Consider the following 144,179-nt stretch of genomic DNA (forward strand, 5'->3'; position numbering starts at 1 on the left):
CCATGATAGCTCCTTGTCTAGACATAGCATTTGCAGTGGGGGTCGTGGCACACTATATAGCTACACCTAGCCACTAGTGACATTGAGATACCATGAAGGGTATCATGAGGTACTTGAAAGGCATTGTAGATATGAGCATTTGGTATGGTGGTTAGGATACTACAATTGTGGGCTACACTAACTCCGACTATGTAGATAGTAGGAAGTCCACCTTTGGGTATGTTTTCACTTTTGTGGGAGGTGTTGTTTCTTGGATGTCTAGGATGCAAAAATGCACACCCTTATCTACTACTAAGGCAGAGTATGTTGCAGACCATTGAGGCTTGCAAGGAGGCTCTATGGTTAGGCCAACTAGTGAGACGTTCTTTTGTAACGTAAATATATGGTACCTTGGCATGTACAACTTGCTTTAAGGTATGCAAAAAACAAAAAAAAAGTCGGTTGGTTGTATTATTTGCATGCATTTTCATAGTGTATGATCTGAGTTTTTCCTTCTTTTTTCTACTTGGTCATGTGTGCGGTTTTATGTTGTGTATGTGGCTTACCTAGGTTGTGTGCATGTTTGCGTGTGCATATGTATGAACATTTGCTTGTTTTGTGTATTAGTTAGCACATTTGTAGCCTAGGTAGCCTTATTGGTAGACCTTATGTTGGGATCAAGGTTTGAATCCCCAATGGTCATACAATAAAGGATTTAAAGATGATCACGTGCTTGTAATTGTGATAGGGTTCGGTTGCATTCTGATATACATGTACTTCTATTTTTGTTAGGTAAATGTCTAAGCCACTTTGTCTAATAGAACCTTATTGGAACATTTGCTTGTAAATCCAACAAGGTTCGACAAATTTTCAACAAACATGTGCCCCTAATTTTGTTGTGGTCCAATAGATAGGGTGCCTACTATACATTGTTGAACCGAGACACTCATGTGCTTGGGACATCTCTCTCTCTCTCTCTCTCTCTCTCTCTCTCATGTGAGCCAGTGCTCACGAAAAACCGACCTTTAGTGTATTTTGTCAAGGTTAAAATGAGAAAAAAAGGAAGTGGATTTTTATCGGCCCTTTTATGTAAAGGATAAATTTTGATAACTAATCTTTATTTTAAGAGTTGTATCAAAATCTATCATTTATTTAAAGATTCACTTGTCATTAAACTTTGATTTTCACAGCATGCATAGGAAAGGGTCCTTTAAAACTTGTCAAGAGCCTGGACATCCAATACTGCCTCCCAGTAACCACGATGATGAAAGGACTTCCCAAGTTCCCTCAGAATCCCACCCATTAGATATTTACTGGATCGACTGGCGTCGAATTTGAGAGAGAGAGAGTAGCCCACGCGAAGAAAACAAAACTTTATCTGAAATGAATTTAAAGTCGTTTTTTGTCAGGGACGGAGAAGGCCGCGTTTCCTGTCGACTAGGATGGCCATGGCGTTAGCTGGAGGAGCTCCGCGACAGCCATGGCGACGTCCTTGCGTATAATCAACTGCGCCTAGCACAGAAGGTGCCTTTGGCTTCATCTGCAGGCAGGGAAGGCCGGCGGCCTCTTCTTCTCCCGAATTGCCCTTCAGGGCCTTCGTGTCGTTGATAAGCTTGGGGCCTCATCGGACACGCCGTCAAGAGGATGCTACCTCTGCTTATAGCGTCTCCATGCATGGACGCTTATCCTTTATGAAATGCTGCCTTTGTCGACAGGCTGGAAGGTAAGCTTACCATGACGCATCAGCATGAAATCCCTGCTCCCTCAATGGTGCACGCCTCTCTCTGTCCAGGCTTGTGCGTGTGGATCAGCAGACCTTTCTGCGGTTCCAATTGACGCCGTTCGGTTAAACCTTGCTGCAAGTCAGGGCAGCAGTGAGATAAGACGTGTCCAGATAGGACGTGCTGACATTCGAGGCCGTCAACAGTGTTATCGTAAAAAGGATCAGACAGTCTTTGTAGCTGATACAGTGCCTCAGCCTGTGGGATGCCGGATTAGGAGAACTGAGGATGTTGAAACAGTAACTGCCTTCAGACCTCCAATCAGGTCATTTTGTTGTACACAATTCATCGCAAGGAACTCAGTATGTGTGTACATCAGAAGTTTCTGCAAAGGAGAATGGATCAGCACACCGGTTGGTACTCATACTCTGGAACAGAGAGCTTGTACACTAAATGACAATGTACCATTTGCTTTCAATTTGAATGGGACACTGTGTTCCAAGCCTAGTATATCAAAGAAGTTTTTAGTGTGCTCTCAAGGTGGAACCTCTGGTAGGAGGAACTGGCTGAATCGTATTTTGTTTGAGCCATTTAGGCCTGAAGATTTTCCACTTTTGGATGATGAAACTGATTTGGATGAGGCAGATCAAGGTTCCAGAGATGACAAGCTTGATGGTGATGGTGGTGGTGGTGGTGATGATGATGATGATGGTAGTGAGGAGGATGAGATTGACAGAATGCTCAAAGATGATGCTAGTTTTGAAGCTTGGAAGCGGCGAGCTGAAGCTCGCACAGAGCTGCAGGAAAATCAGAAGTTGGGTCGTGATCCAGATAACACAGATTGGGAGGATTGGCTGGATGATAGCTGGGCTGGCTATAGTAACTATACTGGCCAGGATAATGGATGGTACACTTCTGAGTCAGACTGGGAGAAAGACGGGGTGCCTCGACCACCTCCCGAATTGCCAGAGCGGGGCATGGGAAGATCAATGAAGGAATTCCTCTTCCGTATTCTCGAACCAGAGGATGAGGTCAAGGATGAACTAGTATTCGAGGAGAAAGTTTTTCGTTATACATCACAGACCACGGTAAGCGTAGTATTATCTTGGGTAAACTTTTTGCAAGTTTTTCTCCACTTCTCAACTATGGAACAGCATTTTTCTCAGACATCCTTCCTTTGTTGGATAAATACTTGGCTGGTTTTTGTTATTTTCAAGTGTGAAGATAGAGAAGTGGACACTAACTAAACTAGTTGAGTCCTGTCTTCGGCTTGAGTGCATGCAAAAAAAGCATGTTCTTCAATGCTGTGTTTGAATGCTGCTAGGCACGGTCTCTACAAACTTGCTGTCTTAACTCTAGCTTGAGAGAACATGCATTTACAAATAGTTGGGGTATATTTGGTATCTGCTTTCACTTGGCCAGTTTACCCCTTTCAAAATTATATACAGTCATCATCAACTAGTTTTTGATGTAAAATACATGCAATCAATCTAGCCTTCTGCTTCACTGGATTCATTATTCTGTAACGCACTTAGATTGGAGAAAAATCTATATTTTTTTCTTGTAACAGGTAATTGTATTAATTATGAAAAAGTACAAGATTGCAAGAGGTAGGATGGCTCTAGGCCATCAGGCATAAACTCAGCTCTTTGTTACAAAAGGTCAGATGACTAATAGAGTACAAAAGTCATGGCAAAGAAGCAATAGAGATTGCCGTATGATTAGTGTGCTGAATAGATCCAGCTGCCAATTTAGGAGACCTTTCAACTTAGCAAGGTGTGTGTGCACCCCAGAGGTGGAATTAAAAAAAAAAGCATATTGAGTTGTCCAATTGTGCCAATAGCCCTCAAAATAGTAGACAATAGGGACCAGATTTTCTGCGCCAAGGGGCACGAAAGAAAATGGTGGCGAGAAGTTTCCGCACTAGTGAGGCAGAAAAATAGGAACCATTGGAAGTGCGGCGTTTTGCAAGTGCCGGAGTAAGAGGCAGCCCACCAACTATGATGCACCAAAGGAAGACTTTACTTTTGTACGGTGTCTTATTGAATCAACCCTCCATGACACCTGAGATTTATACAACCCCCAAACAATATTAGCTTTAGCAACCAGCCAATGGTGGTCCTTAATCATAAGGTGATACACCTGATTAGCCAAAGCCTTTTCCAAATGAAGTTGATTGGCAAGGTCCCAATCTTGTTAGGGATGATTAGAATTGAGAGTATGGAAGGGCTCTCTAGGTTGCAAAGTTGTCAAAATGTGGTGCTACAAATCCTAATAACCTCGAGGGATGTGAAAAAGCCTCTTGGTTATGCGGAAAGACATCACTCCCCTTTGACTCACCAGAATGGCATTAGACATGGAGGATAAGCCTGGTCGTGCCATTTGATTGAATTTAGGACACGCCTCTTACTCCCCCCCTTCTCCCCACCTCCCCAACACACACACACACACACACACACACACACACACACACACACACACAAAATGCTGAAGCTGCTATGGAGCTGTAACCTGTCTCTTACTCCTCACTCTCCCATGTGAAGATAGGCTAGGATTTGCACTAGGAAAACACATTATGTACGAATGTGACAAACACAATAACTCAGACAAGAATGCAAACATGTAAAACAAAGACAAAGAAACTCTAAAGAAATTGATGAACACTGGAAATGAATGACTATCCATACAAAATGCTCAAAGGTAGAGTTGTCCAATGGCCGATGGCTCTCGTAGGGGCAAGTTGAGGGAGGTGTCAGCATGTGATTTTCACTAGAGATGGATTTGGAATATTGTAACCACTAGGCAGATTTGAGAAGAGTGGGTAGGCAGCAAAAACACAGCTTGTAGGACTGTTTGGAGCAAACTGAGACCTCCAAGAGCTGTATAGTAGGCGACTGATTAGGTGTGAAACTCAGTTGTCCATGTGGCTAGAAATTAGGGCGGTGGCCGGGAAGTGGGTGCTAGGTGCTAGGGGCAGTTGATGAAGTTGTCTGTTTGGGAGAAGATGATAGGGTACAGTACACACCTACAAGGGTGCGGTCACATGTACAAGTAAATATATACACGAGAAGTGTAGCGAAAGGCCTTTACACCCAACAACCTCCCACTTTGAGTGAACCTTTAACCAACTTCCACTAGTCAAATGCAATGCTCATGTTGAGCCTTTGCAAGACTCTTAGTGAGAACATATCTGCAAACTGTAGGGTTATCTTGTGTTTTGATCTTAGTTAATGTGACTAGACCATCATCTAGAACCTGTCTGATAAAGTGATACTGCAAATCAATATGTTTGGTACGTGCATGAAACATGGCATTCTTAGCAAGGTATATAGCACTCTGTGGCTATCACATCCAAGCACAGGTGTTTTGGTGGGCAGCCCAAAATCCGTGATCAAATGGCCAAGCCAAACGGCTTCCTTTTCGAAGCTTTAGTGGCTGAAATATATTCAGCCTCAGTTGTAGAAAGTGCTACTATCTCTTGCAATCTAGAGCACCAAGAAATTGCCCCATCAGTCAAGGTAGATGTTCTAGCTATACATTCAAAACCACATAAACACCCATCACTAGATTGAGAATCGTCTTGCAAATACACAGAATCGCAAGTACGTAACGATAAACCAGATGAGAATGACAAACATCATTGGACAAAAGCCATCAACATACGTCAATGGCTTTGCAACGTACAACAACCTCCAAAAAATGATGGCCACATCCACTCAAATTCTCAACAAAACGAATGCCGTCTTGCATCAGATGACAAGATCGCAACTAGTACACAACCTCCTACAAACTTTGCAACCTTCATTTTACTTGAAACAACAATGTCAACTCATATGCTCTTAACATGTAGGACTCCTCAAAGAAACACTCGTCAAACTCGAACTTGAGTACGAATACTTGGTTGATAATCCACTATGAACAAGCATGACTCAAAGCTTTTGGACACAAGAACAGACGGCATTGGAACATACCCAATTGAGTTGTTGCACTATGGATTTAACATCTTGCTCAACCAGTTGGTAGAAGTCACAAAAAAAGAAGGCAAGGACATACTAGAAGATTACTTAAAAAGAATACTTGATAGCCACCAGTGTAGACATTTCAAACTATGCACCTTCCATTTGCTTAGTCAAAAAATAAGACCACATCAATCAGCGACAAATCCTGTGCATCTCGTGTATCCCTTGTCTTTTGTGCTGCTGATCTTTGGGGAAGTGGCTGAGCTAGAGCAGGTTGAACAGGCTGAGTTGCCTGTTGTCCACGTCCTCCTGCAGGTAGCTAGAGCCACAACTCCGGGCCTCACTTCTTTACCACTGATATAACCCCAAAGATTTTTCACTATCAGCACATTTTTCATCATGAAGGACCAGAGTGAATAGTTGTTACCATTTGACCGATCCTCCTTGGATACGTAAGTAAATATATCACCTCCTTGATTTGCCATGATAAACAATGCTGATTAGAGAGCAAAAGAGCAATGTCCCAAGTTGGACCAACTTGGAAATCTCAGAATTTTCAAAAATTATATCAAGTAATTTGCTGTAATTAGTGAATTGAAGCACACTCTGTCAAAACTGTCTGTAATGCACGCAGTCCAAGGTGCAATGAATGCTTAGCAACACTGTAGAATCAAAAAACCTCAAAATTTCTCGCCCCAAAATGCTCAAAATCTTTCTATTTCAGACTGAAACTGTACTACATTTACCAATGTCTACTCAATACCCAAAAGCCCCAAAATTCTTGACTGATTTGCCAAGAAATGTCTGCGATAATCGTGTCCCAGACTTGTATTGAAGCTGATAGTGCTTGCTTAGATAAAAGTCCCTTCCCTAGAAGTGAATCTGAATTAAAAAATAATAAAAAAACTTTTACCTCCAATTCTGAGCTGACAGGCAGGAACTGGAGACAATGTAGAGGCTCGTGGTGGTGGCAACGGCCTGTGCTGGAGGCGACGGCCTGGTATTGATGGTTGGTGCAGAAGACAGTCGGGCTAGTGGCGCAGGAGACAGTCGGGCTGGTGGCGGGAGCAGACTTGGCAGGCAAGTGCAGGAGCTGTAGGTGAGGTGCAGCTAGACGAGCAGGCGTCACGTCAGAGAGCTGCAGACAGGCGGGCGCTGGTGATGCAGGGGCAGAGGGACAGGTGCTGGTGCTGGTGGCTGACGACAGGCGCTAGAGGTAGCGCTTCTGTGGCTGGGGCAGCGAAGTTGGTGGGGGCATTGGCTGAGGCAGCGTTTTTACTGCAGGCAGATTGTTGGAGCAGGGCGGCTCTGACAGAGGTGAAGACTTCTGATGCATGTGCCCGCTGGTGTTGCCAACGAGTAGCTGACCAGCTTCAAGCCAGAACAGAGAGAGAAGTCTGAGCTGAACACAACTCTGATACCAATTGTGAGAACAGGAATGGATCGAAGCTTAGTTGAGAGTAAAGTAGACAGTGCGGGGAGAGAGCACGACACCCAATGCAATAAACTGAAGTGTAAGATGCAAGTACAAAGTACAACCCTTAAACCTTAGGGTTGTAAGAGGGTGTTCACACCCAAAGTGTGTGAAACATGATAAGTGCCCAAAACTGTGTAATATAGGCACATAAAATAAAGGGAATAAATCTGGGGGGAAAAAACTCTCACAGGAGAGTAAAAAGTGCCCTAGTGTCCTACTAAAGATCACCGACACTCCTCTATGAGCATAGGTGTGAGTGAAACCCAACAAGAGTATGAACTCTTTACATGTTTTCTCAAAACATAGTCATCATAAAAGTCAAGCTTTGAGTTTTTCACATCAACTCTTCCAAGTAAAGAGAGTGTTTGTAAACCCTTTTGGCTCTTGTGTCCAAGATGCTTGTGCCATAGCTCCATGTGTGACTGCACTTTATGCAATTGCAACAAACTTTCCAGGAAGTGCCTTGTAGTGAAGATGAAATAGTCTCCTTTTTACCGCCTCTAGTGACTAGTATGGATCATTTCTGTATCTTCCACATTCCACCACCAAAGGTAGTGAAGCAACCCATGCTGTCTAATTGCCCAACAGAAAGCAAGCTCTTCTTAATGCAAGGTACATACCTAACATCATGGATAATCAATTCATTTTCAAGAGCTAGGTGTATGGTGCCCACTCCTTCAATATCACATGCATGGTTATTCCTTGGGTAAACTTTCCTGAGATTACTTGCTGCATAAGAAGAAAAGCACTCCAAAGATGGAGTTACATGAAATGAAGCACCACTGTCAACAATCCACAATTGTGACAAACCATCATGAGCAGACAATAAGGCATCTATCACATCTTTTTTAGTGATATACATGTCTTCCACTGTCATAGCATGTGGATGTGAAGATGCAACCAACAAAACGACATCTTTATTTTCTTCTATCTCCTCAATGACTATTGGGAATAAAGGCTCACCGTGTCTTTTACCATGTTCGGGTGTGAACGCACCCTTACACTTTGTACTTTGTATATATTCAAAACCTAAAGTGTGGTACATTCGTCATTGTACCGAATACCCATTGTGTTGTGCTCACTCTCACTCTATTGCTCTCAACTCTCTGTACCTTTACTCTCAACTCAGCTCACGCACAGACGACACAACAACAAATTGGTATTAGAGCGGATTACGGGTGTGAGGTAATTGGCATGAGGTGACACACGTGAGGTGATGAGTGACAATCGAGGCATGCGATAGATAGGGTGCAGGCGAGTCAGGGCATGCCACAGACAAGTCCCAGGCGAGCTCGATAGGCAGGTGCGACAGACAGCTCGCATGTGGGCTTGATAAGTAGGTTTGACACGACAGGTTGCAGGCGGTAGGTCGTAGGCGCCACAGGGTCAGACCCGACGGTCGGCAGGCAGCGGACGTATTGTGTGTAACCAGGCGTTAGAACCAACGGGCCCTGGTCAATGCCAGGACAGGCTCATCTCGTTTTTTTTCCTCTTCAAAATATTTCCTTAATTTTCTGCTATTCCTTTGCCGTGCATTCACACGCATAGGCACAACGTGAAAGTTTGACCTTGAAATTTGGGGCTTTTCTTGGATTTGGGGATTTCAATGCAGAAGTGAACAATCTCACTCAAAAATTGCGAAATTAGTGTACAATTGCTTGTGAAATTTTGGGGTTTTTCACATTTCAATGAAATTTCTTCAATTTCAATGAAATTTGTGCATACCGACCCGAAAAATTTGGGGCTTTTGCAGAATTTCATCAATTTGTGCAAGAATTGCTTGGTATATGCACTTGGGTACTTGAATTGATGCAATTTGAACAAATTATCCTCTAAAAATTTGGGGCTTTTGACCCAAATTGTCAAATTTGTGCTCGGGAATGCCTTTGGAGCAGAAATTGCAGTGAAATTTTGGGGATTTCACATGTAGCTGTTGGCTTGGTCTCTAATTGTGTCAGAAATTGCTTGATGAGTGCAGCAAATGACATTTTTTAATTCTGAAAATTCATTTGCAGATCTGAAAATTTCTGCAATCTCTAGATTTTCATTGCTGGTTGGTACTCTTGTGCACTATGGTTACTTGTGTCATATTTGGGCTTGCCTTTGGTGACTGGTGAGTCAATTTAGGACTGCAAATTATCGTTGGAAACAGTGAAGGTAGTAATCTTTTACACATTAAGAAGCTTGAGGGTGCCCATAATTTTGCAATCTAGCAGAAACAATGCTACAATGTCTTGGTGCAGAAGAAACATGTAAAGCCCGTCAAAACAAAGGGAATCAAACCAGCAGACATGGAACAAGACAAGTGAGATGACTTGGATGAGCTTGCTCACTCTACCATTGAGCTTTCAGTGTTAGACAACTTGCTCTTCAACATTGAGAAGTTGAATTCAGCATATGCAATGTGGCAAAGGCTTGAAGAATTATATGCTTAGAAAAGTGCAGCTACCAAGGTTTATTGGCTGAAAAAACTGATGGACTTTTGCTTAGAAAAGTGCAGCTAGCAAGGTTTTTTGGCTGAAAAAATTGATGGACTTTCTCATGAAAGAGGGTACAGCCATGTATGAATATTAGCGAAAGGCCATGGAACATGAATTGGAGGTTATCGAGTGAAATGACACCTGGGATCTTATGCCGCCCAGACTTGCTTATCACATAGTAATCCGAGTGGAGTGGGTCTTCAAGACCAAACATCACAATGATGGCACGTTGGGCAAACACAAGGCTTGCTTGGTGGCCAAAGGTTTCGCTCAAAAGCCAAGTGTAGATTTCGATTACACATTTGCTCCTACAATGCGGGTGGCCACCATTCGTGCCATACTTGCTTTAGCTAGCCATAGGAGATGGCCTATCTACCAGTTGGATGTCAAGCCTGGCCACCATTTGCATGTCAAATTGACATTCTTTGATGGAGATTAGGATATATGTTGAGTAGCCTCCTGTCTTCACATGGTAAGGTGTAGAGGTTGAAGAAGGCTCTTTATGGCCTTAAATAGGATCCTTGTGCATGGAATGAAAAGATTGAACCTTCCTTAGGGAGAGGTTGGGGTATCAAAGGGCTGCCTCCAATCCAAATTTATACATCCACACTTGAGCCGGAGGGTGCATGGTGTTTGTGCTCTATGCGGACGACCTTATATTAATAGGTGGTTTGCACAGACATTTTTGCCAAGTGGCAACCTTCTAAACCCATTTTTTAGCATTATCCAGCTATTTAATTAATTTTTAGAATTAAATAATCCTAGAAATGATTTCAGCCCTTTCGACTGTGCCCAACAATTAAATATGCTCATCCATAATATAATTGACTAGGCCATTTGCAACTTGGAGTGGTCCCCAATCTTTGTTGACCCTTAGATTGTTGGGAATAAAAGGCCATCGTGCCTTTTATATGTGCACGGGTGTGAACACACCCTTAGCACATTGAACTTTCATATATATATATATATATCTATCTATCTAAAAACCTAAAGAGGTACACTCATCATTGTATCTACAAACGTGCTCACTCTCCACTCTGCTCTCTTGCACTCTCTTTGTCTCTCACTGCGCGTAACGACTGTCTGCCTCGATCTGCTTGATTAATCGATCCCTACAAATTGTTATCAAAGCGCAGAATGCACGCTCCGCGAGGTCAAAGGCAGCTCGTGTACAACTGCTGAGTGTGTGACCGTCGGCAGACAGGAAGCAAGTAGCAGTTCTAGGTTGCAGTCGCAGGTAAAGAACGCTAGTAAACAGTCGAGCTAGTTGTGAGCTGCAGGCATCGTGGGTAGTCAGGTGCGAGCAGGAGTCGCTGGCGGACTGCTGGCGGGCAATAGTCGTGACGGGCTGGCTGCGTTATAGGGAATGGGCTGCAGCTGGTCAGGGGTCCAGCGTGGACCACGGTGACTGCAAGCGTAATGCGACGGGCGACAGCTGCACGGCGACAGCAAGTGCGCAACGGACGGAACTGTCAGCGAGGTTCACGGCGATGCCTGGCGGGTCAACAGACCCGTCAGAATTTTCTGAAAAAATTCAATCTTTTTTGAAATTTCTTTTACCCATTGACGGGGTTTTGTGCGCACAAGCACAAAATCTCAGATCTGTGCAATTTTGGCTCAGAAATTCGGGGCTTCTCTTGATTGAGTACTGTTCATGAAAAATTGAGGCATCTGCGTCAGAATTGCAAATATTGTGCGCATTTGAATTGGGGATTTTGCCAAAATTGTTGAAATTTTGCTCATCTGAGTGAAATTTCTCAACATTGGACCCACAAAATTTGGGGCTTTTCCCAGATTTGAGGAATGTGATGCAGGACAAACATATATGTCTCAGAAATTGCAAGAATTTTGTGACATTTTGTCCCTGACATTTGGGGCTTTTCATGTACATGCGCAAATTGGGCTGAAATTTACCCAATTTCTCAACATTGATCCACATTGGACCCAGTGCGATTTGGGGCTTTTGATCGTTCGTGTCAAATTTTATGCCCGTGGGTACATGTACAACAGAAATTGCAGCTGAAATTTTGGGATTTCTCATGTAATGTGATGCACATGCCCTTGGAACAGCTGTAATCAGTCGGATAATGCTGTAGCACTTGGTTTGGCGCTTCTGAAAATGTAATTACAGATCTGAAATCTGTACTTCTGCGTCGTCATTTATTGCTGATTGGTACTTGTTTGTACCTTGGTCACTCGGGTGATAGTTTGGGCCTGCATTTACTGGTTTTTGGTCACATTTGGGCTGAAAATCATGGCTGGCAGCAATGACAGCAGTAATCTGATGCACATAAAGAAGCTTGAAGGCGCACACAATTTTGCAGTCTGGCAAAAGCAGTGCTACAATTTCCTGTTACAAAAGAAGCAGGCAAAGCCGATCAAAACCAAAGGGGCAAAGCCCGCGGACATGGATCAGGATGATTGGGATGAGTTGAATGAGCTTGCATGCTCAACCATAGAGCTATCGATTTCTGATGCCTTGTTGTTCAACATTGAACGTTTGGATTCTGCATATGCTGTATGGACTAGACTAGAAGAACTGTATGCACAGAAGAGTGTTGCAAGCAAAGTGTATTGGCTGAAAAAGCTTATGGATTTGCGTATGAAAGAAGGTACAACAATGTTTAGTTTACTCACTTGAGTGAGTTTAACTCCATTTTCAGCTAGCTGGTAGCCTTGAAGTTCATGATTGATGAGGAATTTAAGGCTACTTTCTCGCTTTGCACTCTACCAGAGAGTTGGGATACATTCAGAACTGCTATGAGCAATTCTAATGTGATCCTTTTGTATGCTTATGTAGAGAGTGCTCTACTTATGGAAGAGATGAATCTGCAGAACAATGCATTCAGTAAGTCTTCCAGTGCTTTGCATACTAGGGGCAGATCACAGCAAAAGGACAAATATGATGGCAAGGGACGCAGTAAATCACGTGGCAAAGATGTTGAATGCCATCATTGTGGCAAGAAGGGTCACTTTAAACATGACTGCTACAAATGGAAGAAAGAGAAAGGAAAAGGCAAGAAGACAAGTGATTGCAAGGAAGAGAAGAAGGACTGTCAGCCTAAGAAGAGTTGTGTAAAAATTGAAGAGGTGAATGTAGTCACTCATGACAGTGACAGTGGGAGTGATGGACTCTTTGTCTCTTTACATTTTGGTGCACATGCTTTACTTGCAGATATAGATGATGACATGCATACTTGGATTCTTGATTCAGGTGCTTCCTTTCATGTCACCCCTCATCATGAGTGGTTTTCCGCCTATACAAGGGGTCGACATAGTGTTGTCCATCTTGGGGACAACTATGCATATGAGATTGCAGGTATTGGCAGTGTGCAGTTACAGTTTCAACATGGCTCTGTCTTTACATTTCAGCATGTATGGCATGTATCTCAGCTCAAGAAGAGCTTGATTAGCACAGGGCAGCTAGATGATGATGGTTTTCATACCACCTTTGGTGATTGAAAATGGAAGATCTGTGAGGGATCTAGGGTTATTGCCAGAGGTTGCAAGAGTGATACGTTGTATCCACTTCATGTATCTAGTATGCGTGACGATGTTGTTGCCGTGACCGAGCAGCCAAGCGTTTCTTTGTGGCATGGCCGGTTGGGACACATGAGTCAAACAGGAATGAAAGTGATTTTTTGTTTGGGTTACTTGCCTTGTCTTCATTATGCTGATTTTGAGCATTGTGATCATTGCATTTATGGCAAACATGCACAGACGTCTCACAAAAAGTCTCTTTCTTTGAAATCTTCTCCTCTAGAGTTAGTACATTCGGATGTATGTCAAATGCCAGGATTATCTTTAAGGGGGAAGAAACATTTTGTCACCTTTGTCGATGATGCTACACGGAAGGTATGGGTTTACCCTATTCATAGCAAGGATAAAATGCTTGACAAATTTAAAGAATTCTTGGCATTGGCTAAAAATCAGACAGATAAGACACTTAAGTGTCTTCGCTCTGACAATGGTGGGGAATATGTGTCCAAGGCCTTTCAGGCATTTTGTGACAGCAAAGGGATAAAGAGGGAGCTCACTGCCCCTCATAATCCACCCCAAAATAGAGTTGCAGAGCGTATGAATCGGACCATACAGGATAAGGTCTGTACGATGCTGTCTCATGCTGCATTACCCCATGGTTTTTGGGTAGAGGTTGTTATGACAGCCGTTTACTTGATTAATCGGTCACCAAACAGGTCTTTGGGGGGGGGGGGAGTTCCCCAAGAAGCGTGGTCGGGCAAGCCACCTTTATATGCTCATCTGAAAGTGTTTGCCTGCGAGGCTTTTGTGCACATTTGTAAAGAAAAATGCAGTAAACTTGATCCAAAGTGTTGTAAATGCATTTTCCTAGGATATGGTGACGAGGGTGAAATGGGGTGTAAATTGTGGGATCCTGAGAAAAGGAAAGTAATATGCAGCAATGATGTTATTTTCCAGGAAGATTGCATACACAAACAGCCCGAAAAGATTGAGAAGGTCCGTAGGGTTGTATTTCGGGAAGAAACACCTTTTGGATAGCAAAATGTGCCCGCTGTACAGCAGCAAATACCTGCTGTGAATGAACGTGTAGTTGCAGGAAATGATGTTGGAAATGATCAGCCAGCTATTGCCCATGAAAATGAGCCATTACATGTGCAGGAACAGCCAGGACAGCAAGTTGTTAATGCTGATTTGCAGGCTGAAATGCTAGGGCAGCATGCTGAAAATGGAAATTTGCAAGAACAGCCAGCAAACAATGACCATTGGATTAGGAGATCGTCTAGGGCTACTAGACAACCTGACAGATTTGTTCCTGGTGCAATTAATGTGGCTGATTATGTCATGTTGACAGGCTGTGGTGAACCGTCATGCTTCAAGGAAGCAATGGATAGACAGGACATCAAGAAATGGTATAAAGCCATGCTGTTAGAGATGGAATCTCTTGAAAAAAATGGCACTTGGGACTTGGTGCAGTTGCCTAAAGAGCAAAAAACCCTTCTATGCAAATGGGTTTACAAGATTAAGGTCACTTCTGGTTCCACACCCAAGTACAAAGCAAGATTGGTTGCAAAGGGGTACAAGCAAGAGCATGGAATTGACTTTGATGAGAATTTCTCTCCTGTAGTCAAGATGACTACATTGAGAACCATTTTGAGCTTGGTTGCAGTTGAAGATATGGAGCTCATATAGATGGATGTAAAGACTACGTTTTTACATGGTCTGCATGAAGACATATATATGCAGCAGCCTGAAGGGTTTGTTGAACAAGGGAAAGAAAAAATGGTATGTAAACTCAAAAGGAGTTTGTATGGGCTAAAATAAGCACCAAGAGAATGGTATCATAAGTTTGATACATTCATGCAGTCCCAAGGCTTTCATAGAAGTCAAGTGGATCACTGCTTGTACACCAAGAAGGCAGCAGATGGCAGCCTGATTATCTTGGTTTTGTATTTTGATGACATGCTGATTGCTGGCAGGGATACTCATGCCTTGGATTCATTGAAGCAAAGTCTTCATGGCAGCTTTGACATGAAGGATCTAGGTGATGCAAATCACATTCTTGGCATGCGAATACTCAAAGATAGATCTAAAGGCTTACTCTATCTATCTCAGCAGGAGTATATCTTCAAAGTTTTGTAGCGTTTCAATATGGAGGGGGGGGGGGAAACAATTGGGGTTCCATTGCCTCCATATGTGAAACTTAGTGCAGAGGACAGCCCTACATCTGATGATGAGAAGGTTGAAATAGCCAAGATACCATATGCTTCAGCTGTTGGTAGTTTGATGTATGCTATGGTTGCTACACGTTCTAACATTGCCTTTGCAGTGGGAGTGGTTAGTAGATACATGGCAACCCTGGCAAGAAGCATTGGGATGAAGTGAAAGGTATTATGAGATACCTCAAAGACACAAAGAAGTTGTGCATCTGCTTTGGAAAGCAGAAGACATCTGTTGTTGGCTTTACGGATGTAGACTATGCTGGTCATGCGGACTGCAGGAAGTCCACTTCTGGGTATGTGTTTACTTTCACAGGAGGAGCAGTCTCTTGGATCTCCAGGCTACAAAAGTGTGTTGCATTGTCTACTACAGAGGCAGAGTATATGGCTGCCACTGAGGCATGCAATGAGACTTTATGGCTTTCACATCTGGTGGGAGAGCTTGGCATCTCAGAGTTACCTGTTCTCCATTGTGATAGTCAGAGTGCTATCATGCTAGCACGGAATCCTATCTTTCATGCAAAGACAAAGCACATACAGGTGAAGTACCACTTCATTAGAGATGTACTTGACAGCAAGAGCATTGAGCTTGTCAAAGTGCATACTGATGATAACCCTGCAGATCTTCTCACGAAGGGTCTTCCAGGAGAGTGGTTTGTTCATTGCTGACAGATGATGGGAGTTGGATAGATATATTTATTTCAGCTTTGTACATACCTAGACTTAGCTGATTATTTTCTCCTCTTAAGGCACACTGCCTTTAGTTGGGAGGTTGTTGGGAATAAAGGGTCATCGTGCCTTTTATATGTGCATGGGTGTGAACACACCCTTAGCACATTGTACTTTCATATATATATATATATATATCTATCTAAAAACCTAAAGAGGTACACTCGTCATTGTACCTACAAACGTGCTCACTCTCCACTCTCCACTCTGCTCTCTTGCACTCTCTGTCTCTCACTGCGCGTAATGACTGTCTGTCTCGATCTCCTTGATTAATCGATCCCTACATAGATTGGCATTAATTAATTAATTAATGCTAGGTCCTAGTGTTACCACTGGCACTTATTGTCCTAGGGTCATATCTGATACCAACTGACCACCAAAACCTAGTCGGCATAACTTATCACAACTTTTGACTTTGATATCTACTGCATCCTTGGAGTCCTTGGCCTGTTGCCATGAAATAATTACTATGTGCAACACATGTGCTAAACAACCTTGCACATTCGATTAATAACTTAATCAAATGTTGTTAGAAAGATTAAAACATCTCAAAATTTCACATCCCCGTAACAGACCCCCTTTGAAATCCTTGCAATCGTCCTTGATTGCATTGCATTGTGCCAAAGGAAAAACATAGTGCATTGGGTTTTCCATAAGGTATCACAGTCACAACATTGCGCACTATTGTCCAACCATGCTACATGCCCCAAATTGTAGAAAATTTCCAGCTAGCATATACATAACATAAAACTATAAATCAGTTCAGAAATGTTGCTAGAAACTCATTGGATGCAATTGTTTTGACTATCAACCATAGAAAAGCATAAATTCAGCATAAACCATGGCTGAAACTATCAATGGCATTCACTAACATGCTGTTGTTCATCGAACCAATTGTAAACCATTGAAAATTTAGCATGATGCGATCATAGACTGATCACTTGCTGATCTGAGAACCGATTACAAATTGCTACAAATTTGACCCCAAGTTGATCACAAACTCATTGCAAAAAGTGACGAGCAATCAATGCAAAAACTAATGCAAAAATGATCCCAAAAGTGACCATAGACGGTCCTCAAACTGATAAAAAACTGAGCTGAAACTAATTAGAATTTTTGTCTAAAAATTGAGGCAAAATTCATGCCAAATTGATGATAACATGATGCAAAAGTATAGTTGGAGTGCCTGGGTGAAACTCATACTCATCTACATATACCTCACAGTGACTAGTACACTAAGTACTGGCCTCATGGAAAATGTACTGTCAGCATAGTACCTTGAATGCATGCTAAATACATTTGAGATCCACTACATACGAGAGTTGTCTACAACTTGCAGATTGGAAGTGCTACCTAACCCTTGAGCATTAGCAATACTTTAGACCTCTGTTGTCGGCTCTAACTGAAAGGCATCTAGGTAAAGCTGTGACAATTGAGGATGGTTGGCCATGCCATTCTCTTTCATCCATTTGGCATCCATCGGTGAATAATTTTGAAATTTCACCAAGTATCTCCTAGAAACGTTGTCTTTGACCTTTCTTGCCTTATGTGCCAAAATCAGCTCGAGTACCAAAATCTCATCTAGCTCCTCAACCTCAAGCTGAATTTTAGCAAACATATCCATTGGCACATCATCATGAAAAGGCCTCAACAAATTGACACGAAAGACATTGTGTATCCACCAATGTGGAGGTAATTTCAGCCAATATTCCACATTGCTGATCTTCTCCAATACTGGGAAGTACCCATCGTATCTCGTACTCAACTTCGGATATTGTCTTTCTCTTTCTATCATCTTTTTCAGCCTTGCCTTTTTAAAATGCAGCAATACATAATTGCCCTCTGCAAACTGCAAAGCATGTTTGTGACGATCAGCTACCCTCTTTCGCTTTTCTTATGGTCTCTGAAGTGCATACTTTATCTTTGCATAGGCTGCATCCAAGCTTTCCACATAATGGTTAGCCTCAAAGATCTTAAGACTTATCCTTACTTTGCAAGATTGGTGGTACCTTCTTGGCACCCTCAACCACCCCAAATGGAGCTTTGCCAGTGAAACTATGCATTGTGTTGTTGTAAGCAAACTCAACCAAGGGCAAATACTACTCCCATTGTGTCTTATGGTCTAAAACATAGCATCTCAAAAGATGTAACATTATGGAATTTGCTTCCTTAGACTGACCGTCTGTCTGCAGATGGAAGGATGATGAGAGTTTCAGCTTGGTATCTATATTCTCAAACAACCCCTTCCAAAATAAATTGGTCATCCGAGGGTCTCAATCACTAACGATCCACTTTGGCATATCATGATGCTTAAAGATGTGCTGCAAAAACAATCGTGCCATATGATCGGCCTTTATTTTCTTCCTCACCGGAATGAAATGGGCTTGTTTGCTAAACTTGCAAACGATAGTCCATATCCCATCATTCCTTGTAGGTATCCTAGGAAGCTCAAGAATAAAGTCAATTGCAATGCTCTGCCAAGGCCTATTTGGAATAGGCAAGGGTTGGAATAAACCCGGCATCTTTTGTCTATTATGCTTTACCTTCTGACATACGATATATGTCATGGAAAGTTGTTCTATATCATGCCTCTAAGATGACCAATAAAAGAGATGCTCCACTGCTTTGACCATGGCATAAATTGTTGGGTGTAAAGTCCCTTCGTCTCCGTGTAAATAGTCTTATGGGTGTGAAGACACCCTTATTGTACTCTAACATATAAATACATTATTTTATTCTTGTGTATCATCACAATCTGGTACATCTATCTCTATGTTCACTCTCTCTAACTCTCAGCTCTACAGCTTGCGCCTCGCTCTCGCACTCCATTGCGCACTCTCTCCCCTTCAAACTGGTATCAAAGCTTAAGGCTTTGTGTGCTTCCCAAGACCACCAAAAAGAGACGAGTAGTTGGCAGCTCACAGGCGATAGTTAGGACTAGGCGGTAGATCTAGCGTGACCAGCGGGTAGCAATAGGTGTGACGGCAGTGGACTTCGTGTCCAGCGTGACGATTGACAATTGTTGTGTAATAGACGATGTTCGACAGGGGAACCAACGTGGCAACGTGCAAGTGACAGTTGTAGGGAGTTGTCATGACCTGTGTGACGCGTTGACAGATAGGCCGGTGGGGTTCTAGGTCACGCAATGTGACTGCTGTCAAACGGGCATGTCAAACGACCCGTCACTTCTTTTTTTTAAAGTCAAAATTCCGTTTTTTCTTCAAAATTCTATTTGAATTTCCCCTTGGCTTGACGGGGGTTTGCGCGTGCAAGCACAGTGCACAAATTTGTGCAGATTTAGGCCCAGAAAATTAGAACTTTTCAGATTGAGTGTTGTTCATGCATAATTGAGGCATCTGTGTCAGAAATTGCAGACATTATGTGCGTTTGAATTGGGGATTTCGCTAAATTAAGTAAAATTTTGCTCATTTGAATAAAATCTGTCAACATTGGACCCATAAAATTTGGGGCTTTTGCTGTATTGGTGAAATTTTGTTCAGCTGAGTTAGATTGGCTGACATTGGTGCACATTTGAATTCGAAAAATTTGGGGCTTTTGCAAAATTTTGCGAAATTTTGCTAAATTTACCCATTTTATGCTTTCAAGAACATGTATTAATGCAATTGGGGTAGATCGATCAGTGAAATTTTGGGGCTTTTGCTGAAATCTGTGGATTTTGGCAAAGTGGATGCGTGAAATGCACTTTGGGAATATTGCTAAAGCAATCTTGTTGCCATAAGCAGAGTGATTTGAGCATTTTATCTCCGGCTTGTGCGATTTTGGAGAAATTGCAGAGATTTCTTGGTGTTTTGTGTATCAGAAGTTGATACGAGCACATATGTATGCAGTACACATGTTGGACAACTGCCATTGAGTTGATGTATGCTGATTATTCATGTTGCAGCAGTCTTAGTGATCATTTGCAGATCTGGGATTGTTGCAGATGTGTATTTTTGGTGATATTGCCGAAGTGGGAGTTACCTGGCAGTGATGTATGCATTTAATGTATGCAGTTAATGTATGCTGAAATTGCAGTCATACTGCTGAAAATCATTCGTTCTACTGCTATACATGTACTTGGACTGAATCTTGCTATTATTTACTGAAAATTTGGGCTAAAATCAGCTGAATATTCAGCTCATTTTTGCTATAATAAATTGCAGCATTGAATTTTTGGTGTATTGCTGAAAAATGGTTGCAAATGCTTCTAGCAGTAGTGACACTAAATCCCTCTTTGAAATCAAGAGGCTTGATGGCATTGTCTTTGACTTGTGGAAGGATAGGATGCAAGGCATTTTGTTTCTCAAGGGCTGTGAAGATGCTCTCTTGGAGACTAAGCTTACAGCTATGACAGATGTGGATTGGGCTGGACTTAACAAGATGGCCATCATATATATTAAGATGGCAGTGTCTGATGATGTACTTACAAACATCAAGCGTCTTGATACAGGTTATGCTATATGGAAAAATCTTAAGGACACTTGTGAAAATATAACTCCTGTGAATCAAGTGCATCTTATTCGTAAACTTGTGAACATGGAGTTGGATGAGTCTAAGGCAGCATCTTAGCATTTGAGTGCCTTCACAGGGGTTTTGAGTTAGTTGTAGGACTGTGGTTTGGCGGCTTTCAATGATAAATTGAAAGCTATTTTCTTATTGATGACATTGCTTGATAATTGGGAATCTTTGGTTGTGTCACTTAGCAACAACCCCGCTTTGACTTTTGATGGTGTTAGAGGTTCAATCCTTAATGAAGAAATCAAAAGAAAGTCTAGTGGTGAAAGCAATGGCTCAGCTTACCATGTATGAGGCAGGTTTGAAAAGACGGGTAATGCAGCCAATAAAGGGAAAAGCAAAAGCAAAAGCAAGGGCAAACAATTGGATGTCACATGCTATCAATGTGGGCGTAAAGGGCATAAAAAGACCGATTTCCGGTACTTCAAGAAAGAGCAAGAATGAAATAAATAGCAGGGTAAGAAAAAGAAGGATGATAAGAAAGATGATGACAGCTCTTCCTCAAAAGAAGTTGCAAAGGCAAATGTTGCATCTAGTGTGGTCATTGAAGAGCTTCCTGACATTGAAGAGATACTTGTTGTAGCCTCATGTAATGATGCAGATATTATGGCAGCAGCAGGTGATATGCACATCACCAAAAAGGAGGTAATTGATGCCTTACTTTCAGCTCATGATGGGCTGGCACAATCATGGATAGTGGACAATGGTGCCTCTTTTCATGTTACCGTCTCTTTGGAGTCATTTTCTGAATACACTGTAGGTTGCCTAGGAAAGGTTTACTTGGGTAATAACTATGCATGTGAGATAGAGGGCGTTGGCACCATTCACTTGGCTCTTGAAAATGGCCAAGAGCTGATTTTGCAGGATGTTAGATTTGTACTTGGTATAAAGAAAAGTCTACTATTAGTTGGGCAGCTTGATGCTAAAGGGTATTTTATTGTGTCTTCGCCTTGAGAACCTCGATCTGCGTTAGCCCGTGCGGTGTCAGTCTCAGCAAGCCGTCTCTGTCAGATGTCAGATCAGAATGTGTCCAAGTGCTGGACCAGTCTGCTATAAATAGCAGAAAATATCACGAAAAAATAGGTAGAAATAGGTCAGCTGCATTTATAGCAGAAAATATCACGAAAAAATAGGCAAAAACAAGTATGTAGCCGACTGCACAGAAAACTGGCCGACTGCAGCTGTGCCATGTGGCACCTGTCCGACCTGTCCGTACTGCTGACATGTCACCCTGACCATACTGTTCTGCACACTGTTGTTTAGGAAATAACTCTCTAACAATGCCATGATCCACACAAACATTATGAGTTCCATCAATTAATTGACAGCCATTGCTCCAAAAATTGCGTAAAACAATGTAGTAAACAAAGAGGTACAATTTCACACTTTCTCTCCTGTTTCTCTCCTCTTTGTTCCTTGTTCACATGGCTGCATATGGGAGAGAGAGGGAGGGCTGATTTGATAAATCGGAAGCATAATGGCACATAGATTGGGTGATGTGGATGTGTCAGCGGCTAGAAAATAGCGTCAGTGGCTCCATTTTCTTGAAATATGAGATGTACGTATGCGAATTTTCAAGTAAGCGATCTTTATTTAATTTTTATGATGAATTGCTAGTGCATATGATGATTAGATGATTAGAAATGGTTGAAATATGTTTGTTGATGTTTGCAATTCCAGAAATTCATTCATTATCCCAGGCTTTAGCTACGAGAAATATACCCAAGTCATCTTGTTAAAATCATCAACGATCAGCATAAAGTATAAACTCCCTTAAGCGATCTTCATCCATGTCGGTCCACGTAAGTCCATCTAAACAAGCTCGAAGGGCTGCTTAGCCCTATGCAAAGCCTTGTCGGGAATCATATCTCTATTTTGCTTGCCACGAATGCAAGATACACATGGCGGGTGGCTCACCCCAAATTTTGGCAATCCACACTTTGGATGACCACTAGTTGCCTTTCGAAAGTACTCGAAGTTGAGGTGGCCAAATTGAGCATGCCACAGCTTGGTCTAAGTTTGAGAAGAGACAAGAAGAGAAGTAAAGGCTTATGAAGTATGCATCTTGTGAACTCCATTCTCCTCATGACTTGCACAAAGCACCTGCTGAGAATCTCTATCAAGAACACGGAACTAGTCCTTACGAAACTTGACCATAAGACTGAGAGCACAAGTCTTGCTCACTGAAAGAAGATGATATCCCAAATCTGGCACATAGAGAACTTTTGATGTGTGGGAACCACCTTGCCCATCCAGAAACAACTGCATATTGCCTTTGCCATTGAAGAGCTATCACCTATGAGAATTTGCACATGCATTAGGCACATATGGGCAATACCATGTGAAGAAGGAGTCATGTGGCAGGAAGCACCACTATTCACAATCCACTCACGAGATTGGAAGGCCAACATTGCTACATTAGTGGCTGTTGGAGGAGTATCCTCAATCACCTCCAAATGGAGGAAGGTGGCCGATGAAGGAGCAGCCACCACTCCTAAGTCCTTTGTAGTTTTCTTTTTCTTGGTATCCTTATCCTTGTTAGGGCAATCAAATGATGGAAAAAGTATACAAGAGTCTTAAAGGCAGGACAATGAGAGTAGTGAGAGTGTGACGTCCAACAATGTAGGAGTTTCTAGAGACCTGTAGATCGTTATGAGGGATTCAAGTATTACACCCTTTTGGTGTCTCCCTTTAATGGGGCTTTTAGATCATAGAGGACTAGATGGAATAGTGAGAGCACTATAGGGTTCTCTATTAGAGAACCGTGGCTATTTCTTGAAGGAGCTTGCTTATCTCTAATGGGGCTCATTGATCATAGAGGAATGAATAGGAATGGTGAGAGAGCGATAGAGTTCTCTAGGAGAGAACTATGGCTTTTGGTTGAAGGAGTATTAGCTTAGTTGTAGAGGTTCTACCAATAGGAAAAAGAAGTGTGTATGCGTGGCGCGTTTCATGAACATGATTTTAACTTTTTTTGTCCCCCTTGCTCTCATGCCTTTTTGTTTCTTTTTAAAAAAATGAAGGTTGTTAAACTCATGAGATGGTGGGTTCATAACATTTTCTTATATTTTCATGAACTATGTAGGCAAAGTTTGTGGCTATGCTGGTTGTGGTTCCATGGTTGGTCGGTTACTTGTCACATGACTTTTTGATTGTTCCATTTCTAAACAGGTAGTACCCTTTGTCCCTTTTCTAAAACTACACCCTTAGTTGGCTCATGTTTTGTTTTAGAATGTTTGTAGAAGGATTTATTTCAATCTCTATACTATCCCATAATTCTCCAATCTAGTTACCTCATTTCTAGTTTTTCTGATTGTAGGTGAAAAGACTATGGTAGCAGCACTTCGGACTGTTTTCTCTTAGTCTTGCCATAGGATGATGTTTTTCTGCGTGTTTACTCAGAATTCGCATGAGTGCAATGTAGTTTTGTATGTATCGTTTCACAATGATGGGGGTACTTTGTTGTGCTTTTCTATGCATGAAATTGTTTAATATAATGTTCTTTTTATTTTTTGTACAATAGATGTATGCTTGCTGATATGTTTGGGTTTATTTTTTCTATTTAGAGCTTTACAGTGCTGCATGATCTTGGATCTATGTATCATTTGTGCATACCAGAAGAGAAAGGCTGTTGTTTACCTTTATATTTGTTGGTATGTGGAGAAGAGAGGAGTCATTACAAGTGACAAAACACTCCATCTTTTTGTTCATGGCATCTTCTACTCTACCTTTGGCACCATCCCAAATGGCCTCTTTGTGAGAGTGTGCAACGGAAGAGAATCACAAACATAGAGAGAAAAGGAGAAGAGAAGAGACAATAGGAAGACAAGAAAAATCTGCACTGAACAATGAAGGAATGCTGAATACAGTGAGGACTGATCAGTCCTTGCACATAGCCCAAGGCGTCAATGAGGGCACCAGACTAGGCTGAAAAATGATGGCAACATCTGTGATGGTGATAGAAACGGAGAGTATCCTCATTGTAGATGGAGAAGAATGTAGTGATTTGAATGTGTGCGAAACTGCCCCACACTAGCCATTGATATATATAGCCAAAAAGGGCCAAGAACTGGCGGATCAGCACCTTAGAGGCAAAAATAAAGCAATCGGCCTGGTCAAAACTGACCAATCATCACTAATTGCTGACAAAAATGCTGACGAGGCAGTCTATGTGGCAGATCACAGCCATTTGGAGCAGACGGGGGACTGTCCCACCAACCAGGGTTGACATGCAAAAAATGCAGTGTGAATACACCTAAACCGACCAAGAGAAGAAATGCATGCTCTGAATAGAGCTGCCTCCTCCATCAAAACACATGATAGACATGTCAGAGCTCCTAATGTCTCATTTGGCTTAGACTAAGGCTCACAGACATGAGATGACATTGCATGACAAATATGATTTCTAACATCTCCTCTTACATTTGGGATGTGGTTGAAGGCCAAAGAAGATGCAGATTAAGGGTGACACGAAGAGTGCCAATGCCGATGAAGTCTATCAATGCAAACTGCCAACGAAGAAGCTCCTCACAATCCTAAGAATCCCCCTATGAAACACTAGGGACTAGGAAACGCACAGCCACATGACCGATATCAACCCCCTTTGAAAGGGAGGGGGGATACAAGGGAACCATTGGAGGAGAGAGTGGGCGATGGGAAGGAACTTGTGAAATAGATGGTACACAAGCGAGAATAGGGGCAACAACAAACAAGTGCCTTGGAGGACCTTGTAGAAGAGAAGGGGAATGGAGCTTGTATAGCTTGTTGTATTGCTAGCATGTTACTAAAATAGTTCTCAAAGTAGAATCCTCAATAAAGATGGCCTGCTTGGTGAAGACAACCTAGGTACCAAGACTAGTAAGGCCATAAACTGAGAGTAGTGGAAAGCCTAGGTTTGGAACATGTAGGATTTCTAAAATGGAGCTTGATGAATGGATTGGCAATAACAACCAAGTGCCGACACAACTAATAGGCACCAAACAAATGAACACCAACATTGACAAGACCCTGAGATGGGCAAAGATCGCAAATCTCCTCGTGGAGTCATATGACTCGAAGCTTCACTATCAATAAGCCAAGGCCTCATTGAAGACGAGGCATCCGTTGAAGAAGGCTCCTCGAGCACATGGTTATGAAGGAACACGGACTCATGGGTAATATCTTGTGTAGAGGTAGAGGAAGGCTCAGATAATTTAGTTCCATTCTTTACTCTCGGACAAAGGTGAGGGTACTTCTTTTAACATTTCTCCTTGGGATGTCTGTTCTTCCCACAGTGTGGGCATCTAGGCTTCTCTAAATTTGGGTCAAAGCCTAAAGGCTTGTTTCGCCTTCTTGTGCTTGGCCTTTGTTTTCTCCTTCTTCTTCTTCCCCCTCTCGTACTTGTTGTAAAAGATTTTGTGGAGTTGGATTCACTGGCTCTAACCTCTTTGAGATGTTTGTCGTGCTCCAAGACAAGTGAGGATTGCTTCTCCCATAGAAGCATCTCTCAGGTTGTCGATGTAATGAGGCTGGTGTAGAAGACATTGTATTGTGGAGATGGCGCTGAATCAAAAGAATCATGGCCATATCCTTTGAAGATATCATCTTGCCGATGGAGGCAAGCTCATCTCTCATATCCTCCAACCGGTTGATGTGATTCTTCATGGAAGGAGAGTCATCAACAACAAGTATCTCTAATTTCTTCTCAAGAGTAATTTGGTGGGCAAATGTCTTTCGATGATATGAAGAAGTAAGCTTTGTCGACAGTTTTGTAACCTATGGCAACCTTGGCACATGTGCTAGGACAAAATCCTATAAGCTCATAAAGAGTAGGATCGAGTTGTAGAGTTGAGCTGATCCCATAGAGCAGGCGTCACAAATTTTCAAAGGCAAATCGGCCCAAATTGCGTCAATACATGTACCCAAGTGCATATACCAAGCAATTCTTGCACAAATTGATGAAATTACGCAAAAGCCCCAATTTTCTCGGGTCTATTGTGCACAAATTTCTATGAAATTGAAAAAAATTCACTAAAATGTGAAAAGCCCAAAATTTCTCAGGCAAATGTGCACCAAATTTGCAAATTTGAGTAAGATTGTCTTGTTTTGCATCAAAATCCCCAAATCAGGGAAAAGCCCCAATTTTTGGAGTTAAAATTGTGCACTATGTGTGGGCATGTGAATGCGCATTAGTGGGAAGGGAATAAATTGCAGAAAATAATAAAAAAAAGGACAAAATATTGTTGATTTGAGGTGCCGTTGACAGTGTTGACCTCTCGCCTCTTGGTTGTAGCCCTTGTCGATTGTTGATTGCGTCCCCTGTCGACAGCTGACGCTGACATCCCTCTTGATTGATCACGTCAAGTTGCTCCTGATTGCCTGTGTCGCCTAAGAAGCGTGCACTTTGACTATGCTGTCAGCTGGATCTGCACGTGCTTGAAAGTTGCTTGCTTCACCAACTATCCGCTTGACAGTTGCCTATCTCTCTCGCCTCACTGCGACCAGTTGCTGCCTGTCCATTGACCTGCATCTTGAGAAGCGTGTACTCTTGAGCTGCCTATTGACTGCTCTGGTACCAATTTGATGTCGTGAGTGCACGAGGATCGAGACAGAATGCGGGAGAGAGATGCATAGTGAGAGAGGGAGTGAGTGCAAAGTAGAAAGTGAGGAAGAGAGTGAGAGCACGACACTCGATTTGGGCACAATGACGAAGTGTACCAATTTAGGTCTTTTTGATAATATATATAAACTACATGTGTAAGGGTGCGTGCACACTCGAACACCGTAAAAGGTACGGTGAGCCTTTATTCCCAAAAGGGAATACGGAGAGAAAAGGAGAAGAGAAGAGACAATAGGAAAAGAAGAAAAATCTGCACTGAACAATGAAGGAAAGTTGAGTACCATGAGGATTGATCAATCCCTGCACACAGCCCAAGGTGTTAGTGAGAGCATTGGATCAGGCTGAAAAATGATGACAGCACGTGTGATGTTGATGGAGACGGTGACGGTGATGGAGACAGAGAGTGTGCAATCAGCAGTCCTTGTCAGAAATGGAGAAGAACGTAGCAAACATCTCAATCTTTGAATTTACTTCCTCTTTTATGCAAGATATAGGTGATGCTCAAAATGAAGGAATTCTCCAAACCAAGTATCGGTTCATAAACACTGAAAAAGATAGATTTCTCCATTTGAACTCAAGAAAAGGTAAGCAAAAGATGCAAGATTCATTGTGAGTGCTTCTCCTTCTCCATCTTTTCCTTTCCCTTTTATATCGCATGGTCAATTTGATTTTGATGAATTATTGTTTGCATTTGACGGACAAAAGGAACCTAACTCATTTCCCACTACCACACCAATTACAAATCCATTTAAACTCCTACCTATCTTTGTAAGTAGGATTGTTAGCTCATGAGTGAGTTTGTGCATGCCTTTTAGGGATGGGCACATTTGTATCTATTTTGGGCATTTTATTTGTGAATATTTTATGCTAGATTGACATTTATGATGTTTGGCGGCCAGCATTAATGGTGGCTGACCAGCATTCATGATAGGCACATTTATTGCCTATTTATTGGGGCTCCTCCTCCTCAGTCACATTCATTCACGAGGTGGACTTGCCAAAAGGAAGAGTGAATTTGCCCTACACTGGCCACTAATATATATATATATATATATATATATATATGTATGTATGTATGTATGTATGTATGTATGTATGTATGTATGTATGTGTACATATGTATGTATATACAGAAAGGGCCAAAACTAGGCAATTAGCTACTGGAGGCAAAAAAAAAGATGTCAGTCTTGCCAAAATTGACCAACCGGCACTAATGGACTAAGAGAAGAAATGTATGCTTTGAATAGAGCTGCATCCTTCGTTAAAATGCATGATAGACATGCTAGAGCTCCTAATTTTAGAGTTGAAGCGGAAGCAAATAGAGAGAGAGCAAAGAGCAGGCACATTAATCGAGGTGCTCAATGATCCAAAACTGAACAGTGTTGCACAGTGAGATAGAGTGAGAGTGAGTTGACGGATAGGTGTGTATCAGTGTGGTACACACAAAGAATAAAAGAATGTATTTAAACTTAAGGTCACAGTACACTTATATCCGCTAGGGTGAGTTCACATGTGTGAAGTAATATATACACGCGAGAGCGTAAAGGGCCTTTAGACCCAACAACCTCCCACTTAAAGGTCCGAAGCGGACCTTTAACCAACTTCCACAAGTCTTATGCAATGCTCATGTTTAGCCATTGCAAGACTTTTAGTAAGAACATCTGCAAGGTTATCCTGTGATTTGATCTTAGTCAGGGTGACTAGACCATTATCTAGAACCTGTCTGATAAAATGATACCGAACATCAATATGTCTGGTACGTGTATGAAACATGGCATTCTTAGCCAGGCATACATCGCTCTGGCTATCACATCTAAGTACATGTGTTTTGGTGGGCAGCCCAAAATCCTTGACCAAATGACCAAGACAAACTACTTCTTTTGAAGCTTCATTAGCTTCAGTGGTAGAGAGTGCTATTATTTTTTGCAATCTAGAGCATCAAGAAACCGCCCCACCAGTCAAGGTAAAGATGTACCTGCTAGTAGACTTGCGAGTATCCAAGTCACCTGCCATGTCTGCATCACAATACCCCTGCAGATCCAACATACCCTTGCCATAGCAAATACATTTTCTTTGTGTGCCCTTAAGGTACCGTAAGATACATTTCACTACTTTTCAATGTGCTTTGCCAGGATTTGACATGAATTTGCTTACAAATCCCACTGCATAAGCAATGTTAGGTCTAGTAGCAATCATAGCATACATGAGTGAACCACAAGTTGAAGCATAAGGAACACCCTTCATGGTATTGACTGCCCTGTCATCTTTTGGGCAATCTGCTTTGCTAAGCTTAAGATAGGGTGGAAAAGGTACACCAAGAGGCTTAGCATCAGACATAGAAAAATAATGAAGTACTTTGCTGATGTACTTTTCTTGTGAGAGAAATAAGAGTTGTTGCTCTCTATCTCGTGTGACACGCATGTCCAAAATATGATCAGCTGTACCCAAATCCTTCATAGAAAGGGCTGAATTCAGGTGTCTTTTCAATGCATTAATTTGGCTTTCATGCTTACTAACAATAAGCATATCATCCACATAAAGCACAAGTATAATAAGGCTTTTATCATCAGCCTTCTTAATATATAAGCAGTGATCTGTACTACTCCTTTTAAATCCATGTGAGAGCATGAAGGCATCAAATTGTTTATACCATTGTCTCGGAGCCTGTTTCAAACCATACAAGCTTCTCTTAAGCTTACATACCAAATGCTCCTTTCCATGTATAACAAAGCCTTCGGGCTGTTTCATGTACAGCTCTTCTTCGAGATCACCATGCAGAAATGCAGTTCGAACATCCATTTGATCAAGCTCAAGATCCATAGATGCTACAATGGCAAATAACACTCGAAGAGTGGTCATTTTGACAACAGGAGAAAACACTTCCTGAAAATCAATGCTCTCCTTTTGTGTATAGCCCTTAGCCACAACTGGCTTTGTATTTGGGTTTGCCATCCACACATTTGATTTTATAGACCCATTCGTTAGGAATGGCTTTTCTATCTTGGAGCAATGTAACCAAATCCCAAGTATCATTTTGATACAATGACTTCATTTCTTCTTGTATAGTTAGCTCCCACTTTTTCTTTAACTCACATGATAAGGTCTCTTTATACGTAAGAGGCTCATCTTCATCTGTGAGAAAAATGCAGTCCAAAGAAGGATCAAATCTTTGTATAGGTCTTCTGACACGTGTAGACCTTCTTACCCAATGATCTGTGTTATCAGGTAGTGGATCCACATCCAAGGGAATGTCAATGATCTCATTGTTTGGCTGTTGAATTGCATGTTTAGGTTGCTGTAATACAATTTCAGGCGGTTGTAATTCATTTTCAGCATGCTGATTTTGGTGCTCAAGCTGATGTTCAGCCTCCCCTTGCTGCCCATTTGGCTCAATGATGATACGCTGATTGTCATAATCAGCATCAAAAGGAGCTGAATTTTCAGTGGCTGATGGCTGCTCTAGTAATTGATCATGCTGAAATTTAACTTTCTTTTTGTCTGATTCATTAGATGTGACATTTTTTCAGTAGCTTTGACTCATTGAATATCACATCCCGACTGCGTAGCACCTTTTTTATGCTTGGAATCTAAACTCGATAGCCCATTTCACCTTCATCTCCATAACCCATGAAGATGCCTCTATGAGATTTCATGTCAAGTTTGGTTGTGCTATCAATAGATAGGTACATGTATATAGCATTTGCAGCCAAAGACTCTTAAGTGGTCATATGAAGCAGGTTTGGCAGACCAAACCTTTTCAAGAATGCCACTGCCAAGTGCACGATGTGGAGATCGGTTGCAAATATGTACCACGGTTTTAAGTGCCTCTTCCCAAAACGATTGCGAGAGATTAGTTGTGGACAACATGCACCGAATCTTCTCACATAACGTGCGATTCATTCGCTCAGCCACACCATTAGAAGATGGATTTTCAAGATCGCTCAGACATCCATTCCTTGTATTTCGCCAAATCTTGCACTTAAAATTGGCCGTAATTGGCAGAAAAAGGGGCTTTTCACACATCGAGATCAAAATGGCATCGGGTGTTTCACGTCTTATTAGAGTGCCGGAGATTTCTTAACTTACTTAAAAAACCAAAAAAGTTTAATCTCATTGTCATCACAAAACTTATTGAATTGTTTAGATACCTACTCTCTCCCATTATCTGTTCTTATGTATTTTAACTTTAGGCCTTTTTGAGTATTAACCAATGCATAAAACCTTTTAAAAGCATCCAATGCCTCACTTTTCTGCTTAAGCAAGTAGACCCATAGCTTCCTAGAATGGTCATCAATAAAAGACACAAAATAACGGAAACTACTATGAGTTTTTATTGGCATGGTGCAAACATCAGAATGGATTAAATCCAAGATACATGCCTTCCTAGAGGCTCCATGAGAGTAGGGACTCTTTACATGTTTACCAAAAATACAATCATCACAAAAGTTAAGCTTTGAGCTTTTCACATTAATTCTTCCAAGTGAAAAGAGTGCCTGCAAACCCTTTTGGCTCATATGTCCAAGACGCTTGTGCCATTAACTCCATGTGTGACTATACTTGAGCAATTGCAACAAACTTTCTAGGAAGGGCTTTGTAGTAGAGATAATACAGTGTCTCATTTTTACCACCTCTAGTGATAAGCTTAGATCATTTCTGTATTTTCCACATGCCACCACCAAAAGTAGTAAAGTAACCTTTGTTGTCTAGCTGCCCAACAGAAAGCAAGCTCTTTTTGATATCAGAAACATACCTAACATCATGAAGAGTCAATTCCTGACCATTATCTAGAGCTAGGTGTATGGTGCTCATTCCTTCAATATCACATGCATGATTGTTGCCAAGGTAGACTTTTCCAAGATTACCTTCTGCATAAGTAGAAAAACACTCTAGAGATGGAGTTACATGAAAAGAAGCACCACTGTCAACAATCCACGATTGTGACAAACCATCATGAGCTGACAACAAGGCATCTATCACAACAAGGCATCTATCACATCTGTTTTAGTGATATATATGTCCTCCGGTGCTATAGCAAGCGGATCTAAAAATGCAACTAGCAAATCAATATCTTTATCATCTTCTATCTCCTCAATAATAACACTAGATACCACATTTGCTTTTTCTATCTCTTTAGGGGTAGAGCTGCTATCCTTGTCATTCTTTTTGCTTTTTGCGTTAGCTTGCTTCTTATGTTCTTGTTCCTTTTTAAAGTACTTGTAATCAGGCTTTTTATGCCCTTTGCGACCACATTGATAACAAGTTACATCTTGCTGTTTTTCCTTCCTTTTGCTGCGAGTTTTGTTTTTATTTACAACATTATAGCTTTTCTTAGGTCTTCCTCTTACATTGTAGGCTGATCCACTGTTTTCTCCACTTGCCTTGCGTCTAATCTCTTCATTTAGAATAGAACCATGCACACTATCAAATGCCAAGTTGGGATTATTGCTCAATGACAACCAATGCTTCCCATGAATCGAGCAAGATCATGAGCAAGAAGATAGCCCTCAATTTAGGATCAAAAGCTAGCAAACTTGCATCATGTAACTGATTCAAAATACCAGTGAAAGCATTCAAATGCTTTGAGGTAGGCTTGGACTCATCAAGCTTCAAATTGACCAACTTCGGCATGAGATGTACCTGATTGACAGGAGTTGTATTATCATAAATAGCCTTTAACTTTTCCCAAACTACATAGACAGTATCAAGTCCCTTTATATCAACCAAGATATCATGTGTGACAACCATTTTAATGTAAGTAATGGCCTTTTTATTCATTTTAGCCCAATCCTCATTTGACAAAGGAACAGGCTTATGTTCTTCTAAAACATCATCACAATCCTTCAGAAAGAGTATACCCTGCATACGATCTTTCCAAAGATCAAAACCATTTCCGTAAAATTAACGAATGTTAAAGAGATTCTTTGTGTCAAATGTAGATGCACTGCCAGCCATCTTTAGCAATACACAACTGCAATAAAGAGCTTAATGCTTTCAGCCAATAGCAAGGTTGCTGAATTGTAATAGTAAGTACACACTCTTGTACTTGCAAGGTGTCCAAGAAGCAGATGTTTAGCTGGAATTTCAGTCTCATGTATTGATTATAGCATTTACATGAATCAAAAAAACTGATACATTTGCATTAAAGACAACTCCCACTTCAGTAATACATCATCGAAATTCCCAAATGCAATGACCCAAATGCTGTATTTACCACTGTTTCACTTCATAGTGTGTATTCAGCAATACATGTACCAAGAGAAGCTGTTCTTTTTCAACATTTGAAGCATCCAAAATTCGAAAGACTCCCACATAGCAGTGAATCTGTTGCAAATTTCACTGCCCAATCTCAAATCGACTCAAAATGCATCACCAAGGTGAAAAGCCCCAAAATTTCTATAGTGAATTTGCTCCGGTTGCATCAATACATCTTCCCAAGCATCAAGTACGGGCTACTGTTGCAAAAATTTCACGAATTCTGCAAAAGCCCCAAATTTTTGGGGTCCAAGAATGCACAATTTCCAAGAAATTGGCTCAAACAAGCAAAAATTTCACTTGCATCTGAAAATCTTTAAAATTTATGAGACCCCTGGACTCAATTTTTGCAATTTATGGATCAGGACTCACTGACAGATGTGTGTGGCACCAAATCTGGGAAAAGCCCCAAATTTTCAAGAGCGGATTTGCACAAATTCGTGCTTTGTGCTTGCTCGTGTGAAAACTTGGGAGAGAAGAGTATAAAGTGAAGTGAAAAAGAAATTTCCTGAATTTTAAAGAAAAAAAAAGGTGTGTTGACCCTCTTGTCGGTGTAGCTGCGTGACCTGTTGGCACCTGTCGCCCATCGCAAAGCAGTCCCCCGTTGTGAACAGTCTGTCGTGACTGTCGCGCTGACCTGAAGTCCCACAACGCCTGCGTAATTAGTCTTGAAGTCGTCACCTGGCCCCTCGTGAAGTCGTCGCTTGGTCCCCTGTAGACCACCAATCAGTTACGCTTGCAACAGGCGTTAACACAACTGGTGCGTGTTGGTCTCAATGGTGACTACTGCACTGTCAGCAGTGACTACCGGTCACGATTGCCTGCTTGTGTGAGCCATTGGCTCTGATACTAGTTTGTAGAGTTGAAGCGGAAGTAGAAAGAGAGAGAGCAAAGAGCAGACACATTAATTGAGGTGCTCAATGATCTAGAACTGAATAGTGTTGAATAGTGAGATAGAATGAGAGTGAGTTGACGGATAGGTGTGTACCAGTGTGATACACACAAAGAATAAAAGAATGTATTTATACTTAGGGTACGATACACTTACACCCGCTAGGGTGAGTTCATGTGTGTGAAGTAATATATACATGGGAGAGTGTAAAGGGCCTTTACACCCAACACTAATGTCCGCATCAGTCTTAGATTGAGGCTCACAAGTAGGAGATGGTAGTGCATGACAAACATGATTGCTAATACTCTTTTAAGTGTCCACGACTCGTGTGCTTCACACCTTGGGCTAAGTCTGTAATCTATTGCCCTTTGCATCGATCTTTAGTTAGCTTTGGCTTCTTTTGCTGTTGGGTCTCCTATTCTTCAGTATTGTACCTTGCTTATGCATTAATATCTATCAATTCATAGTTTCATCATCGTACATTTTGTTTCTTTGAGCATTGTTGAGGATTGATTTGTTGTTTGAGAAGAATGGAGTTAGTGTATTTGATTTATCCACTTGTTCGCACAAGCGGCATGTAGATCTACACTGGTGTGATGATGTTCCAAGCTACCTTTGCTTGGTAGGGCTCCCGTCTCCTCTTGACCACAAAGGCCTAATGAGGCCCCTCACTTGGTCAATACTAAGGCCAAGTAGGAAGTGATATACCTTATGGTCTCTAAAAGGACTTGATTAGCAACTACCACCCTCCTTGCTAAAGAGAGTTTGACCGTGATCCAATGGAGGAGCTTTTTCTTGATGCTTAAAAAAGTAATGCTACCAATTGCTGCTCGCACATAACGTTCATCCGACATGGCATCTAGGATATTTCACTAAAGTTTCAAAAATGGCAGAAGCATAGCAACAAAGAAACATGTCTCTTTGAGTTTCAAACTTACAATAGGTTTCTTAAAGTAAGAAACGTTTTTGACAGTCAAAAAACGTGAGGTTTTTATTTTTTATTTTTTGGGTTGAAACCCAAAAACATAGTTTTTTTTGACAGAAACTCCTAGGCAATGTTAAACATGATGATGATGATGAGTAACAACTCGTGAAGACTCAAGATTTTGGATGAGAAACTTACTTTTTTGGGATTTTGTTTAGTTATTGGACTCAATATCTATTCTTGGCTTGAGAGTTGATTATTATACAACTTTAGTCTCATTTATGAGTTATTTATGATACATTATGATTCATTCTAGATTTTGACATTTTATCAGTTTTTTTTGGAATGAGAATCATGATGTTGCAACTTGATTGAGTCCATATTGTACATGGGCTATTTACATGTTTAATTTAATTTTCTGTGTGTGATATGTATGAATCATAATGTTTGAGGTTTGAACCATAGTATAGCTTGCCCAAAGACTAAATTTGACATAAGTCAATAATGGATCATGGATATGTAACATATTATTCTCAATTGACTCTCATGCATTATTACTCAAACTCGATTGGCCTTTCTTTGTTCAAGAGAGAGTTCCATAGAAGTTTAAAATCTCTTTCTTTAGTTAGCTATAAAAAACCCTTATATAAAAAAACCTGTGTTTCTTATTTTACCTGTTTTTGAAAGAAACTTACGAAACATGTTTTGACATTTCATTTCTAAATATTTTTGACGTTTCTGGCTGCTATGGTTAGAAGAGAAGTCCTCATGAGGTCTCTAATAGGATTGCTGAATGTCCAACCCAAAGGCTGTATCACTTGTGCCTATTGATGTGTGTGCTTGAGGCTCTACTAAAGATCTCCTCACTGAAACAATAGCACTGAAGTTACTCTCATCTGCGTCTAAGCACACCTTTGTAAGGTATCGTGAGACCATAGATGGCATATAAAAACATAATCTGAAACTAAAGAACATTGCATGTCACAATGTTAGAATTGTGATGTGCTAGATTGCCAGCACCACTACTATATCTAGGAACACCTAAGTGGTCATCTCTCGTCCTCCAACCTTCTTCCATGTATTCTGGATCTCAGTTTTGAAAGCAGCCAGCCAGAACTTGAAGAAATGGGTATGAAACTGCAAAGAAGATAAGCAATTCGGATGTTGATGATTAGGAAAATCTGCATTTTCAATATAGCAGCAGTCTAGGCAGCAAAGTCTACATTTTGGGGCAGGAAATGCTGTGTTTTACTGGCTCACAGTAGTGTGGCAGGCTTGAGCAGCACCAGCAAGCCGAAGATGCTGGTGTGCCAACAGGAGGGGCTGTGTTTTACAGCAGACAGAGCGTGATGATGATGACACGACAGCTATTGATGGTAGCAGGAAGTTTGCACTTTGAGGAAGAAAACTGCAGCACCAGCAGTAGATGATGACATGACAGGTTGGAGCATATAATCTTGTAATTTCTTAGTAATAACTTTGGTCTAATGCCTCATTGCTTAACACCCCCTCCCAGGCTCTTCAGCCCCACTCGATTTGGAAGCAATCCGGTACCACGCCAGACAAGCATTCACCAATCGGGGTTCTTCCACATGAATTGCCTCTTAGGGGAGAGAGAGGGAGGAGAGAGAAATACTAGTTTCCGATCTTCTGATTCGGGCAGCCATTTCATGGGCCGGAGGCAGCAATTGGAAGTGAAGGAAGAATGTAAATCATTGCTGCAATCAATCTATATGGGTACATTGAGGTGGCATAAACCCCCCCCCCCCCCCCCCCCCCCCCCCCCATCATTTGTTGTCCTGCCATGGTGCCCTCTTTTTTTCCACGTGCGGCTGAAAAAATGCCCCCCCACCACACAATTTTTTTTTTCTGGGGGGGGCCCCCAAGGGACACACTTTTTTGCTCAAAGTCCATTTGCACTTTCTTCTCTTTTGTCCCTCCACCTCGGGCACTCCCATTCTCGCGTCCGGCCTCCAAATCGAACTCCGTAAATTTCTGATAGTTTGTTTTGGGGTCCTGCATTGCTTGGCACCTCCCCACATCCAATTGGGTAGTCGAAAAAATTATGAAAAATCCACAACCGTCACAAGAGGAAACAATAATGGAGCCTTTTTTCCTAGTTTATGGGAGCCAAGAGGAAATGATCACCAAAGTCTTGACAATGAGGGAATGTTGGCATGAGTGAGATATTTGCTCAGGATCCATGTGTATTTTCTAAATATGCATTCCAAGGTAGTGGATAGATTCCCATTGTTGCACGAGATGGGAAAATTATAATGCTTGAAAAGGTTTTGTATGTGCCTGGCATTAAAAAGAACTTGCTTTCAATTTGCAGTTAAATTCCACATGGATCGATGCAATGTCTATGATTGTAGTGATGGGGATGCCCTCGTTGTCACAAGCATATTGCACAATGCTCTATATCAACTTGATTTATATGAGAGGCGAGCATTAAATGATGAATTACACATTAATGCCACCATTATGGATGACATTGAGTTATGGCATGCTTGATTTGGTCATCTCAATAATGGAAGATTGTGTTGTTTGAGAAGTAAAAATATAGTGCTTCAAGCTTGATCTTCCTCCTTTAAAAGCACCTATTAAAAATATATGTGAGGGTTGCATTTGTGGCAAAATACATGGCAGTTCATTTCTGAAAAGCGGATCTATGTGTGTTGATAAGAAATTCTAGCTTATGATAGTGATGTTTGTGGATCCATGTGTGTCAAATCTATCAAAGGATACTTATATTTTGTTACACATGACCTGTCATTGTTGGGCATATGCTTTGCGGCTCAAATTAGAAGTGTTTGCATGCTTTAAACCTTCTTGGCCTTGGTTGAAAATGACAGAGGATGCAAGTTAATTATTCTTCATACAAATCAAGGGGGGGAATACATATTACAGAAATTCAACTCTTTTTTGGTTGAAAGAGGTATTTAACATTAGTGTACTACACCTTACACACCTCAATAAAACAACGTGGGTCAAATAAAAAATTGGACCTTGATGGAGATGGCATGTTGTATGCTTTCACACAATAAGTTGTCCCGAAAGTTTTGGCTTGATGCTATTATGTGTGTATTATATGTACTGAATGGGAGCCCTACTAAAGCATGGGCTGAATGTATACCTTATGAGGCTTGGAATGATAGGAAGGTGGTGGTGTCATAGATTCATTTCTTTTGTTCTTTGGCATATGTTTTGGTGCCATAGTCATGAACACCTAAGTTTCAATATAAGGTTGCCAAATGCATTTTCATTGGTTATAGTGCAAAGAGTGAAGGGTACCGCTTGTACCAACCCTCTACAATTAAGATTTTTGCTAGTAGAGACGTGCTATTCGTTGAACATGTTGGTCAAAGTTCTTCATGGACTTAAAAAATCAACCTAATGCGGGGCCTATAGATATGTTTGAGAGTTTGTTACCAGTTTTAGCAAAGTACACTTGAGTTTGGTTAATTCCAGCAATCTATTGAGGGTTTATAGCAGCTTAATCAGGAGCAAACACACATTGCATAGTAGCTTGATTTTCAGCCTTTTAATCAAGGCATTGTTGATGATGAAGTGGCTGATGAGAGGGGTGCTATTTGGGAGGCTAAGACGGTCCCTAGATGGCTGTTGGATACACTACGGGGCAACAAACCGTCCACTCCACTTCTTGGTAGAATGAGAGTAGCCACTTGACATGCACTTGGTAATTGGGTTGCACATGCACATGTAGCTATTGTATGCAACGATGAACTTGCCTTTACATGATGCATTAAGGATGAGCATTGGATCACAACTATGTGGTTAGAGTTGGACTCAATCCATAAAAATGTTAGTAATCATGTGTCTTGTGTGGTCATCTCTTGCTTGTGAGCCTCGGTCAGAGTTAGACGAGAACATTAGGAGCTCCGAGATAGTTTGTTTGTCATTTTATGTATTGTAGACACTTTAGATGGAGTGTACATCAGTGCATTTCTTTTTGTGCACTTTTTGGTTGTTTTTTAGGCGTTTGACCACATTTAGAAATTTTCCTCCTTTTTGCCTATATATAGGTAGCCTAACCTCCCACTTTCATTATCCATTATCCATCATTGATCCTTCGTGATGTGCCAGCCCTCCTCATTCTCTCATCCCACTGCTACCGTCTAGCCCCCATATTGATGCATAGAGCTACGTATTGGGGCTGATTGTTGTAGTCTTGTACCTTCAGCCATTGTAGTCACATTATTCCTTCTCTCTCTTGCGTTCTCTGTCTCCTCCTCTCCATGTTCACTTTCCTTTTTCCATCAACCCTCTTCAGAGAGGTAGGGACATCAAGTCCAAATCCTCAATGTTAAACAACAAGGCATCAGAAATTGATAGCTCGATGGTTGAGCGTGCAAGCTCATTTAACTCATCCCAATCATCTTGTTCCATATCTGCGGGTTTTGCCCCTTTTGTCTTAATCGGCTTTGCTTGCTTCTTTTGCAATAGGGTATTGTAGCACTGTTTTTGCCAAACTGCAAAGTTATGTGCTCCTTCAAGCTCCTTTATGTGCATGAGATTACTGCTGTCACTGTTGCCAGCCATGATTTTCAGCCCAAATGTGACCAAAAAATTCAGCAAATGCAAGCTCAAATTGTCACACAAGTGGCCAAGGTACAAACAAGTACCAACTAGCAATAAATGACTACGTAGAAGCAGAAAATTCAGATCTGTAAGTAAATTTTCAGAAGCACCAAACCATGTGCTACATCATTCCACAAGTGATTACAGCTGTTCCAAGGGCAAATGCATCACATTACATGAGAAGTTCCAAATGTTAGCTACAATTTCTATTGTACATGTACCCACGAGCATAAAATTTGACACGCATGGTTAAAAGTCCCAAAATTTTTTGTGCTCAAAGCATTAAGCATACATTTGAACTGTCTTTGACATGCATAGAATAGACCAATTTTGCCAAAATAGAGCAATTTCAGCAAAACCCCCAAAATTCCACTAACCAATCTGTCCCAATTGCATTAATACATGTTCCCGAAAGCATAAAACAAACAAAATTAGTAAAATTTCACAAAATTTTGTAAAAGCCTCAAATTTCTCGGATCTAGATGTGCACCAATGTTAGCCAATCTGACTCAGCTGAACAGAATTTCACCAATACAATAAAATCCCCAAATTTTATGGATCCAATGTTGAGAAATTTCACTCAAATGAGCAAAATTTCAAAAATTTTGGCGAAATCCCCAATTGAAACGCACACAATGTCTGCAATTTTTAACACGGATGCCTCAATTTTGCATGAACAGTACTCAGTCTGGAGAAGCTGCAAATTTCTGGGCTTAGATTGCATGAAAATTGGAAGGTGTGCCTCCATGCGTGAACCCTCGGTAGGGGAAGAGGAAATTCAAAAAAGTTTTGAAAAGAAAAAAATGGATGACAGGTCTATTGACCCATTAGTTGGCGCCCGTGAGCCACGCTGGTCCCTTCTGTCGCGCGCCTGGTTGAAGTCGCCCGCTGGTCGCGCTTGGCTGCCATCTCCCATTTACAGTGTCCTTCGTGCAGCTCCGTCACCGAGGTCGTTGCCTCCAGCCCCATCACGCAGCACCCTTTTGCTTCATGCTTGATGTCGCCTGCTTGCTAGGTCAATACTCGTTGCCGCTTGGTTAAGAAACGACCTGTCGAGGTTTTCTGGACTGTTGATTAACAGTGCAGCACACACACGTGCCTGAGATCAGTGACAACGTAATGATTTTGTGCAAGCGAAACACTAGAGATGTCTCGCACGGAATTTGAGGAGCACGAACGCCTTAGCCGAAGCTTTGATACTAGTTTGTAGTGACCGGGAGCGTGAGGATCGAGACACTCAGTGACTGTTAGCAACAGAGAGAGACAAAGAGTGAGAGTGAGCACGATTCTTTGCAGTTTGGCAAAAATAGTGCTACAATATCTTGTTGAAAAAGAAGCAGGCAAAGCCGATTAAGACAAAAGGAGCAAAATCTGCAGATATGGAATAGGACGATTAGGATGAGTTAAATGAGCTTGCACGCTCAACCATTGAGCTATCGATTTCTAATGCCTTGTTGTTTAACATTGAAGGTTTGGATTCTGCATATGCTATTTGGACTCGATTGGAAGAACTGTATGCATAGAAGAGTGCCGCAAGTAAAGTGTATTAGTTGAATAAGCTTATGGATTTGCGTATGAAAGAGAGTACAACAATGTCTACTCAGTTAAGTGAGTTTAACTGCATTTTCAGTTAGCTGGTTGCCTTGAAGTTCTTGATTAATGAAGAATTTAAGGCTATATTTTTGCTTTGCAGTCTTCCAGAGAGTTGGGATATATTCAGGACTGCTATGAGCAATTCTAATGCGATTCTTTTGTATGCTGATGTAGAGAGTGCTCTACTCATGGAAGAAGTGAATCGGCAGAACAATGCATCCAGGAAGTCTTCTAGTGCTTTACATACTGGGGGCAGATGACAGCAGAAAGGCAAATCTGATAGCAAGGGGCGTAGTAAATCACGTGGCAAAGATGTTGAATGCCATCATTGTGGCAAGAAGGGTCATTTTAAACGTGACTGCTACAAATGGAAGAAAGAGAAAGGAAAGGGCAAGAAGACAGATGATAGCAAGGAAGAGAAGAAAGAGAGTCAACCTAAGAAGAGCAGTGTCAAAATTGAAGAGATAAATGTAGTCACTCATGACAGTGACAGTGGAAATAACGTACTCTTTGTCTCTTCACACTTTGTTGCACATGCTTTACTTGCAGATACAGATGATAACATGCATACCTGGATTCTCGATTCAGGTGCGTCCTTTTATATCACCCCTCATCTTGAGTGGTTCTTTGCCTATACAGGGGGTTGACATGGTGTTGTCCATCTTGGGGAGAACTATGTATGTGACATTGCAGGTATTGGCAGTGTGTGCAGTTGCAGTTTCAGCATGGTTCTGTCTTCACACTTCAGCATGTACGGTATGTATCTCAGCTCAAGAAGAGCTTGATTAGTACAGGGCAGCTAGATGATGATGGATTTCATACCACTTTTGGTGATGGGAAATGGAAGATTTGTAAGGGATCTAGAGTGATTGCCAGAGGTGGTAAAAGTGATACCTTGTATCCTCTCCATGTATCTAGTGTGAGTGATCATGTTGTTGCCGTGACCAAGCAGCCAAGTATTTCTTTGTGGCATGGCCGGCTAGGACACATGAGTCAAATTAGAATGAAAGTACTCTCTCGTTTGGGTTACTTGCCTTGTTTTCGTTCTGCTGATTTTAAGCATTGTGATCATTGTGTTTATGGTAAACATGCACAGACATCTCATAAAAAGTCTCTTTCGCTGAAATCTTCTCCTTTAGAGTTAGTACATTCCGATGTATGTCAGATGCTAGGATTATCTTTAGGGGAAAATAAATATTTTGTCACCTTTGTCAATGATGCTACACGAAAGGCATGGGTTGACTCTATTGTAGCAAGGATGAAGTGCTTGACAAATTTCAAAAATTCTTGGCATTGGTTAAAAATCAGATTGATAAGACACTCAAGTGTCTTCGCTCTGACAATGGTGGGAAATATGTGTCCAAAGCTTTTCAGGCATTTTGTGACAGCAAAGGGATCAAGAGGGAGCTCATTGCCTCTCATAATCCACGCGAAAATGGAGTTGCAGAGCGTATGAATCGGACCGTACAGGATAAGGTCCATACGATGTTGTCTCATGTTGCATTATCCCATGGTTTTTTGGGCAGAGTCTGTTAGGACAGCCGTACACTTGATTAATCGGTCACCAAACAGGTCTTTTTGGGGGGGGGGGGGAGAGGGAGTTCCCCAAGAAGCGTGGTCGTGCAAGCCACCTTCATATGCTCACCTGAAAGTGTTTGGTTGCGAGGCTTTTGTGCACATTCGTAAAGAAAAATGCAGTAAACTTGAGCTAAAGTCCTGTAAATGCATTTTCCTAGGATATGGTGACAAGGGTGAAATGGGGTATATATAGATTATGGGATCCCAAGAAAATGAAAGTACGCAGCAATGATGTTATCTTCTAGGGAGATCGCATGCATAAACAACCCGAAAAGACTGAGGAGGTTCGTAGGGTTGTTGAAACCAGCCTTCCTTCTCGAATAGGGTGGTTTAACTTGATTAAACACTTAATTACAGCAATTAGCAAATGAACATAAACTGAGATGCTCACTTTACCTTCATAAACTTGGACAGTGGACACCCTGTTGGCCCCAAAATTGGCGCCTCTTTCGGTATTTCTTTAATTTCAATTGCTGATGGATAAATTACAAGCCGAGATTTCACAATCTCCTTGGCTGATTCAAAAGCCCCTTGCTGTTCCAATAATCAACAAAGTATTCGGGCAAATTGCCCCTTGATTTTCACCTAGGACTTGCTCTAATGGAACCCCAACTGGTCAAATGCTGCCCCAAATTCACAATAGATGGGCTGGCATCTGAAATCCTCACAATTCTACGAATTTCCGGTGCTGATTTCAGTGTACAATGCCTTTGACTGATGGCACGGGTCCCAAGGTGGCTACTAAGCCCTAATTACTGCTGTAATTTAGGGTTTACAGCAGTAAACTCTCTGTTGTCCACCAAATTTGGTTGTACTCTGCTACCCATCGTTGAGAATTGCTGAGAATACTTGAGCATAGACTAGAGGAGTTGAGAGAATGCTGTAGAAAGAGAGAAATTCGTAGCTCTGATGACAAATTTGATGGCACCAACAGCTTCAGAAGGGGGGTAAAACAACAGCTCGGCTGGCAAGTCCTCCTCTCCTATTGCCGCCTCTCTTGATGGCACCCACAGCTTCAGAAGGGGGGTAAAACACCAACTCGGCTTGCGAGCCCTTCTCTCCTGCCGCCGCCTCTCTTGAGACGGAAGAGAAAACCCGCTGTCCCCTGTCCTGTCGTAGTGCGCGATCAGTCGTCGTCACCTCTCAGAGCCAAATCTGATCACCTCCTCTCCCTCCACCAAGCTCCGAATGGCTGTCATTCAGCTTCCACCACCCTCCAACAGCCTTCTCCCTAGTTGCATGGGAAAGTTTTGCCAAGTGGCAGCCTTTCTAATGCACTTTCAGCCATTAAATTAATTTTTCAGAATTAATTAATTCTGAAAATTAATTTTAGCCCTTTTGACCTTGCCCAAAATTAAATATGCCCATCTGTAATGAAATTGGTTAGGCCATTTGCAACTCGGAGTGGTTCCCAACCTCTGTTGACCCTTAGACTAGCATTAATTAATTAATTAATGCTAGTCCCTAGTGTCACCACTGACACTTAATGGCTAAACAGTTGTCCTAGGGTCCAACCTTGCACCAACTGACCACCAAAACCTAGTTGGCATAACTTAATACAACTTTTGCCTTTAACATCCACTGCATCCTCAGGGTCCTTGACCCGTTCCCATGAAATAACTGCCATGTGCATCACATGTGCTAAACAACCTTGCACATTTGATTAGTAACTTAATCAAATGTTACTAGCAAGATTAAAGCATCTCAAAATTTTACGTCCCCGTGACAGTTGTATTCCAGGAAGAAATACATTTTGGACAGCAAAATATGCTCGTTGTACAGCAACAAATACCTGCTGTAAATGAACCTGTAATTGAATAAAATAATGTTGGAAATGATTAGCCAGCTATTGCCCATGATAATGAGCCACTACATGTATAGAAACAACCATGACAACAAGTTGTTAATGCTAATTTGTAGGCTGAAATGCCAGGACAGCAAGCTGAAAATGCTCACAAGCCAACAAACAATGATCATTGGGTTAGGAGATCATCTAGGGCTATTAGACAACCTGACAAATTCATTCCTAGTGCAAACAATGTGGCTAATTATGTCATGTTGATAGACTGTGGTGAACCGTCTTGCTTCAAGGAAGCAATGGATAGACAGGAGAGCAAGAAATGGTATAAAACCATGTTGTCAGAAATTGAATCTCTTGAGAAAATGGCACTTGGGATTTCGTGCACTTGCCTAAAGGGTAGAAAATACTTCCATGCAAATGGTTTTACAAGATGAAGGTCACATTTGGTTCGTCACCAAAGTACAAAGCAAGATTAGTTGCGAAGGGGTACAAGCATGAACATGGAATTGACTTTGATGAGATCTCCTCTCCTGTAGTCAAGATGACTACCTTGAGAACCATTTTGGACTTGGTTGCAGCTGAAGATATAGAACTCATACAGATAGATGTAAAGTCTATATTTTTACATGGTGATCTGCATAAAGACATATATATGTAACAACCTGTAGGGTTTGTTGAAAAAGGAAAAGAGAAGATGGTATATAAACTCAAAAAGAGTTTGTATGGATTGAAATAAACACCAAGAGAATGGTATCATAAGTTTGATACATTTATGCAATCTCAAGGTTTCTATAGAAGTCAAGTGGATCATTGCTTGTACACCAAGAAGGCAGTAGATGATAGCTTGATTATCTTGGTTTTGTATGTTGATGACATGCTAATTGCTGGCAGGGACACTCATGCCTTAGACTCACTAAAGCAAAGTCTTCATTGCAGCTTTGACATGAAGGATCTTGGTGATGCAAATCACATTCTTGGCATGAGAATAGTCAGGGATAGGTCAAAAGGATTGCTCTATTTATCTCAGCAGGAGTATATCTCCAAGGTTTTGCAGCGTTTCAATATGGAGGGAGGAAAAACAATTAGGGTTCCATTGCCTCCATATGTGAAACTCAATGCAAAGGACAACCCTATATCTGATGATGAGAAGGCTGAAATGGCCAAGATACCATATGCTTCAGCTGTTGGCAATTTGATGTATGCTATGGTTGCTACACGTCCTGACATTGCCTTTGAAGTGGGAGTGGTTAGCAGATATATGGCAAACCCTGGTAAAAAGCATTGGGACATAGTGAAAGGTATTATGAGATACCTCAAAGGCACAAAGGAGTTGTGCATTTGCTTTGGAAAGAAGAAGGCATCTGTCGTTGGCTTTATGGATGCAGACTATGCTGGTCATGCGGACTGCAGAAAGTCAGGAGGAGCAGTCTCTTGGATATCCAGGCTACAAAAGTGTGCTGCATTGTCTACTACAGAGGCAAAGTATGTGGTTGCCAATGAGGCATGCAAGGAGGCTTTATGGCTTTCACGTCTGGTGGGAGAGCTTGGCATTATAGAGTTATTTGTTCTCCATTGTGATAGTTAGAGTGCTATCATGCTAGCACGAAATCCTGTCTTTTATGCAAAGATGAAGCACATACAGGTGAAGTATCACTTCATTAGAGATGTACTTGACAGCAAGAGTATTGAGCTTATCAAAGTGCATACAGGTGATAATCTTGCAGACCTTCTCACGAAGGGTCTTCCAGCAGAGAGGTTTGCTCATTGCCGATAGATGATGGGAGTTGGATAGATATATGTATTTCAGGTTTGTACATACCTAGACTTTGCTGATTCTTTTCTCCTTTTAAGGCACATTGCTTTTAGGTAGGAGGTTGTTGGGAATAAATGCCCTTGTGTCTTTTAAATGTGGTCGGGTGTGAACACATCTTTAGCACTTATACTTTCATATATATATCTATCTAAAAAACCTAAAGTGGTACACTCGTCATTGTACCCAAAAAGAATCGTGCTCACTCTCACTCTTTGTCTCTCTCTGTTGCTAATAGCCACTAACTGTCTTGATCCTCGCGCTCCCAGTCACTACACATTGAACATAACAAAACACTCCAAGCAAGGAGTTACATGGAAAGAGGCACCTGAGTCTATAATCCAAGTCTGAGTGACACCATCATCAACAGACAAAAGTGCATCAATCACATCAGCCTTGGTAATCTGCATATCCTGCATGTGATATACAAGGGTATCATAATCAACTGCACATTATACATCGGCCTCTGTATCTGAAAGCTCCTTTATGACCACACTAGAGGCCACATTTCTTTTCCTTGCCTTTGACTGTCTCAGATGCATCTATCTTATCCTCCTTTTTATCTCTTACATTCTTCTTTCTCTCTTGTTCCTTCTTGTAATACCTGCAATCAGGTTTCTTGTGGCCCTTCCAACCATAGCGATAGCAAGTAATGTCACTCTTTTCCTTTCCTTTGCTCTTGCTCGTGTTTCTCTGTCCTGTATTTGTATTTTTCTTTTCAGCCCTACCTCTTACATTATAAGCTGAATTGCTGCCGTCTCCACTAGACATGCATTCAAGATTGAACCCCTCATCCTATCATATGAGAGATTGGGGTTATTGCTTAGAGAAACCACCAAGGTCTCCCAAGAGTCAGGCAGTGTCATGATCAAAAAGATCGCCCTCAACTTATCATCAAAGTCCAAATGTGCATCTTTGAGCTGATTTAAAATCTCTGTAAATGCACTCAAGTGCTTTGCTGCAGGCTTTGACTCATTCAATCGCATATTCACCAACTTGCACATTAAATACATCTGATTAACACGTGTGGTGATCTCATAGGTATTTTTCAGCTTCTCCCATATTGCATAACCTGTATCTAAACCCTTGATGTGAGTCAAGATGTCATCAGTGGCACCCATCTTAATGTAAGCCACAGCCTTTCTGTTTACTTTGGCCCAATCTGCATCAGACATTAGTGTAGGTTTATCTTCGTGCAAAGCATCCTCACAGTCCTTTAGGAACAAAATGCCCTGCATACGGTCTTTCCAAAGGTCAAAGCCATGACCATCAAACTGTTTCATTTCCATCAAACTCTTGTTGTTTGAATTGGAAGAAGTTGCAGCCATTTTATCACAAACACAAGAGTAAATGCCCTTGAAATGCAAAAGCACAAGCTAATCCAGCAAACACCTTGCTGTTCTTCCTCAACCAGAAATAAGTCTATGTTGTTTGTACATGAATCAACCACCACACGTGCAAAGATGCAGAAATTTACCAAATTCTACAAAAAACCCTCAAAATTTCAGGTCTAAAATTGCATAAATGTTAGCCAATCAGACCCAGCTAAGCAAAATTTTTCCAATACATGAAACGCTCCAAATTTTGGGGATCCAATGTGAAGAAATTTTACTCAAAAGAGCAAACTTTTGACAAATTTGACAAAATTCCCAATTTAATTGAGGTCACCACACGCAATGTTTGCAATTTCTAACTTGAAAATCACTACTAGGCATAAATGAGGTTAAATCTGGGAAAAGCCCCAGATTTTCGGGCTCGAATTTGCACAAATCTGAGATCTGTGTCTCTACCGCGTGAACCCCCACCAAGACAAGGGATAATTGAAAAGTTAAAGAAATTTTCTATTTCCTTTTGAAAAAAAAACTGACGGGGTCCGTTGACTTGCCGCGCCATGTGACTGACGTGAGTGATGCTTGTTGCTGGTTCGTTGTCTACCGGTTAGTCGTCGCTTGCCTGCTTGCCGCTTGACGCCCGACTCACGCATTGGTTGCGTTGGTGCGTGAATGTTGCTTGCTGCCCCATTGCTCTCGTGCCGGACCCATCACGTCGCCTGCTCGGTCGCGACCGTTGGACGTGCTGCAGCCCACGTGTGCAGTGCTGTCGCCTAGTCTCCACATTGATCACCCCTGTCACCATGCTCAGCGCTTGCTTACTCGTCACTCGCTGGACTTGCCACAGGCTGCTTGCGTGTCGATTGAGCTGAGAGCCCACAACTTTCTTCAACACGACCTGTTCGCGAGCTATCTGCCCTGTCAGTTGCCCTTGGTCTCGGGAAACGTGTAGGACCTTGAGCTTTGATACCAGTTGTTGGAGCTTAGCTGGATGCAACAAAAGTTTGAGGAGGAATGAGCGTGAGAGTATGACGGCTGGTGAGAGTGAAACCGGTCTCTGTCTCACATACCGGCTCCCCTTTCGGTATTTCTTGATCAATTAAAAGATAGAAAATTACAAAAATGGTAATGTTCCAAAATACATAACCTGTGAACAGTTGGTTTTCATCTATTCTAAGTGAATCCCAGCTGCATAGGAACAATACAGCATGTCCAGATCAACATCCCTTACTGTCCAGCATGTGCAGAATTCACTGTTCTTACTGTCCAGCATGTGCAGAATTCACTGTTCTTATTATCCAGCACACTGTTCTTACTGTTCAGCATGTGCAGAGTTCACTGTTCTTCTTCAGCATGAGCAGAGTTCACTGTTTTTACGATTCAGCATGTGTAGAGTTCATTGTTCTCATTCGGCATGAGCAGAGTTCACTGTTCTTATTTAATCTCGGTTCTAGAAGGTGCTGTCACTTGTGTACCAATACTCTCTCTTCGGTGTCTATGAGCAGAAGAAGAACTCTCTTCTTCATGGGGGAGTTTTCCTTTGCCTTTATCCATGTCTGCAATCTCTCTAGTCCTGTAATCTCTGTAAAACCTGTGTGTATGACATTTTCACCCAAAACTATCCGAGCTTAAAATCTTACAGAAAAGAATTCAAATCCGGGGGATGGAACCATGAAACCGGTCTATGACTCACATAAAGCGGTAGTTCCTTCAATTAACACCTGGACTTTACATACACACACATAAACAGAGATCTCTCTCCCTCGCTCAACACCAGATTGGCCTCGAAGACCGGCTCCCCTCTCGGTATTTCTTTATCAATTAAAAGATAGAAAATTACAAAAATGGTAATGTTCCAAAATACATAACCTGTGAACAGTTGGTTTTCATCTCTTCTAAGTAAATCTTAAAGCATGTCTAGATCAACATCCCTTACTGTCCAGCATGTCCAGAATTCACAGTTTTTACTGTCCAACATACTGTTCTTACTGTTCAACATGTGCAGAGCTCACTGTTCTTCTTCAGCATGAGCAGAGTTCACTGTTTTTACGATTCAGCATGTGCAGAGTTCACTGTTCTCATTCAGCATGAGCAGAGTTCACTGTTCTTATTCAACATGAGCAAAGTTCACTGTTCTTACGATTTAGCATGTGCAGAGTTGACTGTTCTCATTCAGCATGAGCAGAGAAAACACAGAATTGTACCTTCGATGGAATCAATCCATTATGCAAAGCATTTCTTTTGAGAATAGAGAGAGAGGTGATTAGAGGGAGCAAGCTCTACGTCCGTGCTTGAGTCAGAGACTAGAAGTACTCTCCATGGCTGGTTTTCTTGAAGCAATCTGCCCTCAGCTCCTCCAAACTTCATTTTCTCATCTGCCCCTTATGTCTATTACGTTATTTTAAAAATGTTACCTCTCTCTCTTTTGGGAATTTGTGCCACATGGCATACATGTAACAATTTTCCCGTTTAAATCTTCCCGTCTAAAATTCTCCATGATCGGTGCAAAATTTGACCTCAGCACAGACCAGAGAATGAATCCTCGTGTAAAAATGAAGACAGTGATGCGAATAGATTCTGGGGTCCAAAAATAGTAACTCCCTAAATTTTAGGGATGGTGACCTCTGCATTCCTCAAGTTGTTCTGTGCAAGTTTTATCATTGCGACCACATCAAAAGTGTAATGTGGCTAAGTTACAGTGACTTTTATTCCATGAGCATTCTCACATGTGCATATTCTATCTTGGCCAGGCTCATTGTCCTGCACCATCTCCAGTGGCTAAGCACACAGTCCCAAACCACTGGCATTCTATTCTTCAGTGCCCATTCAATATTGAATTGGTCCTAAGGCTTAGACAAACCATTAGTCCAATTTGTCCCAATGGTTGCCTCTTCTGGCTATGCAAAGATCTCGCTTATTCCAAGAGAAATCTGGGGATAAAAAGCAATAGCAACAAAAGAAAAGAAAAATAAAATATTTATATAAGTAAATAAGAAAAGCAAATGTAAAAAGTATCACCCCTGGTGACAGAGAGTGTCAGAGTGAGAGCAGAGTGAAAGTATGATGCGATACAAATGTACCAACTAATGTGTTGGTACACAAAGAATAAAATGTATTTATGCTTAGGGCACATAAGGGTGCATTTACATGTATAGCTAAATAATGTGTGTGTACTATACACGGTGGTTAAACCGGGCCTTTATCCCAACAGGATCTTGATGAGGCCAATCACATTTTTGGCATGCTTATACTCAGATACAGATCGAAGGGTCTTCTTTATCTGTCACAGCAGGAGTATGTCACTAAGGTTTGACAGTGTTTCAATATAGAGGGGAGGGAAAGCCGTTAGTGTACCATTGCCTCCATATACGAAACTTAGTGCAGATGACAACCCTACATTGGAAGATGGAAAGGCTGAAATGGCCAAGATACCCTATGCTTCAGCTGTTGGTATCTTGATGTATGCTATGGTTGCTACACGTCCTGACATTGCATTTGCGGTGGGAGTGGTTAGCAGATATATGGCATATCCTGGCAAAAAGTATTGGCAAGCAATGAAGGGTATCATGAGTTACCTTAAGGGCACAAAGGATTTGTGTATCAGTGTTGGTAAGCAGAAGTCATCTCTTGTTGGGTTCATGGATGCAGACTATTCTGGCCATCTTGACTGTAGGAAGTTTACTTTAAGATATGTGTTCATGTTCATAGGTGGAGCGGTCTCTTGGGTATCCGGGCTAGAAAAGTGTGTCGCATTGTCTACTACAGAGACAAAATATGTGGCTGCCACTAAGGCATGCAAAGAGGCTTTATGGCTTTCACGTCTAGTGAGAGAGCTTGGTATTATAGAGGTTCCTACCCTCCACTGTGACAGTCAAAGTGCTATCATGCTAGCACGGAATCATCCTGTCTTTCACACAAAGACAAAGCACACACAGGTGAAGTATCACTTTATCAGGGATGTACTTGATAGCAAGGGCATTGAGCTTGTCAAGGTTTATATAGATGATAACCCTGCAGTCCTTCTCACGAAGGGTCTTCCAACAGAGCGGTTTTCTCATTGTCGCCAGATGATGGGGATTGGATAGTATATGTGTTTTTAAGCTTTGTACATACATAGACTTAGCTGATTCTTTTCTCTAACTTCAGGCACGTTACCTTTAGGTGGGAGGTTGTTGGGAATAAAGGCTCATTGTGCCTTTTACAGCGTTTGGGTATGAACACACCCTTACACTCTTTTACTTTATATGTATTATTAAAACCTAAAAAGTGGTAACACTCTTCCGTGTACCAAATATCCATTATGTTGTTCTCACACTCCTCTCTACTACTCTCTATTCTCAGTGCAATATCAGATGCACTCACCCTTAGCTCACTCAGTTCAGATCCGTCAGGCTCCAACACCTTGTATCCCTTGATTGGATTGATGTGCCTCCAAAACAGATGTGGTACCATGATAAGGTAATGTGAAATAGAAATTCACAAAGAAATTAAGAAGTAAAAGAAGTTTGAAGAAAGAGGAGGAGTGGAGAAAAAAATAAAGGAGGACAGTGGAGAAACAAGAAGAACTCAGAAAAAAGAAGGGAGGAGAAGAACCTTGAAGGAGGAGAAAAGAAGAAGAAGAAGAAGAAAAGAAGGAAGGAAGGAAGGAGGAGAAGTCGAGAGTTGTAGGAGATAATGTGCTCAAGAGGAGGAGATGGTTGCACAGAAGACCGGAGCGAAATTAAAAACCGGTTTGCTTGTCCGCCACAGGGTGCCGATATGGGGTTTTGCCGTTGCCGTTTCGGTCCAAAACGGCTGTTCTGTTTTGGGGCCCCCTAAACCCCTTTTCGGGGTATTGCGGTTCTTATCTATGGGTACTTTTTACGTTCTACTTGGAGAAGGTTTTTTTCTATGTGTGAACACTTGTTAGTGGTGGGTGTGGTACTTTCGTACCTTAGGGATTGTACTTTCATTATCTTTCTTACATGGTGGATGTGACTTTCCAGCAACTCTCCTCTCTCTTGTTGTTCACTTATTGATTGTGAGTATGTGTCAATGTGTGCGTGCTGTAAATGCTAACCTAATAGGGTTTTCGCTTATGGGACACAAAAACTTTGGTAATCTTTGAGTTTTGGGGTTGTTTTAATGAGTTGGTAAAGTTTTAATATGTAATGCATATTTTTTAGCTTAACACTCCAGCCCCACTAGTTCTCATATGAGTTAATTCGCTCTTGGAAGAGTAGACATACCATAACTATAAATGAGTTGATACATGGTTGTATGCTGTCAGAATTTCACTCCCAACTCCAACACTTTGACTTTGCATTTGAGTGGTGGGCACATTTGGTTGCTTGGCACATGGTTCATGATCATACCCGACATTATCATTCTTGAGCATGGGCTTCAAGACTTTGAAATCAATGAGAGGGATGATTTGATTGTGAAGTTGGTTGGGCATCGGTGATTGCTTTGCTGAGTTCACTACAATTGGCTCACCCAAGTCAGTTGAAACTTGATTATCAAGTTACTTTGTTCATGAACAAATTACCACAAAAGTGTTTCAATTTCATCCAATAAGTTATCTCACAGCCCTTGCCATCTTCTGTGAGTTTGAATGTTAGCTCTTGTGTTACGCAAGGTTGTTTAATTAATTTCATTAGAAGAAACCCCCAATTTTTCAATTCAAAAGGGGCCTTGACTTCCTAGAAGGTGAAGGAAGGTGGTGGAAAAAACACCACCAAGCATTGTCTCCAAAAGGTATAGGTATTGTCAACATTGCCAAAAGGTTGGCCATTTTGATGACTTTTTAAGTGTTGCTCAAAGGCCAAGGGCATTTGGCCCAAGATCGGCCCTCTTTCCCACCTAGGAACTTGAGCATATCAGGCAAGGGCACTTTTGCCTCACCTCCATAGTCAAGAGGGGATCATTCTCCACCCTAGCAAGGTAGACCTATTGCTCACATGGCAGCTGGACAGTTGGTCCCTGCTACACTTGAGAGGTTATTTGATTGGTCTGCCAATGCCACTCTCATGGATTCTGGTCCTTGTGGACTTCTCTCCCTTGAGCATAGATTTAACGAGTCGCCTTCTCTTTTTGAGTTGCTCTCTCCATCAAGTGCATAGCCATGAGCTGTTGGGCCCACTTTCTGTAGAGATCCTTCAATCTAGTGGACTGTGGAGCCTTCCTTTGATTCAGATGTTTTTGACATTGACCGCAATTCTATCACAACTCCCACTTACATATCTACTAATTCTTGCAGGGCACACTCTAGCCTATATTCTCTCATTCATTGCATATTCCTCGTCTTCCTACATCTTTAGTGTGCCTACCTTTTATAAGCAGGAATCCCTTCACAACCCAACACACGCCACTCACAACCACTTTTCATTGAAGTTGAGATATGCATGTTTTATCATCTTATGTGGTATTTTTTACTCCTAACTTGTCTTTTTAGGTTGACATTAACACCTAGAGGACCTACTGATTGACCATAGCAGAGACTTGGATTGTTTGGCATTCCTCATCTTAGTTGTGTCAGAGTGCAGCGGTGCGGAAGCTTATGACACACACACACACACACACACACACACACACACAAGAACACAGATCTGCAGTATGAAGAATGCTGAATAAGGAATACAGATATGTACACGGGCATAATGTGTATTTGTCCATATCTCCACCTCGATGATGCCACCCTGCTGTACACCTCGAAGTCTGCAGCAGTCTCCACAAACTTAGCCTGGAAATCTGTGATCAGAAGTGTTTGAATGTGTGGGAGCTGGCTGGAATATATAGCCCATAAAACAAGAATAAATCTGCACAGGTTGGCTGCATTTATTGCAGCCAAATGTGCAGGAAAACTATCTGACTGCACAGCTGCCATGTGTCATCCTGTCGTGGCACTCCAGCAGTAAATGTGATGACTGTACAGGCTGTACAAACTGCAGCACACATGGTCACATGCTTGTTTAGGGGATGACTAGATGACCATATCTCTAACACCCCCTCTCAGATCTTGGACACAACATGAGGCTGAGGGATTTGGAATGTTGTCGAAGTAAAGCCTAAGGAAGCACCTTTGTAAACAAACCTGCAAGATTGTCCTCCGTCTTGCAATACTCCACATCTATGGTACATCCCAAAGCTTCTCCCGTATGAAGTGGTATTGAATCTCTATGTGTTTCATCCGAGCATGGAACAGGGGGTTCCGTGCCAAGACAATTTAACTCTCATTCTCGCACCAAAGAGTAGTCGGACTTGGTTGAGGGCAGCCAAGCTCCTTCAACAATCTCCGAAGCCACAGTGTCTCACATGTGGTAGAAGACCCCGCCTGATACTCCGCCTCAATCGAAGATAAGGCAACCATGGGTTGCTTCTTACTGCTCCATGAAACACACCTACAGCCAACGCAAAGTAATAACCTGTCGTGGACCTCTTGTGGTCCATATCTTAGCTCAATTTGAATGGCTTTAACTTGTAAGGACAAGGTCTGAACCATCTGTACCGGTTAGATACAAGATCCCGAGATTAGGGTTTCCCCTCAGGAACTGTAAAATTTACAAGGCAGCCTGCCAATGCACCTTGTGAGGGGCAGGGCCAACAAACCCATAGCATAGCACAAATCAAGATGAGTGTTGAGAAGCCAAATTAGGGACCCAATAAGCTGCCGATAATGGGAAGCATCCGCCAAAGGGGACTCAACATGGGTTGTGGCCTTTCAGTTCGGATCCACAGGAGTCGATAGGGACTTACATCCCTCCATCTCAAACATAGTTGAGAGCTCCTACACATACCGTTGTTGGGAGATGAATATCCCAAGATGAGTCGAATAGATCTCATGCCCTAAGAAGAAATGTAGAAGTCCCATGTCTATCATCTTGAACTTCTCGTGAAGTGCTCTCTTGGTTGCCTTGACCATCTGTACATGATTACCTGTCAAAATCAAATCATCCACATAGAGCACGATCAAAGCACGTGCCCCCTCTGAAATGTAGACATAAAGTCATGGATCGCCGATACCTAACTCGCTGTTGGAGGAACGAGTCGATCTTTTCATTCTAAGCACAGGGAGCGTGTTTGAGGCCATAGAGAGCCTTTTTTACCTTGTAGACCTATCCATTTGATGAGGAAAAACCAAGAGGTTGGTCAACATAGATCTCCTTCAAATCACCATTAAGGAAATCTACATATCTGTCTTGCATATAGTAGGACGTCTACAAGACTCTTGTATAGGCTTTGAAATCCATCCTTGGCTGTTGTGCAAAACCCTTTGTAACGAGCCATGCCTTGTGCTCATCGAGAGTACCGTCATTGTGATATTTGGTCTTGAAGACCCACTAAGACTGATCACCTTCCTATGAACGCGTCGAGGCACAAGATCCCAAGTGACATTCCGCTCAATAGCACTCTTGCTTCATAGCCTTCTTCCAATGTAGTGACTGCAAAGCCTCCTTCACGGAGGTGGGCTCCCTATCCTACATAAAATGGGTCATTAAACAATAGTTAGAACAAACAAGCTCGGGGGAATGGGCTTGGTTCCTTTGAAAATGTTGTGGGTGATCATGCAGCTGCCACTCTTCAGGGACCCCCTCAATCCTTGCATCACAGAGTGTATTATGGGCCCAACAAGGAGGAGGGCGGATCTCTCCTTGTCGCTCTTCATCTACTTAAGTCTCTAAAACATCCACTGCTAGCGGTGGCTCAAGTAGGGGGGGCCGGTGGTGAAATAGAATCTTCATCTGAAGAATAAGCATCCTCAAGAGGCACGGCCTCCAAGGGAATAGTCTCTGGTACCCAACTATCTCTGGGATCTCCAAATACAGGGTGCTCCTCACTCCTCTCTAAAGTTGAAACCTCCACAAATTGCACATTACGACTCGTGTAGACATCTCGCTAACAGGGTCATACAAGCAATAGCCTTAGGACTGTGAGCTATAACCCACAAACACTTGTTTCTTTAAAGCCACTTCAAACGTGTCCCTTTGAAACCAGCCTTCCTTCCGTGGATGGGTGGTAAATCCTTGATTACAACTTAATTGCAGCAGCAAACAATAAATGCAAATATGAAAATACAAATTTACCTATTGATCTTGGACAATGTACACCCAATTGGCCCCAAAATTGACACTCCTTTCGGTATTTCTTTAGCTTTATTGAAGAAGATTTACAATGGGATTCTCCTAATCCCCTTCCCAATCCAAACTTCCCTTGCTATCCAAAGTAGCTAGCAAGTCTTCAATCTGTTTTGCCCCTTGATTCAAGCACTTAATTGGCCTTCACCCACGTCATAGACGATGGAAATGCCCCAAATTCAATGGATGGCTAGTCCTCCACCTGAATTTAGCTGAAATTCACCTACAGCTTTGAAAAATCCTAGTTTTGGAGGTTCCAATTTTTGGCATGCTTCTCAAGGTTGCTGTTGAATCCTAATTTTTGCTGCAAATTAGGGTTTACAACAGAGAAATTTTATAAGTTATATTTCCCAAGTACTTGGTGGTAACTGGTGTCAATTGTTGGCCTAGGTAATTCATTTGGCCATAAGTGTCAGTTGGGTGACAATAGAGATGTGACGTTTAATGGTACCTATTGCCAATTTAATGGTCAAAGATGGCACAAAGAGACTCGAGATTGGAAGATGCCTAGCCAATTTAATTATTGGATAACCAGATTATTTTTTTGGGCACGGAAATAATTATTAGACTAATTTTTAGTAATTAAAGATCGAAAATTAATATTTAATGATGGATAATGTTGGAAAAACCATTTGGGAAGGCTGCCACTTGGCAAACTTGCCCATACAAGCTGGTAAAAGGTTGAAGAAGAGGAAAAACGAGATCATTCTTGTTGTAACAAATGGGGAAGAGCTGTGAGTAGCCATGGCTAGCCTATTTTCAGCCATTGCAGCCAGCCAGGAGTGAGTTTTGAGGAGACGATTGCAGATTTGGAACCTCCACAGCTGGATGATTGCATCTATGTACAACCTGACATCTGATTTGGATGTCTCAGCTGTAGGCAATAACATTTAATGCTGTTGTGGTAGGGCAGCAGCTGCATTTGACTGATTTTCAGTCATTCTTCGCCACAAAACTCTGAATTTTCTCTCTCTACAGCTTTCTCTCTCATCTTCCAGCCATTTCAGAGCGTTGCTCCGAAGATCTCAGCATTTGGACCCTTGGAGGTTGAGAAATTGCAAATTTCTTTGCTATAAACCCTAATGTACAGCAGAAATTAGGGTTTAGCAGCAGCCTCAGGAAGCGTGCCAGAAATTGGAACCTCCAAAACTTGGATTTTTCAAGGCTGTAGGTGAATTTCAACTAAATTCAGGTGGATGACTAGCCGACCATTGATTTTGGGGCATTTCCATCGTTTATGAAGTGGGTGAAGGTCAATTAAGTGCCCGAATTAAGGGGCAAAACATATTGAAGACTTGCTGGTTACTTTGGATAGCAAGGGGAGTTTGGATTGCGAAGGGGATTGGGAGAATCCCATTGTAAATCAACTTCTTATTCAATAAAGCTAAAGAAATTCCGAAAGGGGCGCTAATTTTGGGGCCAATCGAGTGTGCATTGTCCAAGATCAGTAGGTAAATTTGTATTTTCAGATTTGCATTTGTCTAGGGGATGACCAGATGACCATATGTCTAACAAGTTGCCCTTCTTTGATGGGGCTTCATACTCTAGACTAGCATGGAGTCTTCTCCTCTTGAGATTGAGTTCTTGCTGTCCTTGAGGTGACCTTGGAGGTCATTCATTTCATAGTTTCTTATTTGGATATGCATCTCGCTCTTCTTCTTTGGGTGCTTTTCCTTTCCCCATGGACATTGACATCTTGGGGAGAGAGGAGATGCTTACTTCTCATTCCACATCCGGTGGTGAGAGGGGGTGGTAATCTTCTCTTGGAGCTTATACGGACTTGGACATTCATACCTTTGTATCATCATACGTTTGCATTTGATGATCATGATTGTAAAAGGTTGCATGGGCAAGTAAACAATTCTCTTGCAATGACACACTCCAAGTGGCACTGTTGCATAGCATTTTTCTTGAGCATGACACTTTGCATTACCCCATGCATTGATATTTTGTTCTTGTAAACATGTATGTATGCATATTTATCTCTTATTAGTTAGAGAGTGGTGGACTCTGGATCCACCATACTCATGGCAGCTCACACGGTAGTCTTTGTTGCAATGTCACACACATACCCTTCATATTTTCTTCTTAATTGACACTTATAGGTGGACAGGATTGCTTTCTATTTTATGATGTGTTGGATCTAACCATCTCTTTCATTTCTCTCTGGGACATAGATAATAGGTGTTTAAAGTCGTTCCATCACCTTTGTAGGTCTTGGTAGGCGACTGGGAGCACCATTTGTGTAATGTTGTGGCCTCTGTGGGTGACCCTCTGGGGTCCCTTGGTAAGATAACCATTGCCTCTGTAGTCTTGGTAGGTCGTTGGGCAGCTGGCGTGCACCCTTGGCCTGATGCCCTAGATGCTTTGGGGTGGGATGCCTTGGGATGATTATGGTCTGAGCTGTGCTTTGCAGTCCTTTCTTGGCTTGAGTTTTGGACATGAGAGGAGGTATTGAGGTAAAAAATGCATTATATATTGATTAGCTCTTTATTACAGCCCTACAACTTAATCATTACTAAACTTTCCTATAGAATGTATGTGACCCATTATCCAAACCCTAATTTGGGAGATCCATTCATCTATAGATAGGAGGCAATACTATCACTCAGCCCATCTTTGATTGCAGATTGCAGGCACCCTATTCTTTGCTGTCCACATCCCTTCCCAGTGGATATCACAGTTCAAGCTGCTGTCCAAGGTGCTTGCATGCAGCCCTCCTTTTGTAGTGGGTGATCGGTCTATAGGTGCATTTTTGTGTTGGCGGCAGTTTCCAATGTGTTATCATCAATTCCCAGCTATCGCTGTGTTCATTGTCTCTGAGTTACCCTAACCCTACCAAGTGCTTTCATTAGTTTATACTTTGTTGTATGATTGTGTTTGGTGTTTTTTGAGAACCATGTGTGATGAGCCAACTTATTATCCACATTCCACTTTTTAGATCATGCATGTGGAGGATAAAAACAATGTTGTGGCTGATGCTTTATTCAAGAAACCACATTTTATAATAGTATCTATGACATACCACCATGAGCTAGATGAGATGAAAGAATAGTGTGCATAGGATAAGGGTTTTGCGAAGGTTTATGATCACTTGTTTGATGCCCAACATTGAAGCATTATACTCTCAAGGATGGCTTTCTTATGATGCGTGGTCGTCTATGTTACAAAGTAGTTGAGGCCTAAACTTACGCTGAAAAGTCTTGCACCACCATATTAGGGCATCAAGATAGTAATGGACAATTAATGTTATGGAGGCTTTCTTTAATTGGCCAGCTTTGAGACAAGATATGGATATATTGTAAGGGCGCACATTCTGTGCAAGAAAGTGAGGTTTGACTATCATAAGGCACCAAGTTTGTTGTACCCTTTGCCTATTTCAAATATTATCGAGAGCATTACTATGGATTTTTTTTGTCTTCCTAGGGCATTGATAAGGAATGATGGTTGTTGGAATATTATATGTAAGCTCAATAAGCAAGTCTATTTCATTCTAGTGAGAAAGAATATAAAAGTGGATCACATGGCAAGATTGTCCATGCTAAAGATCTTTGAGCACCACAGCATGCCTTAGACTATCATTATTTGAGAATATGGGCACTAACTTGAAAGTCTTAACTTCTTTCATAGAAAAATGGGTAGTTGAAAGATGTTAATTCCATGTTGAATATTCTAAATATTTGGAAATGCTATACATTAGTGCATAAGGCAAAGCGGGAACAATATGTGTGATTGGTGAAGTTTACTTTTAAAAATACATGATGCATATTCCCATTGGCAAGGTGCCAGACAAGGATGTCTTAAGGATGGATGAAGCATATGGAAGAGTTACTTAGCTCTTCAAATGACTTATGTAAGTTAAAGAAAGCAAGCTTTTGTCACCACCATGCATTAGAATTTTCTTAGGGTGATTGTGTTCTTTGTCATGTTGGAAAGGCAAGACTTAATAAATAAAGGATAAAGATAGTTTATTCATTCACAATGCATTCCATTGGAGTCTTTTCATACCTTTTTGTGGAGGTGTGATTGAGCATATGACTGATGGAGTACAACTAGAGGTTAAGGTACTAGATGAAATCTTGATTCTAGGAAAAATATTGGAACATAAGAAGAGAAAAGTTGAAGGAAATGTTTCTCATTGCTATTGTGTGAAGTTTCAAACTGCAAGCATAGACTATCATCATGTACAAATTAAACTCATAGTGTAGGATCCCAACTTGATCACTAGAAATCACTAGAAGTGTTGTACTCTCCTCAAGGCAAAGATATCTATCATGGGGTGATGCAAGGCAACTAGTCTATTGAGAGGAGGTACTCATCTTTCATAGTGAGCAATGATAGGTCATGGCATGTATCTAGCTATTGATGTGGCAATGTGTGGCAAGTTGGCCTTGGATTGCCGAAAATAAAATTGTTAATGACTTGCTGGTTTGTTGGCTCTACCTTTGCCTTTGTTGTCTTGCTCCTTAGGAGGTTCTCTTTATGTGTCTAAAGCTTTGATATAAACATAGCCCAAAGAATTTGTGATCCTTGTATTAACTTGTCGCTCACTAGCTCTACCCTTGGCTCTGCCCTCTTGCCCCTGATAAGATTCTGTTTGTATGTTCTAAGCTCTGATAAAATCAGCTCTAGGCCATTGTAATCCTTATACTCTATCATCATATGAAGAAGCCCTAACAAATCTTTTAAAAAGGCAATGAAATCCCCCTATAGTCTATGGTACATCTATAAATAAAGTCCTCCTTAGACTCAACCTTGTGGGGCACAAATGGCAGATGCTTGTGTTCTCAAACATGCATATCTGCTATCTTATTTCATTTGTGGGCTGTTGTGATGATGTCCAATAGCGCTATGTACCCCATGACAATGAATCCCTCTATTGCACAACACTGTGTCAAAAGCATCCATTGGCACTACTAGAAATACACACTAGTATCATAGTCTAACAATATGTGCACCTATTGCTTAACCATGCTCATGCCCTTTGCATGTTTGAAATTCCAATCACTAATTAGGATTCATACACACGGATCATAACTAATGTTAGAACCATAAGGGGTGTATCCAAATGCCAAAATCCAACACTATTTTGACCACCAAGGCAAAGTAATGCATAAACTAAGCATAACTAGTGCCTCATTGCATTGATGTCTCACATTATACTCATGTAAAGCATACGTCATTTACAGACCATATGTAATTTAGGCAAATGTACTTTTCTTGCATGACCTGCAAATGTACTTTCATACCATCCATGTATCTTATACATGCCTTATAAATGTACATCACATCCAAATGTACATTCCATGTATTCCATACATGTGATGCACCGAATCATGCTATGAGAAGAAAAGTAGCCGATTTAGTGGAGTTGAAACTTAGGAGATGATTGCACTGTCCTGTTTGACTCAGGTAGCAGCACCTATGGAAAATCTTCAGAGTGAAGGGAGCGAAACGTAGTCCTCAAGGTAGTGGGATATGAAAGTAATTGCTGGAACGTGAAGGACAGTTGTCAAGGGATTTGATGCTGTCGGAGATAAGGAAGATGATCATTATTTGTCGAGGCAGTGAATAGCAATCCTCATATGTTGGGGAATGGCGTGGGTAGCAAAACACAAATCCCAGTGTGTGTCGGAGTTGTCAAGCGCAAGGAAAGCATCCCAAGTAGTGATGCTAGGAGGAGTATGATGATGCTAGATGTAGAGAAAGTTTCTAGTTTGCAAAACACAAATACCTAGGGTGTGTCGACTAAAGCCAGGGGTGAGGAGGCAATTGCCAGATGCAGAATGTTGTTGCCAGATGCTTGGAGCTGATGCATGGCAGAGGGAAGGCCTCTAGATGCAAAACACAGGTCACAACAAGTCACCAGGCTGATGGAAGGTGATGCTAGTTGGTGGAGAGCCTCCAGATGCAGCAAATGCAATGATACTGATGACTCCTAATGGGTGGAGGAGATGTCGCGAACAAGCGAAGAAGGTCACCGGCTGTAGAAGATGACCAAACGCAAACCTGATGATGAGGAAACATGGCGCCTGAAGGAGAAGAGGAAGGGTGACCATGAACTACGATGTCCTCCAGTAGGGGTATGGGCAGCAGTGGAGTGGAGAGGGAAGGGTGTCGGAGTGATGGAGGAAGACATGTGAAGAATGATTGGAGTGGTGTGTGTGAAATGAATCAAGTCATGGCCTATTTATAGGCATAAGCTGTCTAGGGTGGCACACCAATATGTGGGCGCCCATTGAAAAAGTAACCGAAATGCAAACACCAACCCTTTTTGGGGTTGTCAGTGTGAAACTCTAACTGAAGTGTGTAAATTGAAGAAGTGGTTTCTCAACAGTATCCAAACCATGATTGCATCTTTGCATGCCAAGAATGTGTCATTCTATTCTGTTCCAATTGTTTGGAGGAAGTCAATGTCAATCATGGATATCTATACTTAGGGAGCTCCCATATCATGTGGAAGCAAGCCATTGACCAAAATAAGGCCTTTGTACCATAGCTACTACTATCTTTTGCTCTAACAATCTCATGAGGTATTGATGGTTTGATTTGTATCACTCGAGCAATGATCATCACTAGTGGCCTTCCAACACTCTTGCAGGTCTTTTTGTAAAGACTTGGACCCATATCACTCCATATGATAAGCTAACTAGCGCATAGTCCCATGAACTGGATCTTATAAATGGAACCAGACTCCTTTTCAAGATGAAAGCTGGGACCTTCAAGGTTTGAAAGTGTGTAGAAATACTCCTTTTATAGCCATAAATCATCTCAAAAATTTCCAAGAGGGTACTATTCTCTCTCACATACATCTTCAATAAGTGGTATGGCCAAGTGCCTACATTTAGGATGCGGTATAAGTGCTATTTTTGAAGTGAGAAACATGTCTCTGTTTTGTTAAGTAACGAGTGGTAAAATTTGAATTTCATATCACAATTAGACTCTATAAGAATGATTATTTAATTTGCTGGAACTTTTTCATGGTGCCATGTGTGTGCCCATGTGGCATGCCATGTGCCACACGCTTGCTGTGTGTTACTTGCCAGACAATAATGTTTTGGGAGATGGGCGTAATGGCTTACCTCCATTTTTTCAATGTCCGGATCAGGTCTCTGCAATCCATTTCTTAATGAAGTATGGGAAAGCCACCAAAATGGAAGATATACTCATAGTTGAATGCCCATGCTGCACTAGCATTGTATATTTTAGATGAAAAATCAATTCCTCGAGTCAGATTTTTAGCAGGAGATGGATAGGGAGGTGTGGATGGTGGAACAAGCACCACACTGCCTGTTTATCAGCACAAGAGGATGAGAAGGGCAGCTAAGGGAGAATAAAGACGCAGGCTAGAGGAGAACATGTGAGGGGAGGGGAGAGTGTGTGATGGCAGCAGAGAAGAATGACATGAGGGAGGTGACTGCTCTGTGCTGGCTGGCAGACATTGAGTTGGCAGCAGCATTCAGGTACTCGATTGAAGGCTCAGATCTGAACTTTCAGGTTTGGGTTTTCAGATTTGAGCCTTCAATGTTTCATGGTTCATACATTTCCAAAGAAGTTGCTGGAAAATTATTTTGATTCAGCTGTGAATTTTGTGTGCAATAGAAGAGTGGCCTAAATAATATTTTCCCTATAACCCCTTCTTTGCATGCATTCGTCTCTGTTATGTTTTTTTTGTGCCATGTGGGGGTGAGTTTGGCTATTATTCCTCCTTCATTAGACTGACATATGTCTATGTGTTCTCTATTTTCTTTTCTTCTACTTTTGTATCATTAACATGAGAAGCATTTTTAGACACATCTATACTGAATATATAAACATTTGTTTTCCTTCTTTTCTTCTTGACAAGCTGTAGTCAGGAAAGCACATGAATTAGATTATCATGCTTACGTAGAGTCTCTGTTTTCAGATATGTAGAGACTGTGCCTTTGGCAGCACAGATTTTGGATGTAAGAGAGTCACAAAAATTGCAGATGATAGAGAAGCTAAAGTTGGAGCGCCAACGTGTCCGATTTGAGGCAGCAATTGGCAAATCCCCTTCATTGTCACAAGATGAGCTTCGAGAACATATCCGCGAGGAAGCGTATGGATCAATTTAATGCTGAGTGTTCCAATTTTCAATGTTTGATTGTATTGGTTTGTAGATCTCTGCAGTCTCCCTTGTACCGATTCTTGGGCTACAAGCATTCTAATAGTTAACACCTTGGTTGCACAATCCAGACAACTTCACAAGAGTAAAAAGGTTAATTAGGGATTAGAAGGCATTGGTTTTAAGGATATTTTCAAACAGAGTGCATGAATGCCCTACGATCAAATCTGGTTTTTATTTATAGAATATTTTACTTTGAATATGTTCGAAAGTGCTGAAAGAGTTCCGAAAAAGGTGGTAAAGACAATGAAAACTCTGGTAAAAGGGAAAGAGGATCATTCAGCTGGCTGCCATGCTATAGAAAATGTTCTCTTACAAATGATGCATTTTTTTGGCTCCCCGCCCCCTGTTTTGGTTGGGAGTGGGGAGCCTCATGACAACCATTGAGTCTCTCTTCCCCTATCCCAAATTGTTAGAAAGGTCTTTCTTTGCTGCAAGCTCATCTCAGTAGATACATGCTGAGATCTCCCCATCAGAATCTTATGTTGGATATCTTGGGATAAAAGTAGAGCCACAAGTTTGTACACAAAAATTTAGAATTTGCTTTTCCTTGTTTTCCCATGATGTAATATTATGATGGATTTAGACATATTCATCATTTGCTTTCATAGATTAGTTGGCCTTGTAGAAGTAAATGTAATGTACCTTTCTTCTTTTTGTGTCTTATTGTTGGAGTCAGCTTACAAGCTTCAGTCTAGCACATAGTCCTAAACAAGCTTGCAAGCTTGATGAAGCCAATCCTTCAACCTTGAGTCTAGGACTTAGTCCTTAATAACCCCAAGGGAGTGAATGCTATCAACCCAACAATTTGAGATGCTCTATGTCAGAGGATCAATGAGTAGTGTACAAAAGTAAAGTCTTCCTTGGCTTGTCATGGTTGGTGGGCTGCCTCTTGCTGTGGTACTTGCAAAACACCACATTTCAAATGGTGCTTGTTTTTTCTGCCTCACCGTTGCGGAAACTTCTCGCCACCATTTTCTTTTGCATCCTTTGGCACGAAATATTTGGTCCTTGTTGTTTGCTATTCGGTGGGATGTGGTTGATACTTCACTATGCCCCTTTGATTGGGTCTTTGCTTAGCCTAAATACCCTTCTCAAGCACAACCACACATGAAGATTTTGTTTCCACTCCTCTGCTTCAAGGAAGATGCACACAATTGGACAACTCAGAATGCTTTTGTTTTTGATTCTGCATTTGGGGTGCAAACTCACCTTGCCAAGTTGAAAGGTCTTCTACATTGGTAGGTGGATCTTATTCAGCACCATAGAAACATGAAACGGGAAACGGGAACGGGAAACAGGGATGGGGACGCCAAACCTAGGGAACGGGGACGTGGGAACGGGAATGACATTTAAAAAATTAAAATTCATGAAAAAAATTTAATATTTCACTCATAATCCATGCGGACTCTAGAGTATTAAAACCAAGGTATATAATCCACAAGGACAATCATTTTAAGTTTTAACTTTAAGATATCATGCATCATTCTAAAACTACTCATTAGAAATTGAATTGCAACTTACAAGGCTCAAGAGATGAGCTATTCCATTATAAAATGCATAATACATATGCCATAAATGATAAAACAATGAACAATCAACTAAACTTTAAAGTCTAAGCTAAAAGAACATGCCTATGGTCCCATTGCCAAAAAACATAAAAGATTACAAATATGAAGTCTAATATTTGAAAGAACATACTCATCGCCTCAAAAAAGACTACAAATATAAAGTCTAATCTCTAGACTGAAGCAAAATGCGGCATGCCAAAATAGCCCAAAGAGCAACTGCAAGATTGTAAGTACAAATATAATATCGGCATGGCACAACAGCCCAAGTGTCACACTGTCATCAATGATCATAATATCATATACAATGTACATGTGTCATGTATCATGAGACTCATGATAAGTAAACTAAATCAAAGATCATCATGATGATCTGAGGTTGCTTTAGCTACTCTTGAAGTAGACGGTTCCTTTTCTCTGAAGCAATGTGAGCGTATGTACTCCATAATTGCTCCAAACAAGAGGAGCTAACTGACTGACTCAAAATATGGATGGCTAGTTGCTACAACTCAGGACCATTTGAACCATAGTCCTCCCACCACAAAGCTGCCCCAATCTTACAGCGATCCTCCTGTGCATCCCTACAACCAAACGAACCCCAGAAGGTCCTATAACATGAAAGCTAATCTCTGATCTTTTGTCTAGTGCCATGATTAGGTACTAGACGAGACAATATAAGTCTCCATGCATCCATAACCTCAGTGTCATTTTCCTGACCCTTGCCTTGGAACTCAGGATCCACAACAAATGGAGCTGTATGTATGGGTGAGCTATAGGAGTTTCACCTTGTCACAACTAAATGGCGTATCTCCTCATTTGCCTCATCATTTGGTACCAATTCTTGCAACTTTTCATTCAGCCTATCCATAGCCTCATATACCTTGCCAATGCAAGGTTACATAGGATCTATAACCCTCAATAAATGCACAATAGGTGATATCATAGCATCTATCTGCTTTACATCATCCCAATAAGTGGAGTTATTGCTTTCTCCAGCATAAGATACTTGTAGGAGTATCTTATGCTGGAGTTATTGCTTTCTCCAGCATCTCCAGCATAAGATACTTGTAGGAGTATCTGCCAATGTTGATGAGGTGAACTCATCACTAAGAAATAACTGCCTCAAGGCACCACTGCTTTCTCTTAATTTGCCTAATATCAAGAAGTTAAAGGCAAAATTGGTATCAGAGTATTTTAAAAGTGTCTCCTTCGATCGCAAAGAGAAGTGATGGCGAAGAAACTAGTGATTCTAAACAAAGTTAACCATTTGAGCTCCTTGCTCTATGACAGGTGCAATCCATGACAGGTTACCAATATCCTTTAGTAGGTTATTCAAGCAATGAGCCATACAATATGAAACTGTGATATGCGGATAATATCCCTGGATAATAGCACTTGCTACTCTATTTGTGGGCTCTCCATCTGCAATAAATCCCACAACATGCTCTGGGCCAATAAGCTCAATACCTGTAACCCACTCTGTTGCAAGTACATCTGCTGACTTTTCTGTCCTCGATGCATCATGTGAAGATATGAAATATATTTTTCCACGAGAATAAGCAACCATACCATGAATGGATCTCTTGTATGTATCACTCCAACCATTAGCAATCAAGGAAACTCCATTTTTAGCCCACAAGCTCTTTCTAGTTACTGTTGCTTGCTCAACAAGGCGCTTTTCCTTGTCGAGCAAAGTGGTACGTAAGGTCTCTGATGATGGAGGTACATATGAAAGGCCATACTCACCAATCTTCTTGCACATCAATTTAAAATACTCTGACATGGCTGCACGAAATTGAATGTGGTCTTGATTAAAAAAACGTGCCACTGATGTATCCATCTCTTCCTTCTTCTTGGGATTCCAACTAGCATCAAGTGTGCTCTATCTATGCGCAACATGTGGCGCTGTTGATGCCATGGCCGATGCAATGCCTGCAGTAGGTGTAGAGGTAGCACTTTCTGATACTGACCCTACTCTAGACACATTTGATAGGGATGGTGTCACAAAAGTTGCAGGGTTAACTGCAACATGTTGTGTTCTAGATGCAAGATAAGCTTGTTGACCTGCTACATGGTCACGAAGCTTCCTTTGCTTCTCCAAGGTCACATTCGGAAAAAACTGTACTTCTGAATTTGGCTCATGTAGGAGATGAGCTCGGACCTGATTATGCATAAAACAGAATAGGTGGCAATTGGTATTCCATATTCTAATATTTAAGTAACTTATTAAAATCAATAAAAATTCAAAATACAAATGCTCGGCTCAATGGATTACCTTGTTTGCTCCACTAGTTCACTTCTATGGGCAAAGCTTGCAAGTCCATGGTCGAGATCCTCCACCATTCAATGGGCGGTCAGCATTTACTTCTTCCCACCATGACCAATCATCGGACCTGCTTTTTCTTTTTCTTCTTCTTCTTCCATGAGGCTACTAACTCCTTGCAATCCTTCCGCAAATGTCCCTTCTTACCACAGTGATAAGAATAGGCCTTCGACTTCTTTCTATCACTCCTCTATGAAGCTATAAATGGCTCACTGGAATCTCCATAATGAGACGGAAGTCTCCTTGTAAAACCAAAGATGCCTCATGCTTAAGGAACATCAAGGACATATGTGTAAAGTTAATAGGTGTAGAGGATGTTTGTGCTCGCAAAGGATTGGCCACTCTATCAAACTTTGGGAAGAGCTTGTAGAGGATTGTTTCCACTAGATGGGCCTCTCGAAGGGTAGACTGCATGTGTTGAAGCTGGTCTTGTACTTGTGTAACATGGACCAAAAAGGATTAAATGGTGTCCTTTAGCTCAAACTTCATTTGTTGAAGTTGTGCATAAAGGGTCATGGCACATATGGTGGAAGGTGTCTCATACAACATGTGAAGCTTCAACCATATTTCTGGGGATGTCTTGCAAGATATAACCACCAATAGAACAACTTTAGAAATACATTGAAGCAGTGCAGAGCATCGTCAGAATCCCATGTAAGCACAACTTCCTCATGGGTCCTTATCAAAATCTTCGGGAATAGAAAAAGGATGCTGAGGCCAAGGAATAGCTCTACAAAATCGGCTTCTACACAAACCAGGCTTCCATGACAGCATTCCATGTAACATAGTGAGGTCCATGTAACTTATCATCTATAGAAGTGCATAGAGGAGCCATCGAGAGAGGAAAAGAAGAGAAGATAGAGAATAGAGGGTATACGAAGAGGGAATGCAGCCAAACCAACAGCAGAGACTTCACAAAATGAGAGTTCACATGTAGTGCAACCAAATATTTGATTAGAAACGAAGGGAAATTGCTGCAAAATGAACAAAACTAGTCAAATACTGCCACAAATAGCAAAAACGGCCTATGCAAAGAGTCACCCAGCCTCAGTTAGGGGCAAAAAACCAAAAAGGCAGGCTGGTTGAGCATTTAATGTAGCAAAGTAACGATTGCAGGCTAGAATCTAGGCACATGCTGAAAACATAGATTGCTGGTCTGAAAATGCAGGCAGCGGCTGAGTACACACAGGCTGACCATGAGCAATAACAAGACGTGTGATCAACAGAGGAGAGAAAGACCTATAATCAGTAGAAAAATCGCAACAAGAACCTAGATCCTACAATCTGATACCATGTCGGAAGTGGTGCAACAAAGGAAGAGAAGTGAGAGATGTGCTCAGGAAATGGAATCCATATATCAAACACGAGAATGATACATACAACAATGAGTCACTAGCTGCGTGGGCACCAGCACTAGCTCCTCTCTCCAATAGGAAGACCACCTGAAGAATGATGATGATTGAATGGGAGGAGCAGATGTAGAATAAATAGGCCCAAAATGGCGGTTGATCGGCCAGCACTTAATGCTAGATGACTGGCATAAAATGCCACACAAAAATCACTAAAATAATGTGTAAATAAAAGGCAATGTGCCCAGCCCTGATAGACATGCTCAAAATCACACATGAGGTCATAGTTGTCAGGTACGAAAGGTACGATACGGTACGGTATGATAAATACGGTACTAATTAGTACCTTATGATTTTATAAGGTACGGTACGATATTAGTACAAAAAAATTTAAAAATATTTTTTAAATAACAAAAACCATAAATCATTAAATGATAGATCATAAAATACATGTTTAAACTGAAAATAGCCATTTCATTATAGAATAAGATGAATACATGAGGGTGACCATCACGGTCGCATGGGCTACGCAAAACATGCGATACAACTACAGTCTAGTATATTTAATACAAAAAAAAAAGAGACCTATGTGACATGTCATATGAATGATGAATCTATGATGAGGCATCACTATCATCATCAGAACCATTTGAGTGCTCATCAAGAGAGTCTGAAGATGACTCCTCGGCATCTGATAATGAGACAGACTCATACTCATCCTCACTAATGAGGTTACCATCATCATCAAATGATGGCTCCCTAGGTAGTAGCTGTGTAGGCAAGGGGGGGATGTCATCATGAGACACAGGATGTGAGCTACTAGAGCCCCGCCTTACATATGTTTGCAAGCCACTCGAACCACCCCTCCTCAATGATGGAGGGCATTGAATGACCATGCCCCTGCTACCACCTACTCGAACTTCTCACCCACGAGCACGGTGACTGTGAGTGTCACGAGTATCTGCTGCTATAAGCTCTCTATAGAGCTATGCAAAAATCATCTCCTCCTCCTCGTCCACCTCCTTATGTACACTCGGAAGAGTGTCGCCCCGTCAACTTGAATGTCATTCACCTACACAATCATCGATGCAGTGATACACATAAGATTGATCATGATTCATTGTAAATACTAAATGCTAAAATCTAAATTGTAAAGTATAAAGTTTAAACTTCAAAGTTCAAAGTTTAAAAGTTAAAACAACAAATTTTAAATGTTATGGTTAAGTTTTTAAACTTTATCTGCTTCGGACTACCCATGCTCATCATAGCTCTCATCATGCGTAAGTTAGTGCGGCAATAGATTAGCCGCTCTAACTGTCATGTGCTAAGCCGATTGCGAATCTTTGTGTGAATGAGAGAATAGACATCCCAGTTTCTCTCACATGCACCCCAAGAGCAATCCTGGGCAAGGACCCTCATGGCTAAGGGCTGAAGGGTCTCCAGTGCTTATCCAAAGTTTTGCCACCAAAATAAAGGCTTCACAAGTGACTCTCTCCTCCAACAAGTGGGAGAAGCAAAAGCCACATGCGCTCTCTGATCTGCATAGCATTCTAGCTCCTCTAGCACTGCATTGTGATCATCAACAAGGACCATACGAGTCAAATAAGCAAGCTGGTCTGAATGGAACTCTCTATCATCCATGACTGGTGGTGACTTGTAGGCTAGATGTACAAATGCAGCAAAACCATGGATGGGCTTATGCATCTAGGTCCATCTCCTCTCTGCTATCTCTAAAACATGTGCACTTTGTGTTTCTGTGATCACTATACAAGCACGTGCCTCTGCCAATGCCGCTCTAAAGAAGTGAACGAGAAGGCCCATGGTGGACCCCTCGCAATCACTCATACGTAACACCCTATAAAAGGGAGTCATGACAATGACAACGGCATGAACTTTTTGCCAAAATTGCTCATTAAGGCATAATCGCTACATGGCTTTGGCCTCCTCTGTCTCATGCTCATCCCACTCATTCCAGAGAGTGGACACCACTGTCTGGTGCAAGGCGGAACCACACCTCATAAAGGCGCTCCAGCAATAACCACATGTAAGCAAAGCGAGTTGAAGAAGGCTTCTACAACTCAAGTGTGCTATGCTCACGATACATTGCAAGCACCTTTACCTTTACCGTGAAGAATGTGACAATTGATGTAGCTTTGCGGACCACCCTCTTCACCCACTTGAGCTTCCCAATGTCCTCCATGAGCAAGTCCAAACAATGACTTGCACATGGAGTCCACACAATGGTAGGGAACTCGGCCTCAAGCAAACGGCCCATGCTCCGAGAATTCAATGCATTGCCGGTAACAACTTGCACTACATTTGAGAGGCCCACCTATAACCACAATTTACAAATTACAAGTTATGTATAAATCAAATTTCAATTATGAATCATGATATTATGATTTATCATTATGAAAGAAAGTGAAACAAATTTAAAACGCAAATTGCAATGTATACCTCAATGATAGCTTTTTGAATGTGGCGGTAGATGAATGCGCCCATCGTTTTTCTCCCCCTCTTGCCGGTATCTACAGCCCGCAAAAAGTAAGTGCCGAGTGGACATGAGATGAGTATGTTGATGATGCCCCGTTTCTTACGATCACTCCATCCGTCGGTGAGAATGGAGCAACCATATTTTATCCATGTGGCCCGAATAGGATCAAGGGCTTTATCAATCCTCTCTTTCTCTTCATCAATCTTTCTCGTCCTCATGTGATTGTATGTGACACCGGTCCATCCTTCACATGGACCCACATTGGCAATGGCTTTTACCATCTTCTTCGATTGCTCTTGCTTTAGGACATTGAATGCAAGATTACACTCAATCACCGTGCGTGCAATTTCAATGTCTGGGTGATTGAGAGAGAGACGATTGTCTCTGCGGCACCGCATGAGCCTCCACTCTTTGTCTTTTACCAGAGCCGGATGTGGATGTGGAGCCCCTACCACCAATGGTAGAGGTCTCTCCCGCATCGGTTGAAGATATGCCCACATTGGATGCTTCCTCGTTAGTAGGCATAGGAGTTGGTGCCGATAAGCCACTTCCTCCTCTTGTGGATCCCCCTCTCATCTTGGCGAGAATCTCTTCCGCAATGTTTGGAGGGATCTCCTTGCATGGACCAACTCACCCCCCCGTCTTGGAAAGATGTTGGAGAAACCGAGTTGCACCGCTTGTATAGTGTTTCCCGCAATACTTGCATGTCCAATGGTGGGAGTTGGACTTCTTTGTGTCCCTCTCCACATGGATTGCATGCAAATTGAAGGCCTCGTGCTTCTCACAAGTCATGGTGTCGATGACGAATAAAGAGGCCCCAGAGAGAGAGAGAGAGAGAGAGAGAGAGAGAAGAGAGAGAGAGAGAGAAAGATGCTTGAGTCTCGACTCTTGAAAGTTGAAACTTGAGTCTTGAAAGTTGAAAGGGAGGGAGACTCGAGAGGCCTGAGGGTTGGGGTAAAGTTGTGGGGTAAAGTTGAAAGAGCAAGAGTGAGAGATGGAATGGGAGATGAGAATGGCAAATGCTTTGATAGGGTACGGGATAGAGGGGATGGGATATGAGATTTGACTCTTTGAGAATGACAAATGCTTCAATAGGGTGCGGAAAAGAGGAAGATGAGAATGGTAACTTGTAAGTGCTTGTTGAATTGGTGTGGAAGCATGGAGGAGAGGAGCACCTTTTGTAGATGAGAGAAGGGCCAAAGATCAAAGTTCAAACAGTCAAAGTCTAAAGAGAGAAGGAATCCAAAGTCTAGACTCTAAAGAGAGGGCTGCAAGCTGGAGCCTAGAAGGAATCCAAAGAGGAGCATTAAGTTTTGCATGGATGATGGCTGGAATTTGGAAAAGGGAGGTGTGGTGAGGTATCCAAGGCTTCCCACCCCCCCAAAAAGTGCAAAGTGGACACTGTAGTCTGCAGGAAACGTGGGACGCAGGGGCGCAGAAATTTACACGAAAAGAGCACGCGCAGGCCAGGTGGCCGAAATAGGCCAGTTTTATCGTACGAAATCATACCGTACGGTACTGTACGGACCGTTTCATACCACGTACGGAGGCAACTATGCATGAGATGACAAACTGGCTAACAGCTACTTGCTGGGCGCAAGCTTTGTACCGCTGCGGAGGCAGCCCTTAGCACTGCCATAGCATATCAAGTGATGATTGCTTTTTTGCAACCACATGTGACAACCCACAATTGTTACTACCTACAAGGTGATGACATGCATTTGCTCCTATTTGCAACCTTGTGAGAAAGAAGAAAGAAAGAAAGAAAGATATATTAATGTCTTTTGAGGCTAAATTTGGCTTATGAGACAAAATCATGTACAATATTGATTGTCATTGGACATCAAAATGTGACATCCTAAAAGTGAAATATTGTAAAAGAAGCCATGGTGGTGTACAAGGAAAAATAGAGAAAAAAAGAAAGTTATATTAATGTCTACAAAAGGCCAAATTGGCCTATGAGACCAAAATGTTACATGTGAGAAGTTTGGGAGTTTTCCATGTCCCAAGAAAGCTGTCATCTAATGCTATGGGTAATTGAATGGAGAAAAAACATGGAACAATACATAGCTAATGAGTACAAAATGATCTCTAAGCCAGATACGATGTGGAATTACTTAGGAGGGGCACTCATCCCAAGATGTCGCTCATGGGTCTATCAAGCATAGAGAGGCTAAAGCAGCGAGGTAGGGTCCCCTAGTGGCGGTGTAGTAGCCTCAGTATCTACAGATGATGCCTCCTATGAGGGTGCGGACCAAATGGGCATGGGCAACGGGCTCTGCACCTCTTTGTGGTTGTGTCTAGGGTGGTTCCCTGTGGTGGGGTGTTGACTGATGAGGGCTCTGTAGTGGAGGGAGTAGTTGATGGTCTATAGAACTCGGTGAGTGTACCGTGTCTCTGTTGTTGGGTTCGCAAGAGGTGCTCTCTGTGGTGGCGTAGCTCTAGTAAGAAGAGCCCGAGGCATCTCTGATCCGGGAAATCCATAACCTTGGATAGTGGCCCAAAACCCTCCCTGAACAAGCACTAGAAGTGCCCTCAAACCTCATATTACACTGGGCATGTGCATAAGTAGTGCTCCTCCGTTTTTGGCTCGAGTTGACAAGATGGCAAACCTTGTCCTCTCGGGGGAGTGTGCATTGTATCTACCTATCTCGATTCGAAGTTGGTGTGAGAATTTACAAAGCTGTCCAATGGTGCATCATACACCATGAGAAAGGTGTACATCCTGTTGAGCTAAAAATGCATTAGCTTCACTTAAACAGCCCTAAAACATGCTTAATTAAGGAAGAAATCTTGTTTATTTAAAAAGAAATGCGTTTCTAGAGAGTCTCTGTATCCCATGAGCACAAACCCATGTGGGAGGGCCCAAACTTTCTATAAATAGGTATGCTGCCCTCCATTCAGCCCTATCTCGTTTTTGCAGGTTGCAAGTGTTTTCAGCTTAGTGCCCACACCGCATTCACAAAGGACATTGCAGTCCAAGCTGTCCATTGTAGTCGTCACTCATTTGGCACTTGTTTCCAGCTCTTCGTCATTAGTTTGTTGCTCTTTCCAGCCGAGCGACTGCTGTTGTCGATCATCCAACTGTTGTATAGCGTGCAATATCAGCATACTATTGCGTCTGTAGACCCTAGCTACCACCCTGCAGATTTTCTCTCTCCTCCAGCTGACACGATCATGTCCTCAGCCTGTTGCTGTTGTTATCTCTCTCTTACAGCTTGCATTTGCTGTTTTCTCTCTCCTCCTAGCTGCGTTCATTGTTTTCTCTCTGCTCACTTGTGTTTTTAGTCTTTCTCTCTCCTATATTGCCATCTACAACACATCTAGCCTTCCTTGGCTGTGTTTGTTGGTGTTCAATATCCGGAGGTTGCCTTGCTGTGATTCGGAATCCGACCGTTCGGGGTACGAAACACTCTCCAACTCATTACCCCTACCCTGATCCTTCAGATGCAAGAGTTCGAGGTACAATATTCATTCACTGCATAGTGTGTTTGCTGCATGAGCATTGTATACTCAATAGTCATATCATTTTATTCATTCTCTCTGTGTTAATTGTCTTTGAGTTACCCTAACCGTAACTGTGTTCTTCTATCAGTGTGTGCTTTGTCGTACGGTATTATTTGTGTTTCTATATTAGGGTATTTTCTTCACATGGTATCAAAGCCGAGTCCTCTGAGAGAAACCTAGGACTTGATCTGAAAGCTCTACACAAAAAGCAAGAACGACAGAAGGTCAGATGACTTGGAATGCTACTTTCGTACCACTTCTCACGTCCGAGCTAAATCCAATGAGGAACGAGTCCGAGTGGGCCTCATAGCTTGCTTCAGAAGCTCACGACATGGCCGGACAGACAATGAACCATGGAGTTCGGCGACCTTACGAGATCCATGCAGCTAAGTACGATCTCATTTTGATGCATAGAGCCCATGAGCAGATAGAAGGTAAGTTTGAATTTCACCCTTTAGATTTGGTGTATCGATCTACTGATCATGCAGTAAGAGCGGAATCTCCACTTAGGATTGGCCATCTACAAGTGGAAACTGGTATAGAGTACACTCCATTGCTTTCATACTTATTCTCTCCGGTGCTAGATATGTCTACCATTTCAGATTGTGTAAATAATGATTCTCCTTCTTCTATTGATATGGATGATTTTCATGATGAAGGGCGTATACAAAACAATTTTTGGTTTATGAGTAATGAGGAAGACATATATTTCTTTATGAACTCAAGACTAGGTAAGCAGTTGAAACAAGAAATTATGAGTACTTATTTCCCTTCTTCTCCTTCAGACAATTTTGTTTTGGAAGGTCAAAATGAAGTAAGTGCATTTTCATCATCATCATTTCAATTTAATGCATTTAATGGACAAAAAGAACCCACATTATTTTCCACATCTACCCCTATAACAAATCCGTCTAATCTCCCTCCCATCCCACCCTTTTATTCCACTGCTATATCCTTTTAGCCTCCATTAAGTGCACTGCATGTTGCATCTTATGTAGGATCACATGTGTTTTCATTCACCATACCGGAGGGTCTTTCAAACTTAGACACAGCTGTTAGGATCTCATTTCTTTCTTAGTCAAGTGGTGTTCCACCTTTTCCTCATACACTTTCGGGATCATTGCAACCTCGGTATTCTCCCCAATCTCTCTTGAGTGTGGATCAGTTGGTGCCACAGTTTGCCTCCATGGCATTACCTAGTGGACCCTCCACTCATTATGCTATGTCCCAACTAATATTTAGACATGGCTTACATGTCCTAGTGCCTCCATCTCCATCGGCACCTTATGGAAACATTCATGTTTCAATGCCTCCGCATCAATCGGCACTCATTGGACACTCACAGTCTATTTTTGCCTACCCACCTCTTTTCCCTTCTCTTCCTTATCAGACACCTCCATCACCACCATCTTATCCTCCACATCCATCTTACTTCACATTTCCAATATCTCATGTTTGTATCTCATCTTCCGTCAAGCATGCATTCAATGACAAGACGTGTTTTAACGTTAAACTTTACAACTTGGTGAAATTTTATGAGACATGTCCTTGACTCATAGAACCTATGGGATCTTGTGTAGGGGTTGGAATCCCAACCTGATCTAGCACTTGTTCCATACGAGATCGTCCGTTCATGGAGAAAGGCTAGGAATACCTTCGCTACTGTCGAGCTGATGCAGGGTTTATTACATGAGTCTCATTCTCAGCTTCAGCATTTTGACTTAGCATCAAAGCATCGGGCACACTTGACTGACTGCTATACGGCTCAGGATAGGATCCGTTGAATACATCTTGACCATGAGATTCAGAGCTTCAAAATCTCTTATCGGGATGACTTGAAAGTCAAGTTAGGTGAGTATCGGCATCTCCTTGCCGAATTCTCCACTATAGGGACTCCTAACTTCTTTGACGATTAGGTCACATTGTTTCTTAAGAAGCTGAATACTTCAATTTTGTGCATCAAGTGGTTTCTTTACCCAATTTACCTACATTCTATGAATTTGAGTGTCAGCTATTGTGTTATATATGGCTATTCGATTAGTTTCATATGAATAATCCCTCAAAGGGGGCTCTTGTTGCTCATTTTTAGAAGGGGCAACAAGGGAAGGGTAAAAAAAATCAAACTTCAAATCAAAATCAAAATAAAAAACAAGCAGGTGACTCACAAGGAAACTTCTTGTCTCAACTCAAACTTGGGTGGTAGAATGTACCTAAGAAGAATATGTATTGTTAACATTGTCAAAAGGCTGGCCATTATGATGACAAGTATCAATCAAGGGCAAGAGGCACAACACCAAAATCCAAGCCACAAACCTCTACCCCTTAGTAGAGCAACCCCCATTAGGGGAGGCAAGGTGATGGCAAGGGATAGTGGAAAGGTCAAATCCACATTGCCACTCGTCAGCCATCTCAATCGACAGGTGAAGGCAATCTAAGCTGTATTGTAATGGTGAGAGGTGATCCATGTGTAATCCATGTCTCTATCTGGGCGTACGAGTACTTAGTATATCCTTGTAATGCTAGATGTCTAGATGACTCTAGTGTAAGCCAAGAGTATCTCTCTCGCGCCAAGATCCTGAGGCTATGTAGGAAAGTGACTGTCTAGAAGAGGGTCTTTGCCACTATGGTGGCGCTCCATCTCTGCTTTGATGATCTCATGTGGTATGGAGGGTTTACTTCGAATCATTTGTGAAATCATCAGTGCCAAGGGTCTCTTCATCTGCTCCCACCCCTTATAACCTTGGTTTTCCCATGGTTCACTATGAGATCCCTATCTTGATAAAAGGCTTGTAGTGCATCTAGGTGGTGTTGCAATCCCTCTGGTGTGCTGGAGATGAGGACTATGTCAATGGCATACAGAAGTATGGGTATCAATGCCCCCCCCCCCCCCCCCCCCCCCCCCAAGGCTAGCTCCCCTCCCTCCAAGTCCATCAATGTAGTTTGATATCTCATTTTTTTAATTTTTTTTTGCAAGTAAAATATGGTTGATTATATTACTCAAAAAACTGCTTACAATAGAGTGCTCATGCTCAATAGACTAGCCGGAGCTTATGCAAAGTCACCAATACATCATATATACAAGCCTCTCATGGGGGGATGGGGGCAAGAAGCCATTGGGCCAATTGGGGCTGCTTGCCTGCATCACGAAAAATAGACCCTGGCTGCTCCAAGTGCGCATGAAGTGACCTCAGAGCTCCTGACGAGCCTTGGACATGCCCTGCACCTAGTCCCATCGGCCGCGAAGGGAGTGGATGATGGAGGCCCAGAGCTCTGCTAAGGTTGCATGTGCTGAAAGTCTCTCTCCGCCGAAGGCCTCCTGACACCACGCCTTCCAGATATGCCATCCAGTAAGACTTCATATAATCTCCTATACCTCCGAGCAGTCTGCTATGGGCTCCAGTACCTGGCAGATGGGTAGAGCCTCCAAACCGACTATTGCGCACGACCCTGCCTCAATAATGAATATTGTGTCCTGCATCCCGGCCTCATACAATAGGTGACGGCCCTGGTTGACTACCTGTCAACAAAAAGCTTCCCGGTACATCCATGTATACATTTGAACCAGTTCAACTTAATTTTCAGTCAATTGCTTGCTTTGGATTTCCATATTGATGATGAGTTCAAGGCTACTTTCTTGCTATGCACTTTGCTTGAAAGTTGGGATACTTTCAGGACAGCTTTGAGTAACTCGAATGCTCAGCTATTATATTCTAATGTGGAGAGTTCTTTGCTGATGGAAGAACTCAATAGACAAAATAATTCAGCAAACAAGTCTTCTAATGCATTGCACACTAGAGGCAGGTTTCAACAACAGGGAAGTTCTGAAAATTGAGCATGCAGCAAGTCTCGTGGCAAAAATGTGGAGTGCCATCATTGTGGCAAAAAGGGGCACTATAAACGGGATTGTTTTCAATTGAAAAAAGAGAAAGGCAAAAACAAAAACACTAAAGACAACAAGGCTGAGAAAAAGGACAGCTAGCCTACAAAGAAAAGCAATGTGAAAATAGAAGAGGTTAATGTAGTCACGCATGAGAATGACAGTGATAGTGATGTACTTCTTCTTCTTCTTTGAGTGCACATGCATTGATTGCAAATTCTGAGGATGATATGCACTCTTGGATACTTGATTCAGGTACATCTTCTTATATCACACCACATCGTTAGTGGTTTTCTAACTACAATGGTGATGTACATGGTGTTGTGCACTTGGAGAATAACTATGTATGTAAAATTGCAGGCATTGACAGTGTGAAACTGCACAGGGCAGCTAGATGATGAAGGCCATCACACCACCTTTGGGGATAGCAAATGGAAAATTTGCAAGGGCTCTCACATTGTTGCCAAGGGCTCCGAAAGTGATACTTTGTATCCTTTGCATGTATCTAGTGTGCGTGACCATGTAGTCACCATAACCGAGCAGCCAAGTGTTTCTTTGTGGCATAGCCGGTTGGGACACATGAGTTAAACTGGAATGAAAGTAATTTCTCACTTGGGTTATTTGTCATCTTGGAGGTATGTTGATTTTGAACAGTGTGATCATTGTATTTATGCTAAACATACTCAAACATCACATAAAAAATCTCTCTCTGAAGTCTTCACCCTTAGAGTTGGTACATAGCAAATACTTGTGGTAAATACTCGTTAGACAATAGCAAATACTTGTGGTAAATGTCCTTGAAAATGCAAGGAATGATGCTGAAAATGATTAGCAAGATCTTGCCCATGATGTACCACAAATTCAGCAAGAATATGTGCCTTTGAAGCAACCAGAACCAGCTGTACAACATGCTGAACCTGCAGAACAGCAAGCTGTTAATGCAGATTTGCAAGCTGAACAGCTAGCAAATCTTGACCATCGGGTCTGTAGGTCGACTAGAGTGCAAAGATAGCCAAATAGGTTCATTCGTGGTATTAACAATGTGGCTAATTATGTCATGTTGACAGATTGTGGTGAGCCATCATGCTTCTAGCAAGCTATGGATAGAAAAGATAGTAAGAAATGGCATAAAGCAATGTTATCAGAGATGGAATCTCTCATGAAAAATGACACTTGGGATTTGGTGCATTTGCCTAAAGGGCAGAAAGTGCCACTATGCAAATGGGTTTACAAAATGAAAGTCACTTCTGGTTCTCTGTCAAAGTACAAGCATGCCTAGTTGCTAAAGGGTACGAGCAAGAACATGGAATTGATTTTGCTGAAATTTTTTGTCCTATAGTTAAAATGACTACTTTGCGAAGTATCTTGGGCTTGGTTGCATCTAGAGACATGAACTCATATAGATGGATGTAAAAACCGCTTTCTTACATGGTGATCTGCATGAGGAGATTTATATGCAGCAGGCTGAGGCTTTTGCTGCAAAGGGCAAAGAGCACCTGGTATGTAAACTCAACAAGAGTTTGTATGGGCCGAAGCAGGCACCACGAGAATGGTATCATAAATTTGATACATTTATGCAATCTCAGGGATTTCGTCGTTCTTAAGTTGATTACTGCTTATACACCAAGAAGGCAGCAGATGGCAGCCTCATTCTTTTTGTTTTGTATGTGGATGACATGTCGATTGTAGGCAAGGATGTTCATGCCTTAGACTCCTTGAAGCAGAGTTTACACAATAGCTTTGATATGAAGGATCTTAGTGAGGCCAATCACATTCTTGGCATGCGTATACTCACAGATCAAAGGGTCTTTTTATCTGTCACAACAGGGGTATGTTACTAAGGTTTTGCAGCATTTCAATATGGAGGGGGGGAAAGCCATTAGTGTACCATGGCCTCCATATGTGAAACTTAGTGCAGATGACAGTCCCACATCTGATGATGGAAAGGTTAAAATGCCCAAGATACCTTATGCTTGAGCTGTTGATAGCTTGATGTATGCTACGGTTGCTACACGTCCTGACATTGCATTTGCGGTGGGAGTGGTTAGCAGATACATGGAATATCCTTGCAAAAAGCATTGGGAAGCAATGAAGGGTATCATGAGATACCTTAAGGGCACAAAGGGTTTGTGTATATACTTTGGTAAGCGGAAGTCATCTATTGTTGGGTTCACGGATGCAGACAATGCTAGCCATCCTGACTGTAGAAAGTCTACTTCAGGATATGTGTTCACATTCATAGGTGGAGCAGTCTCGTGGATAAGAGGCTGCAAAAGAGTGCTGCATTGTCTACTACAGAGGCAGAGTATGTGGCTGCCACTAAGGCATGTAAAGAGGCTTTATGGCTTTCATGTCTAGTGAGAGAGCTCGATATTATAGAGGTTCCTATCCTTCACTGTGACAGTCAGAGTGCTATCATGCTAGCACGGAATCCTGTCTTCCACGCAAAGACAAAGCATATATAAGTGAAGTATCACTTTATCAGGGATGTACTTTATCAGGGATGTACTTGACAACAAGGGCATTGAGCTTGTCAAGATACATACAGATGATAACCTTGTAGACCTTCTCACGAAGGGTTTTCCCATAGAGCAATTTGCTCATTGTCACCAAAATATGTGTATTTCAGCTTTGTATATACATAGACTTAGCTAATTATTTTCTCTACCTTCAGGTGTGGGAGCTTTCGCTCAACCGCCAAGACCCTCGGACCGCTTATTCTTTCAAGCGTTTCAAGCGAGCTCTAATGGCTATCTCTCACCTAGCCGACACGCCGTCGATCCTACGAGTGTAGTGAGCTTACCTTGATGCTCGATCGAGTACCCTCCTCTCTCTTACACTCCGGTAGCTCCACGATCCTAGATGCTAGCGCAAGCATCCTCAAGCCTCCTCCATCTCCAAGCTCCATCCTCCATAGCCGCGCGCGCAAGAGAAGAGAAGGGGAGAGAAGAGAAGAAGAGGAGAGGAGATGGTGAAGAGCTTCACCCTCTTGATCCCTCACCCTCACACACACTCACTCCCTCACACTCTCACACTCCCTCTCTCAAGAGCACACATAAGCAAGAAGGAGAGAAGAAGAGAGAAAGAAGAGGACTCCTTTTGCCACACACCAAAGAATGAGCTTCTCATTCACTTTTCAACTTTATATACAAAACCCTAAATCCCTTTCGGGCGGTCATCCCCTTTTCCTCTTTTACATGGCCGGCGGTAGCCTAGGCCCTTTTTCCCATTTCCCACCATTCTAATTTATCCTATTCCCACTAATGCATACACTTTGCACAGGAGCGAGCCTGGCACTCTTTTACACAGATTTAGGGGCGCTTACGCATTTTAATGGTGCGCCTTTTCCTCTTTCATTGTCGTGGCCCAACACCGAAGCCTCTTGAGGGTCGTGTCCGAACATTTGAATTTTTCAGGGATTGGTTGCCAGTCAAGGCGCCTTTTTTGCTCTTGCGCCTTTTTTGCTCTTTTTCCTTCTTCCCAGTTTCCGCTCCTCTGTGCTGCGGTAACGTGGTCGGATTCCCAGTTTCCGCTCCTCTGTGCTGCGGTAACGTGGTTGGAAACATGGTAACATCAGGCATGTTGCCTTTAGGTGGGAGGTTGTTGGGAATAAAGGCTCACCTTACCTTTTACACTGTTTGGGTGTAAATGCACCCTTACACTCTTGTACTTTATATATTATCTAAACCTAAAAGTGGTACACCCGTCATTGTACCAAATATTGATTGTGTCTTGCTCACACTCTTGCCACTCACTCTTTTCTATGTTTCTTCTTGCATTCAGTTTGCAATCTCGATTCTAGCTCACTCAGTCTCGATCCTAGTAGTGCCATCACCATAAGGTACCAATTTAATGGATTCTTCTCTTCCAATTCGATTGGCACTTCAAGATGAGTCAAATTCTTCTTTTAGTAATATGGTTCTCTCATGGGATATTATGTTGTTTGAGATTCAAGCAACTTTTCTACCTTTTTTGGTCACAAAAAAGTAGGTTTTAATAGGAGAATAATATATTTTTCTGTTACCATCCGAAGGTATTATTTAGTACTATATTTAGTACCATAAATCTTAAGGTAACATTTAGGGTATCATTTAGCACCATGGAGTTGGTGTTGGGCTAACATTGCTTATGTTCAAAGTTCATTAATGGTTTCATCCTCAACTATTGTATGCCATGTCTTTGTTTGCTACTGTCTTTCGACTGTGTTTGAAATAGGTTTGGTAGAGATTTCATTTTTTCTTCAGGAAACAGTCTTCAAGGGTTTACCTTGTGGCTAGTAGTTGTTCTCAAGGCTACTCTCTGAGTGGATGGTAGAGATTTCATTTTTTCTTCTGGAAGCAGTCTTCAAGGGTTTACCTTGTTTTTAGTAGTTGTTCTCAAGGCTACTCTCTGAGTGGATTGTTCATTGTTTTCATTGATGTGGGCATATTAAGGAGAAAGTTCAAGTTGAAGGGAGGTTCAAAGAGTCAACATTTGCTGCTCAAACTTGATCTATAAACAGTGTGACACACCAAACCAGTTAAAGAAGGCTACAGGTTACATGAAAGCTTGTACTTTGTGTTAGGGATGCCTAGCTGTATATGGATGTTTAAAAATTGTGTATTAAAACTGGTTGAACAAGTCCATCAACTGCTGGTAATATCAGACTGATGACGAAGCCACAGCTGTATCTAGGTTACAATGCTACCTTTTTAAGCCTCTCTGAATGATTATTAATGGTGGGGAGGTTTTAAAAATCGTTAAATTGTCAAGAGTTATTTTTGTGTATCTTTTGAAGCATGTTGGTTAGTGCTTACACACTCTGATGTTTGTAATTTCTGAGTCTTCTCACTTGTGAGCAGATTGGAAATGCGGGAGGAGCTGAGATTGGAAAATAGGAAGGCATTTGCAAACATTTGGTCTGATATTCTTGCTGGGTTGACAGTTTTTCTATTGCTATTTTTCAATCCTCGTAAGGTATGTGTTGTGTTTCAGTAAACTTTTCTTGCTTTTTTTTTAGCAACTGCATAATGAGACTTCAAAAAGAAAAGCAGTTCAATGTATACAAGCAAGTGTTTGTCACTGGGTATACCATATTATGAAGTTGATAACATGTTTAGTACATCTCTATCCCATAGTGAAACAGCCGTCAGTGGGAGTAAAGGGCAGTAATAACTTCATTTAGCAAACAAAGTAACTTTAAACCGAAAGTCAACAAAACAAATAATTCAGATAGGAGGAACTTGGATGCTTCCACACTTGCACAATGACACTTTTTGGCCCTGAACCTGTGGTGCCCTTTTCCATTCAAGGTACCAAAGTCTGATGTTCAGTGCACATGGCTCAAATGCCAATGGTTTTGGGGAGCCAAGGTGGGCTTTGTAGCTGTCAATAGAACCACTTGACTTTCTTTTAATTTTATAAACCCATTGGCACCTATTGCACACTCATTAGGAGGCAAGTCACATAGCTCCCAAGTGTCATTCTAATGGATAGAATCAATCTGTATCTTCATTGCTTCCACCTAACAATCATCTGAAAAAGCATCTTTATAGCATAGAGGTACCTCATTGCATGTTGTAGCCACTAATGCACATGCAAGAAGATTACCTTGTTCTTTGCGAGCGGAGGCTCATGTGTGGGTAGCCAAAGGAAGAGGTTTCTTGTTGTCCCAAAGAGTGTCTAGCAGCCAACAAGGGACTCTTTTAGGCTGTTGAAGTTCAGCCCTTGTGTGCTCTAAATCATCATTAATAGTGGGCTGCTCATGGGACAACATATCATGCTGCTGTTGTTGCTGTAAATCAGGCTGAATATGCTGCTGTAGGATATTGGTAGATGGTGGAAATGAAGGTTGAGTATAAGGATCAGCCATGGAACCATTATGGAAAAGTTGTAGTAGGCTATCAAAGATGTCTAAAGCATCGATAACTGACTACTTTTGAAATTCCAGCTAAGGATGAGAAGCCAAAGAAAGAAAATGCATTGAGGCAAATGTCCCAAACTTTGAGTACCTTGGAGGTGAGATTGGGCAAAAGGCCCAAATTTTACTCAAAATTTGAAGAGAATTTGAAGAAATTGAATAAATTTATTACCCAATGGATGCCAAATGTTGCGCTTGTTCATAAATGAGGCCTCAATTTCAATGAAAAATAGAAAATTTTAGAAAAGCCTCAAATTTGGTGGCAAAATTGAAGTGAAATTTGGCTAATTTTGTGAAAAGCCCCAAATTTGATGATGATTGCATGTCAAATTCCTCCAAGCCAGTGTCAAAATTCACGAATTTAGTTTGAAAGTATCAAAATTTTTCTAATATTTGAGCACAAATTGTGTGAATTTTGAGAAAAGCTCCAAACTTGTGCTTGAGAAGAGGCTCATATGTGAATAGGAGCCTTAGCATGTAAATAGGAGCTTTGAGAATTAATGTTATGAAGGAAATTTAATAGTAATATAGTTCATGATTGTGGAGCTTGAGGCGGCATGATTCCCTGTCAACGATGTGTCAATTAAAGGTAGATAGGAGTGTTCGATGCAACGCGATGTGAGGGGCGCTAGGCATTGACATGGAGATAGGGTGACAAGGTAATGAAAGTGGCAAATTGGTAGGAAACCAACGATGGCTATGCGCGACTGGGCATGGATGTTTGAAGACGAGCAATGTGGCTCTTCAAGTGGCAGGACTACAAATTGCACATGGAGCAGAGTGCAAGTTCGTGACCAGCAGCACTGAGTAGGTCAACCACTCCAACAAGCGATTGTAGGGCGAAGCCTCTAGTGGCGATTGGTGCGAATGGGCAAAGAAGATGTTAGCATGGAATGTAATCGCCAAGGAGAAAATAGAGCCGGCCTAGTGGCAATGGCTCGTAGGGTAGTGGGCTGAGCGAGAAGCTCAATGGCAATGGCTAGTGGTGTATGGTTGGAAGTGATGGCAATGACGAAAAAGATAAGTGGCTATGATACCACTAGTGGTGTATGGTTGCACGTGATGGCAATGACGAAAAAGATAAGTGGCTATGATACCACAATTGGCCCAGGTGTAAAGTAATTGCATGGTTAATTAAAGAGAATCAATCAATTAATCAATGTATGATGATACTCGATCACAAAAGAGAAGCAATGGATTAATGAATGAGAGAGAATACAACGCTCAAGGTGATCACAATGAAAATGGCACACTTATGTGCTAATGACTCACAAAGTGCCTTTTTATAGTAAAATGAAACCCTAAACGGCTTAACTATCATAGGAAATCCTAACTAAAACCCTAACCCTAGTGTCACTTAGTGTCTAGGACACTAGGACACTAGGGGCAACAATTGTATCTAGAAGGCTTGCTGTCAGCTGATTTTTGGCAATGAGTGCCTCTCCATACATGCGACCTTGGTAGAGCTCTGGGCATCCATCATCCACTCACTCCACAACCACTCAGACTACTATAGGATGATTCTTGGGCCCGTCAGGAGCTCCAACATCATTTCTTGCTCACCTAGGGTGACCATGACCTTTTTTTCTCAATGCAGGCCAGCAGCCCTAGGCGGCAATATACTCCTCCGTGGCTTCTTTCCCCCATGCCCCCCAAACCACCATGACAGGCTTGTATATATGATTGTTTTGTGATTTTAAGTCAGCTCCAGCTAGACTATTGAGCACATGTACTTCTTTGTAAATTTCTTCTAAGTAATATACTTCACCACAATTTTTACCACAAAAAACTGTTGTTTGATTCTTGAGGTAAACTCAAGACATCTAGAGATGCTTCTGTTATTAGTGTGATACATATCCTTATACGGAGGGCTCTATGGGGGCTAGCAAGGTGGATCTGATTCAAACTGCTAAACCAGTCATGATGGAGCAAGGAAGTCCTGAGCTAAGGTCTCTTAGCAGATTATCATGTGTCACAATTTCGAGATCAGTTGATTTAGGACTCCATATGGTTTCAGGAGTGAGTTCAGGACCCTACAGTTCCAAAGTCAGGCCATTATCTGGAATGGGTAGATTTAAAAAAGGGATATGCTGTGCAGCTTTTGAGTGAGACCAATTGTCTAGGGGGGAAGGTCAGCTGTGCTAGATTTGCGACTGTTGGAGGGATACCTATCAGCATTTTGATAACGCTCTGTATACTCAGATGATGCATGTTAGGGAGAATGCAACTGGTTGTAGATAGGAGATTGATGCAAGACTCAAGTAATCTAGCAGAGTGGCTGGAGCCATCTTGTTAGATTCCAGAGAGACGGTGTTTATTTAGTGGCATAGTTCTCTCAGTTCAATGTATAACTTCTCATTGGTGATCTCGTTTTGGAGTCCCCCAAGGCACTGAGGTTCAAATACAGGAGGGTGACATTGATTTTAGATATTGAGCAATAGTGATGACCCTTTCCACTTATTTGGAGAAGGTCCAGACTAGTCAATCTGAAAAGGACTGGTTGCTACGTGGCTTAGTAGAAGCTTCCCGAGTGGCAATTTTGGATTTCGGAGGACTGAGCCCTCTGCACGATCTGTACGAGCTGGATCAAGAGTTTAATGAGTGGTGGTTGCCAGACTCCTTGATCTCAGGCATCACTTAGCTTGTTTTTGGAAACAGCAAAAGACCTGTACACAATGATGATGCATGGTGATGATGACTGCTTGCCCACAAGCAGGGGGCTGGGAGTGCAGTATTTACAAAGCATTTCATGTGCATTGTGCACTTTTGAGATGCCTGTATGGTAGCTGGCAGCTGAGGTGGATCTCCCTGTGGCTGATTGCCCATGGTGGGCTGGCTGGTTGGCACAGATGCAGCATTATAAAGTGCGTTGGAGCTGGTTTGATGAGGTCACTGTGGCCCACTTGTCAGTAGGTAGACATGGTAGTTAGGAGGTGTAGAGTATTCAGACCTTTTCTTCCCAGTCTATTGAAGGAAATTTGGGCATATGTGTACTATCGCAGTGGAAGCAGTGTACAGTAGTTTAACACAGCTAGTGTGTTTCGCACTTCTTGCAAGACCAGTTTTGCTTTAGAATGGGCCTTGTTTTTGACATTTTAGGTGGTGAAACATGTTTATGCAGACAGTTTCACTCATTGACAGATTGTAGTTACCATGCTTGACCAGGTCACATGTGCAAGGGCATTAACAATGCCTTTCCTGTATTACAATGTTATAGATAGGTTCTCACCTTTTGCAGTTTGGATTTGACCACCTAAATTTGCATAGAACTAGCTTGCTTGCATTTTTTTTTGCAGTTTATAGCTCTGTTAGAGAATGTCCAAAGGGCTACAGTTCTTCTGAATGGGTCCAACAGATAGCTATTAAAGCCAATGAGTCTTGTCTTCTTTAAGAATAAGGAAAATGTCCAAGACCTCAATATATATTAAGGAAGGATTTTTTATGGCCACTCACTTTCTTTGAATTTCCCTGCAGCTTCCCCTAATGGCCTCTTTGGTTGTCTTCCCAGATGGTTAGTTTCCTCCGCTGGAGGGATCCTCTGCTGCTCAATTGCTTGTCTACATGTTGCACATGGTAGAGTTATAATGGTGCTGCTGATCTCTCACCTGTGACTTTGTCCTGACATGGCACCAGTTACCTACTGCATCTGTAATTTGTCACATGCTTGCAGGGATTGCTGGTTCATGGGTGGAGTGCCGGCATGTACTAACATTGTTTGAGCCTCAACAATTTATTACCAGCCGTTTCTCTTATTCAACGGCCATCTAAGGGTAGTTAACAGTTGTTAGCTCATCGAGCTTCCCTAGTGCTTCACATGTCATGAATGCTTGCTTTATAGCATGAATGGCTGGTAACCAACAACCCATAGGACAATGATATACTGGTCAGGAATGGTCATCCAGGCCATTGACACTTGAAATGAAAGGAGAAGATTAGTTAAGGTCTTGCTAGACTCAAAGCTTGAACATATTTAGTAGTTGTTATTATAGTTTTGGCTGGAAATGAGAATCACAATTTTTAGGGCATATCTAAAGCTTTTACAGACAACTTATCAGTGGTTAATATTTGCAAATGATTCTGGCTTTAATATCCATGCCTTTGCAGGGGGAGAAAGCTGTCCGCTTGTTTCGATGGTTTGGAGTGACTAACCAGAATCCTGATTTTGCAGGTGGCAATTATGCGGCTAACGGGGACTCGCTTGTTTACAAACATTTCAGACACAGGCAAAGCATTTATCATTATTCTTTTATCCGACATTTTTTTAGGGTATGTCTCAACTCTCTAAACTCAGAGCCTTGCAAGAAAACAATGTTTAGGTGGAATGATAATCTTAGATATGCTATACATATGGGATGATTTAGGCTTGCCTTACAGAATGCCTGCTGTGTTGTTGCTTTCATGTGTCAAGTCTAGTGATTCTAACTTCTATATGTTGCTGAAATCAAAGACATCATCAGGACAGAAGTCACAGCATTTTAGCTGATCGGTGGAACAAGACAGTTCATATAGCGAGGTGTGGAAGAGAAAGTATGAAATGCCTACAATAGATTGGTAGAGAATGACAAATATCATGCTGAGTTCTCAACTAGAAAAGTGAAATATAGACTGAAGTGAGAACATGTAAAGTTGGAGGTACTATGAGATGAAGATATAACCGAGTCCTTCCTAAAATTTTCACAAGATCAACAGAGTCACTTTTCTTCTTGATTTTGCTGTTAGTTTTGGGGATGCTCTGTTGATGGTCTTGGCTGGAGAAGGCCTTTTTGCTGTTTTCATGTTGATCATGCTTCCCTGATGTGACTAGAGAAGTTAATTAGTCACAGCTCCGTCTTTTTTTGTAAGATGATTCTCTCCAACTAGTCTCTTGATTTTACAGTTGAAGACAAACCACCATGTGATAGCACCTGCAATGAAGGGGGTGGAGATGAGCTGGTGCCTGAGTGGAGGGTTGAATGTGTGCTTTTGTCACTCGAAGAAGCAAAAAACTGAAGGATATATTGATTGAAAGTGATTTTACTATTATTTCAGAGGCAGTGTGTGTTTGGAGACATTAAAAATGTATCCAAACATTTAGCAGCAGCAAGTTAGAAAGCCATGGATGCTTGCATGATAAAGATTAGGAGCAATCAGTGCGGCAGAGGTTTTTTTTGGCCATATGGTCACTTGGCCCATTCCTTTCTCATTAGCCAGCTGGGAGTAAATGGAAGTGTAGCTGCTTTATGGCAGTTCACACCACCTTTGCTAATGGTCATTGTTTCTGGCCAAGGCTGGGACTTCTGTTTTCATTGGGTTTATCTGTATTCATGCAATGACTAAATGAAGAAAAAGAGAAGCAGGCCAGCATTTTCAGATAAGCAGACAATGGCACTTTGGGCTAGTGGTAGCTGTTAGACACAGAATGTGATGCAAATTATGAAAGAGTAGTGAAACAGATGTCCTCTCCTGTGGTGGCAGCACTGATTCTCAACTGCTCCTCCAGACCTTAGACTCCCCCAAGAAATATCTATTGATAATCACCTCAGATTAAACTCTCTTGAGTTCAAGATACAAGATAATCCTTGTATCAAACTTAAGTGGTATCATTAAAAATTGCCAGAAAATTTTGAATACACGGGCTGTGCGAAAATCCACGTAGGCAGTGTGTAATGCCACACCATAGATGACCTGAAATGGAAGAAGATGTTGGAGTCTGAAGTATGAAAGATAGCATTCGTACTCTCGGCAAAGCATATTCATGCTCTCTATCCAAATCCTCGGGAGAGTGACGAGTCTTTGCAGTAGGTCTGTCATGCAAATCTGTGACATGACTAACAATCAACTTCTGTTTGTAACAATGTCCTTCGTTCCATTTTTCTGCGAGAAGTTTGGTGTGTGAATCGTGCTCAAGTGCTTTCTAGAATTGAGAAAGGATTAGCTACTTTTAAGTCCTCATTGTATCCACATGCTAGGCCTCTATCGGTGACCTTTGTGACACAAGCTACTATCTTTGTGACACAAGATGCTAAATGCTACATTTTAAACGTCGCATCAAATAAAGTGGGATTGACCAGACTGAAATTGAAAGGGGTCTTGAGGTAACGGTGTTTGAGGTCTTGAGAAATGTATTTTTATTTCCTTTTTCTGAGCATGCCTTGCTAAACAGGCCTACAAAATGTATGTCTCAAGTTGTATAATTACAAAAGCAGCACTTAAATCTATTCTTTGTTCCTGGAATTAAACATTTGATTCACTTGCTAGGTACCATTCTGAGTCTGGTTGGGAGACAATTGTTGAGATGTTTTTAGAGCACTATGGGTTTGAAGTAGATCAAGCAGCAATATACATTTTTGTAGCTATAGTTCCCGTGACAATAGATGCCTGCTTCAAGCTCTGGGTATGTGATCATGTTTTCATGGATTTTTATTTTGTTAGTTCATTTTCTGTTGAAAAGGCAACTTGAGAATCTTTTAAATGATAAGGTAGTCGATGCATACTCTGTTGTTTGCTGTTGGATGTAGATGCTTCAGTCGCTATAAACACAAAGCTAAGTAATTGGAACACTATTCAATGTATAGAAAGTTAAGGAATAGGTCCACAGTTCACACTCTTACATGTTGATGCTTTAAACCCAGTAGGCACAAAGTCTATGAATAAAAATCCCACTCTCCTTCACAATGCATTTCTCCTGTAAATCAATTGGAGAGTTCTATGAATCAAGGCTCTTCTATATTACGAGGTGGTGGACAAGTACCGATCAGCTACCACCTCATTTTACCATATTCAAAACTCTTAATAGCTGGCTGACCTATTGCAGTACCTGAAGCATCAAGCACTTAAACGCTTAATCAATCGTTTGGTAGTCCGTGTTAGAAAAGAAAAAGGGAACTCATCAATTGTAGTGTGGCGCGGCTTTCTCTCGTCTCTATGGATCATCCTGGATGGGACAACAGAAACCCACATCCACAGAAGACGACAGGGAAATTTGGGACAACAGAAACTCACTCCGATTCTTGTCGTCTTTGCATATCTCAAGGCATTAGTAGTTGTTTGTTTTGATTGCATCATGGCCATGTTGAGACATGCATCGTCTGTCTTCATTAGTGTTAGACGTATTGCTTCTAGTTATGGATTTTGGGAATCCTATCAGCAATTTTATCATCCAGCTTTTCCATGTTGATTCTTGTGAGCAGGAATGAGCCTTAGTTGTTAATTGAGTGTTGGTATTACGACGTGTTCTAATATTTTACATGTTGGATGGCTAATTCTTCTAGGTGTTCCGGTTTCTCACAAGACTTTCTCCATCTGCGGCAGCCACGTTTAGAGAGATGAAGCGTCACTAGATGGGACGTGTTTTCGTCGCTCGCCCTTTTCTTCCACACAGCATACATCGTCAATGTCAGTCTTCTGTCGTCTTTGCTTGTATAATTTGTTTGTATCCATTTTTCCAATCACTTCAAGAAAGGCTTTCCAAGGCTTCTCCAAATATGATTGGCAGTTTATTCCCTGTATTATACTGATATTTATTACTGAAAACAGCATGCCATTCTTTTGTTGCGCGGTGTGGTAAGCCAATGCCGATGCAATGATCCTCTCTCACTCTTATGCGGTCAGTTTCTATATTGAAGAAGGCGCCTTAGATTTTGTTGTTTCTTGTGTAAAGTGCAGTAATACGCTGAGCTCAAGATCTGCAGAAGTTATGTAGTACAGCCAAGTAAATGCAGTAGAGTGGGGCTGCAAGTATCCCTGTCCGAATTTTGCATCGACAGTGGTATTGATGACAGGCTTCCTTAAGACTTCTCCCTTCATTGGAGAAGTGTTAAGAGGCCTACACAACCATAAGAAATCTGGCGTCTACAATTTCGTGACTCTGGTAAAATAACGGGCCTACATTAAATCTCTGGGCACAGCAAACGTCGTTACCTTCGAAATATGAAAAGATGGCAAATCAGTATTCGTCCAAAGTCGGATGCATCATTTGTGATCCAAACAAATGTACAAAAGATAGAAGTCGAGACTTATTATTCTTGATTATTGACTTGAAGGATGCCTGGAGAGGACAATTTTGAGCGTTGTGGTCACCCACATGCTTTGAGCTAGGGAATGAGGATAGAGATGGTAAGGTAGAAAGAGGCATGACCTAATTTAGAGAACATGGATATGCGGTTGGGACAACTTTAATAATGCAATGATCCTTGAAATTTTGGAATAAGGTGATCTGTGCTAAGCAATGGTTCCAGTGAATTCTTTCATGTCTTTTCAGCATTTATCAGGGATTCAACTTGGCATACTTGAGCTGCATGATAGATATACTTGGTATATTTGATTAATTGGTAGTGCATTCATTTGGAGGCAATGATCCTTGAGCACTTGTTTCCACAAAACATATTCCATTGTTGCTAGCTATTGTGAGTAGCATAATACCGAATTGTACTCGTCTTAGGCTTGCCTCCAAAGTATATAAATACATGTGGCTTGTTTTCAAGCATGAATTACCTTGAGTAGTAGCTAGTTGCATATAACCCCTTTAATTATCATGCTTAGTTGTTCCTCCATCTTTTATCACTTATGGATGACATTAGGTCTCTAGAAAGTCACTTCATGTAATAACATTGGGTGATTAGTGCATTAAAACTTGGAAGTTCCATATTCTCCTTAAGTATATCAACACACCCTCTCTTGTCAATAAAGGTTACAAATGCTTGTGAGTACTTACTGTTTTAAAAACACAAGAAAATACTCACTTCATGATAACGCTTAATAGGTGGATTTTTATATTGAGGTGACTTTGACTATTAGACATATTAATGAGCATCACCTTGGCCTTCCCTAGGTTAACAATAAAGTACTCATCTACACAAACAATTCTCCATCATTGCTAGCTTTGGTGAGTAGCATAAATGCCAAATTGTATGTGTCTTAGGCCTCCTAAAGTATGTAAATGCATTTGATGTGCTTATAGAAGCATGAACTACCATCAGGTGGTAGCTAGTTATATATAACCCTAATAATCCTCATACCCAATTGTTTCTCCATCTTTTATTGTCTATTGATAAGAATGGGTTCCTAGGAAGTTGAATGTAATAAGATTGGGGTGATGTGTATCAAAATGTGAAGTTATATCTTTGCTCCTTGAGTAGGTCAGCTTACCCTCTAGTTAACAAGGGTCTCAAATGATCATGAGTGCCTAAAATTATAAAAACGTAAGAGAATACATACCATGATAACACTTCTTAGGTGGATTCTAGTACTAAAGTGGCTTCGACGATTAGAAGTATTAAAGAGCATCAATGTGGCTTTTCTTAGATTGACAATGAGATCGCTCTAAGCAAAACATATGTAAGGCATCAAGATGGTGATTAAATCCCTTACAGAAGTAAAATGCCATTAGGGTGCAATAATATGAGGATCAAGTCTTCTTTGAGTCATGCTCATGTCTCTCAAATTTGTTTATGAAATTTATGTTCCCCAAATAGAGAGGTTTATGGGTGATGAATTCATGCTAATTGTGCTCTCAACTATGCAACATCCCACGTGGTCCCAATACTATTTCATGCTAATTGTGATCTCAACCATGTGTCATCCCATGTGATACTAATACTATTCCCATTACTTAATCATTGTGTGTCTCATATTACACACACACGTGATACTTCTAAATCTTTGAGTTTCTATAATATGTTGGCCTCATTGGTTTGCAAGAATCCCCAAAGTAGCAATATTCTACTCTCTCCATATATCCCTCCTCATCCTTGGCATGAAGATGAAAAGGTGGTAAGTTGCGTATCCTTTGGTGGGTTCACTTTTGTAACTACACCAAGCCTTAGCCCATCTTCTATGTTTGGTCATTGAATGTGTTATGTTGATCAGAGGGAAACACTCATGCTCTCTATTGCATTCACACCATGGAAACAAAGAAAATAGGTCATTAGTTTGTGAGAACTACCCAATGAATGAGTTCAACATTATCATAGGCTTCACCACTTTGCATTTCTTTCCTTTACTAGGCAAATGTGGAAAAATGATAGTCTTAGAAGGAGAGGGTGAAGAAGACGGGGACTAGTTGATATATACTAGATGGTGTGGGCACATGTATCTATAAACTCCATCAATATAATGGGAGTGGTGTGCTAGTGCTCTTAGAAGATCGAAAGATAGTATCCTTCAATCCTATTGGTGCTTTGAGCCAAGGGGAAGTTGATAAACATTATTAGTCTTTGATAGTAGCCCACTTCTTCTATGCAATGAGTAAATAGAATGTATTATGCCTCATAGTGTGCGCTACCCTTTCAGTGCAATCATGCTTGCACAATGCAAAAGTAATGGTCTTATGGTGGTGCTTTTGGAATCAAGCATTGACATCCTCCAATGGTAAAAATCCTCAAGCTTAGCATTGTGACCACTCTTTGCGTCACATTGAGACAATAGAAATGTGATTTAATGTCATCTTATGCGAGCTACTTATTTATGCAATCATCCTTGCACAATGCATCATTGCTCATGATATCTAGGTATTTTTAGGACATTAGCATAGAGTGGTATTGATCTCCCTTGTGTCTTGAGCATAGGTTGCCATGGCTACGATGTGTGTCTTGGGGATCAATGCTCCATCTCTCATGTAACTATATAGTTAATTGTTGACTCTACCTTTGTGAGCCCCTCATATGAAGAGAATGCATTTTTGAGCAGCACATTTGATTAGTAGGTCCTAGTTTCAACAATATTAGATGGTGGCCAAATAACAAACCATTGAGAGGGTCAGTTGGCACATTGCTGACCCAGCTACATGGATGTGTGGAGTCATTACTACACTAGGTCCTTATTTTGAAGGCCTATAGTAGCATGGTGTTTCCCACTAGACTTTTTGGGGGTAGGTGTGGACGGCGATGGAGCCCCTCTTTGCATGGATCTAGGGGGGTAGTCCCCCAACCCTCATTGTGGTAAGTATCATACATAATTCATGGACCTAGTGAATTTACATTTGGCAGTTAGTTTAGGTTGCATGCTTGAAAAACCATACGTGCAATGCTCTTTTTTAGCATATTAGCTTGTGGCTCATTTTAAAAGCTACATCCACACTTTTCTATATACACAACCTTTGCTCTTGTTTGTTTCTTGTGTAATATTGAAGCTCCTTGACACAGAAGCATGTGGTTGGGAACCATCATGTATTCATTGGACTTTTCTCAAAGTTTTTTCAATTCTCCATATTCTCTATTAATCACTTGCTTATAAATTTATTGTACTCTATTAGGCCTTATTTTCTTATCGTGTGAATCCCTTGCTAGAAGGGGAATGATGTCCTTTATAGAGTGTTAGATGCTTTTTTACATATTATTAGTGCCACATGATGATACATGTATGTTAAGGATATAGTCATGCATGTATGGGCTATCCCCTTTATCAAGATGTGCTTATACTATGAATCTAGAACAAAAAGAGATGGTGTAATGTAGTCAAATGTGCTCGCACCATGCCAAAAAGAAAACATGTACTATCAGGTCCCCTACAATGGTTTTCTTTCATGTGGCATGAGATATTGATTCAAGGGCTTGATGCATTTTCAACAACACTAATGGATTTCTTATGCTTGGAATAGGAAATGTATCAATTCCTAGCTTTTTAGTTCTCATCTAGGCTAGCTTAATCATCATCTATTTGTTTGAACAACCCCAATGAATTTTTTACGATTGAACATGCAATGGGAAATTCCTAGCTTTTTGGTCATTGTCTTGGTTATTGTCGAGGCCACCTTGATCATCCTCTATTTGTGTGAACAACACTTTGGCATGTCATGTCAATTTCCTTATATAGAGACTTCAACTTGAAAAGTTCACTCACTAATGGATTCAAGGCATTTAGAACTATTATCATAGGACTTGCTTACTCATTTAATGATATGGAGTCTAGAATGGTTGGTGTCAATTCAAGTTTGCATACGTCTTGCTATATCTTACTAGACTTTTAGCTCTACATATGTTCTTCATATATCACATGGATATTCTCTTAGCCCTTAAGCTAAGACATGAGTTGTTCCTTTTGGCTTTGATACATAGGTGGTGAAGCATCACTTCTAGCTACCAAAATAATTGCTACTTTCGGCCCTTCTTCAAAGGTGGAGCATGAGATATTATCCAAGGTGGTGGCTTAGCCGACCCAATTTGGATTATTATGCTATCTTGCCAACTAGTTCTATCTTTTCCTTGTTGAGGTTACATTTGCACAATCACATTCATTAACACTCTAGATGAAATACTTGTGATTTCACTAAGCCACCATGGGTGGCATTAGGTACTAATGCATCCCTATTTGGGCAAGTAGAATTGGGTGGTGAATCCTACATCACGTACAAGTTGGTACTAACTCTTTATCTTCATGCGTAACTTTTGCTACTTTGGCACATAACATGTACTTGGGTTCATTGATGACATGATGAACAAATGATCTATAATTTCTACTCTTTGTGGAGACAATTTTTACACTATCCTTTCATTGTCTAATGTGGGTTTTCTTAGGACATGTTGGTTACATGATTGAGACCTTGCTCATTCTTGAGGTGTCCTACAATTGGCTCAATAACTATTGGTGTAGAAAAGTCAATCAATGACATACCTATGGGTATAGAAGAGTCAAATCAAGAAGCCAACTTCTTCAATCATTAAGGTGCATGAACTTTCTCCTTGCTTTTACTACCTCTTGAAATATATATGTGTTGAGCCTAATAAGATTAAAGTCTTAGGATGGGTATGCTCAAATGCAAGGTCACTATAGTTTGATGCACATCATGATGCCACATGCCCACAAGGATTATTTTTGATGCATTTGTTTAAAAAGGTGCATTTCTCGTTGCCTATTTTTTGGAAACATTTTTCAATGCAAGTGCATTTGCTACTTTGGCACATAACATGTACTTGGGTTCATTGATAACATAATTCTCAAGTCTTTCTTGATAGTGAAAAGTAGACATGCAACCACTTGCCTAGGCCCTTGAATCTCTTGACAACATATGGGAGACTTTTGAGGAGGAATTCTATGCCAAATGTGTCAGAGAAGTTTGTTGCCCCTCCCGCGTCTTAGCCTCATATCTTATAATCTACTTGGTCATCTTCAACCTTCCTCCTCCCTCACAACCCCTAATAACAAGCGGGGCTTGTAAATCAAAATCAAAAACACCTACAACCAAGACTAATTCCACTCCAATGAACTAACTCTTGTTGTGGATGGTGTTGTAAGATATTAACCCCAATCTCCATGTCCTTGTAAATCAATAAGATATGCAATAACTAGGTGTGAAACATCCCTATCTAGGAGAAAGGCAGCTCATTGCCATATAAAAGCTGCTAGCCTACCTTGTAAGTCACTTTTTAATGCAAGCTTTTCCTCCTATTTCTATTGTCATGCATGCAAGCTTTATTTTGTGTGTGTGTGTGTGTGTGTGTGTGTGTGTGTGTGTGTGTGTGTGTGTGTGTGTGTGTGTGTGTGTGTGTGTGTGTGTGTGTGTGTGTGTGTGTGTGTGTGTGTGTGTGTGTGTGTGTGTGTGTGTGTGTGTGTGTGTGTGTGTGTGTGTGTGTGTGTGTGTGTGTGTGTGTGTGTGTGTGTGTGTGTGTGCGCGCGCGCGCGCGCGTGCTCCATTTTTATCCCCATCCATTGTATTGTCTTTTCCTCTCTCTAAACATTATGATTCTATAGGCCATACTTGGAACTAAATCACTTTTTGTGCAATCCTCTCTATGTTGAAGTTCCCACTTGCTATTACATCATGTGCTTCTTATAAAACTCCATAAGTTTCATCCTTGCACATGCACCGTATCAAGATCTCAAACTAGCCTTATCAATATAGGCATCCTCAATCAAGTTGTAGGGTCTAGCCTTAAGTAGTAATCTTTGTTATCCTTTTCATTGGGCCTCTATGAAAGTCTGTTATCCAAGATTGAAGTTATCAATTGTCTAGTAAGATGTAATATTAGGTTGGAACAACTTGGCCTCTTTTTTTAAAAATCAACAAGTGGTGGTCTAGGAGGTTATCATAAACTCACATTTCAATCTTTCAACTAATCACTCATGGCATGTGATTTTCCATAAAATGCGGTTTTCCCTTTTGCATCAACTCTCATCTCAAGCTTTCCACTAGTCACTCATGACATGTGGTTTTCCATAGAATGCAACATTCCATTTTGCACCAGTATAGAGAAATCAAACTCTAGTAAAAGTAATAGTCATTAAGTAATCCTCCTTGTAGCTCAAGGCTTTTTTACTAAATGCAATAGAGCATGATGATCAACCAAAATCAGAACTCGAGTGGCTAAAGGTAGTGTGTAAACTTCTTAATGACATAAACCATCCCCATTCTTTCTCTTTCTATTGCTAAATAGTTAAGTCTAAAGCATTAAGTTGACAGGTTGTGAAACATGGAAAGTGATAGGAAAATCTAGGGCTTGCAAATTGGTGGAAAGATAAGATCTTGCTTTGAAATCTCATTATTTTGTTAACACCCCTTAGTCCAAACGAACACTACAAAAAGCTTGTAGAAAGATCTAGTGATAATAGTGCAATTCAACACAATTCCCATAGTCTCTTGTATGCTCAAGGAAGCAATCTTGATAAGGTTGGTGACTCTCTGGGGATCGTTCTTCACAACTTGTCAAGATGATCTTTCTAAACTAGCATTGACACAAAGATAATCTAACAATGTCAAGGAACTTAAGAGGGTTGCAACACCACCAAGTTGCATCACATGTCTTTTGTCAAGAGAGAGACCTCATGGTGAACCTTGGAAAGAACAAGGTTGTGGTGTTTAACACCTCCACCCATTAGATGAGACAATTAGTGCCATACTTTGAATATGGTGGGAAGATGGTGGGGATCAAGTCTAGACATATGCCTATCTGGGGATTACTTTTGCAGGGCCAAGTTTCGCTATGAGGAGGGCAGCTTAGAATAGACTGGCTCTAAGCTTTGTGCATTAGGATCCATATAGAACCCATGATCGATTAAAGGGTAAGATTCAAGCACTTCAAGTAAGAGGATTGTTTTGATAGGCATAGACGTTTGAGATATGCCCAATTATATCTTAGTTAAGGCCCTTCAAAGGCCTTAACAAGAACCTACAAATTTCTTGCATAGAAGCATGTCAAAAGATTCCAAAAAAGTGCACATTTTCCTCTTATATATGCTATATTCACATTCTCTAAACTTACACAAATTTTGCAAAATCTCTTAAATACTAAGGTGCCTATACATGGATATATTGCGATGAAGTCTAATCCCTTGAGTTGCAGTATATAGTGAGAAATTTTTCCTCAAAGAGTAGATATTTTTTCCTCAAAGGGTAGAGTATTTGTAGACAACTTGACACTCTGTAGCCTTCATAAGGTCAATAAAATTTTCACTTCAAGCTAGGATTCACATTCATTTGTCAATGTTCTTCTTTTGGGGTCAAAATTCAAAGTTTTCCTCTAATTTTAGAGAGCCATATGAACTCACTTCTTTATTTAAAGCTCAATCACTAATTTGGCATATTCATTTGCACAAAGTTTCATCATTGCAAGCCTTACAAAATAAACTTTATAATGTTTAGATACTACCAAGTGAGTGTTGAGACCTACCCATTAATCTCTTTGCATTAGTGTGCATAAATCAAGTTCAATCATGTACATGCACCATGATAAGGATCTCAATGTGATGAGATTAAGATATATAATGGTCAAATGATGTTGATGTATCAAAGCATGTGGAAAAAGCCATGTAATCAGCAAGTCAAATGCCCAAAAAATGAAATATTATAATGAAGCCAAGAGCCACTATCAAGTCCACATTCACCAAGAAATATAATCATTTGTCAATGCTTTTGTCATAGAGGGATGCAAGTCTTGATTGTAGTACTCGCAAAACAACTAGTGATCACCTTCATAGAAGCTTCGATATCAAGGATTGTCTCATCTAATGGGTGAACATTTAAAGGAGAATAAACACAAGAAGGGATAAATAAGGATCCTAGACTATGGTCCCTAGCAAAAAGATAATTATTTTTGTTGGAAAGCAAAGATAGTTGTCAATTGGCAACAAAAAAGTTATTAATTATCACCAAAGATGACTAATGCAAGTAAAGTGTAACTAATGATTACTCGAAAGGAGGAGATCCTTTGATATCATATGAAAGGAAGTCCCACAAAGCGAACCCCATGGTGAATCTAACATCTCAAATCTTAAATACGGACAACTTAATTGAACATAAAAGAATTTGAATAAGTTAACAATTTCACAAAGAACAAGAGAACAACACACGATATGCCCAACCTTCCCCATGATAAAAGCCATGGTTTGCCATTCTTTACAAAATATTGATTTGCACATAACTATCTACATTCATATCATATATCTAATTGTAAAGAAAAAACAAACATCAATCAAAATACAAAGTTTTGTGTATCAAGAGGTTTCGTACAGCTTGCTGCAAAGAATTTTTTGTGCTGAATCTAAAAGGTGGAAGCTTGCACTCAAGAGCTATGGCGGGAGAGCAAGAGCAAGAAAGGGAGAGACAAGAAATGGGAACACCAATAGTCACAATGTGTGACCGGGCCTTCCTTTATTCAAACTGTCACTAAAAGAATAAAGAATAAAGTGACGGTGACGGGTACCCGCCACCTGCAATGTGCAGTGGCGGTGACTGTCAATGTAGTAATACACAGGCGGCTAGGCGGAGGCGCTGGACTTTTCTTGTCATAGAGATTCTTGATTTTATCCCACAACTACCATGCACTCTGTTCTTCCTCAAATACATTGTAATGAACATGTTCTGTGAGAGATAATACAATAGTGGACTTGCATAACTCATCAAGCTCAAGCCATTCCCTATCTAGCATAGTTGCAGGCGGATGCCTGCTCAACCTCAATGGTTTGATCTGTGATTTCTGCACCAACACCTGCCAAATCTAGCTCTTCCAATAAGAGTAATTCGTACCATCAAGCTTAGTGATGTTGAAAATAGCATGAGTGGACGAACTCGCCATAATGCAGGCTGGAAGACTGTAGACAATTCAAAACTGCTTGCTATTTATTGCATTAAATGACCAAAGAATCACCAAAATCGAGAGAAAATGGCGAGAAAAGTGTAATCAAAGATGCTGCCCACCAAGTACTAGTAAAAGTACATCATTTTAGAATATTTCAACATGAAAAATCCATGTCAGTCCGAAGTTATATGCTTGCTGTAATAAATGACAGCAAGGTATTATGAGAGACAATTGCAGATCAAATCACTGCACCAAGTCAAGAAATGACAGCCAAGACATGACCAGCCATAAACGTGCATAAATCAGCACCAAACAGTCATCAAGACCCTGAGCAAACACCCAAACATGTCACCAAAGCATCCGTTAGTGAGAGTAGGTATACCCCCTCGACAATAGGGCAAAGTATACATAAATGACAGTAGGGTACTTGAGAGGCATTGCTGTAATAAATGACAGTAGGGTATTGTGAGAGACAATTATGGATCAAATCACTACACCAAGTCAAGAAATGACAACCAAGACATGACCATAAACGGGCATAAATCAGCACCAAACAGTCATCAAGACCTTGGTGCTGATTTATGCCATAAACGGGCATAAATCAACACCAAACAGTCATCAAGACCTTGAGCAAACACCCAAACATGTCACCAAAGCATCCGTCAGTGATTAGGCATACCCCCTAGACAATAGGGCAAAGTATACATAACACTGGCAAGACCTGACACCAGTAGGTGTATGCTCACAAGAGTTCAAAGCCCAAGCTCAAGTCAAAAGCAATTCCAAGATATCAGTGCATGAACCATGCAACATTTCAGTGTAAGAGATCCCAAAGTCTCAAGTATCTGCAAAATTCTCAAAATAACATAAACCTCCTGCTCAATGTCGGTCAAGCATACAAGATGCTCCCACTGACTCAAAAGGTAGATAAACAAGCTCAATAACTCAAGCAAACCAAGTCAGAGTACCAAAGACAAGTAACCAAGACAATGCCTCAATAGCATCCAAGGGAAAAATCCAAGTCAATGTCCAACTACTCAAGGGAATACTCAAATGAATGTTGAGATGAGCTCAAAAAACTGTCATCCACAGCCAAAGCATAAAGCATTCTCCAAGACATCATAACCTGTACTGGGTAGCCTAGGCATAAACCATGCCATATATGAAATGCCAGCTGCAAAGAAGTGACAGTCAAGCCCAAATCGAGCTCTAATCTCAGCTCAAAAGCATTCTGGAGCATAAACAAGACATGTGGCATAGTCCAAATACATCATGACATCATACCGAGTAGCTGGGAGCACCTCGTGAGACCAATAGGCATAACCCAACTGTAGCATAAATAGCTTCAGCCCTGAAGTTTCCAGTAGCATATAACCTTTGTAAACTGAGCAAATCAATGCTCAATCCAAGCTCAAATCCATAGGCAAACCATAGGCATACATTCCCCTATGTATAGGCACCAATCGGGCATAATCGAGCATCAAATGCCAAGACCTGTAAGCATACGCCCTCATCATTAGTCGAGCCATGGCACAACTATATATTCCTAGGTTGAGATCAAAAAAGAGTGGAGGGAGGTGGACCTCCTCAGCGATTGGCTTTTGCTTTAGTAGTAATCTAATAGTCCTAAGATAATCACAAGTTGTGATGAAAGCGGGGTCTGGACAGGATGAGAAATCCTCAAGAAAGCGCATGATTGACAGATGGATGTCTATTACTCTTCTTCTAGCTCCTGTTCGAAGTTTGACCCTTCCTCTGGTAGTTGCTCTTCTGGTGTCGAAGTTGGGGGTGGATACAACTACTCTTGCTCTTCAAAACCTAGCTCCTTCAGCTCAGGTGGAGAGTCCAGCTTGCCTCAAATACTGGCATTGTTCTTTTCTTGTTAGACCGGTGCCCGGTTGGAAGAGCACACTCTTGCAAGCAATACTTTAGGGCTCTAGTGGTCATCTCTAACTTCTTTCTCATCCTCTCCACAAAATCCTTGATGTCCACTTGCGTTACATGGAGCATTGTGCTTAAGAAGGCTTGGCATTGTGTATCTCAACTTGCTTCTGTGGCTTTGGTTTTGGCCTCTGCCAACATCCGCTCACATTCTGCCTATGGCCAAGTGCTTGGCAAGTCTTCACACCCATTTGAAGTTGTGCTATTTCCACCATTGTTTGGCTCTCTCATCCAATTCCTTCTTGCCCTTCTCCATGCTTTGAGACAGCATCATTATCACCTACTGTTGTTCATTCCAAACTTCCAGCATGTGTGTTTTTTCCTTATTCCAGTGGTTCAGTTGCTCCTTGGCTATCTTCTGGGCTTGTTGCATCACGATGAGTTGCATGGAAGTTTCTAACAACCTTTTAGACATATCTTCGTTCATTTACTGCGCATGTGGGCTTCTTGCCTTCCCTCATGCCGCTATCTTTCATATTCACCCATGATTTTTATCTCTTCCACCTCCTACTCTAGATTCTCTAGCTCTTCCTGCAGTCCTTAGGTTGCTTCTTTGATGGCTTCTTCTTTCTCTTTCTCTAAGCACTCGATTTTCCTTTCAAGTTTCTCCTGTTCCTCCAACTCTAGGGTAGTCCTCTTCTTCAAGTTTTCTATTTCTTCTTGATGTCTTCATGCCCTCTCTTCTCTTGTTGCTTCTAGCTCCTTCGTGGCATTTAGGACATTTATCATAACTCCTTGTAGCTCTTCATACAGCTTGGCTAGCTCCTCGATGCGTTGTTGCATCCTCACCTAGTCTTGTATCTCTTCACCTAGTTTTGCTTGCCAACTTGCTTCTACCTCTTCCTTAGCTTTGAGCTGCTCTTTTAGCTCTTAGATTTCTCATTGATGATTTGTTGTCTGGCGGGTTGCTTCCAACTTGAGTGCTGCTAAGGCTTCTCTTTCAGTCTCCAGCTTGGCTGTTACTACTCTCTTCTCTTCCTTGGCCTTTTCTAGCTATGCTAGAAGCTATTTAATATACTCATCATATGTTGTGGCCGTGGGTGTCATGGGAGGTACTGTAGTCATAGAGGCCTCTAACTTCTACCTCTTGGGATCCTACCTTGTGGCTGTTGCGGGGCTGGTCTTTTAGCTCTTGCAGTGGGGACCCCTACTCTCGAATCTGGAGCTATCTCCTACATCTTCGTTACAAAAATCTGCATCATGGACATTAACTTTCTAGTGTCCATGGCAACTATAGTGTCTTGGGCCGTCGAGGTGGTCGTGGCGTGGGATGTGAAAATTGATGGGAGGGGGTGCATTGGGGCCTTGCCCTTGCATGATACTATCGGGACTGATTCAACCTCTGAGGCTTTGGTGCTACTACTTGGCTCTCCTTCCCTCCGTGAGCTCATGGTGGCTAGGTCTTCTGTGCCAAAAGTCTTCTCCACTGACCTATGTATGGCCTCGGCCATGTCTTCATCTTCCTTTCTCCTCAACTCTTTCACCTCTTCCTTTACTTTTCTTCTTCTCTCTTCTTCATCCCTTCTCCACTTCTCTTCCACTCTCTTTAGCTATGTTGCTTCCTTCTCCCTTCTCTCCTCTTTGGCCCTCTTGGACTCTCTTTAGGCCCTCTTTAGCTCGGCATGTTCCTCCTTGGTCCTTCTCTCCTCTTTGGCCCTCTTGGACTCTCTTTAGGCCCTCTTTAGCTCAGCCCGTTCCTCCTTGGTCATTCTTTCTTTTGTTTCCTTATATGGCTTCGATGGGGTTTTCTTCTTTGGTGCATTGGGTTCTCTCTGGCCAAATTGTGTCTCTTGCTCTTCCCTAATACTTATAGTCCTCTCACCAGACTACTCCTACTCAGGGTGTGGCAATCAGTCAAGGGTCTCCCCTACTTCCTCTTCACCTCCTTCTGCGTCCTTCAGGGCCTCTTGGATGATGTCGTCAGTATTCCACCGAACCTGATGGTGAATGCCTTTTGGAGGAGGACTTTTTCCTAGCTAACCTCGTTATAGAGTCCAAGGACTTCCACGTGTTGTTGTTGCACCTGTGGCCAAGGCTTTTGCTAAGTTTTTTATGGACTTGCACACGAAGGCATTCGAGTCCACCTTATCTGGGGATCCAGCTGCAATGCTTTCCAACAAGGGTACCTCGACTCTGTTCATAAGGGCATTGTATCTTTGATTGGAGAAGAGGGCATGAACCATCTTTGCCTACATTTTAATTTCACAATGGCTTGGGATATTCGCCAAGCTTATCCCATCAACTGTATACACAGTAGCCTTGCTCAACCCTAGCATGTTGCTATACACATCCCTCCTTAGGCATTTCTCAGTCCTACTGGCTAAACCCAGGGCCTTCACCACCATCGCAGGGCTCAACTCCACCTCTACTACTTGGAGGGCTTCTTCTCCTCTTCTTACCGTCACCGTGCCACAGTTTCTTTCGGCATCAAAGCTCCTCCGAAATTTTGTGCACTTGATGTAATCAACAACCTACCCAACTTTCTCTACATACTTCTATAGACTGCACTAGTCCACGATTTGTTTTACGGTTGGCTCCTCCGTGATGGCTTCTTCTAGGTTTAGGGTATGCTTGAATGTGAACTGACTGAAACCCCTCGTTTCTACTGTCAAGCCGTACTTTTCTTGCTCTTCCTCCATGAATGCAAGCTCGCCACATTTATCTTGCCTTGCCATTTTAGGTTCATGTCATATATCATAGTTCACCATTAGTTTTCTTGAGTCAACTTCCACAAGGAGGTAGATAAGCATACATGAAAGCTCTTAAGAATGTGAAATGCTTAAGTATAGAGTAGAATTTCCACTTCAAGCAATCCACACAATTCAAAAATATCCATGATAATTTTTCCCACATTCTGAGTCTTGTCATTTAAACATTGATTGACGTTAAGGCATCTTTGTTTTCTTCTTTTCCTGTTTTCTTTTTATGCTTGTTTCCTTTCCACCTTACCCCCTCCCTCCCCTAGGAATGATTCAAATCCTTCCTAGGATTGGAGAGCAAAGAGTTAAGGGCGTTTAAGTGCATGTGGGTGGGACATTACCTTGCAGAAGCTAGGCATAGAATTTTGATTTATATTCCAACTGAGCATGGCAGTCCATATCGTGAGGTATGATGCATATGCATGTGATATAGGTGAGGACATCAGTTATAAGATCACGAGAGTTGATCTTGCTAGCAATGTGTAGCTCTTCTTCAGTAAGGACTCGATCTAGGTAAGGGTGGCTCATGACATGATCTTCCAATGATCAATTGCGAGTGATGGTCGATACCCTAAAAGAGGTAGGAGCTATGTAAGTGGGATCATACTTAGAGATCTTAATGGCATGTCACTACTCACAGCATTGGTCATGATTTGGCAGCCTTCTTGTTCCCACTGGAGTTGGAGAGCATACCACTTGCGTAAGAAGGATGAGTCATTATCGGCTAGCTTGCAAAGTTCTCTAACTCTTGGCTCATGGCAGTGACTCTGCTCTTGCTACAGGAGGTGATCAGCCGTTGTTTAAGGGCCTTGTCTCGAGATATCTCAGCATTAGCAATCAATTCCTCCGCAACCATGGGTGTTTTTACCATCATGAATTCGTAATCCTCCCAGGTGCATGGCAAGGAGCGAACATCCGACTCTAAGGATGCATCAAGTAGACCTAGGTCTAAGCACTCATAGCTCTTAGCAAGTAGGGTGAAAGTGGCATCTAAGCGCTTGATACAGGCGACAGGACGTTGTCGTAACACTACACGTCCACCACTGCGAACCTAAGGGTGGAGTTTTTTGCCGAGAATTTGAACTCACTAGTCAGTGTCATTAGGAATTTGTTTTCCATTGTGTGTGTCTTTTCGTTTGTGGTTCAGTTTGAACTGTTAGTCTGAAAATTTGATTGCTTGGTTCCATCTTAAATTTTTTGCATTCGCTGAGTAGTACTCAAGCACAAATAGCCCGCGTTTATGTCTGTGTGTGTGGTAGCTCATATGAATTCTTGCTTGTGTGTCTACATTGTTTATGTATCCAAAAACCTCTAAACTGATGACAAAGGTTTTTAGTGTATGCAGTTTAATGTCAAGATAAGCAGGAGCTGCCAATCCTGTTGGCTCACTGTATGTTGTACTTGCAATTAGAAAACACATCCAAGATGACAAGAAAACTACTATGAAACCTAAAGATGGAGACTTAAAGACTCCCAAGGAACTGCGTGATGGTGGTAATGCTAATAATCGTGAGGCTAATAAGAAAATTGTTGCAGATGCTATGAATGTTACAAGTGCTACATCTGCAAAAGCAGAAACAATGATATTACCAAAGGTGATAAGACAGAATGAGGAAACCTTATCTCCTATGGGATCGAGCAACCCCAAGGAGGATTTGATAGGCAAAGTAGATGCTTCAGTTTCGAAGCCTGAGGCTATAGTGCCTCAAACTTTAGAAGGCCTTACAGTGGACAGTAGCAGCAAAAAATTCCTCTACCGGTGACTCGGATGAAAACCTCAATAAGAGTGCTACTATTTGCAATGTGGATAAACCCAACAAAAATAGTAAAGAGGGTCTCCAAGCTTTAGCATTAAGTAATTCAAGTGCTGCAAAAAGCAAAGCTAATGATAGCTATGAAAAAGTTATGATCTTTGGAGGAGGAGAAGTGTGGTCATCATGAAGGCAGGAGACGCTGAATGGATGGAATTGGAAGTCACAACCAAAGCTAGGGCAAGTCGCAGTTTTTGACCAGCAGGTCTGGGGTAGGCATGGCTCCGAGGAACAGACATCTGGATGTTGTTGCATTAAATAACCCCCCTCAATCTTAGCCATGCATGGTTGTGCATAGAACCAACTCGCTTTGTTCAGGGTTTATTTCGATCAGAAAGCATCGACTGGGCACCATCGTGGAAGATGAGATTCAGAGTTCAGTATAGCAAATATCACAGCTAAGTGCATAGCCTTCCCATCATCTTTCCTTCCTCTTCGTTCTTCACCATCCATGTAGCTTAATGGGAGGAAGTCTAGTCGTCAACGAGGAGCCATGTCCGCATGCTTAGTTTGTGGAGGTGTATCTGCCCATCAAAAAGGACGATGACAAACCTGACTTCGAAGTGAAAGGGAATTTCAAGAACCGCGAGGTTCAGATATTCCATGGAGATGCAGTCATTGCAGAGGTGAAACGGAAGTTCAGTGGGAAATGTGCTGCTAGACAAGTACACTTTTGTGGTGTGTACTCGCCCTAACGTGGATCAGGCCTTCATTGTTGCGCTTGTCATCATCATGGATTGCATTGTGACGAGGATTAGAGTGGAATCTGGAGGTGATATGTTAGCAAACGGACCTGGTGTCATGAGAGATTTTAGGGGAGAAGTAATCATCATCTTGGGAAGCAACAGCGCATAACCAAAGGGATCGTGGGCACACGAGCCTACACAGATAGGAGGTTGTTGCAGGGAAAATCTAGGAAGAAGATGGTCAAGACATTAGCATGATTCTCTAAACGCGTTTGACGACTTGAGGAGCAACAACCAACCGTACTAGTAGTGTGTATTTAGAGAGCCATCATCTTCATCAATGGGGGAGCTTGATTATAGAGCTATCATTGCTATAGTGCAGTCTCAAAATTAAGCGGCATTATGGCATGTTGCAAAAGAAGCTTTTCAATGAGAGAGTGTGTCATGTCTTCTATACAATCAAACAAGTTGTCTTGTGGATTTGTTGTGGCTACAATCTGTTTCATGAAGATGAGCTTGTTTAACGGGAGGGATTTTGAAATCAAAAGAACTAAAATATGGCTATGGGTTTAGCTCTCCTGATTGAGCTTTGGTTTTCTAATCTTGCTTTGGATTTATACTTGGAATAGAACTGCAATATACGATACCTTTGTCATCAAATTTGTTGTCTTGAATCGATCTTGATCTTGCTTCTATCTTGCATAGCGTCCTTGTGACAAGCAACTTTTGCGAACTCCTGTGCACATATTCTGTGCAACATTGTCTCATGTGTATTCAGCTAGGTCTTTAAGCAATATGAGGATCGATCGTCATTCGTAGGATGGCTTAACACCTATTGGCAGCAGGTAGGGTGGAAATGAGCTAGACAATGGAGCTTCTAGTGGCCGATCTTCAAGTGGGTCCTTAGGAGTAATGGCATCCTTAGGCACCAAGGGTTGGATTTGCATCTTAGAAGATGTGCTATAGTCAGCTTGAGAAATAGGTGGGTCACTAGGCTCCTTGGGGGTGGTCAAGTCAATAGGAGTTGGTTGCAGTTTTGGTCGATGGACGTGCTGGAGTGCCGGCAGCTTAGTGATCTTGGGCTCTATGGATTGAGTAGCTCTGGGATCTGTAGGCTTGGGTATGAGGGTCTCTTGGGGCCTTGCTTCCTTAACTGTTGTTCGATCTTGCATAGATGGGTTTGAGGGTAGCACTTAAGTAGTGCCCTTGAGACAGTTTTTGGCTTTAGGCACCCATATCCAAGCATTGCCCTTGTAATAGCCTTGCACTTGTAACAAGGTTTTGGGAACCCATCATGTCTTGACCATTCGTCTTTGCTTATATTGCCTATTCTATGGCCTCCTAGCTCTTGTGTGTGAGTTTCTAACATTGCAAGGTCGTGTGTGCCTACTTCTAGGAGGTGGGCCTTTGTGCTTAGGCACCCATTTCAGGGTAGGATCTCTAGCCTTTGTTGTATTCTTGGTGGATTGCTATTGTTTTTTCTGAGCAAGGTGTGACAAATCATGACCCCCCTCCTTAGGTGTGGTGGTGGGCTACTCTACCAGTGGCTTTGTAAGCTTTGATGGAGCCACGCTACCCTTGCTGAAAGCTATGACTATACAAACATTGCCAATGCCTAGATGAATGTGCTATGACTTGTAGTCAATATTACAAAGTGTCTACTTTTTAAGCGTATGTCCTAACAACGATTTCGTACATGCTGTGAATATTACACGGCGCAGCGAATAGAATCTGAGAAAGAGATAGAGATAGAGATAACACAATAGATAAGAGGAGAATTAGGAAATTTCTTTAGCTCCAAACAACTGATACAAAGATGGCTCTATCCATCGGTGTGCTTCCACTATGAAGCTTAGATGGCGATCTAGACAAAAGATAGGTGAAGAGCTTAAGGCTAGCTGGAACAACTCTCACTGGGTGAAAAATAGATTATCGATGGCTGTGAAGGGGTTTAACTTTTATAGCCCGTGAAGGTGGTTAGGTCGGTGTGACCGACCTACCATATGAGCCTCCACTAGTCGGCTAGAGAATATTCCCTTTACCGTAGAACCAAGGGCGCTACCCCCGGACCCCAACATAGGGGCCCCTTTTAACTCCCTTACCCCGCAACTCGATGCAATGTGCCTCGAGTTGCTACCATCTTAACTACTTAGTCCAACCCAAAGATTAAACCTACAATGATCACTTTTTTGCCATTCGATCACATAGACCTCATCTAATATACAAGTCAGGACTTAACCAATATCCGAGCTCACATTTGGCTTCTCCTCATAATGGGGGCCCTACAACTTTGAGCACCATGGATGATTGGTCACACCTTATGAGGGTGGGGCATTGAGCATATCTAACACATGCATCCTTTGCATTTGGCAACACATAAAAGATCATTGGTATGCTTTCAGACTCGATAGAGACTGCAAACTTGCACATTCCTAGAAGTGCATATGATCAACCCCCAAATGGGCCGAGTTTGGCATTAGTGGGCTACAATTGTGGTCTTCCAATTTGAATCCAGTGATCATGAGTCAAGATATTAAAGTCAGCTTTCTCATCGATTAATGCATCAAATATATGTGTTTGCTGGGCAGTGATGACAGTCATGCGTAGTACGTAGATACCACTACCTCCTCATATTCTTCCTCAATTTTCGTTAATGTGGTGACTCAGACTTTCAATAGGGGGCTTTGGCATGGGAGGCTCGTGCAATGGATGCATGCGAGGGTAACACTTCCTAATGCAGCTCCCGTTAAAGAAGCCTATGCCCTCTCCATCTAGGGTTTCGAGATCTACCTTGCCAATCTCCTCTTTACTTTCTTCATTCATGGAATAGCAATCTTTATAGTCATCGTTTGAATTATCCTCATCTGACTGCTTGTAATCTCCTACGCCTCGATGCTCCATTCTTTCTCATCGATGACTAGGAACCAATGGTACATCAAGTTGAGATCATGCACCTTGGTCCACCTCCACTTGCATTTGTCCAAGAGATCCTTGAGGGGTTCGAGATTGGCTACTGGGTTGTGAGCTAGCTTGTTTGTCAAATGCTCTAAGATCTCAATGAGTTCTTGCTTGTTGTTCGGTACATGGAATGTAACAAGTGACTAGGGCCCAATGGTACATCAAGTTGAGATCATGCACCTTGGTCCACCTCCACTTGCATTTGTCCAAGAGATCCTTGAGGGGTTTGAGATTGGCTACTGGGTTGCCACCTAGCTTGTTTGTTAAATGCTCTAAGATCTCAATGAGTTCTTGCTTGTTGTTCGGTACATGGAATGTAACAGGGGTGGATCGTCTATACGAGCTTCTAGCCATCAGACTGGTATTGAGGGTGTATCACTAGGTTTACCAATTGCCTTAGCGGCTTGCTTGTACTCATCGTTATCCGATAATTGCATATCGATTGTGGCTAGCACGTGCATCCAATCTTGCTCATCCTCAAGACAAGGGATATACTTGGTGAGTAGCCCGTAAGAGTTCCTTACTTGCCCATTGCCCTTCGACATGGCAAAGATAGCATCCAAGTCAACCGAAGTGGTCTTCCAAGTGTCCATCTCCACTCTTACTACTTTTGTTCGGTTACTTAAGAAGATCAGACCATTGCCCCAGTCCTCTATGACTCGTGCATTCCTCATCCAGGGTCGGCCTAGCAGGATGTCGTAGTCCACTCCCTTCATGACAATGAAGTTCACAGAAAATTGGACACTTGCAATCTTCAATGGTGAGTTCTTCACAACTCCGAATGGCTTAACCTTCATTCCATTGGCTAGTGTAACATTAAACCTAGCATTTTCAACAGGTGGGTTACCCCAAGCCTGAAGTACTACATGGCTAAGCACATTGACTCCTACCCCCATGTCCACGATCCCTTTTCATGTGGCATCTCCTAATTTTAGGACCGCTAGGACTGCATGCATCTCTGTGCCCTTCCAAAAAAAATTCACATGTAATGACTTGGGCACTTAGTGCAGCGTTAGACTATGTATCTAAGTTACCGCATCATGATCTTGTAGGTCAGCTACCCCTTGCTCCATTGGTCCTTCAATCCATTGCTTCAACCCTTGCCACAGTGTTGGGTGCTGCCTAAGCAGATCTCCCAAAGGCAAAGTCACAAGGGTTGTCACTAACATAGCGAGGAGTTTATCAGTTGTCTACCTCTCTCCTAATTCAGCACTCCTTGGCCATTGGCCCTGGCTAGTTCATTGGCCCGTAGCATCTATGCTCCATCTCTGTGATACCGCATGTGGTGTTGATACGTCTCTCGATTTTACCCTTGTAGGTGAAACCGATGTGCTCATGCTAGAGACTCATTGATTTCATCCTCTAGGATGGGATCAGCATCTTTCAAGTGCTCTCGGGCCTCTTTCATCCACTCCTTGACCTTCTCTATGGCTTTGAGCTAGCATTTTGGGTTGGGGTACTCCCCTACCTTGCCACTTCCCTTCTCTATCATCTTTGGAGTAGATGTCATTGCCTCTGCATCAGTGACTTTCTTATCCATGGGCAGTGTCATAGCTTTCTCCGTTTTAAGCGTGACCTTGGCCTCATTTCTCTTCTTCCTTCGCCTATGGCTCTTTTTCCCTATTAAGGCTACATCTAGATTGCTAGGTCCAAATAGTGATATGCCAGCCAGCTTCATCTGTATATGAGTCATGATGTGTAATGGGATAGGTGTGTCCTCTCCATCAAATGTCTCAACTCCAAACAACCCCGATGGTACTGATGGCTCATTCTTCGATCGGGGGACTAGAGGGTAGCTTCTGTCTAGGGCATTCAGCAAATAAGTGAGTGATTCCACACTCTAGGCACCTAAGATCGGCCTTTTCTCTATTAGCTTGCACCTGTTTGGGGAAGTGCAAGGAGATATGCCCTAAGTGACCACAAGTCCAACAAGAAATCGATTCTTGGGTCTATCCCCCTAAGCCTCTATCCCTACCTCTTCCTAATGCCATCGCTGCAGCACTGGTCGGTAGCCCATGAGGATTGGATTTCCCTCTTCATTGTATGAGACATAAGGGTTCATGTATGTATCCTTGTCATTTGGCTCCTCCACGTAGTGGACTAGAGCATCACTCGATGGGTGGGTTATGAAGGGTCCCTGTGGCCTAGGTATGCTTGTTGGGTTGATTTCCATCCTAGGAATAGTTGGTTTTGCATCATTGGGCACTAGGAGAGCTAATGGGGCTACCCTTCCAAGGAAATTTGGCGACCTATTCCCTAAGTATGGTGGGTTATACTGCTAGGCATACTAGAATCTCCTTAGTAGCCTACAATGCATGGCATCATGGCCAAACCTACTGCAATTAGTGTAAGACCTGGATCTAGGATCCTAACACTCCACTGGAAGGTGGTTACCACCACAATGCATGCATTGGACGTGTGGGTGCATTGATCTCCTCACCATTTCTTGTAGCCTTGCTATATCCATCTTCATCTCACTCAACTCTTGGCTTTGATCTATACTCTTCCCTTTGTCTTGGGTGCTAGGGGATGATCACTCACTAGATGTAGCAGCTCTCTCCGAGCATCTAGGACGAGCGCTATCTCAAGTTAAGCTCCTTGAGCTCCTCTCCTTGAGTTGGTCATCCACTCTTATAACTTCATTGAAAACCCTAGCTAGGACATCTCTCTATAGGCTAGAGTTGCTCACTAAGGCCTTGTAAAGATCTTTGTTATGGATCCCATTGATGAACATCGTGGAGACCGCTCGTTCGTTGGGTCATTTATTAGATGGGATTCTCTTAAAGAGACTCCACACATGGATAACATAGTCCCTTATGTCCTCTTTGTCCTTTTGACTGATGTTCATCAGTTAGACTATGAGGTTGTTCAAGTACCCTACTTGAGAAAATCTCTTAATAAAGAGATCCTTGAGGCGGTTGAAATTGTTACACTCTACTACATCTAAGCTAGTGTACAAAGTTCTAATCTTGTCGCCTAAGCAAAGTCAGAATGCTTAGGAGCATTGGGCAAGGTCCGTGAAACTATTGGCCTCGCAAACCTACTCAAACTGCTCTATAGAACTATACATGTTGTTGCTAGGTTGGTACTTGTCCAAGTGCTTGGCTACTATAGGGATTTTTTACAAGCTCCTGGAGCTTTGGTTGACTCCTAGCCCTATGAGCAATGAGGTCGCAAGTGCTACTGTGCTCTGCTCTATGGACGTCTTATCTAATAGTTACTTCATGATAAGCTCGCTCAGCGTAAGGTCTCCATCCAGTGCCCTCTCTCTCTACATCAGGTCCTATTCGATTTTTGTTTGCTAAGGCTAACACTCGTTGGATCTCTCGCATTTCTACATTCTGTCATAAGCTTCTAGCTTGTTGTTCCTGATTGTATGCCACTATGCCTTGCAAAGTTTCCCACGCTAGTTTCCTCTCCTCTTCAAGGTCTACTATGATATCCTCGGACGGCCTGCCGTAGTGGTCCATTCAGGTTTGCAAGTCGTACTTGCTCACCATCTATTGGATTTCATCCGAAAAATCCCCCAAATTGAGGTCTTCGTTGCATCTTTGATTCGTACTGGTCTCTGCCATATCTACGGTCTCTTGTTCCACCGGGGTGTCAATGAGGTTGATTAAATCGGATAGATTCATGCATGCATTGGGTGCTCATCCCCTTTTTTACATGGCCGACCTAGGGCCTCTTTCCTATTGTCCTCCTATCTTCCTAGCTTCCTTTCTAGCGCCCGTCTACCCTTACAATTTGTATAGGAGGGAGCCTGGCGGTCTTTTACAAGGATTTTGGTTGCACCTTTACATTCAAAGGTGTGCCTTCTCTTTTTTAGCACTTTTTGGCTCCAGTGGCTACACCTTGGACTTCTTCTGGCCATGCCTACACCTCTTCCAAGTCCGATGTCCTTCTGGGCCGCCGCTTTCAGCTCTTGACTTGCGCTTTTCCACTTTTTTCGCTTTTTCTTATGCTGAGGCTAACATAGATTTGTCAATATTATATTATTTTCTATTCACCACATAATAGTGATTGGTTGCACATGTATGCATTTAGCACCAATCGCGTTGTGTTAGGTGAATATGAAAAAAAGTAATGTCTCGTGTGTTTTTAGTGAGTAGGTTATTAACAGTTGGAGTAATGCAGATGCAATAATTTTTGTATTTACCCATGGAGCACCTTTGGTGCATTGAATATGATTTTAAGTGTCATTTGTATGCTTTGCATGGAATTATTTATTATTGTTGTAGCATTTATATTATGGCCTTAAGGCAAGATAAATATTTGTTAATGTTAAAAACTATGGTTTGATCCTTATAAATCTTCAACAAAAGTAAGTTATTCAATCAAGGAAAGTAAAAAGTCCAAAAGGATGCTTTTGATGATTTTTTAGCACTAAAAGCAAAGAAACATATATCATTTTACATGAGAGAGATGCTCTTATCATGCACCCTTGTCGCTCATTCTCTTACTCTTATTGTATGAAAGCACTAGGTGATTGGATAAACTATCAACATCCAAGCATAGCTACATGCCATAGATAAAAGGGTCATCATCATCAACATGCATCATAACTTTTGTCCTACGTGAGTGAAGTCAAAATATAATGGGTACTACCTTCAAAGGACACAAATTCACATTCTTCTAGCATTAAAAGGCATGCAGATACTCCTAACAAAGGTCTAAATCCCTTTCTTTTCACCGAAACCACCTATCACCACTAAAAACTAACATGTCAAGTGGTTTTCCAACCACACTTGTAGTTTTTCCTCAAAAGTTCTAAGCATACCATTGTTCAAATGTGATTGTACAATCTTTTTTCCTTCAAAACCATTCTCAAATTGCATTTCATCACCATCTTCAATCAACTCCGTAGGTACCCTATTTAACACATCAATGGCAAAGGTTATTCAATTTTCTTAAAACTCTCTATAAGGCTTAGTTCCTACACAAACCTCACTTTAGCCTTATTAAAAGCTTTTAAGACCTAGTTTTCTACATCCTGCAATTAGTTCAGGCTTCTATAATACTTATGGATGTTGAGACCTCTTCATTCGATGACCTCAACAAGACTACCTAAGGTCACTATGGCTTCATAAAGACACATCAATACTCTCTTATCTTTGCCTATGATAAATGGAGCATCTCCAACCTTGAATGAATACAACCAACTCTAGGTTTGAGATGCAATATGTTAAACAAATGATTCATATTAAAATTTGAAGGATTTTCTAAATTAAGATGTTATTCTATAGTAAAGTGTTATTGTAATAAATTATATAATAAAGCAATGCCTATGAGTGATTATCTCATGAGGTTTTTAAAGGCATCAATAGAATAAAGTTCCTTGAAAAACAATTAGAAAAAATGTGTATTTAAAAACATTATTGACTACATGTCAAATTGACTAAATTTAGCTTGGCCTAATGTAGTGATTGATGAGACATTAATTCTACTTGGCCCCTCTTATTTCAATTGTAAACATGTTAATTCATGATGGAAAGAAAGATAAAGCAACCAATCTTACTTATAAATAAGCTAGCAAACTTACCTTGTTTGGCCTTAAAAGAGTAAGCTAGTCAAACACATGAAGGAGAGATGGTAATAATGATAGCTAGATTGAATTTAGAACATTTTATATTTGACTCTACAACCTACATTATCTCGAACAAATATTTAAGAATGTTAGTCCAAATAGCTTAATTTTAGTAAAATCCTAATAGTGAGTAAATGATCATTTAATAAGTGTAGAAAAATAGAACAAAAAACCATAGCCAAATCAAGATAGATTACTAAAACCCTTATAAGTCAACTCCATGATCATAATCCTAGGAAATCTGATTGAATAATTAACTTAAATCCAAACTTTAGTAGTATTTATAATATCACCAAATAGAATATTAAGCCTATATATTTATATCAAATAAGTATTATTTGTTTCATGTCTTCAAGTTTTATCTTAGCATTATTGTAAAGTAAACCCCTTAGATGTCATTTACTTCATGTTATCTAAGATCCTGTGCCTTCCCAAACTACTACATTAGTCCCATTGGAATTATTCATATTTGATAATCTCATTGTGTAAAATCAATGTTCCATTCTATTTCTACCCTTAGTTAGCATTAAAGCCTTCTAGAAAAGCTATCGCAAGCTCACAAGGGTTAGAGACTAGTCCTTGGTGTTCAAGGGATTTATGGCCAAAGCCTCCTTAGCACCCTTGTTGTCTCCTAGCTAACTCTACTCCCTTCGAAGAGACCTCTTGCTCTTAGAGTTGGTCCTAATGTCTAGAGTGGCAAATATAGCCCCTTGGTGAAGGGCTCTCCAAATACCCCTGGGGGAGGCATAGTGTGTGATGGGACCTGAAACGGGCCGGTACTGGCTCATGCACTAGCCGTACCTCTATCATGCGCTCAACAACCCCACGGCCTCGCGGCCAAGAGCGTCAATGACACATACATCATCCATTGCCTTCCTAAACATCTTGTGTTTGTATCACGTCTCGTAGTCCAACTCTAACCCAATTAACACTCCTCAGAGGGAGTCCCAACACATTGCCAAATGGCACAAAGTACAAACATAGGAGGTCCTCCCATGGCTGACTGCCGCTACCTCACTGCGACTCTCCTACATCTTGGGGATTGGCCCCTCGATGCGTCGCTAAACATATATAACACTTCGCACATAGTCCTCTCAAAGTACCAATTATTTCGTTCCAGAATGTACCATACCTCACTTTACTTTCCTCTTAGACCCAACACCTAGCCTACAGCTTGGGACAACCTTACTCACTTAACGTTGGTCACGATCTAGAGAATACAAGTGCTATGCATCCAGGAGGTATTGTCTGATGCAAATTGCGAATATCCATGCGCTCAAATAAAGAAAAATCAGCATTGTGCTTAGTGCAAAAGCATTCTTTCAATGAATTTCTCTGACGCATAATTGCTACGTTGCACGAACCTAGCACCGAGGAGACCTCGTGCTACTAGATCCTTATTTTAAATTAACGATCGATCTATATGATATGCATAGATAAAAACAATCAGCCTTTTCTTTCTCTCAGCACTTAAACACCACTCTCATTCTCCCTACCCCCTCGCCGTTTAGATTGTGCACGGTGCATAGGTTTCGGATAATATTTTCATGTTTTTTTTATTGTATGAAAAGCAATAAAAACTCACTAAAACATAAAGGTAGGGATGAACTGGGCTAAACCTCATACTTCAGACCCCCCATACATACACAAACATGAATTTTTTTTTTTAGTATTTTTCGCACACTCAAAACCTATTTTTCCCCATTTTTCCTATTTTTCTTGTATTTTTCACAATACTAAATAACTGAAAATGCAAAGTGAGTTGTGGGCTGTGGCCCTTAGGTTCATTTGCAACAAAAACACAAATTTAGTTGGTGTATCTTACTATATTTTCCATTTATATATCAAAAACACCCAATTTTCCCATATTTCGAGTGTTTTACGGATTTTACACCATTAATTTCAGTCACAACACTTATGATTTTCTGATTTTTTGAGCATAAACTGATCAAACTCATAGCAAACAACAACATAATACATAATCATCCCATAGGAACAACCATTCATGAAGCAAATTGCATAAAACATCAATTTCCTTTGTAAAAATGAGATTACCGTTTTTTGCGAGTTGCGGATTTTTATTTGCCATGTCTCGGGACTGATTTTCAGCAGCCATTAATGCTCATGACAATCCACAATCAGCAATCTTCATTCCTCTTGAACCACGGAGCAATCTGGTCTTCATTGGACAAGCATCCGTCATCCATTCTTCTTCTTCTTCTTCACCACATGAATCTGCCCTTAGAAGAGAGAGGGAGGAGAGAGAAAGACTGAAATCAGAGATCTTCATAGAGACCACCATTTGAGGAGCGAAGACAGGCGATAGAGTCAGCAGGGAATGAGTAATTCGGGGGTAATGTCGGTTGTATGGGTTGCATTGAGGCTACCATCTCCATCCCCAAGGATGGAGCGCAAAAATCGGCACTAATCTGCCCACGTTTTCTTCCTTCTCTTGATGCCACGATTTTATGCTAACTAAAAAGTTTGGCATAAAATGCCCCCTAGCCCCCAAAGGTCACCACTCCTTTGGCCAAACTTATGTCCACCTTTTCAAATCTTGCCCACTTTGTGGCCATTTCCCCGTTCGGACTCCGAATTGAGCTCTGAAAAATCCTGGGCATCCGGCTCGGCATCTCGCATTGGCTGGTAACTCTTGTCAACCCGCACGGTGGTTTGAAAAATTATGAAAAATTAACAAGTGTCACTCGGGCGCCTTCAAAGCACTTTGACGCTTAAAATCGTCCTAGATCGAGCCGCCGCCTTCGACGTTGAATATTTTTCCCTTGATATTCGTAATTTTTAGCTATTTTTAAGCACTTATCGGCATCAAAATTTCACTCTCATTGGTGACTATGGGATAGGGCGACTCAGCCCGTCGAATCTCACAGTAGATCTGCACAAAACAACCAAAGGAAGCATCAAGCTGATACAAAATAGATACATATTAAAGACAGCACAATGCTCACCCTACCCCCTGACAAAACCAAGGCATGACATCCACAAGGAGTAGGCCTAGCATAATCTGAAAAAAGGTCTGAAGCTAGTCACTAACCAACTACTCCAACACGACCAAACTAAAAAGAACTATCAAAGAGGTTGCCCTAAGTGGTGGTCTGAACTACCTATCTAACTAAGGATAATACAACTAGGAGCTCCTATTAGGCGAGGACTCCTATAGCCTGATCAAGAAGTATTTTCTTTCAGCACATTTCTTTTTTTAGGGTTTTTATTTTATTGACATACTTGGGCATGTAAAAAGGAGGGAGCTGAGCGTAGTGAGCCAAGGAGAACAGGGCATCGGCCTCAGGTCCTGTCTTGGTACCCAAGAACCTACCAAGCCCTCGCAAGGCGACACTTAATCCTTTTCTAACGCTCACTTTTATTTTTGCTCCAACTTTCCTTATTTTCTTCTTTTCTAGCAAGATGCCACCCCTAGGAAGACAAGGCATCGGCCCCGGGTCTGACTCGTCCCCAGAAACCTACCAGGCCTTCGCAAGGCAATGATCAACTGCTCATAAATTTTTGTTTCTTTTCTTTTCGTTGATAGGGGTTAGAACCCCTTTTTACACACCTTTGTATTGTTTTTAAGTTATTCAGGATTTCTCTTCCCTTATCATTATGTTCTTCTGGTAGGCTTCTCTAACTACCTCACAACGAACAAGAACTCCTCAAACGGCTGCCTAGCAGGCTAGCAGAACAGGGTCACTAGGACTCCCTTCTAAAACAGGTCTTTTGATGCTTGACAATGTCTTTACAGGAGGTAATGACTACTCATACCTCCCACAACCATACTAAACCTAAACCTGGGACTTCATGCCTTGGACGCCGGTCCCCAATAAGAAACGAAAAACCCCCCCTTAACAAGTACACAAACACATATAGCATGAAAACCACAGTGCTCATAAAGGAGGGATATCACCTGGATAGGGCCACAAGAAGCTTCCGTGCAACAAAAGGCTCCTTCCAAGCTCTTCTTCAAACTTGTCTAGCACAACACTAAAATAAGAAACCATTAACCGTACATGTTTAGTGTAAAAATTCTTCAAACCTGTCTAGCACAACACTAAAATAAGAAACCATTAACCGTACATGCACTAAACAGACAACTGGCCCTCTTGGCCTAATGAAATAAAGCACTTCACCACAAAACTTAATCGACCCTCTTGGCCTAACAAAATAAAACATTCAAAACCTTGCAACACTGGCCCTCTTGGCCTAACGAAATGAAACAAAGTAGCACCTACACATCCTTCCCTGGAATAGCACAGATATACAATAATAGACTCCCTCCCAAGGAGGAAAAATAGGCTCGCGGCCCTAAACTAAATGCATAAGATTATGACCCATCCCTCCTGCATATATAGCAAGAGGCGTACGCATAACATGTTATCTAATTAACCTATGGGTCCAAGATAATAACGGTAGATTGGTCTCAGCTACTCTTTGCATCACCCATATCAACCATCATCTGCCATATATTGCATGTTCTGATAACATACCCCACAAGCGACCGGATCCTGTTTCCTCATTGATCACAATATCCAAACTAGGACCACAATTAAAGAAAAGGTCTTCCTCCATAAGCAAGATTTACTAATGAATCCGCAAACTAATTCCAGTAATGTAGAATCAGCTGAAAAGACACTCTCTCAAACTCCTCAAGTAGGGTCATCGCAGTCTGATGATACATACAAAGAATGGGATTCCGCATTGTGTACGTCCCATCTAGCTGATTCAGGATCAACTGGGAATCCCGTTTTACGAACAACCGACGAATACCACCTTGCTTGGCAATATGCAGTCCCATAATCAAGGCTTTATACTCCGCCATATTGTTAGTGAATCCTACCCCGAGATAAGTAGCTAACTTCATCGTAACTCTTCGTCGAGGATCTCGGATTACTACTCCAACGCTCCCTTTTTTATTAGGGCCCCTGGACGCTCCGTCAAAATATAATGTGTACGTCCACAATGGGTTTACACAGCCGGTTACGAGCTCCTCTATTCGTAACTATGGTAATCAAAGTTTAGCATGTTGAGAGGATGAACTGACGGCTCCATCCCACCTTCTTCGTTGAACTCAACAAGGATACTCGTCAACAGTCGTAAGCAGTGATGGCAGAAGACTTTGATCTCCCACACAAAGGTTCCGTCTTCTTGCTCAATCACTTTGTATCCTTTGCTCCACCAAATGAGTTTCCCCTGATGGTATCTCTGCTCCAGATATGGGTGCTCCAAATAAGGAATTAACCGACCCATCAACCGACTTTAAGCTCTTTTGCAGGTCTCAAATCATCCCTAGCATGGACCTGCAATGCATTTCTTTTGTATTAGCATACTTAGAAATAATAAGGTTTAATCTTATTAAGATTAACCTTATTTTTAAACTCTACTCCCTGTAGATCAGCTAATAGGGCCGTAGACCTATTTTTCCCTAACCTAACAATCTTGTAGGGGCCATCCCATTTAGGTTCCAGCTTCCTTGGAAACAGCTCCCTACGCGCATCATAATATAGGACTAATTGCCCTTTTTTAAAGGTATATTTCTTCGCTCTGAGGTCATGCAACTGCTTCATCCGACCCTTGGCTACCTCCTGATGTAATAAGCTCTTCAACTTCAGCTCATCCAGGTGGGCTATAGTCGTGAAACGTTCAAAAAGGGAATCCTCATCTCCCAAAGAATGGTTAATTGCAAACCATATGGTCGGCAATTCGATCTCAAGGGGTAACACACATTCTTCCCCATAAACCAATTTGAATGGAGTATGGCCGGTAGCTCGCTTGAATGTGGTATTATACGCCCATACTGCCACATACAGCTTCTTGTCCCAGTCTCGTTTCTTCTCGAGACTATTTTTAGACAAGATCCCCACAAGCTGTTTATTAGTACTTTCAACTTGCCCATTTGCTTGCGGATTATAAGGAGTCGTTTTATTGTGCTTGATTTGCCAAGCCTCTGTCAAGCTTTTAATCACTTTGTTCAGGAAATGAGTTCCACTGTCCGACACTAATTCTCTCGGTGGACCAAAGCGGCAGATTATCTGCTCTAAAAGGAAACTTGCAGTCTCTTTTGCATTGTCCTGCCTCGTCGCCCGCGCTTCTGACCATTTAGTAAAATAATCAGTGGCTACTATAATATACCTCTTCTAGGTAGTAGACGACGGAGTAATAGGACCTACAAAATCAATGCCCCACTTCTCAAACGGAAGGATAGCCATGATAGGCGTAAGTGGACGTTTCCTATTCTCTCTACTGTCATGTCTCTGACAGGTATCACATTTCTTTACATACTCAAAAGAATCTTGGAAGATGGACGGCCACCAATATCCAGCTCATAAAGCTTTCTACGCCGTCAACCGTCCCGCAAAGTGCCCTCCACATACAGAGTCATGGCACTCCTCCAAGATAAAAGGAACCTCGTCAGGCATCACACATCGGCGGTAGATATCATCAACACCTTGCCGATATAGTGTCCCTGCGATCAAGGAAAACTTCAAAGCTTGCTGTTTGATTTTTCTCTTTTCAGACTTTGACAAACCAGCTCCCATCTCTCCTGTTGATAAATATTGCGTAATAGCAGCATACCAAGATGGAATAGAAGCTGTATCAATTTTAAACATTTCCTCAATATCACTTCCTTCAGCCAAAGTTTCTTTCGGCTCCCCAAAATCCACAAGGCATTCCACAATACCCTGCAACCTCGGTGGCTTACTCTTAATCTCATAATCGAACTCCTGCAAAGTGATTAACCACTTTGCCAAACGATCAAGCGGCTGTAGCTTGTTCATAAGCAATCTAAGTCCTTCCGCCTTCGTATAGAATACTACCTTTTCATAGAGGATGTAGTGCTTGAATTTCTTAGTCCCAAAGACCATCGCAATACACAACTTCTCCATGTAGGTATAATTGATCTCCAAAATGCCCAATTTCCGACTCGCAAAAGCTACCAGATGATACCACTTTTCCTCCCAAATTTGGGCTTAACAGCAACTGATACTATGCATAGTGGCTGCTGAAAATATATAGAACACCTCACCTCTTTTAGGTGCTTTTAAAACGGGTGCTTTAGTGAGCTCCTGCTTCACATCCTCAAATGATATTTTGCAAGCATCACTCCATGCAAATAGACAGTTATAGGATAATAAATTCGTTAGTGGCAAGGTTCTTTCTGCCAGGGCATTGATAAACCTCCGATAATACCCTACTGATGATAGAAAGTTGTGTACCTCTTTTGGAGTACGTGGCAGACTCATAGAGACTATAACCTTGATCTTTTCAGGGCCAGTTGCTATTCCTACTGAACTGACCACATGTCCTAGCAATAGCTCATAAGGTACTCCAAAGACACACTTCCGTGGGTTAAGAGCGATACAAAATTGTCTGCAGTGCTCAAAGCATTTTCTTAAAATAATCAACATCCTTTCCCTTACAATGGCTGCTCCCAAGTCATCAATAAATACTTTCAACTCATCTGAGGAGATGTCACCAAAGGTCTTGTCTGCTGTTCGTTGCCACGATCCAGGTGCATTGCATAAACCAAAGGCCATCACATGGTATGCAAAAGTACCAAAGACAGTAATAAAAATTGTTTTCAACTTGTCCTCTTCTGCAATTGCGATCTGGTTATATCCTGCAAAGCAATCCATAAACGAATATATCTCCCTACCTGCTAATTGATCCAAAATCTGGTCAATAAACGGCAAAACGAGTAGTAATCCTTAACTGTCTGCTTATTCAGCTCTCTAAAATCTACACATAATCGGATCTGGTTGTTCTTCTTCTTCCTGATAACAACTGGTGAACACCATTCTGTGTGTTGAACAGGGAAGATCAAACCAGCTTTCCTTAACTTTTGCAACTCTTCAAATAGCCCATCCCTCAGTTTAAAAGGCATACGCCTTACCTTCTAACGCACAGGATGACTGCCTTCTTTTACGGGAATAGTATGAACAGCTAGGCTGGGAGGGATGCCTCTCAGCTCATCATAACTCCAGGCAAAGATATCGCGGAATTCTTGAATTAGGGGCACATAGTCCTCCCTTTTTGCTAAACTGAGCATAGAACCTAATTTAATTGGCCGCGAATCATTCGACGTGCCAAGGTCCAACTCAATCACATCCGCATCTCTTATCCTATCTTGAGGCTCTATCAGCTCATTTAGAGTTATCTGATAGATATCCTCTGTAGTGGACCCCTCTTTAGATTCATCGCTGGATGATGTCTCACTACCAGATGGATCGCCTGTTGTCTCTAATTCCATAGAAGATAAAGGAGCTCTCTCACTTGAGGAGACTCAGGAGAAGCATCGACTATTACTCGATTAGCACCTCTACCTAGAACCACTCGACCAGCGGGTATATCGACTTGACAGTCTATTTGTAAGATCCAAGATCTACCTAGCAAAACTTGATAGCTAGGACGTCCTGCAAATCTTATCACCCTAAAGTCCAAGAAACATTCTACACTTGCAACTGTAACATGGACTCTAGTTACACAACCTTCTGGTTGTCTCAAACTATCATCAGCCATTCTCAGAAGGGTGGAGCTGTCTTTTCGGATGCCTAGACCCAACCTCTCCATCAATTCTGAACTCATGATATTGACGGAGGATCCAGTGTCTACAATGGCATGTTCCACTAATATTCCATCCACATAAGTTGGAACCCTAGGGCAGTTCTTTTCAGCATGGTCAAACGAATCTTCCCCCACTTGTGCTATGCCCAGAGGTTCCACAATATACCCAATACGTAGGATCTTCTTAAATTCCTTGCATACTCCTGGAGATAATTTGATCAATTGCAAGAGGTTCACATCTGGTTTAACTTCGCAAAGAGAACTTGCTAAATCAAAGTCATGATAAGTAGCCAAAGCTCTCTTTTCTTGCCAAACCATCCTCTCTTTTGGTCTTTGGACCGGTTTGGGTGCTTCTTTCTTGGCTCTTGCCTTCTTTCTGGCCACTCCCTCATCCTTCTTAGGGTCGCCTTTTCTGTCAACCAGCTTTAGCGGTCCCCCTTCTATGCTAGAACTTTGGACTTGCGTCCCCTTATCCCCTTGTTTAGGGTTTGCCTCAACCGATTTTCTATTATCTTTGCCAACCTCTTTAGCCTTTTGGCCTCTTGTCACGGCTCTTAAGTTAGAGGTTTCAACATCATTGACTCGTACAGCCTCAATAAGGCTGACTCCGTTGCCTTGTGGCAACTCTTCTATATTTGTTTTTCCCCTCTGCAATATTTGTCTTGGTGCATCATTTTGCTGCAAGTTATTTCCTTGCGCTCTATGATTCACTGGGCACAACTGTTTACTGCCTTGTTGGAGAGAGCTAATCTTACTCCAACAGGTAGCAGCTAGATGACCCGACTTCCCACAAATGTCACATTTCACATTTGGACAATTCTTGGGGAAGTGTTGTCCACCACACCATTTATAACTGAATCTAGAGAGTCCACCCTCTTCAAGGCATCGACTCCCTATCAAATTTTGTTACTTCTTCAAGAAATTAACATCGACGGCTATTTGTCGATATTGTTCGGAGATCATATCAGTATAATGCTTCATCATGTCCTTAACTTCACCAAGGACATTAGATGCACTCTACTCGTAGCCTCGATCATCAACCCGGCGTTCCGTTGGCCTAACAATCTGATTTGGCACTAGCTATTGACCCACAGGAACAACATTCAAATTCGAAACTTGGCCTCCAACATTTGATGGAGCCAACTGACTTGCCATGGGCATAGTCACACTGGGAGGAGCCGGTAATAAAGGTACGTTTGAAACCACACTCCCTCTCCCAATAGGGTTAGTCATAGGCATCCCTTGACTTCCATTCATCAATGATGGATTGCCGCCAGGTACTAAACCCCCATTAACATTCATTCGAGAGGAGTAGGCCATTTGTAATCGTGCTTCTACTCCCTCTGCCCGCGTAATAGCGGTATCTATATCTGCCAAGGCCACACTGCTCAATTGTACTTGGATATTAAAGTCCAACCCATGCAAAAAATATTGCAGTTGGGCAGCCGGCGGAATGGGAATGTAAGTTTGTAACTTACGGAATACTTCCTTCAACTTCTTAGCATATGCTTTCACATTCTCATGAGGATCTTGACGTGTTACATTCAAGACCCGCAACCAATATTGGCCACCTCTTTCAGGGGCATATTCCGCTTGAAAAGCTGCATAGAATTGATCAATGGTGGTTATGGTTCCAGACTCTATGCTATGATACCATACCGCAGCCCTTCCTTTTAACATCATATTGAAAAAATCATGAGATGTCCCTCGTCTTGGATGCGATAATTGAACATCAATCTCTGAAAGTCACAAATGTGAAATTCTGCATCCTCTTCTGCTAACCCATTAAAAATGGGCAAGGGAATCCCTAAGGCTGGTAAATCCGGCGTCCCTGCAGGAATCGCAACAATAGGCTATGCCATGGCGACAATCAGATTAGCAATAGGAGCTTGAATGGGTGAATTCACCCCCCCACTTGAAGTGGGTAGACTTGGTGGAGGAGAGGAAGATCTTACACTTCCTCCTGCACCTAATGGAATAAGTGGAGTAGTTAAATGACTAAGACCACTGCTTCGTATACGTATTGGGCTACTCCTTTGAGGAGAATAATGGCTTACACTCTCTAACCGCCGTCTAGCCCTCTCAGCACGTTCTGCTTTCTGGATTTCGGCTTGACGGTCCTTGTCAGAGGACATAAACCAACTTCCTTTTGGTCCCTAGAAACCCTAGATCCGAAAACCACCACTTATAAGTGGCTCCCGGCAGACGCACCAGTGTGTCTCTAAATTTATCATGCTTTTAGATACAATCCCTAAATTAGAATAGATCAAGCACAAACAATCTTTCTAATGCATCAGCCCTATGCAACAAACAATCCTTTAGGTGCAAATCAAAATAGTTGGAACTTGTTCTAGATAGTGGCCTTCCAATATCATGTTCCACTTAGTTATTGAGTGCCATGAGTTTGAGGTAAAAGGTTTATTCTAACCCTTAGAAGGAAAAATTAGTCCATCAATTGTATCCAAAGGTAATAGATCTTAGACCTTAAAATTCAATGATCTTTCAACGAGATTGATTTCCTCGATTAAAGACCATTAGCATTTTTGGTTTTAAATCTATCAAATACATTTGTTTGCATCATATTTCCTCTTGAAAGTCTGATTATCGTACATCCTTTTAAAGTTATGAAGTGTACTTCCTCAAACAAGTGAAAAGAGAGACAAAATCCCTACCTTCCTCTAGGCGATTTCCTTCTCTAGTTCCTCGATTTGAATCCTTAGGGGGTTAAAAGAGAAGTGTAGCATCTTCGGTATAGGTAACATGGAGTCTATAAACCATGTTAATTTCTACCTGAATTGAAATAATTCCTTCTCACACTAGAAACTTGAATAGGACAAAGACAAAGCTTTCCATATTTGATCATATCCTTTAAAACAAATTGGATCCTATAGATCTTCTAAAATATAATTCTAGCCTTTATTAGATTCAATCCTCAACAATGGTAAATTTAGTCTTGTTTTAACTTCCCTATAGCGAATATCTACAACAAATATATGACCTACTTGCACATGGAAAGAAAAAGGATATCCACTTATTGTTATCTCACGTTTTCTCTCATGATTGTCAAAACCCACCAATCCTACACAACTCAAGCCAACGAGCAAAGGAAGGCTACAACATTCAAAAACAAATTTAGTATGGCTTTATATTTAAAAAAGAAGATTCAACTCCATCGAAAAGGATCCAAAAGATCAATTTAGCTCCAATATATTGTGGGGGCCATTTCATATTTTCCACAAGATGAGTGATAAGGCATTCCATTTGGGAGTTCCACCTCATTAACAAATCTGTAATTTATTCCATATTAGTTCATTGAAGCTCTTTAATGGAACACCATCTATCATACTAGCTATAGATGATCCCCCATTGCTTAAGGATGATATAGAAGTTTAAGCCCTTGAAAGTATCCTTGACCATGATAAGACCACTATCCACACATGCACTAAGTATCATACGTATTTGGTTAAGTATAAAAGTCATTCTATTGAGGAATCCTAGTGGAATTAAAAGTTATTTCTCACTTCAAGTAATGATTCTCTAATATATGCATACCACTCACAATAGTTCTAGTGTTGGGGGTAAAGGCGTCTCTGCTTAGCCACCCATGTATTACTACACTGATAGTACCTGCACCTACACACTATAGACAGTGAGCGCCCATCACAGTCACTTCATTCTTTATTCTTTTAGTAACATTTGAATGAAGGCAAGGTTGGTCATACATTGTGACTATTGGATTTTCCACATTGTGTGTGTTTCTCTCTCTTTCTCTTGCTCCTTCCACCATAGCTCTTCTCCCACTCATGCTTTCACTCCCGGGCTCACCTCCCTTCAACTGGTATCAGAGCCTACTTCTTTGTGAGCTCAGTCTGGCACACTCTCAATTTCCATTTGAATACCCACAACAAGCATCTCTTTGTTGGCAACCATAGCCAACTCCGTTCAAGCTTCCTATTGGTTGCATTCTTCTTACGCACTCTTTGAGCCTTCTCGAGCAAGTTGGAGTAGCCCCCCATAGCCCTCACCATGCTAGTGCAACATCACATTGTGTGAAATACACTCTCTCTTTTTTAGCCACAACTCACGTTTTTCATCTCCTATAGCTTATCTTCTTCATTAAGCAGTTTATAAAAGCACTTATACACTTGATTTTGATGTGCTTGGCATTGATCCTTCCACACTTGGCATTTGATTTGAATGCTAAGCTTCGATTTTGGACTGTTATAACAGTCCACAAATTGTCATAAAATATGGTAGCACTTATCTTTGATGTCTACACTCATTGCCATTAGTTGAATGATGCTCGATTATGCCCGGTTATTGATGCTTATATTTTCGAGGATGATATGTCATTGCTTGGAGTTGATTTTGGACTGATATAAACACTTCATTTACTTTGTTTTGGCTAAGGTTTGCTAGCTAGAAATACAGGGTAGCACTCTATTTGATGCTTCTATGGTCAACTTTATTGGTCTTATGATGCCCGATTATGCTAGGGTAATGTCTACATGTATGGGAATGCTATGCCCGTGTTATGGGTTGAATTTGGAGCTGATTTTGGTACTAAAATAGCTTGGTTTGACTATTTATTCACTATTATATACAACAGTGCTAAACCTCTTTTAACAAGGATTTTATATGCCTATTGCTCTTGGCCATGATTCGAGTATCCTATATGCGGTACTTATGTCTACCATTGATGCTAGTACATTGGTATATCATATGCCCATGATTTGAGGTGTCTTTGAGCTTGATTTGAGGACCAATTTACTCAATTTTGATAGTGAATTTACTATTGTAATAACTAGGGTTGAATCCTATTTGGTCAGTGTATGCTCTACCTATTGATCACGAGTGGACGGGTGCTTCCTGCGGGCAACTCATATGACTACATGGATGTATACGGAGGTTAGCACATGTCTTGTATTGCTCCAGAATGCCTTTTGAGCTTTGATCGAACTCTATCTTGGTTGGCATTTGATTGACATTGGTCTAGAGTGGTATGCTTTGTGACAGTCATTATGCCTATGGTCTATGCTTGACCCTTCGGTACATGCTTTGATGCATATGTAAAAAATGCATGCTCCTTACATTGTGTGTGTCTAATTGCCACTTGGAGCTTCAATTGGGCTTTCATTTGCATACTTTGGAGCTCTTGAATGCTTACAATGATGCTTGCCATAGTTCACATGCTTTATCCAATTAGAGGTGACAAAAGTGGCAAGAAAGATAATGATCGTCATGGGAAGGACTCTCAGAAGTCCCGGTCTAAGTCACTTGGGTGCAGTAAGTCCTGTGGACATAAGTCTAATCTTACATGCCATTATTCTGGGAAAGCAAGACACATACAGCCACAATGCCACAAGATGCATGATAAAAAGCGCAAAGAAAAGGGAAAGTAAAAGTGTAGGAGAAATCCATTAATCACAGCATTATACTTGCAAAGTCCAGCGTAAAGATTGAGGAGATAAATGTCATGCAGCCTGAGGAGTCTAATGGTGACCACATCTTAGCAGCCTCTTCATGTGATGCTTCTCACAGCTAATCAAGGCTCAGTCTATGCATGCACAATGTTGGCTCTTGGATTTGGGTGCGTCTTTTCATGTGACCCCCTACCGTGAGTGGTTTCATACCTATCGCAGTGTATCTGGTACTGTGCAGTTAGGTAATGATCGATCTCTTGCTATTGTTGGCATTAGTGATGTCACTCTACAGTTTCCCTCTAGTAGCACTTTTGTTCTGTATAATGTACATCATGTACATGCACTGACTAAAAGCCTTATGCTTGCTGGGCAGCTTGATGATGTAGGTTATCATATATGCTTTGGTGATTCTACATGGAAGATAACTCGTAGCAAGCTTGTTCTTGCAAGAGGTACCAAGTCTGGCAGCCTCTACCCCTTGGTTGTATTTGGTACTATACCATGTTTTGTCAGTGGGTTCTATTCCACATGTATCTGTCTGGCATGCTCATCCTAGACATATATCACTTAAGGAAATGAAAATGCTTAGTGCTTTGTAGTATCTTCCGCCTTTTGACTACTCACATTTTGAGTCGTGTAATCTTTGTTTATGTGGCTGGAAGACTAGAAATTCGCATCAAAATTTTTTTATTCCATGCATGGGTGAGCCTTTGGCTCGTGCATTCAAATATATGTGGACCCATGCCCTGTAAGTCATTAGGAGGTGTGAAGTACTTTGTCACATTTATTGATGATTATTCACCTAAGGTTTGGGCTTATCCCATAAAGCAAAAATCTGATGTCTTGGATGTCTTTCAATGTTGGCTTGCTTTCACCGAGAATGAGTCCGGGCATCAACTGAAATACCTAAGGACTGATAACAAGGGTGAGTACGTCTCATGTACCTTTTATTAGTTTTGTGACAAGTGAGATATTAAGCATTAGTTGACCGCCCCTTACACCCCTCCCCAAAATGTTATGGCTGCTAAGTGTATGAATAGAACTACCCAAGAGAGGGTCCACAGTATGCTTAGCCAACAAGGCTTACCACATCATTTTTGGGTTGAGGTAGTCTCTACTATCGTGCATCTCATTAACAGGTCACCTTGCAGTGGTATTGACTTCCAGGTTGTGAAAGGTGAGAAGGATCAAAGAGATTGCACGCGAGAGCTATGGCGGGAGAGCAAGAGCAAGAAAGAGAGAGACAAGAAATGGGAATTGCAACAACCATAATGTGTGGCCGGGCCTTCCTTTATTCAAACTGTCACTAAAAGAATAAAGAATAAGTGACTGTGATGGGCACCCGCCACCTGCAGTGTGCAGTGGCGGGTATTGTCAGTGTAGTAATACATCGATGGCTAGGCGGAGGTGCCTTTACCCCCAGCAACCTCCCACTTAAAGGCGAATTTGCCCCAACGAGAGAGAAAAAAGAAAAGATGGTACAACATATACACATGTACAACACGATGAGGAAAAAGACATCATCTCATCCAGTGCCCATCAATCTCGTGAGGAAGGCAAAGCGCTGGATAGTGAGGCTTTGCCTTCCTCACTCCAATGCCCATCAATCTCGTGAGGAAGGCAAAGCGCTCGGTAGTGACGCTTTTCGTGAGCAAGTCTATAGGATTCTGCTCAGTCGAAATCTTGACAAGGTCAATAGACTTGTCCTCAACAACCTCGCAAATGAAGTGATACCTCACCTCAATATGTTTTGTCTTCGCATGGAAGACCGGATTCTTGGCCAACTGAATGGCACTCATAGAATCCGAATGCAGTGTAGGCATAGTATCTGTCATACCAAGGTCTGCAATCAAACGGCCTAACCAAATAGCCTCCTTGTAAGCCTCTGTGGCTGCAATATACTCAACCTCTATAGTAGAAAGGGCCATACACTTCTACGCCTTGGACATCCAAGAGATAGCCCCTCCAGCATAAGTGAACACATAGCCAGAAGTGGACTTCCTACTATCTACATGTCCTGCATAATCAGAGTCAATGTATCCCACGACTCCTATATCCTGGCTACCATAACAAAGACACATATTTGTTGTGCCTTTCAGGTACCTCATGATACCCTTCACGGCATCCCAATGTTTCTTGCCAGGTGTAGCCATATAATGTGCCACAACCCCAACTGCAAAAGCACTATCTGTACGGGTGGCTATCATGGCATGCATAAGACTACCCACTGCTGATGCATAGGGAATCTTGGCCATCTCTGCCCTCTACTCATCTGTCTGCATGCAATCGGCATGTGAAACCTTCACATGAGAAGGTAATGGACAGCCAATGGGCTTAACATCCTACATGCGAAAGCGCTCAAGGACTTTATGTGCGTACTCCCTTTGTGATAGATAGAGGAGTCCCTGAGATCTATCGCGTGTGATGCGCATACCAAGTATATGAGAGGCATGTCCCAGATCTCTCATCTCAAAGCTCTTCTTGAGCTGAGCCTCAAGAGCATCAAGCTCCTCATGAGCTGTCCCTGCTAAAAGTATGTCATCCACATAGAGTATTAAAATCAGTAAAGAACCATCACTGGCTTTCTTCATATACAAGTACGGATCATAGCACTGCAGCTGTAGCCGTATGACTACATGAATGCATCAAACTTATGGTACCATTCCCTAGGTGCTTGCTTCAAGCCATATAGACTCTTCTTTAACTTGCACACTAGGTGTTCCCTGCCAAGGTTTGCAAAGCCCTTAGGCTGCCTCATGTAAATCTGATCATGCAAGTCCCCATGTAAAAAAGCTGTCTTAACATCCATCTGGTACAAGTCCAAGTCAAGCTGTGCAACCAAGGCCAAGACTAAGTGTAGGGTGGTCATCTTGACCACAAGAGAAAAGACTTCATCAAAGTCAACACCATGCTCCTTCTTAAAACCATTAGCAACCAATCGAGCCTTGTATGCCAGCTTGGGGTGTCCAGGGGTACTTTTCAGCTTGTACACCCACTTGCATGGCAAAGCCTTCTTACCCTGAGGCAAGGAAACCAAATCCCAAGTCTTATTCTTATGCAATGAGTCAAGCTCAAACTGCATAGCCCTCTCCCAAGAGTGACAATCACCACTGCACATAGCCTCATCATAAGTAAGAGACTCTCCTGCATCTGTAACCAGTACATAATCCATAGAGGGCACAAAACAGTCAAGAGGTCATCTATCTCTAGTAGAACGCCTCAACTTAGGCTCTATTGCCTGACCGACATCCGGTCTAACATTAGCATGTCTAACATCTGGGCCATGAGCATCAAGTGATAATGCACGCTGTCTAGATGGCCGTGGAGTGGGCTGAACGGGAGTAGGTGGCTCCTCCTGAAAGATAACTCTGCATACCTCAACCACTTTTTCAGGCTGCATATGTATTTTGTCCTCATGAAAGATGACATCATGGTTGTGGATCACTTTCCGCACTTGCAGATCCCATAGACGGTAACCCATCTCTCCTGCATCTCCGTAGCCAATGAAAATGCATTTGACACTCTTAGGATCCATCTTATTGCGTTTGTCCTTGGGTATATGGCAGAATGCCTCACATCCAAAGACACGCAAATTATCATAAGAGGAGGGCTTGCCTGCCCATACCTCCTCTACAACCTGAAAGTCTATGCCATTACTAGGCGACTTGTTAATGAGATGCACTGCATTAGTAACTGTCTCAGCCCAAAAGTGATGTGGTAAGGCAGCCTGGCTAAGCATGCTACGCACCCTTTCTTGAATGGTTTTGTTCATGCGTTCATCCATACCATTCTGGGGTGGGGTGAAAGGGGCGATCAACTGACGCTTAATACCCCGCTCATCACAAAGCTGCTCAAAAGCACGTGATACATACTCACCCCTATTATCTGACCTTAGGCATTTGAGCCTTTTCCTAGACTGGTTCTTTGCCAATGCAAGCCAACGATGAAATGTATCTAAGACATCGGATTTTGTCTTTATGGGATAAGCCCAAACCTTACGTGAGTAATCATCTATGAAAGTAACAAAGTACTTTGCCCCACCAAGTGACTGACAAGGCATGGGCCCACATACATCTGAGTGCACAAGAGCCAAGGGCTCACCCATGCATTTCTTACCAGACTTTTTATGTGTATTTCTAGTATGCCTGCCATACAAACAATGATCACAAGAATCAAAATACGAAGAGTCAAAAGGCAAAAGATACTGCAAAGCACGGAGCATTTTCATTCCTTTAAGAGACATATGCCCCAAATGAGCATGCCAAAGGGATACATGGGGAATAGAAACCATAGACAAAACATGATCCAATGTAGCTTGAGATACAAGTAAGGGATAGAGGCTGCGAGACTTGGCACCTCTTGCAAGTACAAGTCTGCCACGAGTAATCTTCCATGCAGAGTCTCCGAAAGACACAAAATACCCTGCATCATCAAGTTGTCCAGCTGACATAAGCTTGCGTGTCAACGTAGGTACATGGTGTACATCATGTAAAACAAAAGAGCTGCCAGAAGGAAACTACAGCCTAACATCTCCAATGCCCACAATGTCAAGAGACCTGTCATCACCAAGATGCACAGAACCAGACATGGTACGATAGGTATGAAACCAATCTCTACAGGGTGTCACATGAAAGGACGCACCGGAATCCAAGAGCTAGCACTGTGCATACATAGATGCACATACATAGAATGTATCTTAGAAGTCTGTAAGGCATCGCATGAAGAAGCTGCAAGTATGTAATCATCATCTGAATCAGTGGCCTGCATGACATTAACCTCTTCTATCTTCACACTAGACTTTGCAGATACTATGCTATGCTTAGAAGACTTTTCCTGCACTTTATCTTTTCCCTTTTCCTTGCGCTTATTATCACACATTTTATAGCTCTACGGCCTAATATGTCTTGCTTTCCCACAATAATGACAAGTAAGATCATACTTCGGTCCACAGGACTTACTGTGACCACGTGACTTGGACCTAGACTTCTAAGAGTCCCTGCCCTTATGATCGTTATCATGCCTACCATTTCTGCCACCTCTAACGGTCAATGAATGTGAAGAGCGGGAAGCATCATTGTTTCTCCTGTTGATTTCCTCAATCAATAAAGCACTCTCAACATCTTTGATTTTCAGCCCATCAAGCTTGTTTATGCATATGGCACTACGGAATACATCCCGTGATTCAGGAAGGGTTCCAAGAAAAAAATAACGGGTGCAAGTTATCATTGAACTCAATACCCTGTGACAACAGATTCTTCATGATAACATGAAACTGACTAAAATGAGATGATAGGAATGACCCCTTCTTCATGAAAATGTCCATTAACTACTTCAACCAATACATTTGTGATGCAGGACTCTGCTGCACATAGAGCTCCTAAATCTTCTCCCACAAATCCCATGCACTCTGATTCTCATCTTCAACAACATTATGATGGACCTCTTCTAAGAGTGACAAAATAATGGTAGACTTGCATAGCTCATCAACTTCCATCCAAACATCATCATCCATATCCTTAGGTTTGACACCTTTGAAATGCAAGGGTTTAATCTACAACTTCTACACCAAAACCTGCCATATTTGGGATTTCCAATACCCATAGTTGGTACCATCCAACTTGGCAATGTTAAAGAGAGCTGTGTCTTTCAGATGACCAGCTATACTGTCCCAAATCAATGCAAAACAGTAAAATTGTTGGTTGTTGTAATTAGCAAAAAATGCACTAAAACTGCTACTAAAATTGGCTAAAAGAGTAGATTTTACAAGAGAAGCAGATGTCCACCAAATATAACCAAGATAACATCAAATAGTAAGCATTACCCTCATAGAAGTACACAAAATCTACAGATTTCAGCTTGCTGTAATAAATGATAGATTTTAGTAAATGAGAGCTAACTGTGCCAAAAGTGGATCCGAAGTCAATCATATACTGCCAATATCATAACCAGCATCATCATGCGAGCATAACATAGGCATATGACAGTCGATAAGCATGAATCCAACACCCAAACATGTCATGAAATATATGCCATTGAGTAGGCACACCCCCAGTCAACGAAGCGAAATGTTCCTACCACTGCCAAGACTTGACACAAGTAGGCATCAACTCACAAAGAGAGAGACCCAAGTCAGAGAGTCAGCTCATAAGCATCGAAAATGAACCAAGACATAAGAACCATGTATCATCCCAAAGGTAAGAGATCCCAAATAGTCTCAAAAGCTCAAATAGCATAAGATCCACATGCTCAATGTCGATAAAGCATCCAAAGATGCTCCCACTAGCACAAAAGCTATAAATATACATGAGTAGAATAGCTTCAGTCCAACTGTTTACAATAGACATTCACTACTCCAAATTGAGTATTTCAAGCCTCAAGTCAGTACCAAAATGATGGCAATCCATTAACATAGCATCTCCATACATATAGACATTATCCGAGCATCAATATGCATCAAGTGATCAATCCCAGTAAGCATAGACTTCAAGAGATAAGTGCTACCCTATTTTGGCCAGATCTGGAACTATTCAAAACAATCAATGGCTGAGCTAAATCAGCTCCAAATATGTCTCACATAAGAGGCATAACATCCACAAGTGATCCAGTATCAATAGACATCAGTAGAAGCATAAGCCATAGGCATACAAATACATGTTGTCTCACACTTGAAAGCTATTGCAAAATATTTTGCCATCAAAATTTGGCAAATCCAATATCACCATTACATTTGGAGCGTGCAAAAATCCCAACTTAGACTCTTAGCTTGCCTAAATCAGGTTCCGAATGCGCCAGATATGATAAAAATAGTGATTTTTGAGCCATTTTTGCAAATATATGCAAATAAAACGTGAGCATATTGTTGTACTTGAGGGGCCAAATCAGGGTGGGTAGGGGATAAGCAAGAGCCTAATGAAGGCCTATACAAGCCTAGGACAAGTCCAAGCAAGAGGTGAAGAGAACAAGCTTCAATGATGGAAGCTATGGCTGCCTCTTCATGAAACCCTGTTGTTCATGTCAAAGAATGGCTGAGAACTGAGTGAGAAGCAAGCTCTCATACCTCGTGTAGATGCGGGGAAGGCTGGGAAGTGCTCATGAAGGACCTACTCTGATACCAGTTAAAAGGTGAGAAGGATCGAAGCTTGCACGCGAGAGCTATGGCGAGAGAGCAAGAGCAAGAAAGAGAGAGACAAGAAATGGGAACTCCAACAACCACAATGTGTGGCCGGGCCTTCCTTTATTCAAACTATCACTAAAAGAATAAAGAATAAATTACTATGATGGGCGTCTGCCACCTGCAATGTGCAGTGGCATGTACTATCACTATAGTAATACACGGGTGGCTAAGCAGAGGCGCCTTTATCCCCAACACGTTGTAGAGAAGGTATGGACAAGAAAGCCTTCCTCATATGCTCATTTGTGTGTCTTTGGATGTGAGGCCTTCTACCATGTGCCCAAGGACAAACGCAATACGTTGGATCCTAAAAGTGTGAAATGCATTTTCCTTGGCTATGGAGATGCAAGTGAGATGGGATGTTGTCTTTGGGATCCACAAGTGCGAAAAGTAATCAGTAGCCATGATGTTGTGTTCCATGAGGACAAAATGCATATGCAACCTGAGAAAGTCATTGAGATACTCATGGTTATAGGAGGCCCCTGCTTGCACAGCAGCCAACTAGATAGCCTCCACCAATACAGTCGATCCTCATGGACAGGAGGTTAGATAGGATGTTGTACAAGCAGCACATCCTACATTGAGGCATTCTACTAGAGATAGATGACCTCCTGACTGTTATAATCCCTCCATAAATTATGTCTTGGTTACAGATGCAAGAGAGCCTCTCACCTATGATGAGGCTATATGCAGGGATGACAATCACTCCTCGGAGAGGGCTATGGAGTCTGAGATTGACTTGTTTCATAAGAATCATACATGGGATTTGGTTTCTTTGCCTAGTGGCAAGCGGGATTTGACTTACAAGTGGGTGTACAAGTTGAAAAGTACCCCTGGACACCCCAGGCCAGCATACAAGGCCACACTGGTAGCAAAGGGTGCATGGTGTTGATTTTGATGAGGTGTTCTCTCCTGTGGTTAAGAGGACCACCCTACACTTAGTTTTGGATTTGGCTGCACAGCTTGACTTGGACTTGTATCAATTGGATATCAAGACGGCTTTCTTACATGGGGACTTGCATGATGAGATATATATGGAGTAGCCTAAGGGCTTTGCAGAGTCTAGTAGAAAACACTTACTGTGCAAATTGAGGAAGAGTCTTTATGGCTTGAAGCAAGCACCTAGGGAATGGTACCACAAATTTTGTGCATTTATGCAATCACAAGGCTAAAACCGTAGAGCTATGGATCCATGCTTGTATACGAAGAAAGCCCATAATGGTTCATTATAGATTTTGGTATTGTGTGTGGATAACATGCTTTTAGCAAGGAAAGCTCATGATGAGCTAGATGCTCTTAAGACTCAACATAAAAAGAGCTTTGAGATAGAAGATTTGGGCACAAGCCTCTCATATACTTGGTATATGCATTATGCATGACAAGTCTTAGGGACTACTCTATTTGTCTCACAGAAGGAGCATATCCATAAAGTCCTTGAGTACTTCTGTATGCAATATGTGAAGCCTATTGGATGTCCATTTTCCTTCTCATGTGAAGATATCACAGGCCAATTGTCCATAGATAGATGAGGAGAGGACCAAGATGGCCAAGATTCCCTGTACATCCGCAGTGGGTAGTCTTATGTATGCCATGATAGCCACACGTCTACATACTGCATTTATAGTTGGTGTTGTGGCACGTTATATGGGTACACCTAGCAAGAGGCATTGGGATGTCGTGAAGGGTATCATGAGGTACCTAAAGGCCACTGTTAATATGTGCATGTGTTATGATAGCCAGGATACAGGAGTCATGGGATACACTGACTTTGACTATGCCTGACATGCAAATAGTAGAAAGTCCACTTCTAGCTATGTGTTCCTCTGTGTTCATTTTTGCTAGAGGTGTTGTTTCATGAATGTCCAGGGTGCAGAAATGCATGACCCTTTCTACTACAGAGGTCAAGTATGTTGCAGCCCCATTGAGGCTTGCAAGGAGGCCATTTGGTTGATGACCTTGGTATTGCGGACGCTATCCCTACACACTGCATTCGAATTCTATGAGTGCTATCTAGTTAGCTAAGAATTTGATCTTCCATGTGAAGAAGAAAAACATTGAGGTGAGATATCACTTCATTTGTGAGGTCCTTGAGGATAGGTTTGTTGACCTTATCAAGATCTCAACTGACCAGAATCCTACAAACTTGCTCACAAAAAGCCTCTCTACAAAGTGCTTTGCCTTCCTTAGGAGGTTGATGGGCGTTCGATGAGATGACAACTTTCCTCATCCTACTGTATCTATGTATATGATGTACTGTCTTTTCTTTTTCTTTTCACTCCTCATTGATAGTACCCACACGTGCACACTATAGGCGACGAGCGCCCATCACTATCACTTCATTCTTTATTTTTTTAGTGACATTTGAATAAAGGGAAGGCCGGTCACACATTGTGGCTGTTGGAGTTCCCACATTGTCTCTCTCTCTCTCTCTCTCTCTCTCTCTCTCTCTCTCTCTCTCTCTCTCTCTCTCTCTCTCTCTCTCTCTCTCTCTCTCTCTCTCTCTCTCTCTCTCTCTCTCTCTCTCTCTCTCTCTCTCTCTCTCTTACTCTTGCTCCTTCCACCATAGCTCTTGCTCCCACTTGTGCTTCCACTTTAGGGCTCACCTCTCTTCGTCTAGATCAAACACAAATTTGCCACATGAGATCATATCAAGAAAATTCATGGCTTCTTATTTTCATAGTGGATGTGTAGATTAGTCACATGAGGTAGCACATATTGATTACCTTTTTTTAATGCATTATAGTTTAGGTTTTTATTTTCCCTTGTTGATTTAGTGTACATCCACCACATAAGGCAATACTAACATGTGATTGAGCACCTATGCTATTTGTTTTGTTGTTAATCAACTAAGAAAAATTGCTTTGTTAAACCATGTAATATAACAATATTTAGTTCTACAAAATAAGGTGCTATTTATATGGAGTTTATTATTATTATTTATTTGTTGCATAATAATGACTTGTTACACATATATGTATGTAGCACTATTCACATTACACTAAGTAGTTCAGCCATAGGGAAGGAATGTGGTTTTCTTTTTTGTGAGCAAATTATTAGGAGCTGAAGTAATGCAAATGGAATGGTTTTGTATTTACTAGGGGAGCACTTGTGGTGAACGAAATATTATTTCAAGCATCATTGCCGCGTGTGTTTATTCGAGTGCTTATACATGGGATTGATAATCCTTTTCTTACTCTCTTGTAGTACTCAATTTTCTAGTTAATTATTAAAGCATACTGAATGTGGATAACTCCAAGAGCTTTCCACAAGAAGGTACATGGAGGCTTCTTAAAGTGAAGAAGACAACTAACTTAAATAGGAAGACTATCAAGACTACATAAGGCAAAATTATTTAGACTATGCTTTTGGAGAGCATATACTTTTTCATTTAATCTTTGCTAGAAACTCTCAAGTGGATCAACATAAAGGCTCATCATTTTCATTTACTTAGACATTGTAATTTACACATGCATATATTTGATCTTAATTTCTTTGATCAAGTAGTGGATCCTAAAGAGTGAGTTTACCCACTAGTATCGATGTCCTTTCCAAGTGAAATTTCAAACTTTTCCCATAAAGTCCAAATCCCTTCCAACTAAGAACCAATAGTGGAATGTGGTAAATAGGAAATAGAAACATTAAAAAAGCACAAACAACAAAGCCAAATGGTGCACTAAAGGTGAGATAACATTAGTAACTATAGTGCTCAATATGAAGGATGACTATATTCACATTAGATCTCTAGCCCCATTGTAATAGAATATTGGGGGGTTTTAGATATGAACCTAGTGTGCTAAGGATAAAGTAGCCTTAGTGTCTCCTTTAATAAAAGATTTGGGACTTAACATGGAGAGTAGGATATCATTTTTGTAAATATATATTGAAAGGTGGAGTAAGAGTGGAAGCATGAGCAAAAGCAAGAGATAAGCAAGACGATATGTGGGAATTCTAATAGGCACAATGTGTAACCTACCTTCCCTTATTCTATTATCATGTTAAGAATAAAGAATAAAGAGATAGTGAGACGAGCAGTTGCCACTTGGAGTGTACAAGTGTGTAGGTAGTAAGTACAAGTAAATATAGGCAACTAGGTATATGCAAACTTTAACCCCCAACAACCTTCCACCTAA

At 41.6% G+C, this 144,179-nt stretch overlaps 1 protein-coding gene across 2 annotated transcripts; it reads left to right on the forward strand.

Annotated features, from left to right (window-relative positions):
* Positions 1–1,288: 1,288 nt before the first annotated feature.
* LOC148020372 (CemA-like proton extrusion protein-like protein) lies at positions 1,289–94,409 on the forward strand. Of its 2 annotated transcripts, XM_087700672.1 has the most exons (7): positions 1,293–2,788; positions 23,642–23,727; positions 64,958–65,131; positions 85,157–85,271; positions 90,383–90,480; positions 92,452–92,587; positions 93,465–94,408. In XM_087700672.1, the coding sequence occupies exons 1-7, from the start codon at positions 1,727–1,729 to the stop codon at positions 93,531–93,533; spliced, it is 1,740 nt and encodes a 579-aa protein (XP_087556798.1). In that variant the 5' UTR covers positions 1,293–1,726; the 3' UTR covers positions 93,534–94,408. The 2 variants fall into 2 exon arrangements, with proteins under 2 accessions (XP_087556799.1, XP_087556798.1); XM_087700673.1 differs by lacking the exon at positions 64,958–65,131 and having other exon boundaries at positions 1,289–2,788; positions 93,465–94,409.
* Positions 94,410–144,179: the final 49,770 nt, after the last annotated feature.

Source organism: Lygodium microphyllum, chromosome 19 (assembly GCF_053477565.2).
Source record: "Lygodium microphyllum isolate KBCC chromosome 19, Lygodium_microphyllum_v1.1.10, whole genome shotgun sequence".
In the NCBI taxonomy this organism is placed as follows: Eukaryota; Viridiplantae; Streptophyta; class Polypodiopsida; order Schizaeales; family Lygodiaceae; genus Lygodium; species Lygodium microphyllum.

Excerpts from the sequence above, each read along its gene's own strand:
- LOC148020372 (XM_087700672.1), top strand. The coding sequence starts at position 1,727 with ATGAAATCCCTGCTCCCTCAATGGTGCACGCCTCTCTCTGTCCAGGCT. Across the intron at positions 90,481-92,451 it reads TTATCCGACATTTTTTTAGG|GTACCATTCTGAGTCTGGTT; the intron begins GTATGTCTCAAC and ends TTCACTTGCTAG. Across the intron at positions 92,588-93,464 it reads ATGCCTGCTTCAAGCTCTGG|GTGTTCCGGTTTCTCACAAG; the intron begins GTATGTGATCAT and ends TAATTCTTCTAG.